Source organism: Parambassis ranga, chromosome 16 (assembly GCF_900634625.1).
Source record: "Parambassis ranga chromosome 16, fParRan2.1, whole genome shotgun sequence".
In the NCBI taxonomy this organism is placed as follows: Eukaryota; Metazoa; Chordata; class Actinopteri; family Ambassidae; genus Parambassis; species Parambassis ranga.
The window spans coordinates 3,573,025-3,689,069 of record NC_041036.1 but is presented as its reverse complement, the minus strand read 5'-3'; the positions used below and the strand labels follow the sequence as shown (position 1 = coordinate 3,689,069).

General features: G+C 42.2%; 6 protein-coding genes across 13 annotated transcripts; 1 reads left to right on the top strand and 5 right to left on the bottom strand.

Moving 5' to 3' along the window:
• Positions 1–1,127: 1,127 nt before the first annotated feature.
• Positions 1,128–19,586, bottom strand: LOC114448454 (E3 ubiquitin-protein ligase RNF19A-like). The gene is made up of 10 exons (XM_028425397.1): positions 19,376–19,586; positions 9,344–10,339; positions 5,625–5,833; positions 5,282–5,426; positions 4,886–5,048; positions 3,931–4,045; positions 3,529–3,690; positions 3,231–3,444; positions 3,011–3,154; positions 1,128–2,923 (listed from the first exon to the last, which is right to left on the bottom strand). The coding sequence occupies exons 2-10, from the start codon at positions 10,054–10,056 to the stop codon at positions 2,134–2,136; spliced, it is 2,655 nt and encodes an 884-aa protein (XP_028281198.1). The 5' UTR covers positions 10,057–10,339; positions 19,376–19,586; the 3' UTR covers positions 1,128–2,133.
• Positions 19,587–21,720: 2,134 nt separating this feature from the next.
• pabpc1a (poly(A) binding protein, cytoplasmic 1a) lies at positions 21,721–26,565 on the bottom strand. Of its 2 annotated transcripts, none has more exons than XM_028425257.1 (15): positions 25,711–26,565; positions 25,314–25,507; positions 25,025–25,140; positions 24,573–24,703; positions 24,373–24,467; positions 24,107–24,244; positions 23,916–24,011; positions 23,563–23,835; positions 23,339–23,429; positions 23,072–23,197; positions 22,838–22,980; positions 22,630–22,714; positions 22,374–22,504; positions 22,186–22,276; positions 21,721–22,088 (listed from the first exon to the last, which is right to left on the bottom strand). In XM_028425257.1, exons 1-14 carry the CDS (start codon positions 25,901–25,903, stop codon positions 22,187–22,189), a joined length of 1,902 nt encoding a protein of 633 aa, XP_028281058.1. In that variant the 5' UTR covers positions 25,904–26,565; the 3' UTR covers positions 21,721–22,088; position 22,186. The 2 variants fall into 2 exon arrangements, with proteins under 2 accessions (XP_028281058.1, XP_028281057.1); XM_028425256.1 differs by having other exon boundaries at positions 21,723–22,088; positions 24,564–24,703; positions 25,711–25,903.
• Positions 26,566–28,069: 1,504 nt separating this feature from the next.
• On the bottom strand, positions 28,070–35,472 carry LOC114448212 (14-3-3 protein zeta-like). Its single transcript, XM_028425010.1, has 6 exons — positions 35,362–35,472; positions 32,325–32,636; positions 29,703–29,826; positions 29,205–29,368; positions 28,960–29,055; positions 28,070–28,664 (listed from the first exon to the last, which is right to left on the bottom strand). The coding sequence occupies exons 2-6, from the start codon at positions 32,625–32,627 to the stop codon at positions 28,608–28,610; spliced, it is 744 nt and encodes a 247-aa protein (XP_028280811.1). The 5' UTR covers positions 32,628–32,636; positions 35,362–35,472; the 3' UTR covers positions 28,070–28,607.
• A 2,323-nt stretch (positions 35,473–37,795) lies between these two features.
• On the bottom strand, positions 37,796–42,081 carry LOC114448187 (zinc finger protein 706). The gene is made up of 3 exons (XM_028424954.1): positions 41,924–42,081; positions 40,894–41,042; positions 37,796–39,206 (listed from the first exon to the last, which is right to left on the bottom strand). Exons 2-3 carry the CDS (start codon positions 41,026–41,028, stop codon positions 39,111–39,113), a joined length of 231 nt encoding a protein of 76 aa, XP_028280755.1. The 5' UTR covers positions 41,029–41,042; positions 41,924–42,081; the 3' UTR covers positions 37,796–39,110.
• Positions 42,082–42,702: 621 nt separating this feature from the next.
• grhl2a (grainyhead-like transcription factor 2a) lies at positions 42,703–51,000 on the top strand. Of its 3 annotated transcripts, none has more exons than XM_028424953.1 (14): positions 42,703–43,006; positions 43,469–43,655; positions 43,733–44,226; positions 44,308–44,524; positions 44,621–44,732; positions 45,704–45,798; positions 48,298–48,411; positions 48,512–48,569; positions 48,811–48,950; positions 49,030–49,064; positions 49,154–49,245; positions 49,329–49,414; positions 49,567–49,631; positions 49,993–51,000. In XM_028424953.1, the coding sequence occupies exons 1-14, from the start codon at positions 42,993–42,995 to the stop codon at positions 50,105–50,107; spliced, it is 1,824 nt and encodes a 607-aa protein (XP_028280754.1). In that variant the 5' UTR covers positions 42,703–42,992; the 3' UTR covers positions 50,108–51,000. The 3 variants fall into 3 exon arrangements, with proteins under 3 accessions (XP_028280754.1, XP_028280753.1, XP_028280752.1); XM_028424952.1 differs by having other exon boundaries at positions 48,253–48,411; positions 49,157–49,245; XM_028424951.1 differs by having other exon boundaries at positions 48,253–48,411.
• Positions 51,001–52,614: 1,614 nt separating this feature from the next.
• On the bottom strand, positions 52,615–97,066 carry ncalda (neurocalcin delta a). Of its 5 annotated transcripts, none has more exons than XM_028425206.1 (8): positions 96,808–97,066; positions 95,518–95,653; positions 88,567–88,691; positions 87,457–87,515; positions 62,959–63,369; positions 57,889–57,994; positions 55,741–55,860; positions 52,615–54,502 (listed from the first exon to the last, which is right to left on the bottom strand). In XM_028425206.1, exons 5-7 carry the CDS (start codon positions 63,334–63,336, stop codon positions 55,763–55,765), a joined length of 582 nt encoding a protein of 193 aa, XP_028281007.1. In that variant the 5' UTR covers positions 63,337–63,369; positions 87,457–87,515; positions 88,567–88,691; positions 95,518–95,653; positions 96,808–97,066; the 3' UTR covers positions 52,615–54,502; positions 55,741–55,762. The 5 variants fall into 5 exon arrangements, with proteins under 5 accessions (XP_028281007.1, XP_028281006.1, XP_028281005.1 ...); XM_028425205.1 differs by lacking the exon at positions 88,567–88,691 and adding an exon at positions 96,271–96,348 and having other exon boundaries at positions 96,808–96,878; XM_028425204.1 differs by lacking the exon at positions 88,567–88,691 and having other exon boundaries at positions 96,808–97,065.
• Between the last annotated feature and the right edge of the window lie 18,979 nt (positions 97,067–116,045).

Sequence of the window (116,045 nt, the reverse complement as noted above, 5' to 3'; positions counted from 1 at the left end):
AATAAACTGGAAGAAAAAGTTTAAATCGAGTAATTTGACTTGACTTAAAAAAGCTGAGGACAACAGTTCATATATATATTTTTTTTTTATTTTTTGATATGCATTTACACGCATATAGTAAAGCAAATTACCAAACAAATATACAAATACCTTATGCCATTCTGCACAAATTACAAATTATATCTGGCACTAGTGTTCAAATTAGGATCATAAACTGGAGATTTGGTGAGGAATGAGCAACTGAACTGAAGAGGAAGAACAAAAAACAATGGTTTGCTTTGATGCAGGGAGGACTGCAGCATGAAGCCTTACCCACAAAAAACTAATTTGAGTGTTCATTCAGTAACAGACCTAGGTCAAAATACCATTCCTGGTAGAGGTTCACCTGAGCCGGCTTGATGGCCTCTACAAAACGGACCACCCAGCAGTAAACGCAGGCTTCGGCAAACACTCTGAGGGGGGGGGGGAAAGAACTATTTGACTTCAAGTCTGCTCAGCAGCACCAGTTGGCAACACAAACAGTAATCACAGGACAAATCAATAGGGTAGGTATCGCCTAACAAACCTACCGCTCCCTATTAACCTTTGTGCATTGCAGAACGTCAACATAATACAGGTAACAGTGCAGGTGCCTCGGGGCTGTTGTGCAGCCTTGGTTATTTGCGTAGCATTTGTGAAGCATGTACGAAACAGCAGTCTGTATGTATAATCCTGGGTCTTGTCTTCATTCATCCCCTAGTGGTGTAAAAAGGATGCACAATACCGTGTCTATGACGTCAAAAGGTATAAGATTTAACAAGAGCCTGAGTGCTGTCTTTGGTAGGCAATTGAAAAGTCTTCATTTACCATGTCTACCACAATATCTTCACCACATGTGAATAAGCATCCCTCCTACACAGACAGACATTCTGCAAACTATTGTGAGTCGTCATTGTTGTTTAGAATCTAGAAGACACAGTGGAGAGAGAGAGAGAAAGAGAGACGAACAGAACACAAACAGCTTCTTGAAGGCACCATGAGTTAACAAAGAAAGATATCAAAGCGCTCTCTTACTCAGTGAGGCGAAACCATCTGCTTGAATAAATCACCTTTGAACAGGACAAAAACTATTTCTTTGTACAATTTCACAGAATTGACCAACCCACTGGTTAAATTTAATATAATGACTTTCAGCATTATCTTTATAACCATGGCCTTCCAGAGACCTTTTTTCTCAAATCAAAGCTATCCTCTCTTAAACCCTCGTACGATAACGAAGTCTCCAACCAGGCCGGGGCTTCCAAAGTTATCTTAGCACTAAAAACACACACGTGCAGAGGTTTAGGCTACAGGTCTAAACTCTGCAGTTACCAAGCTGCTGAAGGGCTGTCAGGCACCGTCTCCCACAGTGAGACAACAGCTACGTGTGCATACAAGAGAAGTTAGATTTTAGTACTAAAATGATTCAGAATACTGAGCCCAGGCCTTAAAATTATACATTAGAGGGTCTAATATCAGACGAACATCCAGGGGGAAGAAAAAAACATATAATAATAAATACAGATAAGAACTCAAAGGTTCCCCTGTTTTTAATACATACATTTTGGGAAAAATAAAATAGAGGAAATAGTGATTTATATTGCCTGGTCCCTGTTTGAGTTCACCTCTGGAAAGCCGAAACATCTAAGATTCCTGCCTGGTGTTGCATCCACATTGTAAGGGCCAAAAATCAAATACTAGCAAAACTGGCACAGTGGTTTCATTTGAACCTACACGGATCGATAGGACAGCAGCCCCCACTGGTGGGCTGCCTTCTGTTGCAAGTGGCCAGAGCGTGTTAAAAAAACGTGTCAGCAGTCTGTGGGTCACACAGGGAGAAACACCAGCGTTCGACAACCTTAACATTTCATACATGGATGCACTTTAGAAGCCTTTTAATACTTCCACCAGCCTTCTAACAGTCAGCGGACACACGGATCTGTTTTACTGAAAGGCTGCTGTTTATGAAGGATATAAATCCCAAAATAATATGTCCCCTTTACAAGGGAATAACAGAAACTGCAGGTTTAACTGTAAGCTATGATTGTTAGCTTAATGGAGGAAAGGGTGTTAAATAAAAAACAGTGTCTGTGCAGCACTTAAGGTATTGAGATTTTATATATCAGTCTGTATACAGGAGTTCTTGGGCTGCTGCTGGGTTTGGGCTGGCTGCTGTGGTTGGCGGTGGTTGTTGTTGGTTTCTTTTAGCAGCTCTCCGGTGTTGCTGTCAGAGTCCAGCTCAGCGGGGCACACCAGGTTGACATTCTCCTCTGTGATGAAGCAAAGAGATGAGAGCTCTGCACCGTGGCCCAGGGAGGAGGTGGGGGAGTGGGGAGTGATGACAGATCCTTGCCCTTGGGAGGAGGATGAAGAAGCGGGGCAGGTCTCCAGGCGGTCGTTCTCCACCTCAGGTAGAGGGCTGACAGTGGCGAAGCGCGTGTGGTAATCGCCTCCGCCAGAGCCGTGGCTACAGGAAGTCTTCATGCTTTCCAGATCGGAGCAGCTGAACTCGGAGAAGTGGCTGGAGTGGGAGTCCGCCACAGATGGCAGGCTGCCACTCAGTGACGGCGAATCGAACTCTGAGGAGTTGGTGCTGCGCTGCTCCAGCAGCTGAGCATCCATATCCTCCCGTGTTTCATTGATCTTGGTGCCACCGCCGCCCTTCTTGCGCAGCTTGCCTTTGCTCTTTTTGCCTCCCGAGCTGGAGGATGAGGAGCAGGATGCCTCTTTGGCCCACTTAGTGGAGGTTCCTTTGCCCTCTGAAGAGTTGCAGCCGCCGGAGGGACAGGTCCAGCCACAGCGACCAACATGGCTGCCATCATCTACACTGCTGCTACCACTGTGATGCCGCAGTTTTCCAGGTTTGGACTCAATGTCAACCTGGACCTCCATACTGTTCCCGTCTCTGCAACACGGCAGGAAAGACTGATTTTTTAGAAAGACACACAAACGACGCTGACGACGTGCTACGTCAGGATGAAACGAAGCTTACCTGTCAAGAGGCATGTAGGCATTAAGAATGGATCCAGCCATTGCTTTGGTGCTAGCATTGTCACTGATTGTGCCCAGGCTGACAGTACCAGACTCACCGCTCAGACTGCAGCGCTCCTTCTGCACATCGGCCTGCACCTCCAGCCTGCCAACATGTCAAAGATGGAGATTTAAGCAATGTAAAAGACGCCCAGTGAAGCCCAAAGTAATGGTTGCAGTACCTGTTCAGGTAATTGACCATGGCGCTGCCAGACAGGCTGCCTGTGATGCTGGCTCCAGCCAGGGCCATGGTGGAGGCCGTCTCACTCAGGTTGTCCCTGATGGCCCCCAGACGGTCCATGTGGCTGCCACTGGCACTCAGGCTGCCCGTCAGCCCACCAACACTGCCTTCACCTATACTGGGGTTGTTCCTGGTGTCTGCCACTGATGTAGTATCTACAAAGAAGATAAAAAAAAACATTTAAAATGACAAAAACCAGAAACACAGACACTGGGTCAGGATTCAGAATTAAATCTCACCAGTGGCAACTGCCCCACTGCCAATGTTCATGTCGTTCTCGTCGTCAAATTCTATGCGAACTCCTTTTCCATTCCCGGCCGAGACACCACATCCACCGCTACGGCATAGAGAGATGGGCACCACGCCGTAGACATACGCAAGCATGATGGGAACGCCAATGCCTGAAGGGTGATGGAGAGACAACAAGTTAAGCCAAGGCACAAAAAAAGAGAGTCCTTCAACTTTCCCATCTTTATGTAGCACGTTGTGAAAAATTATGACTCTGAAAACAAACTTTTCATAATGTAGAGCTGAACATTAAACAACAGAAAATCCCTAAGCCCGAAAAGTCAAACAAGGATACAGAATGTCAATAACGATCTGCAGGCAGGCAGAGAGAGAGAGAGGGGGGAGAGACTGACCAACAGTTACTGCAGCCACCACTGGGGACACGATGACTGAGAGAGTGACTCCACCCGCAATCACCAGGTTCCTCTTGTGGTTGGAAATATCTTTGCCTTCATAGCGGTTATGGATCTGACAGAGAAAGGGGGACAAATGTGAGTCACACAGACAGACAGACAGACAAACAGGACATCATTGGTTTCTCTTATCTTGTGGGGCGGATTAGTCATGATGAGAACTCTTAACTCAGAGGCACAGCAGCGTCATGCACCAACTACTCTGAGGTAGTGTTAGACTGAGCCTACACGTCTGATAAAACTTGTTAACAACTACCTCCAGTTTCCTTTAAAAAGGAAAAATAGCAGTAAACGGGTCTTTGTGGTTTCAAACTCACAAATACAGCTTGCTTTGTTCAGCTGATGTGGAAATCTTAAAAGTGACACATCCAGAAAAAGTCAGGCCGTGGCATGGGTTTACTGAGTCACCACGATGAAGGTTTGACATTATGGCTGAACAGGAATATTCATACAGTGCTTGTGGAATGTAGGTGATTCATGCTCAGATGGTTCACATGCAGCATGTGATCACTACTGAGTGTGGTCTGGTGTTGCTGTCAGGGAAGGGAAAAAAAGATTTGTTGGCTTTGGCTTCTTCTTGGCAGCCTCAAGCGGGGAATTCTGCAGAGTCTGAATACTTGCATTTTATTGTAATGTCAAATTCTCATTCTGAACAGACCGACATTTGTGAGTGATACAACACATACAAGGATGCACAGGTTATTCATAAATTATGTCAGAAGGCTTGAGGTAACTAGTTAAAGTTTTACTTTGATTTCTCATAAATGTGAGATGCAGAAGTGCAGAAGCTGCTACAAACAACTGAGTCAAGCGTCTGAATTGTGATCCCAAACAGTGACAGGTTTAAACAAGTCCTCCCGAGAGTAAAACCGCTTCAAATGATACCAAGCCTCACCTTCCTTCCCACATATACAGGGATGCCAATAATCATTGCAGGTATAGCAATGCCTGCAATGAGTGCTATTCCAACAGGAGCGCCCACAAGTGTTCCCAGCTGCCAGAGGATTTTCTTCTTCCTGCTCCATGGCTTCTTCCCCCAGAAAGTACAGCCTGATGGACTGAGACAGAGGTAAAAGGGGGGGGGGATGAGAGAAAAATCTGAAAAGGCTGAACTGCACAAAGAAAGCTGCAGACCGCCATGAATGACCATGACCAACACAAGTGAACACTGACACTTTGTGGTTTAACATCCCCTGATAGAATACTACCACCTCTGTGGTAGAGGTGGTAGTATTCAGTCTGCTGCATCAGTATGTTCTGTATATTTGTGGGTTTTGTGTAAAATACGTACCTCAGGTAGTGCAAGTCTGAGATCTCTTTCATGCAGAGCCAGCAGAACTCACAGCCACAGACAGCGCAGGTCATGTGGTTACAGCTCCCGTCATTCATCTTGATGATGTAAGCAGCACAACGCGGACATGGCTTGATGTCATCAGCTGGGAGAAGCAGAATAAGCTTTTCAGTGCTGACATGAAACCTACAGAAGAAGTACTGTTTTTTTTTAGAACCAATGCTGCGTCAGCCTGTAGACACCTCACAACATTAGCTATTCTTCTGATGAGACTACACAATGTGTCTTTAATCTCTGTGTGTGTGTGTGTGTGTGTGTTTTTGTGAGCTTTCACTCAGCGGACCTGCAGCTCCACTCTCTTGGCTGTAGCTGAGTGAGGATGAGCGCACAGTCCTCAGGTGGAGACTCTGGGCTCTCTGCTGTCGTGCTGCATCACAGGTTTGGTTGGGATGCCACAGCTGTTTACAATGGTAGCAGAACTCTGTTCCACATCCCTCCCTGCCGCATGTGATCTTTGGACAGCTGGCACACCCAAAGGCTATCACTGCATACCTGGCAGAGGAAAAACACTTATGAGACAAAATAATATGGCATCACAGAATGACAAAAAAACAATTCAAAGATGTTAGATGTTAGATGTTTTTGACTCTAAATCACTTAATTGTTCTAAAATGATACTGACAAATCATCAGTCAAGTTAACTACTTCATTCTAACAGGTTAAGCTGGTGAGTAGTGATTAGACACAAACCAGCCATGTTTGAAATATGTATTGATAACAGATGCACAAACTGTTTCAAAATAATAATGCAGCAAACATTTAAAGTAACTTTGTCCTTCAAATGTTCTTATCTTAAGGTCACAGAGCAGTGCATATCAACATTAAAATTAAACAGGACAAATAAGTTCAGAAAAGTCACATCAGTGATTATTAAAGTTAAAAAAAAATCTGTCTGTGCAAATGAACCTGTGACTGGAGTATGTCCCACACTAGCGCATGTTTTCACTCATACTGTAGAGCAGCAGCAGAAAAAACATTACAAACAAACGGGACAATTCCACATTTAAATGTATGTGTGTGCAAATCAACCTGCCTTACGTTCAGTGCTTAGTTTGGTCGTAAGGAGCCCAATGACTAAACGTTATCGCGGATTCTCGGCTGAGTGGAATTCTTTCCGATATCTGCTGGAGGAGACTTCGCATATTGTAATGCTTTCCTCTCTTGCTGCGGAGTCCTTAAATAAAGATCGGGAGGCAGCTTCTCCAGTCGGAGTTCATTCTTTTAATAACAACAAACATCCAGTTGCTATGGCAACAACCAACGCTCCACGCTTCACACCTAATGCATGTCGCGTATGCGTGCGCAGCATGATACACTACAGCTGGAGCCGGCGTTGTGGCCTCGTCGCGCTTTCTTCGGCTTTCTTCGTACTCCGGCTTATGGTGACAGACATGGAACCTCTGTTAGGAACGTGCTGCTCCGCATCATTTATCTGAATACCACTGCCTTCCGCCATTATTGTTATTGTGGGCTCACGTGTGTGCTCGAGGGTGATGGTGAGAGTACGTCTCACACAAAAAATCATGACGACACGCGACTAATCGCTGTAATCCATAAGTGGCAAATATTAATCGGTGACAGTTTTTCTGACGATTAATTGCACACGATACGATTTTGCACAAACCACATGACAACCTGGTTCCTGCAAGTAAAAAACAAAACAATGCCACTACACAGAAGTAACAAACACAATGAATAGTCTGATCTTTTTGAACTATCTGGCCAATAGAAGCCTCTGCTGCAATGTATACAGAACACCTACACCAAACAGATCGATGTATTGTATTTTGATTCTCACTACCGATGGGAACACAAGTTAAAGGTCATCAGAGCCTTACACCATCTGTCCCAAAGCATGGCCAAAAGGGGGAATGAGACACATCAGACAAACACTCAATTTTGCGGTTGCAGGGAAATTAAACGAAGAGTCAACAAAACAACACAGCTGTCCTCATATGGCAGGAGTATTTGAGAAGCTAAACAAAATAAAACACATCCACCACATCTTATAAAATGACCCCATGCAAGATTCTTTTGTGTGCCTGTTATTTAATAATGTTGTGACCAGTTATTACCCCTCAACAGACTTCACACAAAAGTACTGACACAACTAACGACAAGGTTTAAAAAAAATAATGAGTACATTTACTCAGACATACCAGCTGCAAACAGCACCCATCAAATTTTGTGAGGGGAAATCCGGCGTGTGACGTACGTCTATTTTGGTATAACTCGAGTCTCTCAGCCCCTCTGTGACTGACCTGAGGATTATGTTTCAAACACTGAGCCATAGACAGTCTTGGAGACTTCCTCTGCGGTGGATCAATTTACCCTCCTGAAAACTGTGCCTACAATGCAAACCGTGAGGAATTGCAAAGTCACGTCAGCCTTATTTACAATCATCGTCAGTAAACTGCCAACACTAAACACTGCGCAGACCAAAGACTGAAATCCGTCTCTGCCTCTGTGCCGCAGGAAAAAAAGTTTCCTCTGAGTTAGCCTGAAGTGAAAACATCAAACATCAATTAGCACAAGAGAGGCACGTTTACTGTCAGCAAACATGGATGCAAGAAAGGTCTCACCGACTGCTGCTTCCATCATTTCAACTCAGTGAGCTGGATACTATGGCAAGACTAAATCTATTCATAAATCATGTCTCCACAGAATTCCTATCCTCAAATACATCTGGTTCTAGCCTTCTCACATTTACAAAACAGTTTTAGGACATCCCACAAAACAAAACACCCAGCTGAGCAAAGTTTGAAGGTTACGGAGACTTCACAATAAAGTACAAACAGTACTTCATGAAAGTCTCGATGGATGCTTGTTTTGCAGCTATTTGACCTCAAACAGTGTCTGGGAGAAAAGAAAATGTAAGTCTGTGTGCATGAGAGAAGGACCTCTGAGCCAATGCAGCTTTAAATGTGAACAAAGTTTGTATTGTATCATACAATAATTGCAAAATCTGGACTCCTTCTGAAGTAAAGAAACTTTAGACAGATGTCCTCTCAGCTACATAGAAAAAGTTGCTGATTTGTTTTGTCAGAGTCACTATTTGACCCTGCGGGGCCTCTATAAAGACATACTGCAGTGACAACATGGGTGACTGGGGAGAAGCAGCCAACAAGCCGTCACTCTGGAAGGGGATTCGACAGCAAAACAGTACCGCACAAGTGAAAGACACAAAGGCAGGAAGGGGCTCATAGCAAATCACTCTAAATAATATAAATATAAGTCAATGTGCACGTAAAGAAGTATTTTGTTGTTAACTCATCTGATCACATATTAACAATTATTTAGGGGCTGTAATCCTTTTGATCGAACAATAAGGCCCTGTTCACACTGGAGGAAGTCAATCCAGCTAGAGTAGGATTGAGGATTGAATCCTTTAAGCTGGATACGTTCAGTGTCCGCACTCAATCCAGCTTATTCTGCCTTGTTTGTTGTCCTCCAAACCGCTAGGGGGCGCCTTGTAATATACAGAGTCCGTTCAGGCCGTGGTAGGACCACATGTGTGCATGTGTCGTGCGTTTTTTTTTTTTGTCCCGTGTTGCTCGTTCTTTATTTTTTTTCGGTTCTAAAAACCGTTTATTCCTTTGTAGCCCTGTGGAAAATAAACTTGGGGCAAAGCTGTCGTAGTTCAACGATTATTTACATGCGGCTTTTGTACGCGACCCGGACACTGTCCCCGCGAACCGGAAGTATCGCGTCACTAGCGGGATTTGCGTTCCGACCTAAACCACATTTGAGCCGATCCGGCTCCGAGAGGTGGATCAAGATATATCCAGATATGACCCGAATCCCACTCTAACCGGATTGATTGCCCCAGTGTGAACGGGGTCTAAGACTCTCACAGACCACATCCAGCACAAAAGAAGCCTGTTCAAATGACAACACTGCATGTTTTTTAGGAACTTGGAGGACAAGATAAGTGTGAGGTGCCACAGAGTGTATGTCATTGTGGTTGTGTTTTCAAACTGTGCATTTAAAGTCTCTTCTTACCCACAGTCTGGTGCAGGGCACCAGCGACAGTCTGGATCTGCCACCAACCACCTCCTAAGCATGAACTCTTCGTATTTCTCCATGAGTGCCCGGTCGCCCAGGATCATGCGGATGTCGTGCGGGTTGAAGCGCTCTGAGCACTCGGGACAGCTGATGTTGACTCGTGACTCTGAGATCTCGATGCGCAGGTACTGGCGCAGGCAATCGATGCAGGAGCGGTGGTGACAGGTCATGATGTCAGGGAAGCTCTCCCTGGAGTGGCGCAGAAGGCACAGCGGGCACTCCAGTAGCTCTCCCCCTACCCCACCTCCTGTCTTGGAGGAGGAACAAATAGAGGAAGAAGGCCCTGAGGCAGATGAGGTGGAGGCAGCAGCAGCAGCAGCAGCAGAGGCAGCTCCGGTCCCAGCCATAGAAAAGAAGGCAGAGTTCTTGTCATTGCACATCTCAGAGTGGATGCTCTCGATGCTGGCAATACCATCCACCCCTCCTAACCCTCCAGGTCCAGAATGGTGGAGCTCTCTGGACCTTTGACGCCCTGATCTTGACTCCCGTCCTCGCCGTCTGAAAAGAGAGGCCAGGGAGAGGCGCCTCTTCTTGGGGGCCTTCTTAACAGAGGGCAGGGAGATGGAGGAAGCAGTGGACTGTAGGTCCCGGTCAGAACCCATTACTCCACCACTACCTCGACTCAGCTGCTGGTGCTTCTGCAAGCTCATCTCTCCGGAGGGAGGAGAGGGGTGTGCCAGCGGGGAGCCAGCACTGGGGAGTCTGTCCCTCACATGGGCAGAGAGGTCTGGGAGTTGGATGGGGCTGGGAGAGGGGGTGAGATGGTGGATGGGGGAGGGGGACGGAGGGCCAGGGTGGGGGGACAGGGCTCCAGAGGGCCCGTCTGTATTTAAGACATGGTGGCTTCTCCTGATCAACCTCGTGGTCACATCTAATAGCCGGATTTTGGCGGAGGGGTGGGGGTCACCTGATGTGAAACTGAGGCAACAGAACCTGCAAAGAGAAGGAAAAAGGCATGTGGGAGGGGAGAGAGAGAGAAAACAGCATATGTTAATAACTTTCAATGTTACTCAATCGTACTGAAGATAAAATCAAACAGGAAGGCAGCAGCTTTCACTGAATAATAATAACAGATACACTGGCTATATAAAGGACAAATTATTTCATGCAACAATCTTAACTGCTACCACTGCGTTAAGATAACCCTTATCCTAAATCTGTTTTGATGAGAAGCTGTCTTAAGTGAGGGCTTTAATGTACTTGCTAGCTAGAACTGCAGCTCACGTAGCACAGGTTTACAGACGGCTCACAGCCTTGGACAGTACTGATGCAGTGAGACTCTGAGACCCAGACCAAAAGTGTGAATTAATACATAGCAGAGCAGAGTGAAAACTTGTTTATGGTGCTGCATCAGATTGATGCTTCAACTTGATGGGGTAGCTTGGTAGTATGACATTTCCTTCTTCACAATTTCACCTGTGATAAAAATATTTGTATTTCTTTTTATGTGTTTCTCAGTGGTTGGACAAGCGCATAAAACTAAGCCTCCAAGCCAATTCCTCATATGTCTCTCCAATTTGTACTTCAATAAGTTCAGAAGAAAATTAACTGGGGTTCAAGATGTATCAGCACCACCTCCAGCACGATCTGCTCAGTTTCAATTACCATTGTTTGAAATACAAGAAGTAAACAGAAACTCAACACAGCAGCACAGAAACTCTGCTACCAGGACTCACACTTGTACAAATACGCACAAAGGAATAGGCTGCATGTCTAGGCTGCAGCAGAGGCTCTGTAAGGGTGCAATGCAGCAGCATAAATCAAGCCTAAAGATTGATTTGCCGATACTGGTTTTGATGCACTGTATATTTAACAACAGCCATAAACACCACTGAAAATCATGTGTTAACATGTGAATTTTAAAGATGATGTTTAAAGTTTTAATGAATAGTCTCAAACACTAGTCATGTAAGATGCAAGAAATGCTCTAAAGCAAAAATAGAAATACTCTGACTCTGTATCCATACGTGTTATACTGCTGTAAAGCATGAATGTTTTGTTTGTGGATATTTTAATATGGATAGTTTTTTGACAAAAAGGTCACACCCTTTTTAAAGATTTTAAAAGAATGTAGAGCCTAGCCTCTATGTGCGCATGTGTCTATGTATGTAGACAGAACTCTGATTAGATCTAACAGTTTCGCAATATCCTGTATGACAAAATGCAACTTCTCTGTAATCTTTATGTCTAAGTATGAGCGTTTTTCTGTCTAGTAGTCACTCAGTTTGCATGCCAGTCTAATGAATGTTCTGTCCACTTGAGAATTTCACACATTTCAGAGTGTTATAGAACAAGAGAGAGAGAGAGAAACGTGAATTAGTAGTTCACACCTGCCAAAAAAAACAAGTTGGCGCATGAATAATGCTAAATTTTAGATATCAAGACTCCTGTCAGGTTCACATGTGTGTACAGGAGGAGGAAGATCACATGCCATTGCCCATCCTTTCTTTATAAAAGCAGGTGAACTCTGGATTGTGCCAGACCAGGAATTCATGCAAACTTCAACGCAGGAAAAAGTGTGCCACTAATATCTGTCGACTATGTGCTGTAAGCAGTTTAAGAGAGGGAGAGAGATTGTGTAGAACAAGAGGCACTTGGCACTAGTTAATGGAGTGCACTATGAAAATAAATTAACAGATAATGCTCAATGAGCATACCTGAATATGTTCTATTTCTATTCTTTTTGTACTGAAAACCACCAGAAAATTTATGAGCAAATGGTAAACCTATAAGGCAGAGCTTTGTACCAGAATTGGCAACACACAGCTGCGCTGACTGCATGCTCTCCGATTGTACATCTGTTCTTTGTGTTTCTGGGAGTGGTGATGAGGGAAAAAGAATGTCTGTTATTTTAGGAGAGTGTTGTTACTGAGGTCCAGCTTGCTCACTGGGTCTACCTCCTGAAAGTGTATGTGTGTGTTTATCTGTGTCTTTGGCCACCATGCAATGGAAACACATGGAGAGTAGCATGAAGGAATACACACACACACCCCTTATCTGCCCACACAAGTTCAAGGCCAAGAGAATGCTCTGCTCTCACACACACTGTACATGCGCCATAAACACTTAACTGAAACTGCAGTCGTCACAAATCTTTCAATCTGTACCACTATACCAAGATCAAAAGCAGTACTCAGCGCCGAGCACAGCAGCTGTGCAGCTGCAACCAAACCACTGACACTACCAGCACCACGCTTCTCTGCTTTTCTGAAATACAAGCAGCTCATTCTTCCTACAATCACCCTCGTTCTCCCTCTCCTCTTGTTCACACACAAAATCAGCAAGAGACAGTGATCCCCTCCCCATTCCACAGCTCTGACTGCTCTTGCTTTGAGCCAGGACTGAAAACAGGAAACACTGATGTGGTGGGCAGAGCTGGATTTTTATCTTTTGCACATATGGAATGAGGTATAGGACTCTCCCATAATCATGTCTCCCATAGACAAACGTGACTGGATGCTGGCACATTTATTTTTTCTCAGTTTCCCGCAGCATATATGTAAACACTTCTTCCTTTCCCCATGACCATGAGTTTGATCCAATGCTTTTTTGTTTTGAAATGCTGTTTTAGAAACATTTTAACTGTGCCGATGCTATATTAGTATAAAAAACTGGAAACAAATGCTGTTTAAAGTGCCACTGCTGTTTAGGAGCACTACCATTAGGTGCATTGTACTGTGAGTAAGATATAAGGACACAGAGTGTGGCAGTACAGCATTTAAAAAAGACAATTTCAGGGAGGGTGCTGTAGCCTGACCTTGATGTCTGTCACTGTATCTAAACCAGCCAAGGAGTGACTGTCTAAGCTTATCACTCCTGAGCAATTAGCTGCGTGTGCGTGGTGAGAGGACTGATGATGCAGGTAGACTAAGCCAGCTGTCTTATTTGAAGGACCAGGCTAGGTCCCACTCACAAAATGAAACACCTAAGTCAGCTCATTGGCTGCTGTGGTCAGCAGTAAAAAGCTATTCTCATACAATGTGCCAATTTAAGTACATTAACACAATCCAAATCTACCCACTGTGCCTGTAACTGGGCAAGAGAAGCACAGAGAGAGAGTGAGAACAGAGAGCTGAGATAAGAAAAGAAGAAAGTGAGAGGCAAAGGGGTATAATAGCAAATTTGACAGATGAATAAAAGTGGGCCAAAAGGTGCTGATAGTGGGAATCCTCATCTCTCCTCGGCCAAAGCCTTGCGTTGTGATTTTGGCAGCTACAGTACAACCCTGATATCAGACAGCACTGTCAACTCGTTTCAATTATCAGTCCACTCAGCTGAGTGGCGTGATACACGTTTCTGGCCACTGGCCACCACATTACATGTCCTCACAGTTACAGAAATATTTATGATGTTGAGTGGTCTAGTTTCAAAAGAATGACAACAGAAAAACCTCGAAGAAGAAAACAGAGCAGTATCAATATCTTCTTCAAACCTCTCGTCTCATTTACTGTAGCTAAGAACTAAATAACACAGTGGGAATATCTTTGCTTGTGTCTTTGGCATGTTGTCTTTCCAGTGAACTAAAGAGTCACAGCAAGATGTTTTGCTGCATGCAAAAGATGTCTGAGATGGAACAGAGTATATTTCCTGTATTGTCCCATATTAACAGCACCTTGCCGTTAACTGACATTAAAATAATACAAACTTTTCCATTATCTTTATTATGGAATAGGAGTAGGAGCAGAAAAACTGTTTTATATGACCCTAAACATTGTTTCTGAAATATAAAATATATTTCTAGGTACTGGAGATACTGAACAATAACAACACCACCTGTGGAATGCAGCGACACTTGGCCACAACACCGGCTGCTAAGGTTGATTAGAAAAATGCTCGCAATAATCTTGGGTTAGGCTTGTGCAAGATCGTATCGTATCGTCAGAAAAACTGTCACCGATTAATATTTGCCACTTATCGATTATGGTGATTAGCGCCTCGTCATGATGACGCATTTTTGTGTGCGACGTACTGTCACCATCACCCGCAAGCGCGCACATGTGAGCCCACAATAACAATAATGGCGGAAGGCAGTGGTATTCTGTTAAATGATGCGGAGCATGTCGCACATGCATGTACGCGACATGCATTAGGTGTAAGCGTGGAGCGTAGGTTGTTGCCATAGTAACTGGATGTTTGTTGTTATTAAAAGAATGAACTCCGACTGGAGAAGCTGCCTCCCGATCTTTATTTAGGGACTCCACAGCAAGAGAGGAAAACATTACAACAGCGAAGTCTCCTCCAGCAGATATCGGAAAGAATTCCACGATACGTTTAGTCATTGGGCTCCTTGCGACCAAACTAAGCGCTGGAAGAATGTAAGGCAGGTTGATTTGCACACACATACATTTAAATGTGGAATTGTCTGGTTTGTTTTTTCTGCTGCTGTTCTACCGTATGAGTGTAAACATGCACTAGTGTGTGACATACTCCAGTCACAGGTTAATTTGCACAGACAGATTTTTTTTAACTTGAAATAATCACAGATGTGACTTTTCTGAACTTATTTGTCCTGTTTAATTTTAATGTTGATATGCACTGCTCTGTGACTTAAGATAAGAACATTTGAAGGACAAAGTTACTTTAAATGTTTGCTTCATTATTATTGAATGATGAAGCAGTTTGTGCATCTGTTATCAATACATATTTCAAACATGGCTGGTTGGTGCCTAATCACTACTCACCAGCTTAACCTGTTAGAATGAAGTAATTAACTTGACTGATGATTTGTCAGTATCATTTTAGAACAATGTGGCGATTTAGAGTCAAAAACATCTAAGCGCAATTGTCATCAATTAATCATCAAATGAATCATTATCGGCTAAATGCTACGATTAATCGTGATTAATTTTTTTGCCAGTATCGCCCAACCCTATCTTGGGTTATTACAAATAAAACAATAGCTTCTAATACTGACCTGTGTAGGATCTGGGAAGGACAAAAATGACTAATAAAGAATAACTTATGTAAATAAGCAAACTGCAAAGCAGATAGAAGGATGAGAGTTGGTGTACATGCCAGAGATTTCCTCTGGGACAGATTTCATTAGGCATTCCAGTGAGAGAACAGCTCCAGTACTGACCTCAACTGACCTGCTGCAGCCTGGGAGAGTACAGCTCTTACTAAACACATGCTGTGAACCACAGTACTCTTAAACGCAACACAGATTGCCTAGATAGTTTTCACATATAATAATTATCTTCTCCTACATATGCTAAACAAAAAAGCCTATCACTTGTAAGGAGGTAATAAAGTATTAACCTACATACAATGTGTTTAGTCTACAGGACGCAGAGTAGTAAAATTAATATTTTTTTCAGTGTAATCTTACAAAACAGCTTTTGCACCAGCACCTTTCTTCAGTCTAACGGAGAGGAGAGAGGAGAGGACCACCCTGGGTGACTCAGCAGTGCGGGAGAATAGCGGTCATTCCACTTGGTTGATAATTACACCTGGGCTTCTACTCGGTCTAAAGTTAGCCAGTAAAGTCTCAGTAGTGAGCTGTGCTTCTATAAGTGGTAATAAGGGTGTGTGAGGTTACATATGACTGGGGCTAAAGAAACCACCCACAAACAGACTGTGAGGTCTCAATTAGCTGCTACTTGGCACAATGTGTGAAATTACATCTAGAAGAGGGACAAATAAAAGACAGAAATACAGACAGAAATACACCAAAGGGCAACCAAAGAAACCATAGAGTCAAAGAAAGGTATACAGACAGAGAGACAGGGGGACAACAACTATGACAGCTAAGGAATGTGTTGGACACTCAGACAAATGTGAACAGTGAAACATGCCGCAGCTGAGCTTGTGTAGCTGGGCCAGTCAGTGTCATTCAAACTGCATTCCTGGCCTGCCTGTCTCCTGTGTAATGCTGTCTCTATGCACATTCCTGAGCTTCTATGGGGCAGGGGACGGTCAATGCATAAGTGAGGCTTCCACTGCATCATGAACAGACAAAGAACAGCCTCCTGGCAGGCAAGCTGAGCCACTATTGACTAATGTGGGATGAAAGTCAAACAGTGTCCCTCCCTTTTCACCACAGTGTGGAGCAAGATGAAAACTGGGGATGTGGTCAGCGGCTGTATTTAAACGATGGGGTTAATCTAGTACCACTGCCTTCAAACCAGACCATTAAAACATAGCTTTATTAATTGTTAATTTATGGCCATATCCGTTGTAGCGGGTGGTTAAGACTACACACAAATTAAACATTTATTAAAAATGAAAATATAAATGCATTGTGTTTAAAGTTTGAAGTACAAAAATGGTGCAGCAACCACAACACAATCGTGAACAGGGAAGATATTGTTAAATGTACAAAGAGAAGCAAAGCAGGCCGACAAGGAGTAAAAAGGAAAAGTTTCCAACCTCAACAAAGCCAATACAGTTTCCAGCTGCCCCCCTTACTTCAATGAGGAGGGTGGGGGGAAATGAGGTAAGTATCCTGGCATTTATGCTCAGCTGAGAGAGCTAAGAGCTCAGGAAGAGGGTGTGAGTTAGAAAGGAATTAACTGGTAAAATGCAAGTAAGGAATATTGCTCCCAGGGTAGCACCAAATACACAAAAATATACAAATGCAAGTCAGAGACAAGAAGTAATCTAGCAGGAGGAGACACAACAAAAAACTTTATCAGTTTCTGCCCTGTAACAGCTGAGCAGCAGTTTTTACTGCAATGCACCTGTGTGTACACTTTCAAAAACAGAACTCTACAGCCTTTACTTAGAGGCCCATCTCTACTGTTTCCTCAACTACGAAAAACTTCCTTCCAAACCAACGTTCTCTGAACCTCAACACTGAACCAGAAATTAGCAAAGCAGACATGGCTGAGCAACAGATTTCACAATTTCCTCGAGTTGTGTGAAGGACCGCCCCACTCTAAAATGTAGTTTATCAAAATACTGAATTACAGTCTATATCTGCATTGTAGTTTGTATTATGTCTATTTTTGAGGAGGTAAGATATTAAAAACAAAATGTAATGGCTTGACAATTTCAATGATCTTTCCCTTGAAAACTAAGCACAATGCAATGGGACCACAACCAGTGCTTCCAAATCTGCAGGTCACAATCAAGAACAGCACTGTGACGGGTCGGACGGTCCACCACCACCTAGCCTTGCAGCTGTGTTTACCATGGTGAAAGAGAGGGAGCTCACACACAGGTCCTGACAAACACTACCACACAGACAACACAGGCTAGGTTGCAATGCTAGGCTAATGACCTTTCTTTGAGGAGCACACATGTCTAGTCAACAAGCTCCAAAGCTCAAGGAGGCCTCTGATACCAAACATTGATGACTCTGGAGGACTGAATCCAGCAGCTATTAAGAGATAGCTGCTATAAAGATATATATATATAAAGATAAACAGGCAAACAAAACTGAAATAAAGATAGTGATATCTGTGATGAGCAAGCGAACATCAGTGATGACTGCTGCCAGCCAAGATAAAGTCAGGAAAGGGCGAGTACACCAAAGATGTGATGGTCCAATTTAAGAAACCGGATTTTGCTTGAAGCTTGAAGCCACCGATTTTTAGTTACACCACAGATAAACTGCTGGCAACAGTGGCTTTTAGAGATTTTCTCTAAACAAATCTTAGGCAGTTGATTCAATATATGATTATTTAATACATAAATATTGTCATCCACAGTACAGTAGGTCAGCATATAAAAAATAAATAAACAGATCTTAATAAACAACTGTTTAAACTCTTTTCTCAACACCCATCGCTATCTAGAATGAATTTCGGTTCAACACAGGAAACCCAGAATATAACTTGTGGCTGCATAATCCCTTCTTAATTTTTTGAAGTACTACCTTGCCAAAAACAGCACTGACTGAGCAACTGCTGCGTGTGCCAAAAACATATGAACCGAGTTCAGGCTTTCTTCAACCACTACAACTACTTAAATTGGAGGATATTTTTTTTTTACTCTTCTATTCTCTGGTACCTTGTGTGTTTGGACACTAAAACTGTTGATGGCTTATTAAACCTCTTGTTTGTGTTGTGTTAAACACAACATAAAACTGAAGTCTGACATGTGAAGAAGTGTTTGATATAATCCTTTGAAAGGATTAGGACCTCTACAAGCACAGGACGCTGAACAACACCTCTTCCAAATTTAGGGCTGTGGCTGATCAATGGGACAAAAACTGTTCCATTGTGTAGGTGACTCTGTAGGTTTTACTTCTGCTGTTTACAAGATCCAGCAAAACTCTCTGACCAGTAACCAATGCAGAGCTTCAATAGGAGTACTAACTAGACTAGACTAGTCCTCAATGCCACAAGTCACCATCTGCATTACTCCTAAAATGACAGGCAGTATCCGATCCTTATCCTGCTCATGATTAGATATAAGGCTTTGTTAATATCAGAGGTTCACCTGACAAACTACACATCACAGAATAACGCTTTGTAATGTAATCACTGGGAAAAGCATCAAGTCTCAGGTCTGAGAGACTAGACAAGTGTGACACACATGGCGTTATGAAACCCTGAGAACCTTTTCTTTCTCATGCTGACTGCAGTTTTATTGTGGACAAAGAAAAACATCTGCAGCACTTAACGTTGTGTAAGACTGTCCAACGACGTATATATCTTACTACGAAACTCAAACTATATGAAAGTGTCTCGTAGGTACGTAGTCACTGGAAAGCATCTGTCGTAATATAAAATCAAAAAAAAAAATAATGGCAGCTCTTGGCAACTTCTCAATGATGTTAAATTATTAGCTAGCTTAGCTCCATAGTTCAGTGTGTTAAATGTCAGTTTACATTATCTAACAAATGATCAACATATATCGAGAGAGAGAGAGAGAAAGCAGGACACATGATGTAAATATAGCAATGAAACACAAAACAGCATGGCTTAGTAAAGGTTAACATAATGCAGTCAGCTAACTAACTAACAAACACAGCAAGCGTTAGCAACTGGCTAGCAAGGTTAGCTAGAAACGATGAGAACGTACCGTCTGTTGCTAATGACACTTGTACCGGAGATAGTTACAAAAAAAAAAGAAACGTCCTGCTTTTCAAAACATTTCAATTTATTAATCAATAGTCTCGCTGCAGTGTCGTAAATTACTTCCCCACTGATACTGGCACTTATTTTCCTCTGTCTTCGGTCCCACCTATCCGTTTCGGTTCGAACGACAACAGCCCCTACACAGCTCGCTCTGTTGTTCGCAACTCTCGTTCTAGCTCAGAAATTCAAATAGTATCGCGAGATTTCGACCACGGCTCCAACAGGCTTATATATAGACCTCAACTAATGCAATGCTGAACGCTACAGAATGCCTCACTTTATTATAATACAAATAAAAGAAATGATAATTAATAAATTCAGAATATATCATTTGTTTTATTTAAGTAATAAGTAATAAAAAAATTCTGCTATTAATGTCAGCCATGTCTGAATTGTAGCTAGAAGTGTATTCTAGTGCAATATACATGTGGCAAAATGTCATGAATATATATAAAACATTGTTTAATTACTATGTTGAATTTATTTGGGGCCTACATGCATATCATACATGATTGTAGATGAAGTGGCAGACTAGGCAGCTCCAGACAGACCTAAACCTAATCCAAGCTAGAGAGGATTATATGATGATTGCTCTCCCAGTGTGTTTATCATTATTTAAAAAGAGACACAAGAGGAAGTGAAAGGAAACAAGCCAGTGGAATTTTACAGCTCTGAATATTACTGTCCCTCACATCTTTACTGACACATGTTTACTTGAAGCAAGGATTCCGCACAGCTAAGCCTAATTAGGGAGGAAAGCCAACCAAAACAAGTAGCACTCTGAGCCAGACTGTACAAATCATGTGATAGCAGAGGTCCAGGGTAATCTGAGAGCTCTGACCTGAACCAGGTCAGAGTCTACAAACAAAAATTCTTGCACATGCTGGACAAGGATTTTTTTTGTTATGTGCTTTGCAGCATCCTAATTAGAAACAGCACAAAAAGAGAGAGAAGGCCCATAGAGGACAGATAAAGCTTAATAGTATATAGTATATATCAGATTTTGAAATGTGTCCAGTTTGGTCCAGATCATGGGCCACCAACAAAAACTTCCCGACTCAAATTTTAGTTTTTAATTTATAGTTCTAGTTGCTTATTATTGTTTTATTAGTTGCTCATTTTATTTTTTTATATATAGAAAAGCTTTGCCAAAAATAAAGAAAACACAATATCACAGAACCTATATAATAATAAAATATTTATAATAAGATTTCAATTATTTGACTACTACAGGTTTTCAGGTTTTGGCCAAAGTCACTCTCTAATAGGGTAAACTATTGTCACTTTCCCCTGTTAAGGTTTTTTGGATTATCTTCTGGCTGGTGTTGTTTTTCTTAAATGTTTTAAGATTGTAAAACCAACACCCTGTATCCAAAGGTGCAGGCTGTAGGCAGATTTGGTTCACAGTGTATTATTTAGGCCTGTTCATGCTCCAGGACATTCTACAAGGCTCCCTCTGCTCTGCTCTGGCTGGAAGGGTTATCTCATGTTTGAAGGATGGATGAAATTGTGCCCTTACTGCTGTTAATATTTATGACGGCAGACTACTTTGAGTGCAGACAAGTAAACAAAGTAGATGAGGTAGGAAAAACAGCAGATTCTGTGAGACAGATACAATAAACAGATGACAACCACTGATGATAACAAGGGGAAGAGCACACAAATGAGTTCAGGTTTTCCATACCAGATAAAACATATTTAACAATACAAAATTGAAGACAGTTAAACCTGTCATTAATCGGTTTCTCAGAAATCACTTTGCCAAATATACACCCTTGAAAACCATAAATATTTATCAGTAACAGGTTCAGGTGCAAATTAGCATTAAAAAACAGACCTACTTACTCTGCCTATACAAAACACTCTGTATGGTAATATTTAATATTTTATGACCGAGTTGCTGCCATTCAGTCACGCATTTATGCAAAGCTGTCCTAGTTTCTGTGAACATTGTGTCATCGATGTAGATCAAGGCTGCGCACAACTGAATTCAACAGCCTTTTCAGCACAGGGACGTTAAAGACCATCACATGCATTCGGTAGAAAACAATTCGCCTGGATATATTTGCACTGTAAGACCCAAGGTGTTAGCTGTTCCAAGACATGTCTGGAGTTAGAGAACACAACTGAACAATGCACAAGATCTATCTCAGACTGAGTGACAGTGCCACCTGGTGGAAGACAGCAGTTTTGCCTGGGACTGCTTTTCTCTGGAAAAGCAGTCCCAATACTGCTCAGCATATATATATATATATATTTTGTGGATGGGTCATTAAAGAGAGAAGCACGTATTTGAATGACAATTTATTACAGCCAGTAGTTTACGATACAAACAAATCACCTTTCAAAATGCTCAGCTACCACCTTCGTGAAAATGGCTGATAATCTGAGCACTGACACAATAAAATGACATAAAACATAGGAATGAATTCAAATGTATCAATCTCAATTTTTCTCTATTTTGCTATTTTTTTCAACAAATTTTTGTTTATGATCAAGGTCTAGTCAAACCATCCCTAGACCTGGCAATGTCAATTTCTTTCTTTTTTTTAAGAGATAATTTATCATTTTGCGATGTTTTCAGAGTTTTAGGTTTTTCAATGTTTAAGTTTTTTTTCTCTTTTTCCATCGGTGAAGCAGGTTTCAAAATGCACAATCTGTAACACAGAAAGGACATCAATACTTAGTGGCTCCCTTGTAATCATGATATCTGCTGTACAACTTCTATGTACATTATTCAAAACCACTACTCACCTTAGACACTGGGAACACCAGCAGGGGTGGTTGACTTCTGAGCAGCCTCCTTGGCCTGGTGGGCCTGAAGCACAGCAACAGCCTCATCCACCTACAACGACAAGACGTTTACTGAACAATCCATGACAGGGTGAACAAACTGTGATCTTATGTGAAGATTTTATTCACAACCAAGTATGTTAACTGACCTTTGAGCGCAGAGACTCGGGTGACTCCAGCATGTGAAGCAGCTCTGAGTTGTCGATCTCCAAAAGCATACCGGTGATCTTACCGGCCAGGCTGGGGTGCATGTTCTGGATCAGGGGGAACAGACGCTCACCTGAAGGAAAAAGAGTAGTCAACGACTATAACACATCTGGGTGTAGAATTATTTGTTTAGGATTTCTATTATCAAACGGTCAAAAGCAATCTGGTTCCTGTTAAACACGACCAGATGAGGCTTACCCAGCATCTGCTTCTGTTCCTGAGGGGGGGCAGCGGCCAGCATGGAAGCAGTCAGGGGTTCCTGTCCTTGGACATGAACAGCAGGCTAAAGGAGAGAAACAGAGATGGGCAAACATTAAAACCACTCTTAAATATTGACCGCAGTTTTACATAAAAGCAGCATAACTGAACATTTTGCCAACAATGTAGAAGTCATAGGTATTCTTACCTGCTGCATGGTGACCTGTGGCTGTGAGGCCATGTGTTGCTGAGGGTTGCGCACACCAGGAGCATATTTGTACTGGGGCATGGCGCGCACTGGGGTGGCGGTGGCTGAAGCACTGGCAGGGCGCTGGTTGAGGGCCTGGGTGGCTAAGGTGAGAACGGTGAAAAGGCACTTTAACAACTGGTCAAAAAAGACTATGAAAGTAGATTGCCATGTTTGGGAGGATGAAACACTTACGCATACGCTGGGAAGCCATCATGCGTGGGACCTGTGTGTTGGCGGTTGTGGTAGCGCGGATGGTGTTGAAGGTCTGGGGCCTGGGTGCTGCTGATGGTCGCATGGCATTGGGCATATTTTGGAAGTCTAAAAGAAGATTTAAAAATTAACATTCACCATGAAGTTCTCAGAAAATCTTTCTTCAACATTCTTTCAAAGATGAAGCGGGAAAATAATTCAACAGCATCAGGTTGCATACTAATTAACAGACCAACTGCGACTACTTACGCTGAGGACGCACTCCTTGTGTAGCCCAACGGGGGCTTGGGCGAAGCTGGGCCAGCTGGTTGGCAGAGTAGTACGCAGCACGGTTCTGGGCCTGAGAAGGATGAAGATTTATCGTTACATCACAACTTCCTTTTCCCACTGCCAATCTTTCTCTATATTTTAGGAGCAACATCAGAATGCATGTCCTGTGGACTCGGCAAATAGTTTGAAGTTGAGGGACTCACCTGTGGTATAGCTGCCATGAAATAGCCGGAGGGTGGGGCAGGTTGATACGGGTTGAGGACAGGGTTGGGCACAGCACGGACGGTTGCCATCCTTTGCATGTACTGGTTGGTAAGATGGGCCTGGCGCTCCTCCTTTCGCTGGGCCAGGGCCACATACAGCGGCTTTGTTGCCACAATACGCCCATTCATCTCTGTCACAGCTTTAGTGGCCTCCTCTGGGGAGGAGAAGCACACAAAGCCAAAGCCTTTGCTGCGACCACCCTCCATCATCACCTATTGGGAGATGACATTTTATTATTTACCGTCATGTCATGCCCAATATAACATTTTTTTAGAACAAATTGAGAACTTACCTTAGCACTTGTGATAGTTCCAAATGGAGAGAATTCTTTGCGCAGCCGCTCATCGTCAAGGCCATCATCCAGGTTTTTCACATAAAGATTGACACCCTAATATAATGAGAAAAAGATCCAATCAAATTCACTTAAAACATTAATACTATTCCTAATCCCATCTCCACAAAAAGCCTTGCTGTGAAACAAACCTGATATCTGGTCATGCGGTCCTGTTTCATTTGCTCAAATTTGCGCTTGAGCTCATTCTGGCGCTCCCCTTTCTTCTGTGCACGGCCCACATACACCTGTCTGCCATTCAGCTCTTTACCATTCATGTCATCCACGGCCTACAATAGACACAGCAATCCACTGAAAACCACTAAACAAGAGCCACAGTTGTGTTTAAATGAAACAGAGTGCGCCTGATGTTTTGTCCACACGTTGGGATGGCTTGTTAAACAGCTGATGCTTTTACCTTCTGTGCATCTTCGTGTCTCTCAAAGCTGACGAAGCCAAATCCTTTAGATTTGCCACTCTCATCTGTCATGACCCGGATACTGAGTGCAGGCCCTTTAATAATACAGCAGTAAAGATGTTACTGGCAAAAATCGCACAAGCAGTTTACTGATGTCCAAAAACTCCATCTCTGAAGTCTTGCAACCTTACCATATTTACCAAATAACTCCTTCAGCTTCTCGTCGTCCATGTCCTCCCCAAAGTTCTTGATGTAAACATTGGTGAACTCCCTGGCACGTGCTCCAAGCTCAGCCTCCCTCTCTTTGCGCGATTTGAAGCGTCCAACAAATCTGATATTAATTAATGAAAACAGATTTTAGAACATATCGTATATTTCAGGTCTAAATTGAACTTTTCTCTGCTGTATTGGTAACGTGAGCTCAAGAGGTTAACGATGAGAACTCCTGTGATGAACAATTCCCTCTTAACTCAGCTGTACAATGTATTAATGTATTAATTAATTGGCCTTTACTCTTGTTTGAAGGGCAAAAAAAGTATTAGTCTTGACTGAGAGATGCACTGGTACAAGATGCAGTTACACACAACACACCCAAAACCTGATTAGAATAATTCAAAAGTTGTATAATTTGTGTAACAGTAGCCACACTTACACTTTTCTGTCATTGAGCAACATGCCGTTCATTTTCTCAATGGCCCGCTCAGCAGCCTCATGGGTCTCAAAGTGCACAAAGCCGTAACCCTTTGAGCCATTTTCATCACAAACCACCTTGAAAGAGGAAGATTTCAGGTTGTCATACACACTCTTCATCGCCATGCTTTTTAAAAAACACACCACACTCAAATGTTTCTGGTGCACTGTTTTTTTTTTTAGTCATGCAAAGTTGTAACCTCAAAAAACGAACACACAAACAAGGGGGGGGGGGGGAAGGAAACACCTACCTTGCAAGACAGGATATTTCCAAAAGCAGAGAAGGTGTCGTATAAAGCTTTGTTATCAATGGACTTGTCCAGGTTCTTGATGAAGATGTTGCCCACTCCGCTCTTCCTCAGGGAAGGGTCACGCTGTGACCACATGATGCGCAGAGGCCTGCCTTTGATCACGTCAAAGTTCATGGTGTCCAGGGCTCTCTCAGCTAAAAAAACAAAAACAGTCCCCAAATTTAAAGACTAGGTTTATATTTGTGTCCCAATGTAAAAAAAAACCACTCATGTCATAACATATGATTCATTTTAGGACAGATTCTGTTAACAAAACCTGTAGCATGGCACCTACAGGGTACATTCAAAATGGAGCCAGGTAGAACCACATGTCCATACTACATTGCGGTATACCTACCATCAGCAGGCTGTTGGAAGTTGACATAGGCATAGCCAAGGGAACGGCGGGTGATCATATCTCTGCATACTCTGATGGAAAGGATGGGCCCAGCCGGGCTGAATTTCTCATAGAGCATGGCCTCGGTAACATCGGGGTGTAGGTCCCCCACATAGAGGGAGGCCATGGGGTAGCTAGGCGCGCCGGGATTCATGCCGCGTGTTCTCAGCCGATATGGCAGCCGCTAAGGGTTGAATTAGCGCGATATTAAATCGACGACAGTAAAATAAATTCAACTGTCTAAGCGGAAAGGTTCTTAAGTCTGTCCGGTGGCTTCCAGGAGCGAGCACGAATGCTCCTCTTAGCACACTTAGCAGCGTGAGCTAGTTAGCTTGATTAGCAAAATGTCGGAGCGTGGCCTAACCGATGTGGCTGACAAGACTCACACAATTTAGCTAATTTAACTCTTTCACAGTCACTAACCTGTGTGGAGTGTGAGATATAAGTGTTCTAAGTTACAAAGGTAGTAAAAGGACAGGAGGAAATAAGCGGTTAATAATATAAGTGACTAGCGTCAATCGCCCACGCTTTCAACAATGACGCTAACAGCTTAGCTTTGCTAACGTTCTTCTCGTTCCGTCTTTCGTTCTTTTCCGAAGGCAGCGTCTTTTCTTCGCGTTGCTTGAGTTGGCAAATCAAATCCTGCTTCACCGATTTTTTTTTTTTTGTTTTTTTTTCTTATAAAAATATGTCTGCGTGTGCTCCCTAGCTTTTGGTTTGTTTCATAATAATAAAATGTGTGCCGAGACTAGCTCCGGAGCACACCCTACGCAGACGGATTACGGGACTGAAAGGAAGGTCGGCGGAGGTTGTTTCCCGATTCCAGTCGAAACCACGGCGCGTTCAGCGTTCATCAGCGTTGACGTCACACTTCTCGCGATACCTTATATTCAATTTCGACCATTACAGAATTTCACTGTTACAACTTTGAATAAAAACGAATAATATATATATATATATATTAAATAATAATAATAAAAAAAAATAATCAATAGGTGTGTTGGCTGCATTTAATTGAAATTTGGCCACGTTTGAATTGAATATTGGCTGTTCTGGTACAATTAGCTATGTCTAATATTGTGTAATAACAAATAAATAGAAGGGTTAAATATACAAAGTATATAGTAATATGCTCAAAATTCTGATTTAATTAACAAAAAAAAACCTCAAATTGCATTTGTGGATAGCCTCCAATAATCAGTTTTAAAGGTAACCTTAGTAACGCTATCAGGAAAAAGCCAGCTGGAAACACTTCCTTGTACTTTACTGTACTTGTTCACTCCAGGGTTGGGCTTATAAGATGCCACAGGAGCTCAACATTCCTCCGCTGTAGCTGTGACCTCCACTGCAAGTACTGTCATGATAGTGGAACAGACACACCCAAAGGTCCATGCAGCAGGGGGAAGAGTTTCTTTCACTATTTATTCAAGCAAAAAGCACAGCAGGAGTCTAAAAGGTGTCATGATTATGATAGAAAAACAGACACGGTGGCATTGTATTGGCTCACTGTTGTGGATGAGAATGAGATTTTGCAGCATTTTATTCCTGCATCTGTGTGTGTGCAAGTAAACCTGTTGTCACTGCAGCATGGATCATTGTATCATGTAGCTGGACAACCGTCATATGGAAGAAACAAACATTGCAAGCATCAGTCAATTTCTGACCATACTACAGACACTGAATTCAACTACCTACACAAATACTGTGCTTAAATAGCTGCTGTCATTTACAGCTTTTATGTCAGTGCAGAGATTACTCTGTAAAAGGAAACACTCAAGAACACCAACATATCAATTAAAATGGACAAGTTCCAACCTTTAAATTATTATTTTTTATTCCACTTACATGAAATTACACATTTCCCCCAATTAACAGTTATGCTTGGGTGTTCTGTATGAAAATACCAAAGACAAAGCTAACCAGCCCAACAACAACCTTCCTTACTTTCCACAAACTACTTCTTACCAACATGCAGTTTAGGCAAGTATTGAGAGAAAAAAAGGAGAATAAATGACAGAACAAATAAAAATCTTAACTTGAAAAAGCAGTAACTAGATAAGCACATGGATTTTTACTGCTGTGCTCATACAAATTAGCAAGATTGCGTGCTCTTTTGTTCTTCAAAGTTTTCTATACCTCGTAATTGATACATAGAAATACAAAAGCAGCACCCCCCCTCCCACAAAAAAAAACCCCAGAACAAAATGAGTAGAAAGTTGAACAACTGACAGTAAATGGAATGTAACCTTTGTGTTCCAACAAAATCTTGCCTTCTGTCCAGTACTCCCCCCCCCCATTAACCCTCTCTACCGTCTTTACCTCTGCTGTCATTCCTCTTGCCAAGTACAAACTAACAGCTGCAGTCTCCTCGGATAAAAAAGAGACCACTCCTGTTCTTTGTGAAACCACAAATGTGTCATAAGGATGGTGTTATTCACAAACAGGACCGTTAATGCGTAGGGTACACATACAGTATAACTACTTTCTGACGTTTAACCTGCTGCTTGTCTCGGGAGAACTTGTCCTCTCACCCAGCACCTTAATAATGACCCTCCCTCCCTCCCTCCCTCCCTCCCTCCCCCTAATGGAAAAAGATCAACACCCTCAAACCCTTCCACATGAACCCTCCTGCCACACCGTTTAAAACTTACCCTTCCTATCCCTTTTCCCCCACAGTTACTATAAAAGAAGGAATAGTAAACCAATAAGGAGTGACATGAGTCTTGGAGAGACCTAGATAGAAAAAGGATGGAGAGAGTTGGATGACATGATGATAATGAGGTGGTCTCAGTGTTGATGATCATGAAGATGAGCTGGGACGATGGCAGGCAGACAGGGATGACTACGGGGGTCTGGGCTCAATCTCTGGGCTCCTCTGTATCCTCTCCCTCAACCTGGTTATCAGAGGTCCACAGCTGAGAAAAGACAGGAGGACGAACAGAAGACAGGTCAAACGGGGAGGAAAAGCAACACAGTACAATAATGCAAACCTTGATCCACGTTTGATTAAGGTGTAAATTAACATGGACTCCCATCATGTTATCAGTACTTCACCCTGCATTTGTATATGCAGCCATGCCTGCCTTAAATATTTATCTGCAATTTCTGCTGGTGCCCTGATGCAGTGGATGTAAACACAACAAAATCATTCAGCAAAAGTGTCCCTGTTAACATTATTTGAGCTGTACCACATTTAAGAAAAGGACTTACTGTCAAGTTGTCTCTCAATAGCTGCATGATTAGTGTGCTGTCTTTGTATGAGTCTTCACTCAGTGTGTCGAGCTCTGCAATGGCATCATCGAAAGCCTGTAGGATTTAAAACACATTCATTGTTGTGGTCTTGATAGTAGTGTGAAAGCATGCGTGTCTCGGGTCAGTTTGTAGACATTGTTTTTTTTTTTCTCTCTCTTTCTCAAAAGTGGGAAAAAGAACGTCATGCGTTGTTGTGATCTCACCTGTTTGGCCAGCTGGCAGGCTTGATCAGGCGAGTTGAGGATCTCATAGTAAAACACTGAGAAATTAAGAGCAAGTCCAAGACGGATTGGGTGCGTGGGCTGCATTTCGCTTTTGCTGATGTCAAACGCTTGTTGGTAGGCTTCTTGTGATTCTCCAATGATACCTGAAACAGAAAAAGAGGGAGGATAAGGAACCTACAAAACTGTGAATACAGAACTAAACAAGGGGCAATGTCAGAAAATATTCAATGGTTTTATACATTTCAGTTTGTGTACACCAACTTAAACTGATCAGAAGTTAAGAAAGTCAATGATTAAGTCATTCAAAAACATAGTTATTGTATTAGTATTGTCACTCAGAGGATGCCAGTGAAGCAGAAATTATACAAGTACATCACTGAATATTTTATAATCAATGGTTATCTAACATCACTTGTCTCAGATATAAGAATCTCTAAGAACAACAAAAAAAGATGCAATAAAGCGACATAGAATGACCTTTCTTTTCCTCTTCTGAAGCCACCTCAGCCAAGTAGCGGAAGTAATCCCCCTTCATTTTCAGATAAAAAACTTTGCTCTCTGCGTCAGTGGCTTTGGGAATGAGGTGCTTATCCAAGAGTTCCTGTGGTAGAAAACAAAGCACATAACAAAAACGTGATGTGTCAATATATTTATTCCTTATTACATATAGAAGCTGCTTTACTGTTACGACTGGCCGACCTCAAATTCTGTAGAAGCCTCATTTATAGTGTTAGGATATTGACAATGAATATAATAGACAGCTATAAATTCAGCCGTTTTACACAAGCTGATTTGCCGCCTTTTTTTTTTTTATATACACTTAATTTTTAGCCAACATCTTAAAGCATCATTTCTCATCAGGACTGAAATTGGGACAGACACAATCTGGCTACCTCCTATAGCCTCTGGGCTCAAGCCTAGAACTTTGGCTGAGCTACATCACAGATGCTTCCGGGACCACAGCGTTGATGTGGACAACGTTAAAACACAAGGAGGAGACAGAGATAGGCTGAACAGACAACTTGGGGTTGAAGATGGTTGAGTGTGTAAAATGATAGCGGATGAGAGAGAGAGAGAGAGAGAGGGGGGGGGGGAGGAGGGAGGATGAGAGTATGGATGAACAAGGATGGGGGTGGAGAGAGAGAGAGAGAGAGAGAGCCTGCTGAACTCCTGATGAGCTTTTGCTAAGGAAGTAGGTCATTCAGAGCCCAGTTGAGCTCCTTGCAACACAAGCATGGACTACTTGATAGCCTGTTCTTACTGCTAACCTGAATACTCACAGGTGTAATGTATGTATATTTAATTCTGATTGGCTGCGGTGTGTCACAATATTTTTCTTTTTGTTTGATATTCAGAACCCTCTGAAGGCCCCAACAAGATTCTTCCCCCCCAGTTTATTCAGCACAGTCACCGTCAACATTCCCCACCACTTGTGATCAGAACAGGCTTCTTGAACACTACACCTGCACACAAATTTGAATCAAAGATTGAGCAACAGTGTGAGCCCTTATCATTTTGTCAGGGCAGTATGTAAATCATTCATTTATGTGATAATGTGTGCCTATCTCGGTGGCGGCACAGGACACGCCATCCACTGTAACAACAGTGGGAACATTATCGCACTTTCAGAGCAATCTGATGAATGATAGAAACACTGACAGACAGCCAAAATACATGGCAACATGTCATATAGATATTCTGTCTCTTGTCCTAAATGCACAGTGACTTGTTTTTCTTTTGATAAGGTGTTGACCAGACAGATGAATACAACTCAGATTTGAACTTCTGGTCATGAGTTTTGCAAAAAAAATAAAAAATTCCTTGAATGCACCTAGCAGCACCGTCACTTATTGGAGAAAGGACAGATTGGGATCTTCTTTCAGACAAGTGAGCTGTAACAGAGTCTCTAAACTGCTGTCCCATCATTTGTTACAGAGACTGGGCCTCTTATGCTTTGGAAGTCGTGCGTGACACTTTAGATTAAAAATCAGCAGCTACACACTTCAATGCTGCAAAAAGTCTAACAAAAGGTAACAGTTATATTTACTTGGTTTTTATTCTGCTTTTTTTTATTTTAAAGACCTACAGCAAACAGTATTTAGTGGACTGCAGCTAGCCCAGATCATGCTGTACTCTCTTTAGACAACTACATGCCCCCCCCCCCCTCAGATGAAAAAAAAAAATCATATGTACACCAATATCCCTGTCCTACTTATCCCTGTGTACTGAATGTACTCCAGCACGCTCTCTTCTACTGTACCAATACGGCCGATGGTCAAAGTGAACACCAGTGAGACTCAACACTGGTGGCTCAAGCTTCTGTCATTAGAGGATTAGGACCCTGTGAGTCACCGGGGAGATAATGCACAGGCACAGAGAAGAATAGAATAGCACAGGTGTTACAGAGGGTGGAAGAGGAACATATATATAAATCAAACAAACACACACATGACAACATGAAACAAGTGAAAACAGTGTAAAACAAGTAAAACTAGCTCAGCAGAAGGAGTATCATCATGATCTGAGGAAGACACGCTGTGCTAAGAAGCTAAAATGTTTGTCCATTTGAATACGGAAAGCTGTACGTTTATTTATTTTATTTTTAATTCAACTGAATACAGGTTGTGCATTTGCCTTTTAATCCATGGATCTACACTGATAAAGGTTTTCGCTCCTAGTTTGAAAAATTGTAAATCACCTGGGAAGCACAGTGGACACAGGAGAGCTATAACATATGGTATATCATCATTTTTTTTAGTTATTCTACTTGCAAAAGTGATATCAGTGCTGGTAGATGTTATGTGTGATAAACCCTTTAAATATTACACATGGGGAAAATATGATGGCAACATTTTTTTACCTCATTCACCAGGAAGAGGAATTTTCCTAGTAGTAGCAAGTAGTTCCACCACTGCTGTGTCCGTGTGAATACGTTTGAAAATGCAAACATTCTGACCATGTTTCTATGATGCCGACTTCCACAAAATGTTCAATGTTGCAAATGAATGCAATAACATTGAAATAAATGTAAAAGCCTCATACCTAAATGCAATAAATAATTCAATCCCCTATTGTCTGATCGAAGATTATGATTCTTACCAGCACATCGTTGCAGATGGTTTTCAGCTCTTTCTCAATCTTCTCCCGGTATTCTTTGGCCATGGCCTTCTTCTTTTCATTGCCCTCAGCCTTTTGCTCGATGCTGGACACCACGCGCCACGAGGAGCGACGGGCACCCACCACATTCTTGTAGGCCACTGACAGCAGGTTACGTTCCTCATTGATCAGCTTGTCAGCAGCCTCCGTCACAGACTTCATTGCATCAGCCATGTCGTCATAACGCTCTGCCTGCTCGGCCAGCTTGGCCTTTTGCACCAGCTCTGCATGACGTGTCTCACTCATGACTGCTCACTGGAGGAAGGAAAAGCAAAAAGGAAAAGAACACCTGATGGTCAATTAAGAGAGTACTCAGCAAGAGAATGGGCTTTAATGTGATGCCCATTTACTAGAGGCACCTGTATCAGAGTGAGAATGAACACATTTTAATTACAAGAACAATTAATAAGGTTTCTAAAACATTTGGATTTAACCATGTTGTTTATAGACTTAACATATTAACATGTGCGTTCTACAGAAGCTCCTGCACTCTCCACTTCCACTAGTATGTGAAGGTCTGCGTTAAGAAAGTGTTGTCAGTGTGCTGGCTGTTGGATGGACGTCCATGTCCCCAACAATTCATTGTGCCTGTGTGAACATGTCCACAAGCCCACCAATTGAGCAGAGTGAGCTGCAGGCCGCATCTGCACCACCTTATTATTAAGGCAACGTAAAGACTGCCAATACAATAATGTAGACACCTATACAGTGTGTGCGATGACGCAAGTCAGACCGAAGCAGTGTAATAAGAACGTGCGCATATGCCAAGAGTTTTTACAAAAACAAACAATGCAGATGAACAACTGGGCTGTTGAGGGCTATGGGGGTGCAAAAGCATCTATACACAAAAATAAGACTGCACTGGCAGTATATATACTAAGTAGAAACCCCCAGGCCTGAGAGGAAGCCAACATAGACATGCTAAAAAATTGCATTTCCTCAAAAGGCTGCTTTGTTAACTTAGCATGTTTAAATCATCGTACAAGCGTGGTCTAGATAATGTTTTATTTTAATGTCAATTCATGGCTTTCCTTGTATTAGTATGCATAACCGAGGGTGTGGCTGCTTTGAGTGACAGGTTGTAGTGTCAGTATAGTGTAAAAAAAAATAATACAAAGACAACAAAACAAGTAAATTGAAGTTCTGATATGAATAAATGCATAGAGTTGTCCAAATATGTGGAGTACAGGCTGGACCACAAGTACCAGTTGTGATTAACTGTGCAAAGGCACTCTATGTGGATGTTACACACCAACACACAGGATTTCTCATCACTGCATCAATAGCATACATCCGTTTGACCCATCAAAAACAGCCAGCGGGCTTTCACAGAATCAATCACCTTTTTCCATTCCAGGGTGCATGCAGTGTGCAGTGTGATGCGTTACAAATCCATCCCGAGATCCAGGGAAGAAAGCAAATGTTGCACATTTCACAGCCCATATATAAAATGTGCCAACCAAATAAACGGAAAACATAATGATAGCTTGATGACAATTCCTCTTCTGATAAGGAAATGTATCCAGATGTACTAATTTTGAATTCTTAAATCATGGCGTGACTGACAGATTGTGACATTTGTTCAAATTCACTGCTGTGAAAGATAAGCTGCGAACAACAGGAAGAAGGTGTGTGACCCTGAAGGAGGCACAAAGCGTTTTATGGCAGGTGCCATTAAAAGCCACATTACTTCCACTTTTTCCAAAACCGTTTTTTATAAGTTGTGTCTAACAACTCTTAAAGCAAAAGGCAATGTGTATGTGTATGCACTGTTAGTTACAGTATCAAGAATCTGAATTTGTGCTGAGGCCTTGGTGCATTTCGAATAATAGAACAAAAAAAAAACAACATTTGCACAAATATCAAATGAATATATGAGATTATTTAACAATAGAATGCATGCTGGATACACATGCAAATAGAACTTGATCCAGTATTGGTGGCTCTGGCTAGCCTCCAGGGCACAAGCAGACGTCCGCCCCTCTTTCTCCCGTAGACACACCACACCCATCCCTGTACCTGTGGCTTACCCAACAAGCGGAAACTACAGTATAAAAAGTAAAGCGCTCATGTACGTGGCACACTGCGACGTTTTCAGCAAACGTGGACCAAAAAAAAAAAAATCGCTTCCCATAAGCTGACAAACAGCTCGGTCGTGAAATAAAAAAAATCAGTAAATGAAGAGCAATCACTACAGCTAGGCCCTCGTGACCTGTTTCCAATGTGGTGCCGACTATTTCCTGAAAGAAAACCCCCCACTCCAAAGCCAGACAAGCTTGTACAGAAAGGGACTCGGGATTTTTTTTAAAAAAACACCCTCTTATGGCTAACCATATCATGTTGTATGTCCGTAACGACATGTCCTCCATCGTAATGTTGGAGCAGGAAAAAAAAATATGCTTGGTTGGCGCGACGCCGTTAAAAGGTGTGCACCTTAGTGGCGGCGCGCCTGCTGCGAGATGCGATAGGAAATAAAATCTGATCTACTAAAGCACTCGTTGATTCATATCCGCCCATAACATTGTTTTTAGTGTACCTCAACGGTCCAGTCAGGAAACTGGGCTGAATATAATTTTAGCTATATTCATATATCCCGACACACACATCTGCTACAGACAGCCATTACTCCACTAAAAAGACATAGATTTCCGTACGTTCACAAGCAAAACGCACATTTGATATTTTGAGGATTAGAAACCAGTGGCTTAAACATTGTAAACTTCAACCTTCAACCTGACACGCCTTCCCCCGTCTGCCCCCTTTTGAAACCAGCCATTAGACACATCCCAAATTGTAACGTTAGCTAAGCTAGCCATTGTTCTTCAGGTTGATGAGCGTCGCCGTTTAGACACAGCCCAATAATTACCCGGGATCAGCGTGCTTCTTTTATAAATACGATTTATTGATACCTCAGACGACCTGCCGATAAATGATTGTAGCTAAAGAGTGCAGTTTTAAAAGCTCCCGAGTCATTTCCTACCTGAGTACTGGCAGATGTCGGCGTACCGAACTACAGCTGATTCTCCCACAGCCCGTACGACTGAATGCAGTCCACGGGGTTTCCTTCCTATCACACCAGCCCAAGGCACGGCCAGAGCAAAAGAGGGCTGACGTCAAACGTTGCCGGGGCAACCAGACACTAGGCATTGTGGGAGTGGTAGTTTATCCTTATATTTTTGATTTCCACCTTAATAATCAATATAATTCTTCAAATTAATGATTGGAAATTCTGATTTCTTAGCTTTATGGAACCTTGACATCTCAACTTTTAACATAGATTGTAAATAAACAGCCAATTGACTGTATTGTGATAAGGAAGTCAGCATTAATGGCAGATTTAAATACTGTTTATTACCTCATATCATTTTTTTTTTGTATCATAATAACAGCCGAGACAGGATATTCCATATAATAACTAATACTGTGACATGTCACAGATCACAGCTGTAATGCAGCTAGATTTCCATTAACAAAATGAAATGCTATTCTTTTTATAGGGCTGTTTGCTGTAGTTGCTGAGGGCATCATCACAAACTGGAACACAGGACACAGCTACAGCACATCTCGCCTATTAGAAACTACTATTTCTGCATTCTGGTTGGTTTCCAAGGGGAGAGAGTGAAGCTATTTTTGCCTTGTCACATGTTTTCCCCTTGGGCCAGGATTTCAAGCTTGTAACCTATTTAAGGGCAGATCAGACAGTTTCAGTTGGAACCAGTGCAAAGAAACAATTCCTTGCTTGTCAATTTGTGGTCTAAGAGGGGTGTACCGCAAAACCAGAGGTATTCCACTCAAAAGTCAAAGAGGTAGCTGATAATTTAAAGAGGTATAACCAGTTAGGTGAGTTCTCACCCAGCCCATCTACCCCCACCTTGACAACTTGAATCTACATACACACACATACACACACACACACACACACACACACACACACACACACACACACACACACACACACACACACACACACACACACTGTGATGTGATTGGCTTCTGACATAGAACATTCTCTATACATGCCTCTATAATGACTATTTTGACCAAGTAATAGATTTATTGAATAAATAATAAACAAACAAAAGGACATCAACCTAAACATTTCTTCACAATCCAGCGAAATCCACTGATGTAGAAATTTATTTGAGTAATTTCTAGAATTGCATCACCTCGGGGGCTTTCCTCTCTCAGGATAGACCTTCATATCACTTACTATAAACACTGTCCAAAAGACGCCATTAATTCATACCTCTGAAGACAAAAAACCAAACAAATAATAAAACACAAAAATTACATTACATTACATGAAGTCTTTGTCTTGGTCTTTCACAGCTGTAGTTGCAGTGGTAGCAACTGGCATTCGTCTTTAGGCTCAAAGAAACTATTGTACAGGCATGTTTGCAAAACCTGTTGGTCCAGTGGTGTGTCATGCTTAATCCAGTGTTTACTGTTGTACAAATCCCAACACAAGCTCCACACTTCCTTGACAGCGAGTGTGTGTGTGTGCACCCAGTTAGAGGAGAGGCTTACATTCTTTGCACAGTATTTAAAGTACCTCTAATACTACTTTTGTGGGAATTATAACTGTGCATAGCAACACAAATAACAGTAAACAGATCATGAGCATCAATAATAAAAAAACAACATTAGCATTTGTCAGTCTATGCAGCGATTCATTATTACCTCCATGCTATATTTCTAGCTCTTAAATTTAGAATTAGCTTCCTGGAGTTAATTCCTTGATTCTTAACTGGGTACGAACAGATGAGCTATGAAAACTCACATTGTTGTAGAGCTTATACTGGAAGAGAGGTAGATGAGGAAATGATTAACTGCACTGATTAGCCACTTTCCCAGCAAGTGGTCCATGTAAATTATTATAACACATAGCGTGAACTCACAATTCTGAGAACCTGCCACCTTATTAGGCTTCCATGAAGCCTTACGAGGTGGGAGATATGTATGTATGTATGTATGTATATATATATATATACATATATATGTATATATATATGTATATACATATATATATATATATATACATATATATGTATATATATATATATATATACACATATATATATATATACATATACATACATACATATATATATATATATACATATACATATACATATATATATATATACATATATATATATATATATATATATATATATATATATATATATATACATATACATATACATATACTATATATATATATATATATATATATATATATATATATATATATATATATATATATATATATATATATATATATATATATATATATATATATATTAGAGCATGGTTTAAAAAAACACAACTTAGTCAAAGTTAATATAAAAGGAAGACCTTTATTAAAAGGTTATACATTACATTGTGTGGGCAAAGATATGATTATTACAAAAGTAAAAACATGGCTGGTTGTCAGTCCAGACATTAGCACAGTGATACAATGTCAGTGGTTGATGACCAGTAGGTCCCAATGTATTGAAAATAGTTCCTTTCTATAAATTAAATTATATTCTGTTAGCATGCTATGATAAAAAATATAAAAGTAAGAACCGAAGCTAACTTACAGTGTAATGTAGTCCAGACTTTTAATGCAGGTTCAAAGTACTTTTTGCACCATCATAACAAGATAACACCAAAGAGCATGAGACTAACTGGGATTGGTGTGAGGCGGGTACATTGCAAAATACAATGGTGATGAACTAAGTTTTTTTTTTTTTTTTTTTTTTAAATCAAATACTACAGTTGTGCACAATTAGGCCACCTACATACTATTACAATGACAAGGAGGGGACAGGAGAAGCTCATTAGCATTGTGATATATAACACCCAGTGCAATCTTTTATCTTCAGCTAAAAGACCACTTCTAGCAGGACTGAAGGTAGTTAAAAAGGTTTATGCTGCAGCATAGAGTTCAAGTAATGGAAGGTTCTGTTATAAGCAGACTTGCAGTGCCCTCTCAGGTGAGCTTTTACAACATTTTATGAAAATCTGAGGGGTAAAAGGCAAAGCATAATTTTAAGTACCCGTGTTGCGCAGTGTGTTAAACAAACAACCAAAAATGACAAAACTATACAAGGAAAGAAGAAAAATCAGTGCAGATTGAAACTAAATCTGAATCTACTCAAAGCACATTATTAGCGATATTGAATGCGCCTGTTCCAAGACACATTATGAAATACAAAAATGTTTTGGATAAACAAAAATCATCCTTAGTGGTTCATTACAAAACCCATAATGGTTTTTACAGTACAGTAGATATGGATGCAGATAACATCGTCAACTTTACTCAGTGGAGCCAGTGCCAATTCATTATGTCTCCACAGCTTGTTCTGAAACAGTGACCTGAGAGGGTGCAGTGATGATAAAACCAGTTGCGAAATATTTAGACATTGCAAATATTGCATATAATATGGAAGGGTGGGGATATTTTGTGTATTTACCTTCAGTACTGGCTCCAGATCATATTCTGGATAGTGAAGGGGGTTATATGGGAAAAAAAAACTGAATAAATAAAACTAAAAATTTGCATGGGCAGGCAGGGAATTACCACCCCTGCATAAAAAAAACACCCATACATCAATAAGTTAGCATGTGGAATAACTGAAGTTGTACTGAAGGCATTTTATCTGAAACACTGCAGAATGTAGAGGCCTGTCCTGAATTAGCTTCAACTGTCTTAGTGGAAAAAAGCAAGGTGAGGTGAATCTGTTACGCCTCCACACCAGCCAGCTCTGGGGGCATTGGGGACTTTGGATGTTTGCTTTCAAAGTGCTGCTTAAAGGTCTTCGGGTCTGGCATTTGTGTCTGGAAAAAAAGGCAGCATAGAAATAAAGGGACAAATTAGAAAATATATTGTATATACACAATATAAATAAAGGGATATTACTTTGCCCAGATGCACCAAAAGCATTAGAACGGTCTGGCCAGGTCAAAATGAAGAGAAGTCCACAACATTACAAATACCAGCTTGTTTCTGCTTTGTCAAGGCAGCTGTCTTCATGGTGTGTAATCACTGGGACAAGAGATAACGGGCTGAAGGAAACACAACAGCCTATTTACACTTAATACAGGTAGCCATCTTTCCTCAGAAATGCTCAATGACTATATGCAGGCAGGAAGTAAAGTGAGTGCATATCTATCTTTAGAATTTAAACCTCTCATCACTGAGGCAGTCCCTTCAGTTCAGCAGCATACACAGACTGTAGCAGAGTTTTGAAATGTGGAGCTGGCAGCTTACAAAGAACTTGGAGTTCTGCCCATTTTCATACCTGCAATGTGCATTTGGACAATGCTGAGGAGGGTGCAGCCATGACACCATTTCAGACATGAAAAAAATCTGGGCAGGGCCGAGAAGCTCTTTCCTCTGCTGCAGAGCTAGAAAGCAAAAGTGGAAAAGAGCACTGACTGGGATGCGGGACCACATGGTCCTTTGAGTGGTGGGATGGCTAAAGATGCAGAGGGGCAGAGGAGCAGGGGAGCAGGGCCATGGTGTATGGATTGAGCATGCTGTGGATAGTGAGGAGTAGTTCCTTTTACTGCACTGAAGGCCAGCACTAACTTTGCAAACTAGGAGTATTTTCAATAAGCTGCACTGGACTGAAAGGGACTAGTGCAATGAAGTGGGTCTGCAGCCCAGTACAGAGATCAAAAACACCTGGATGAGCTCAGCTTGGTCAGGAAGGGGCTGATCCTTAAGAACCGACAAGATCAAAGAATGAATAATCCATAACCACAAACATCAAAGTTAGCAGTCTTGATGAGGACACAACCTCAGTGCTGTTCACTTTGAACTCTTAAGACGTATTCCAAAATTTCAACCAGGCAAGCAGCCTTCACCTCAGTGTCAGATGGTGAGAATGATAAAAAAAAAGCTGGGTAAGAAAGGAGAAAGGATGCAAACATGCAACAGTGACAAGCATTTAAGTTTCTGAAAGGGGTGTGCCACTTCCAAAGAGTCTTAGCAGCTATAGGATTTGGCATGTTATGACGGCTGTTTATTATCTTTGGCACAAGATTTCTATAATTCATAAAAAGCATTAACCAGTGACATAACTGCTGCAACACTTGTTGCTGTAAAACTAGTGTTGTTGGTTGGTTTGGAACATGCCTGCTATTAAGTGCCATTTATTTACAAAAAGCTGCACAAGGCCCAAAGAATCCCATGTTTGTGTGGCTATAAACATTCATTTTTTTATTTACTAGTCTATTAAGTGTTTATGTTTTGATTACCTCCCTTCACTCCTGGCAATTTTAATTCAGTCTAATACAACGCTTCCAATAAATTATAGCCTACTGATCTAATTGTCATTAAAATAAAATGTTACACTTAATAATATACTTAAGCTATAGAAAGTAGAGATGGTTTAGTCATTGAAGAGCAAAAGTAATATGTGACATGAGTCTTATTGATGAGAATAATTTGATGGTCTCCCATGTATTAGGGTGGATCCTGACAATCCTGAAATGCTCCGCTATCTGTTTAAGCACATACCCGACAGACAGTGCACGTGTATACTAGAGCTGCCTTAGCTGCTGCCTTCTGGTCATGGCCTTTGCTCTTCTTGATCTCTGCCTGCTTTTTGGCATTTTTCTGCTGGGACTGCAACTTCTGGTGTCCACGGGCCATATCTGATGTTACACCTGAAGAAATGATACAAGAATTTTAATCAGAAAATCACCATGAAGAGGGGTGATAAGCCAGTTACCAAGAAAGACTAAAACACCTAGCTTGTAAAAAATGATTTTTGAGTTAATCAAAATGCTAACCACATGCCACACCAAGCAGAGATCGTCTGCAGACCCCCCACCTGAGGGTTTGAGTAAAGTATCTTTGATTATTTACAGGTTTAGGACAGTTTTCTGAAAATATTAATGCACTTCAAATGTGCAATACAGCAGTGGCTGTGGAACATCTCTCAGATCTAGGTTAATTGCCACTTTTTGGGTCACATGGATGAAGCAATTAACTTGGAAATTTCCCCACAGAAAATCAGACAGCAGTAAGTCAAAGTTATTATAGACAGAGTGTTAGAACTAGGTCAGTGTGAGGGTTGTATGAACTGTTTCTGTGCGATGGTCTCGGGCGGGGGAGACACAAGACCCAAGAGTCAGCGAACACACACAAGTGTGTGTGTTTTGCACAGGAATAAGTAATCAATTGGCAGCCATTAACATTAAATGTGTGTGATGTGAGGTCTTCTCCATACAGGTCTCTGATTATGGCTAATGTTTTCTGACAATGCTAGCAGCACATTAGCCAACTTTAACGAGTGTTTATATTCGGAACGACGGCTGAAAACTATAGCTAACAGGAAGGAAAGGTCGTCTTCATGATACAACCACATCTATTGACATACATGTATACATATATATATGTTATACATCAATGTGACGTGATTCTGTTGCTAGCCAGATGCTACTGCTGTGGCTACGTTAGCTAGGTGGATACAGAATTACGAAAGCACACATACGATAAATATGAATGTATATATTCCTATTATAATATTTGTTAATTGTCTTACCAGTAGAAATAGCCGTATTACTGAAGACAGCCACCAAAACACAAGTGAAGAAACGCTAGGTTAAATCCTCTGGACCTTCCGCCGATACCAGTGGTTTGTCCTTTCTGCTCTAGTGCGCATGCCTAAATCCTTCAAGATGTTGCCTTCAGGGTTCTCGGTAAACAGTAACATCCTCATAGTGTGAGTGAGGATACATCAATTCCAAATATTAAAAGCCATTTACACATAAAAAGTAATGCAAATACATAAACAATATATAAAGCGAGCATTTATTCAGCAGGATATTAAAATAAAAATAACTTGAACACAATATTTATATAAATTATGTAAATAAGAGTTCATGTCTGCACGTTGCAAGATTAAATACCTACCACAAGGTGTCACATAAAGCCAACTCAGAACAGCTGCAATCAACGCTCTCCTCCTGCTGTGTATCAACACCTGGTGAATGAAATAATAATAATATTATATAAAAAATATATTTTTACAATCATCATAAAATGTAAACCTTCAAAGTGCAGACATCTGTTTGATTTATTGATACTGTAGCTTCATCATTTAGTAGAAAATTTTACTTTAACTCTGAATACATAACTGAATTTTAACTTTCACCTTTCCTCTCTTTTCGAAGCCACGCCTTTCACCTCCGGATCCACCAATGGGACAACGCCTGTACCACCTGCGCAGAGACGTCTAACCAATCAGCAGGGCAGCCTTCGTTTCCTTGTTTATCCTGCCTCTTCAGGTGCTGCACTACCCATGTCTTTAATTTCCCAACTCCTGAAAACTCAATACAAACCTGGTCCGTGCCACACATGCAGTCTTTTCCTTGCATCTGTATTTAAACACTGTGGATTATAGTTTTACATCAGTGCGCATGGTTACAGGTGATTTCATTGGCTGTCCTGACTCAGAGGTGACATAGAGCCAGCCTCTCGCAGGCCTGGTGGGGTTTTTTTTTTTTTGTGTGTGTGTGTGTGTTTTTCCACGCAGACTTTTACCTGCACTAACAAGAAAGTCCTGTTTCTCAAGCAAGTCCTAGAAAACACCAGAGACTCCTGGAGGCAACATGGACCTGGACAGGTAAGAGAAAGCCATTAATGTCAAGGCTAACAGCTCCTTGTGTCAGATAAGCTGGAATTGTTTTATATACTGCACCGTGTGTGTCTCTGTAATATGTATCAGTGCGTGATTAGAAGTATTAGCAGCATTAAAGGACATAAAATCCTGCAATCTATCCATGATCATTCATTGGGTGGCTAAAGATTCATCAGATAATTAATCTATATGGGTGCAAAATTCCATGACTTTCATTTATTGGTATTTATTAATAATAATTCTGATCTATAGAAGGAGTTATTTCTTTGAAGTAAACCTACATAAACACATCTCACATGGAGCAGGGCAATTACATTACAGTCTGGTGAGAAACCGCCCGGGGCGAACCTGGTGGCTTGGCAGACTAGTTCTTCTGTTAATGACAGCTTGGCTTTGCTGCAGCAGCATGGCTTCCTGTGTCTTCCCATCGTCCCTTTTGCCTTGCAGTAAACGTCTGGTGGTCGTGGTACCGAACGAAGTGTCGACGCCGTCGCGCAGAGTCTTCAGCAGGGAGGATGAGGCGTGGAAGAGCTACCTGGAGAACCCACTGACTGCTGCCACCAAGGCCATGATGAGCATCAATGGAGATGAAGACAGCGTGGCCGCTCTGGGGCTGCTGTACGACTACTACAAGGTGGGAAAGCCAACATTCAAAATAATAAGATGTTATGTTTCAATTCTTACGATTTGCATCTCCTTTAATCTTGTCAGGTTCCCAGAGAGAGAAAGCGCAGCACCAGCAGCATTAAAGCCACAGATCCTGCAGCTGTTGCCCCCAGTAACCTTGAAGCTTTAGACCAGCACTTTCACACTCTGAGGTCTCTGCCTGTCAACCTCTCCATGAACAACAGCACGGCACCCGAACTTCAGACCTTCAGGTACGGAGCGACGAGCCTGGCAGGAGACACCAGAGGAGGAGATGGTAAAGGTGGAGGCAGTGCGCCCCTTGCTCTGGTGAAGACAGAAGGCCAGATGCCAGTCTCATGTTCTGGAGGTTCCTACCAAGAAGAACCCAGGGAGCAGATAAGGATGGTTTATGAGCCCAGCAGCTATGATCTGCCTCTTCCTGGTTACCTGAAAGATGAACAGAGGAGCACTCCAGACAGCACGTTTGAGGACACAGAGGAACGAGAGGTCAGACCTTCACAGTCGTACCACAGGAGTCCTGCCTCAGGAGTTGGTGCCTACCACTGTAGCCGGCCGGTGTAAGACGAATTGCAAATTTAGCATAAATGCAACAAAAATCATGACACAGTGTGTTACATACAATACATTCATTCCCACAGGGACAGTTTCCAGTACATTCTGGAGGCCAGCATGTCGCTTCGGCCACGGCAGGGAGAAGGTCCCATGGCTTACGTGAACCGGGGCCAGTTTTATGCCTTGACGCTGTCAGACACCGGCTTCAGATCCTCCGCGTGTCAGCACGGAGCGACGGCATCACAGGGGGGGCCTGATGGGAGCCCATCCAGCTCTGAGCGGCAGCAGGACAGCATGGTGCAGGTGAGGAAGTCAAGGGGGAAAAACAGGGAGAAGATATTGAAGGTTTTATTGCTAGCAGGTGTGCTGCTAAATATCCCTGATCTGATTATGTTGTAGAGTGTTATCATGGTTGTCTTTGGGGAGGACAAGTGCAGAGATGAGCAGCTGAAAAATTGGAAATACTGGCACTCCCGCCAGCACACGGCCAAACAGAGAGTCCTGGATATTGGTAAGATGATTATTATTTTTGTCCTCGCTGCCAGGGCACAGCTGGACGGGGTTATGAGGGATAATGTGATGTCAAAAAAGGACATAAAAATACAACGTAATAAGAAATTAAGGCCATAAATCAGTCAAAACAAGTAGAAAAAAATAACTGAATGATCATAAAATAATGAATTCAGCTCAACTTCAAGGGTGCATTGTACAGAGTTCCACCATCTGGAGTTAACAGATGGGGGATAGGCCCTCACACAAAGCTCTGAATATCAACACTTTGATGTTGATTTTTTCACCCAACCTCCAACAAAAGCATTATGACAAAGTCAGTGTAAACAGGTGGTAAACCTGCAGGAGAATCCTGCCACATATCCTGAGGTGAAACCCGATACAATTTGAATAACAGTCAATCCTGGATTCCCACAGCAGCTCAGAGAAGAGGCAGCCAATCAGATTTGCATAGGCGTTAAATAGGAGAAATGGGTGGGGGCCTGGATTGCAGCCATACCGCGTAAGAACAGCGAGAGACGGGCCTCAACCTGTGGCTTAAAATTCAGTGGAATGAACTGGAAGTGACATAGATGGTGATGCTTTTTTTTTTTTTTTTTTAAGTCTATGGGGAGTTCACACCCTTATCACCCATTGTACTGACAGGAACCTGCCATAAAGAAGGCAGGGCCCATGGGAATTTTAGTTTAGATTATATTTCACATTATAAAAAACTAAAAACTGAAAGACAGACGCATTATTCAAGTACTGTTCATTGGGTAATGCCATGTTTAAGGAGCACCACATTTGACGTCATATAGACACTCAGAGGCGTTACAGGTTCCTGATTTCCACATAATCCAAGCTCACATGTTTAAATTGTGCTCAGATGCTTGTTGAATCTTTTTTTTGTTTTTTTTTTAACGCTGACACCAAACGTCATTCAATTACACGTTAACACAGTTTCTCCCTTTTGTTTCACTTCATATGCAGCCGACTACAAGGAGAGCTTCAGCACGATTGGGAATGTGGAGGAAATTGCCTTCAACGCCGTGTCTTTCACGTGGGACGTCAGTGAAGAAGCCAAGGTATTATGACTCAGAAGTGCCCAGCTGTTTGTCGGTGGACACCTCAGAATAGCCTGGAGATGGTCCATAATTCGGGGTCTCTGTCATGGCGTGCACAGTGCACAGGCCAGGCTCAGACTCTGATAAGATGCTGCTCAGTGGTCAGTTGGATAAACACACACAACAAACAACACATAAACACACACACACACCCACTCATTCAAAACCAGAATGGGCCCACCCTCAGGGTGTTTTGAGCCTTGCGGCTTCAGCTGCAGCTTTAATGACACAAACGGATGCACTGATAGACAGATAATTGCAGCTTTGTGGATAAATATTTACCACGGCGCTCTCATAGTGTGTTCATGCAGTGGTACAATGATGCAGCATCAAGCATCTTGTTGCCAGAACATACTGTGTCCTCACCTACAGATACACTCGTGCTGCCAGATGTGCCTCTAGAGTCTGTTAGGGCCCCAGGCAAAAATTCACAGGGGAAGGGGGGGGGGGGGTCCAACCTCCATCCTGTGTCCATCACCACTATAATCTGACACCAACACAACTGTCTTCATTTTCTTCGGCTTTTGTTTTTCCTTCATTAGAAATGCACCAACAGCACATGTGAGTGGAGTCAGGTGGGGTATCAGTAAATGTCCGAACAATACTTAGATGATTTGGTAACACAGATGTTCAAAGCCTCTTCTAGGATGATCATCAACCAGTGTCTGCAAAGATGCAGCAAAATAAAGCTTTAAATAGAAGACACGGGCATGTTACACATAAAACTGTAGACTGATATGCTGCAAGAGCAAGAGAAACTATGTTTGATACCATTCATTTGTAAAGTCAAGGTTAAAATGAATATGAATCTAAGTTGCCTTCTTTTTAAGTTTTATGTATAAAATGATCTATTAATTACTTCCCCCAGTAACTCTGAGCTAACAGGTGAAGTATGTAAAGGCAGGTGGAGTGTGAATGGGGAATGTGTCGCAGTCTGCCAGATGTAAACCAGACGATCATTATCAGGGTTTCTCCTGTGAGTCACGCAGAACCAGAGCCTGCTGGAAATAAGGTGGAAGAGGTTTCTGCTGTGACTGTGAGGAAGAAGCTGCCAGTTGTCTCTGTGTAGTGCCACCTACAATAACATGTTTCCAAACATAATTGGACGCCTGAGGAGGAGACGTTGACATCCTGTAAATACGAAATGATTATTATTTTATTTGGTTTTGTTTTTTTTTTGTGTGTGCAAATGATCGGATTTTTGTTCTTATCGTTATGGTATGCGGTTCGGCTGTTGCCAGGCAACAGTCAGCATCCTCACTGCTCACTGTAACAGGAGTGTGAGATGTGTTGGCAGAGGGAGACGAGCATCTTCTTCCTGCAGCATGACTGTTTTTCTGTTTGTTTGTTTGAGCCTGGTTGAGCGGATGGAACTGAACAGCCACTTATCAGCGCCCCTCCTGAACTTTTTTTTTGCTTTTTAGGAAGGTATTTGAATACTCGTACATGCAGTGAGCGCTATCACAACAACAAGCCTCCTACATATACACACACACACACACACACACAGATGCTTGAAGCGTTGTGCCGGGCGCTTGTGGAGAAATTTAAATGGCTTGGGTCTGTGGAGGTGTGAATGTGTGGAGGTGTGTAGGAGGCTCATTTGTGCTCCGGGCCTTTACCAGCAATCAGCCCTCACCTCTGCAGGTTCAGACACGAGGCTGCGTAGTGGGAAAACTGCAGTTTGTCGTGATGAGGAAACGTATGCCGACCTGTTGCCCGAGTCGTCCGCCCTGTTTAACCGGAAAAATCAATAAGAGTTTATGTTGGTTTACATGGTTTGGAATTAATCATGAGAATCTGCTCCACAATATAAACAAACTGTGAGTGTAGATGAATGGATTACACTGCACTGTTGTGAAATGGAACATCTTTGCATGAGCCCAGCTGCTGCTGCTGCTTGACCCTCGTATTCATCACTCACTATGAGTCAGGTCACAATATGAAAACATAATCTCCATCTTATCTGTAAACCCAACTGAAACGCACAGGCCAATTAAGGGATTGCATGTTGCACTGTAGTGTGTTGGGCCTTCATGTTCAGACATGACTGAATGACTGTCAATTCTTCACAAAGCTACAAAACATTTGTTTCAGTTGCTGTGAAGATACCAGTCAGTTCAGGAAGTATGATTCCATATTTCTCACGCCCTTTCACATGAGGTCACCTGTATAAAGCAATGCTCCCATGACACCACCTGCCATTTACAGACGTACTTCCGCCCAGCGTCTCTTATTTAAATTTAGATACTGCTGCTGTAACAGAATTGATAACGTCTGTGCATCCATCTATCTACCTAGCTGACCTAGTCTGTGAGCACAACCAGCCCTCACCGCTCTCCTGTCTGACAGTAGTTTGGTACCCATCTGCCTCCATCAGCTGATCCTGTCGTCTGTCTTATTTTTGTGTCTCAGGTCTTTATCTCGGTGAACTGTCTGAGCACAGACTTCTCCTCACAGAAAGGCGTGAAGGGGATGCCTCTGATCATCCAGATCGACACCTACAGCTACAACAGCTGCAGGAGCAGGCCCATCCACAGAGCCTTCAGCCAGATCAAGGTCTTCTGTGACAAAGTGAGGAGGGCTGGCGGTGCGAGCGGTTATCCGACAGGGTCAACCATCGGCAGATAATAAAAAAACCTGTGACTGTGCCCTTTTTCTTTGTGTCCTGCAGGGTGCTGAGAGGAAGCTTCGTGACGAGGAGAAGAAGCAGCTCAGGAAGAAGACGAAAGGTGAAACACCGCAGTATTTAATTCAAAATGGAACACTTAATGTAAATAATGTTAAGTGGTAGCTTTTTCAATTACACTGAAACAAGGTTAAAACAATTTTCCTGGAAATAATACAAGTGAATGGAACAGAGGGGACCTTAAAACGCCAGCCAAATGTAGTCAAATCTCATCAAAACTGCACTGGGAGAGGTTGCCTGGCAACAGATGCTGAGTTCATGCTCTCTCTCTCTTTCTGGATTAGGTAAAAATGGCAGCTCGGGGCTGCCCTCCCCCATTAAGAGGGCTGAAAGCACACTGTTCCACAGCATGCTGGACCTGGACTCCCAGCCTGTTCTTTTCATCCCTGATGCCCATTTTGGAAACCTACAGAGGGCAGGGCAGGTGAGGCACACACACACGCACAGGCTTATAAGTTATGTCTGCATCAAGTCTTACATCTCATGTTACTTTCTTACTGCAGGTCTTTGCTTTCAAATCTGAGGTCGACAGAGACAGGTGAGCACCACACTGCTTTAAGTTTAATTTATTATAATCCTGTTGTATCAGTGATCCAGTTTTCACCTCATATGATGTGTATTTATCAGAAGTGTGGTGAAGAAGAGGGTGTCATCGTGTGTTGATAAAGATGTGTGTCCACCTAAGGCTAAGATGTCCAGAGTAGAGCTGGAAAGAAAAGGTCCGTTCATGCTTACTGATATCTCTTTACGCGTTATAATTGTATTTATACCTGACTAAATAAATGTTATATTGCTTTATCAGTTCTGTTGTATGTGAGGAAGGAATGTGACGAGGTGTTTGATGCCCTGATGCTGCGCACACCGACCCTCAAAGCACTGATGGAGGCCGTGAGTATTAATATCAAAGCGTTGCTTCAAATTAAAATTAAGATTAAGAAACCGTTATTAGTCCCACAATGGGGAAATTGCAAATGATGACAGTTATCCAGGGCCTCATATTTTCTAATATCATGTTGAAAAACGTCACGTTGTGTTCACAGATCTCTGAGAAATATGCAGTGCCCATTGACAAGATGGTTAAAGTTTACCAAAAAAGCAAAAAAGGGTGAGTCAATAGGAAAAAAACACAAAAATGATGCTAGCTGCTAACTGCCACATGAACAGTATGGTACTCTGACTGAGATGCTAACATCAGCGCTAACGTGCTGATTAGCAGCTAATGAAAATTAGCATATGCCTCAAGTGTTATGTGGATGGTGCTTCCGTGTTCTGGCTGCAAGTAGAGGAAGCAGTGAGAGACATTTTACCTTCACTGCTACGGACTAATCAGGATGTGATATAGCGTCATGTGAGGAGCGTTCTGATTGGCTGATGATGATGATGATGATACATTTGTGTTGTCAATAGTTTCTGCTGTGTAATCAGTCAAAGAAAATACATTTGACCTAATTGTCGGTGTTTCTCAGGGTCCTGGTAAACATGGATGACAACATCATCCAGCACTACTCCAACGAGGACACCTTCATCCTCGCCATCGAGAGCTCAGCAGAGTCTTTGCGTGTGACTCTGTCAGAGATCTGAGTACTCGCCGTCAGCTACAGCGCTGCACTCATCTGGACAGAGGCGATCACTGCTGGGACGCCATGTGGTGTGTGTGTGTGTGTGTGTGGACACTTAGGAGCACTGTCACCAGTATTAGATGAGAGATTATTTGAAGGCCACACGGAGTCCTCGCCTGCTGTCATGTTTACCAGGAGGAATTCTTGCACTAGGAGCAGAGGCTTAATTTATGGTCAGAAACCTGTTCATTAGTTTTTTTTTGTTTAGATGGCCTTTCCTGACCTTCCTCACTCTTTTTTTTTGTGTGTCTGTGACTGAGACTTGTGTCCCTCAGCATGTTGTGGTTTCACAGGAACATGGCATCATGTATTGGATCAGCAGCAGGGAGTGCTGCTGCTTGCGTCCTCTGTGCCGTTCTGTCTTGTTATCGCTTCTAGTGCTGGAAGCTTTTCACTAACTTTTTGTTTTAAGATGTGTCTTTTAACGCCTTCTATCAGTCTTGGATGTTTTTAATATAACTTGATCATCGATACTTGTTCTGCATATTGAATGTCTTCTTCCGCTGCCTGTACAGGAACAGTTGTCCCACGTTGTGATGACATGTCTCAGGATGTATAATTACACCAGGCACTATTGTGGAAAAAAAGACTGGCCGTCTCCAGGATGCTGTTAAACTGTTTTGCTTCCTGTGTGTGTGTGTGTTTATGGCTTTTCCTCTCCGCAGTCATTAGTATTGATGACACTGGTTAGGCTCAGTGTTCTTCTGAGGCTACAGCAGGCCATCAGAGCTTAATGGTGGGATGGCTCCGTTCCGACTCTCTGCCTGTGTTTACACCTGATTCACTGACACCTTATGTTTCAAACACCGTGATGTACAGTCGTTTAAATGAGCCAATAAATATAGTTTTATATGCAGTTGTGTCTGTCCCTGCCTGGTGCATTAGAGCTTACATTTACAGCTTCTGATTTATAATATGGTAGCTTTATTAAAGTTTAATGAAGTGTTGCTCCTGTATCTTATTCTGTTTGGTAATATTATGTGTTTACGGCCAGCTGAGGGTGACAGCGCTAACCGGCGCTGCCAATAATAAGCAAATCTGTGCTTAGTGCCCCTAGAGACAGGACAGCATACAGTTCAGATGACTGAGGTCGCCAAGATCTAAACGTATTTAATTTATTTACACTTTGCCAACACTCTGTACTGGTATATAAAAATGGTAATGGGGCAGTAAATAGGTGGCATTTACCTTTATGGTCCACTGCAGTCGCTGATACCAACAGCTTCTCTGTTAGCCGCTAGCTCCCTGTTTAGCCTGGAGCCCATGCCACCACTGCTTCCAGCTGGTGGGTTCAGTCACTGATTCTACAGCAGGTCCTTCAGAGGGAGAGAATTATTATTAGTCCAAAACATGGCTGCACCCCCCCCCCCCCCCCTCCAACCTCCTGACATCACTACTCACCAGCGGTGGAGGAAGTACTGAAGCTTGGTATTTAAGTAAAAGTACAAATAACCAGCAAAATATATACTTAAGTAAAAGAAGTGCTACATCAACAATCCTACTTAAGTAAAAGTCTTAAGTACTTTTAAATGTACTTAAAGAATTAAAAGTAAAAGTACTCACACACCGAATATATATTATTGATTTCCATTGCAAAGGATCTGATCAGGTTAAAATAATCAAAGAAATCATCTTAAATGAAAATGGACCATGTGTAGTTAATGTACATGTTCAGTCCAGAAGCAGCTATGGACAGGTCTGTGTGTCATGAGGCAGGCTGTGGGCATCAAGTGAACAGAGAGGCTGCTGATAACAAACAGGCATTCAGCATGTTTACTGTGTCAGTGTTCCTGCTGTAGATTCATGTTATGATTTATGTTAATCAGACATTAATGGATGGACCTGTGTTAGCAGACAGCAGCTAACTAGTTAGCTAACTGAGCCAGAGCACCGGGATCACGACTGAGGCTCATTATAGAAACACAGCTGGCAGCGTGACACCACCTCCATGCAGAGTCTGACCTCACATCAGTCCAGCACTGTGTTCATCACATGGAACAAGGAACTACAGACACTGTAGAAATGTAGTGGAGTAGAAAGTACAGGTAACAGCTGCGACATGTAATGGAGTAAAAGTACAAAGTATGCACTATTATTTTTACTTAAGTAAAGTAGAAATACATAAAAATGTACTTAAGTACAGTAACAAAGTACAAATACTTAGTTACTTTCCACCACTGGAAAAAAAATCTACTTAAAGTCTGCAAAAAAGAAGCAAAAATCCTCAAGATTAGAAGATTACAGTATGAAATAATAATACACTCTACAAAGTGAGGAAAATATTACAATTTAAATAAATACACACTCTCTCTGTACTTTTGCATCACCTATAAGCCATCACACACACAGACATTAACACTAAAAAGACAAATAAGCAGACACCACTTGATCATTTGCACACAATATATTGCAAATTTAATTCTTGCCTTTTTAAATTGGACAAAAAAAAGAAAGAATCCTGTCTTCCAAAAACTGCAGTCACTAAATACAGGATACCATACAAAAACCTACAAAATGCAACAATTACAAACATTTTGTTCAACATATAACAATTGTACAGTAAAAATTTATACAATACTGTTTGTTGTTTTTATTTGGCACTTGACCACAAGATTCTATTTGAACAGGATTGTTGCACCTAACACAGTTTTTTCTTTTAATATATATATATATATATTTTTAAAGAAAATTTGTTTTTTTTAAAAAAACATTAAAAGCGACACGTTGCGACAGCATCGTTGCAGTAGCTGTGTGTTCTGTTTGTTGGTCTGCATCTTTAAAAAACCAAAAAAAAAAAAAAACAGCAGGTGTTTCTGTGAACATTCAAAGCGTTTCTAATTGGAGAAGAATGCAGTGAGTGGAACAGCCTGGCCAGGCCTGGCCGGGCCCTGGAGGAAGGCTCGGGTACATTCAGCTTTTTACATTTTTTTTTTAATGTGCAACTGAGTGAAGCAAAGAAATAATGACGTGTGAACTGAATCCTCCTGTAGGACACCAGAACAAACAAATGTATGTACATTCCTATTCACTGAAATTCAGGAGAAGCTCTTCAGTTATATAACTGGATGATAAAAAAAAAAAAACATCGCTCATATGAACCAATAGATATACGTCCGCTCTATAATCCGTCAATAACACTGACCACTGGTAGCACTAACGCTGATGACATACAGAAGCGAGCACAGAGCTGGAAAGGGGCGACTGGCCGTTCGATATCCATAAAACACACATTAAAAAAACACACACAGGCACACACACATGCGCTTTAGTCACATGCATACGTGTTGTTTTAGTCTAACACCCCTTGTACCCGACGACTGATTCAACATGCGGCATATAAAAACATCTAAAAGTGGACGTGAGGAAACGCTCTTCACGTAGTAAAAGTCAAAAATAAAATAAGAGAGGAACTGCTTTGCATGCTCGATATCCTGCAACAGCTTAAATAAACAATGCTTTTTTCCCCATTATTATCTCACAACGTTTGTTCTGAACTGACCATCCTGGACTGTTTGCTTTACAAATGTAGGTGAACTATCTACACTTTACTTTACTTCTTCTATTTTACCTCAAGCCTGAGCGCAGTAACACTCTCTGATATGAAAAACCACAAGAACAGATGACAGAAAACAAACTACTGAGTTTGGGAGACTATGCATAGTTGCATAGTAACATAACAATATTAATATTAATATTAATAATAATAATAATAATAATAATTACATGTTGATGTTGTTGTCCCAGCACAAAATATGAAACAAAGTCTATCAAGTTTGCAAAATACACAAACACACGTACACATTCTTACAGTAGAAAAAAAAGAGGAAAGCGGAACTCGTTCTGAGTGAAGGGCAGACTTCACAGGTCCCCTCCTGTTACTCAACACCATGTCTTCTCTCTCTTTTGTCGTCTCATGCACACACTCTGTCTATTTTACATATTAGAGTGATAAGAGGCTCTGTACGGGTCCCCCCCCCCCGCCCACCCCGGCTGGAGCCTCAGAGGGTACAGAGAGCCAAGCAAAAGACACTGATACAGAGACTCCAGTTTATACTGCATTATATACAACCTACTGCGGACCTTCTACATACTCGTACATGCCTATGGGAGGGGTTCAATTACAATCAATGGAGTGGGGAGTGTGGGGGAGGGTCAGTCTTTGTTGGGAGTTTGGAGGCTTCAGGATAAACAGCTTTGAAGGGGGGGGGCTGGAGAATGTGGCTCCTGCGCCCGTCTTTGAAAGTCCTCAGTACATATTGAAGGCCGGTCTTCTTCATCCTCATCATCTTGTCATTCTTCATCATCAGTCTGCTCCAAAGTGGAGAGTTGAGGGCATTTAGAGTCACCCAAAGAAGCACTGCGGAGACACAAAGGAAGAATGGATGAGCACTACTGCCCCACAGGTGATCCTCCTTTATCATAAAGAGGTGACGTTCCATCACTTCTCTCCATACAAATACAATAAAAGCATGCATGCTGGTGACAGGCTGAACTCTACTGTAACACTTTGTGGTGCTTTTATCGCATGTCTTAACAACACAGGCTACACCACAGGAGTTCACCTCACTGCAGACACACACAGCCACTGCAGAGACGGCCTGTTACACTCATAAACTTTCTACACAGATCACAGGACATGTGGAGGTTTTTGTAACAGAGTGCAACATATTGAGGATTACTGGTTTACCGGGGGTGTCTGTAGCACAGAGGAGAGGAACAGAAGGTGTGTCTAAGGTAAGGCATGATGTGCTGCAAACTGGTCATTACAGGGAATCTGTAAAAAACAGTAAAACCACTAAAAACTAGAAAATAAATCACATTTATTGGACAACAGATGCTGACACCATGAAACAGCGCAGAAGAACTTCTCATCGCGTCCCATCTATCCCCATTTCAGGACTCTAAGTTGGCCACAGATGTGTGTGAGAGGTTGTTTGTCTTCCTATGTTACCCCGGCCCTGATGGCGACCTGACCACCTTTGCTACTTGCTAACCCCTAACCACATATTATAGCACACTGTTGTCATTGTGTAATCAGACATGACCGATTTCTCTTCCTACAGATTACAGAAGGATCAGCAGGAGGTGCGTTAACCTCCTCTACACAGGCCCTGTAGTCCCTGCAGGGATGCATCCTCCTCTCTGCAGTGTAACACCAAACGAACTGCAGACAGTTTATCTAGAGGTGTGAGGTTCTGCTGCACACTCAGCACCACAAGAAGAAAGCAGAAGGAGCTTAAAAGAAAGGTGCCCACATTCAGTCATATCCTCCACACAGACGCTTTGAAAAGAAGCAGCTTTTTCGAGCATCAGCACCTTCAACACCAGGCCACCTCCTCCTACAACGTCTCTCATATCAGTCCACGAGCTACATAACGTCACAGAGCCAGTGACACTGACGATGACCCATCCCACATCCTGTGAATACATTCCCTTCAGCAGGCTTCTTCAGTCTGTTCGTGGGAGAAACACCCTCAGTCCTGAGGCTGAACCTCGGCCCCTCTCCGTTACATCAGTTACCTTTCAGTGAGTCTGAACTGAGCACACTAAGTTTTCACCTCATCAGTAGAAAGTAAAGTTTGCTGTGAGTCTTACAGGTTGTGTGGATGCCTCAGGTTTAGAACTGTCCAGCACTGCTGGGGTCGCACTGCAACAGTCGGACGATGGAGGGGTCACTCTTGGCTCCTTTGATGAACTCCTCCAGAGACAGCTTGCCTAAAAGACACACAGTGTGAGTATGAAGTCAGGAGAGGAGCGATGATTTTAGAATGTATCTTTCAGTGCAGAGATCAGACGGAGAGTTAAAGGTTTCACTTAGATCTGGAAATGACAGTAATTATAGTCGAACTTCTCTCTGACAGGCCTATTTACTCCTGCTGCTGTAAACATGTGGCGTTTAGACTCTGTTTTATAAGCATGCTGCGACATGAACTTCTCCATGTTAGTGCAGCTGAAGGAGTTAAATACTTCACGCTATACCTGCTAGCATGAATCCTGTGAATCATAACGAGCCGTTTTAAAAGTTTGCAGTGAGGTATAATAATAATAATCATTCTTACTGCAGAGCCTGAATACTGCATGCTAATGATGTGGCCAACAGGTGGCAGTGTTGAGATTCCTCCTGACCATAGACAGACTCCCTATGAGCTGCTCATCACTCGTGATTCTCATCAGAAGAGGCAGGCAGACACTTCCATGATCCGGTCAGTATGTGTTCCCTCTCACTTCGTCTTACTGTCTTTGTTCTCCTGTCACTCCTCTCCCTCTTCCTCTTCATCTTCTCTCCTCCTCATCCTCTCTCTCATCCAACGCACTCCCTCACCTACCCACACTGCTCACTAAATCCTCACCCTCTCTCTCTCTCTCTCTCTCTCTCTCCCTTGTTGCCTGCTCTGCTGAGGGATCCCCGCATGAATCAAAGTGCTGCTTTAGTATCCATTGTCCACGAGTGTGTGAGTCTCAGGTCGGGTGTGACCGTGTGTGTGTGTGTCTGTGAATGACTTGTTCAGAGCTGGAGCTCTCTGTAATGGAAAATCAGGCTGGATTGTACAAAGATAACAGCTGCTGGACAGCTAACCAGGTGGCAGTGACAAGCTGCTCAATACATTTGCATTTTAAAAGCATGCTGTGTCCCTTTCACCGATTTAATCAATGCAGCGATCAATGAACAATTTTCAGCAGGTTGTCCCACAATTATATTGGTATATATTTAGAAGCAAACAGTAAAAATGTTAAACTGTAATTCATGATTATTGGTGTTGTTGTTATTCATAATTTTGCTGTGTCTTTAAGTTATCATATGTACCTCTGTGTAAATATATATATGATTGGCATGTGTGGTTAACCAACTAAAGGCGAGAAATAAAAAATAGACTGTGCTGAAGCTCATTTCCAGAAAGAGTCATGCTGGGGGAAAAAATGTGGCTTAAGCAGGATTCGGCCGCATCCAGATCAATCCAGATGTGTTGAGTGTGAACACCTCGAATCCGGCTGTATCCATTTTGATTTCAATCCGACTAGATCCACCCACGAGAGGTGGATCTAGCCGGATTGGCTCAAATGTGGCTCAGGTGTGAACGCAAATGTGGCAAGCGAATCCGGCTAGTGACATGCTACTTCCGGTCAGCGATGTGCTACTTCCGGTTACGGGGCGCGACACGGGACAAAAAACCACACGACGCATGCGCACACGTGGTCCTACCGCGGCGTGAACGGACTCTGTATATTACGAGGCGCCACCTAGTGGTTTGGCGGACACAAGTGTGTGCTAGCCAGATTTGAAAATAGGTCTGAACGCATCCAGCTTAAAGGCTGTCTGGGCTCAATCCTATCCAATCCTCTAGCTGGAATGACTTTCTCCTGAAGTCTGTTCAGGCCGCGGTAGGACTGCGTGTGCGTCATGCAGTTTTTTGTCCTGTGTCACGCCCCGTGAACCCGAAGTAGCATGTCGCTAACCGGATTCGCTAGCCACATTTGCGTTCACACCCGAGCCACATTTGAGCCAATCCGGTTAGATCCACCTCTCGTGGGTGGATCTAGCCGGATTGAAATCAAACTGGATACAGCGGGATTTGAGGTGTTCACACTCAGAAAAAAAACATCTGGATAGGCCCGAATCCCGCTTTAGCCAGATTTTTTTCCCCCAGTGTGAACGGGGTAATAGATATAATAACATAATAATCTCACTGGTATGACTAACGAGAGACTCCTCCCACTGTGCTAAGTGAGCTTAGCTTAGTTTACCGTCTCTGTTGGTGTCCATCTGCCTGAAGATCTTCTCCGTCCTCTTCTCAGGTGTCGACTCGTCCTCGGGCATCTTCATCACAGAGGACACCATCTTATAGATCGCCTGTACAAACAGGGACAAACAGTGAGGTCAGACCACCTGGACAACAAACGCACTACTCTGTATCACATGAGACACACCGCTAACCCTGAAGCACCGCGTTTGTGTTGGATGTTAGCTCTCAAACACATCACTATAATTGATGCTAACTCTTCCCACTTGTTATTGTGTAAGACTCTCTGAATGTTGGACATAGATGTATGGCTCATGTTCCATCCTCTAAGAAGTTTCACTCAAAGTAAAAGCAGCAGGTTGTTCTTGTGCTAACGTTGTAGCCAACAGAGCTTCTCTCCACCCTCAGACAGCAAGTGATCCCAGAAGGCCCAGCCATAGGAGTCCGCCACACACGGGGGGCCTTATGTAACGCGTCCCTGTGACATTTCATTTATTGATATAAGATCTCACTGTGTTGCAAAGACGAACACCCAGGTGAGTCTGATTCAAACCCACAGTGCCAGAATGTGTTCCTGCTGTTTGCTTTCTCCCGTTACATATTGGCGATTTTTAGGTAGGGAGGGGTGGAGAAAGACATATGCACATACACGGTCCCTCGCAGACTATTTAACAGTGTTGTGTCTCCTCAGCTCTCTGTTGCATTGCAGGCTGTTTGGCAGTAAACAGTGAAATCACAGCCCACTCTCTCTGTCTCTAATAAGGAGGCGGGTTTGAGGGGAATGGGAGCTGACATGTGAACAGAAGAGGGCTGATTGTGATTACAGTACAGCGAGTGCTTTATATAGATGTTGGTTATGCCGCCTATTACACAGTAGCAGGGCGGCTCGGCTCTCAGGTTGTCGCCGTGCTGAGGGACGGGCCGTCATCAAGCCCCCCCCCCCACCCACCCAGTCGGTTATTCATTGAAATCCTCCAAACTGCTGAGAGCTTAGAACATTCAGCGATATTACAGGTTAGGGATTTAACTGCTGGTCTAATCCATAGCAGCGCAGTGGAATGAGCTTAAAGTTATAAATCCCAAAATTACAAGCAACAAATAAGAAGTGAAAGGATCTGGGCTTATAGTCCAGACTACACATGTGAATGCAAACAGAGAGAGAGAGAGAGAGAGAGGCTGGAGATTTACTTCAGGTGAGCTGTGTCCTGCATATGTGCTGTCAGAGGCTGACGCTGTTGTGTTGTACGAACTGAATAAATGAAAGGAAGATTTAAATCATATGCTTTTTAAATTTTAATGTGACATAAAATATCTGTCCTTTTTTTTTTTCTTCACACATGACACCCTGCCAGCTGGTGTATCCTCCCTGATTGTACAGTATGCCTCCATCCCTCCTCTCACCTCCTGCTATGGATTCTCTTTATTTATCTCAAGTGTAACAGTGAAAACTGCCTCAGTGTGTTTCTTCCCTTCACTGCCAACAATCTTCTTGTTATTAATCTGTAATGCCCATATGTGTTTCCAGAGTCCTTGTCGGGCTTCAGTGATCTAAGCAGCATCCTGAATGCCACAGAGAGAAAAATAAAGGTTCTTTCATACAGCAGGGGGCTTCTAGACAAGAACACAACAGCATCTCGCCACAGTTAAGTGAGGACAGATCAATAAACGGCTATCACAGTGTAATACCTGGCAATTTCTGAATGTGAGAAAGAGGCAAATTTATCGCCATTTTTTCACCTTTCATCTTCATAATACAGAAAGGACCTAATACAGAACAACAGGGTGTGAGAGAGGCAGAGAGTGGAGGGAGGTCATGCACTTGTTCCGACTTATTTGCATTGGCAGAGCCCGCGGAGCTGCGTTGGAGTGGCTGTGTGGTAATAAACACACACTCCCACCAACTGATGAATACGTTTCCCACAGTGACTTTATCTGGCTGCGCAGCCATCTATTCACCCACCCTGCTATTCTGTTCAATCTGAATTACCCATAAGAACGTTCTCTTCCTTCTTTCCTTTTTTTTTCCCAATTCCAACAATGAACTTCACTCTGTGCCCACATGAAAGGTACACAGAGGTTAGATATCAACTATTGATGAGTGGATGAGACCGTTTTTACCATTCTCTCTATGTGTGTGTTCAGATGAGCACGGCTCACTGTGATCCATCCCATTCAATTACTCCCACAGAAAGGCTAATTATGAGCATCACCAGCATTTACACACCCTCTGCAGGAGAGAGCATTAGCTTGCTGGAGTGAGCCGCAGCGAGTGTTTTCTATTCACAGGCGAGCGTGAATAGAAAACATGGAGACCACTATGGGAGGAAAGACAGGATCCTTTGGATGAAGCATGTAGAAGTACTGGCCTGTGATCATACTGCTATAGAGAGTCAGGACTAAGAGGGGTTTAAACTGTAATTATATGACACAAAATAAGACCACAAACATATTAAAAGGCAGACATCGGTCTTAAGTCTGAATGTCCGGCCCCCTGTGTTTGGTCTGTGATGATCATGAACTGAAATATGGATTGATTTACGTTTATGAGAGCCATCTGCCCGATGGTGCTCTCTGATAACTGCTGAGAGCAGACGCTGTGATCACATTAAGCTGCAGACTCTGAATCAAAGACACTGAGCTCAACGTTTTAACTTCTGCAGCAACTTTCATAAGTTTGTGAAACCTAAAAACTTTCCTCTTAAGCCTGCTTCCTCTGTGCAGAGGCGGGCAGCTTTGAAGCAGCCAGCCAAATGCAGAGAGGGAATACACAGAGATGTGGATAGATGAATAAAGTGTGTGTGTGTGTGTGTGTAAACGCTTCTGTGTCTGAGACAGAAAGACATTCAGATGGCCCTGGGCTCGTTCTAAGCTTCACCTCAGCAAAGAGGAACGGTACTGTCTAATCTAATGAGTACAGCAGTTACAATATGTAAAACTATTTTGCTGTTCGTGTTACAAACTATCTAATAAACAGCTGTAACACACATGCACTCACATTCACCTTCTTCTCCTATTATTCCCTTTAACTTATTTGGACCTTCAGGCATGAACGTCTGAGTCACTGCTCTCATGTCTTTTGTCCTTCTGAACCTTTTAATGGAAGGTGGGCAGAGGGTTTATGTTGACAGGCTGTCGTCTGTACAAAGACGTGAGGTCTGAATCATGGCATTCTTGAGGTAGGCAGACTATTTTAACCTCAAAGTTATGATAGGTTCACACACGTGTGGCAGAAAAGAAACCCGTTTCCTGGATTAGCTGTGGTTACCATGACGTTAGCATTATTAACTCGGGTCTTGAGCTTTAATTCGGGTACAAATAATGATTCAGAGTATGCTAGGATATACTTAAAAAACAGAGTCTGTATGCAGCCAGAACATATTATGTATACTGCATGTTTATTTCCTCACTATATGCAGCTTCTCCATCATGAAAGACACACAGTGCAGCTCACACCCCCTGAAGCCAAGTGCTCAGGAGAGATTCCTATGGTTTTTAAATTTGTAAATATGTTTTTAAAACCTTAATAACACCTTTACCGTTAGCATGCAGGACCTTTAACATGGGCTGGAATTTGATATGGAAGTCCATAATAGCGTCAACAGACCATGTATGCTTGACAAATATGCTAATGCTCGTCCTAAATAATCATGCAAACAAACATGACAAGTTAAGACATAATACAGACTTAACCCTTGTGCAACGTTCGCAAACACTACCCTTTCGTGTTGTTCGGGACAAAAACGTCCTCTAACTTTAACGGTTTTAAAAATATATCAGATACATGTTTTTTCACATTTTTTTGCATAGACCTTTTAATTAACTGATTTTCCCCCAGGATTTTAATAGGGTCATTAAGTTGTTAACTGTAAAAATCACAAATTTTACCTCCTACCAACAGGGTAAACCGCCAACAATCAAGAATGCATGATTATGTAGTGCCATGTCTGTGCAGTCAAAACATGTGGTTATAATGGAAGTCTATGGGACAAAAATGTCCACGAACAACACGCAAGGGAGAAAAAATGAAAATCCAGTGCTGTGCAAAAACTAATAATGCATTAAAGTCAATGTTGTTACTAATGTTTGACATGACCGAGACTGTAATAAAGGTTAAAAAAATCCAGTCCACATTGACCTTTTCTATTAAAAATGAGCCATTTTGTGTGTTTTTTTTTCCAATTTTCAGCACCACCCCTTATGAAATTAGTGATTAAAGGGTTAAAATTCTGGGGGAAAATTATTTTTTCACTACTTTTGATCAGAACTGAAGTTAATTAAAAGGTCTACGCAAAAAAAAATTCAAAAAAATATTTATCTGATATATTTTTTAAAACCGTTAAAGTTAGAGGACAACACGAAAGGGGGTAAAATTTGCCCACAGTGTACTGTTGACCTATGAAAAATTTTTAAATCATATTAACAAAATGTATGTAAAATTAAGCTTGTTGAGCAGAAATGATTCAATTTGCTCACATATTGACACAGTTATGGCCAAAATAAACAGAAAAATTACTCTCAGAGGACAAAAATGTCCCGAACGTTGCACAAGTGTTAATACAACCCACAAGGGAACAGTAGGTGATTCAGCAGACATGGATTAAGCTTAGGCTACACTTGTTCCTGTAAAAGGTGTGGAGCAGACGGTAAAACCATCCTTTTGCCTTCGAGATAAAGTTAAAGCCACATTTAAGAGGCTAATGAATGCCTGACTATTTCCAAAACTGCTTCTCTTGGCAGGAAAAGAAGCGTTTCTAAAGAATCTAAATGCATTTTTAAGTACACTGACATTTCAGTGTTGGCTGTTAATGAAGCTCTGAATGACATATCGCTCAGAAAATGGTGTGTTTGGAGGGGGAACATGTCTGTAGGAACTTCCTGTCACCCCACAGCAGAGCTGCATGTCCTGCTGTTCTTAAAATGCCAGCACTGTTTTTCCAAGTCTCATAAAGAGTGTGTTATGGATACAGTGGCAGCTCTGTTAATAAAACAGTGTTTAACAATCTGTGTTGTGGCTGGTGTTACAGTTAACGTGTTTGAGGCGCCCACTGGAAAGAAACAACAAGCGTACACTCACCTGTACAATTTCCAGCATCTCAGCCTTACTGATGTACCCGTTCCCGTCCAGGTCGTACATACTGAAGGCCCATTTCAGCTTCTGCTCCAGCTTGCCACGTGACGTCACACTTAAAGCGATGATAAACTCCCGGAAATCTATTGTCCCGTCCCCATTAGCGTCAAAGGTGCGAAAGACGTGCTCTGCAAACTTCGAGGCGTCGCCGTATGGGAAGAAGTTACCGTAGATCTTCTTGAACTCCTCCATGGAGAGATTCCCGCTGGGGCAGTCCCTAAGGAAGCCCTTGTACCACTCCTGAATCTCATGCTCGGTGAAGTCGGTGCTCTCCAGCAGGTCCTGCATCACCTCAGGGCGGAGCTTGCTGTTCTGCTTCCCCATGTCTGTCTGTCCTGTCAATCACTTGGCTCACAGCTGGAGGACAGAGAAGTTAAGAGGGTCTGATTTTAGGATGTGACATGATACATCAATCAATCATTTTGATCTATGAATGGATTTATAAATGACATTCTGAGGAGACAAAGACAGAACAAACAACAGAATGAGAACATTGAACTGTAAAAACTTCTACATGAAAACTGTTAAATACACCAGAACCTTTCAGCTCAGACAGCAGAATCAACTTCCCTGTTTGCCTTAACTCTGTGAGTCATGTTGGATAGCTCGGGCTGACAGATGACAAACTAAAGAGTTTTGAAGATGATGAAGGTGGCACACATCCTCACCTCAAATGTCAGTGGTAAGTAGTAGTGGGTAGTTTTAAGGAAACGGCTCACAAACTGTCCATATATAAGCTACACCGTTGGTTGTTTACCTCACTGCTACCACAGTTGTTTATGACTGGATCTTATGGATACAAATATCCACCAGACTTAACATTTATCTGGACTGAAATCACTCCCTCTTTTTGTACAAAGTAATGGAACATTCCACGGAAAACAGCGCTGTGCACTCTTGAGTACACACAGCACCATATGCCCGACATGGGGTTTAATCACTCTATAAAATCCCTACACACACACACTGAGGACTGAGATACACGGTAAAGAAAATGTGGTACAGTCAAACGATATGTAAGCTGCTCAGCAAACACTGCTGGGATTCTCCACTTGTAATTGACGTATCAGTGTTTGTAGTGCGGCTCTTTATGAACCGGATGAAGCTTTAAAATCCTTGTTTGCCGTTGTACTAGATGATTTAAATGTTGGAATCCTAACATTTAATCTAAATATTGAGTCATCATCTCCGTGCACTTAGCGGAGATGTTTCTTTCTGCCAGCTGTGCTCATGAAAGTAACTGTGTGTACGATGCACTGTGTGTGTACTAGATGTATTGTTGAGTGATGGTTGACTTGGAGCTGAGAAATGACAGGATGACCTGGATATTAAAGCCATAAAACACATCAAAGAACAAGGCGTATGCAATGTTCAGTGCTTTCATGACATCAATATTTTAAATATTTCCCAAATTTCTCTTCTGTGACTGTGGAGTCTAGACCTTTAAGTCCATTCATTCATCAGTCATCTGTGCAGTGAGGGCTGTGGAAAGACTAACGATTAGCTAATCATTGCTGTGAGGGTGGAATTGTTGTCAACTGTTAGTGATTTGGTTTGGAAAATTGGTTCCCCTTCCCACATGCAAAGGGGTTAGAAAGGTGGCAAAGTGACACTGCAGATGGAAACGAGCTGACAACTTAATGTACATGCAGGGATATGGCTGTATATTTCTCATAAGGTCAGATTTATTTATTGTGTAGTGCTAGCTACTGCAGTATTAGCTGCCATCTGTTGATCAAGAGACAAAAAACAAACAAAGTCAGTGATGCAAGAAAATAGTGACAAAGAGACACAGCGGAGGAGTTCGGAGTCTGTTTTTTTATCTGGCCTTTCAGTGACACAAACAGGAAGCGCCTGCTTCTGGTCTCAGAGAGATTGTACTCTCATTACACTCAGCATACTGTCAGTGAGCATGCAAGTCGTATATGGCTCATATTTTAGTTGTTACAAGCTTTTGCACATATAAAAGGTGCAACAAAAGGAGCATATAATCTCTCCAGATTAAGCAGTAATCTTAAAATCTGCTTTAGAATTGATGTTGTATGGGTTTATGTCTTGTATGCATTCTTCCTGGTGCAATGTGCTCTTACAGGAAATGAGTCTATATATCTGAACTGTAGGAACATAAAGGAAATGAGAACCTTTTTACATCCTTGTGGGCAACAAGCTGCAAACTCATATTGACACGAGTGGGTGACAACTTGCCCTTTCAGTCGCTCAAATCAAGGTTCAACAAGCGAGAAAAAAAAAATGCACAATGTAAGCAGGGATATTTGAGAAGTGATAAGCTATCAGACCGCTGAATTACCTGCTCCTACAGCCTGATGGAAAATCCTGCCTTCCAGTCACGCTCTAAATCACAGTAATAGAAGCAGTCAGGTGCTACAGAGCCACAGCTTTAGAGCAATGAAAATAATCAATTAATGGCACATGGATGAACAGAAGAATGAATCCTTTTAGAGACTTTGTTTACTTCACTGAGTGCAGCAGAAAAAACTTGACATTTAAAACAGTGGCAAAAGTGTCCCAGAAGTAGCAGACAAGCGTTCAAAAGAAAGAAGAAAACAGGAGGTGAAACTGAACAACTGAGGGTTTGATGGAAAACAAAAGTTTAAAAAACACCTGACTTTACGCCAATTATTGTACTGACTAATCTCCAAGGTGCTGCTACAGCAGCTGACCCAGAGTGATTACAGTCCATCCTGTCAGCGGGCGCTTCATCTAATGGGAGTCCATAGATGTGACCCTATCTACATGCACACACACATACACAGCTATAATTACTGACCCACTGCGCCCTGTCACCGGTTATGATACATTTTATTTCCAGTCTGTACGTTGTATGTACGTTTGCACTTACACACACACCGCATGCAGGCGGTGTCATCAAACCACTCGGCTGCTTCTGATGACATGCTCAGCTAACCGCGGAGGCTACAGGCAGCCCACTCGTGTGATGACAGGATTTTTTTCCCCAGCTCTGTGTCTGTATGAGTGTGTGTTTGTGTGTTCACTGTTATCAGTTAAGACTTTTTGAACCACTGGAATAAGAAGGTTTTCTTTACTAAACGTAAACCTGCACTGTATTGAAAGCGTGACACCGAAAGCCTGCGGTACAGTCGGTGTGTGCTGCACTGTAAATAAAGAGATTGACAGCAGCTGACATTAAATCGAGTGGGCACTGGTGAGTGACAGGACACATTTCTGTGCCTCTTAAGTCTGCTGCATGCATCCGTGTGCTGTTCAAACTGCTTTCTGGCAGTTGGGCTGGGGGTGGCATCACTCTCTCATAACGCTCCAAAAACAGGCAATCTGACGTCAACATTATGACAGAAGTCCAACTTTACTGTAGCAGGAATGATGCTGTGTATGAACAAATCTACACCCAAAGGTGCAAGAATTTAAGCTATAATGTTATCTAACTAGATAAATGAGCATTGTGAGGATGCTGGTGTTGCATGTAAAGTTCACACTCTAGCAGTTGTAATCTGTAGTCTGTTGGCCTCATGAAAGTCTGTATAGTTGCCGCCTGATACACTGCAAGCTAAGATGTGTAATATTACCACTGTAAGTAGGGGTGTAAGAAAAAAATCGGTTCTGTGAAATATCGCGATATTTTATTTGGAGACACTGGAATCGATTTAAGTTATTAACATTAATTCCAACATCTAAACTTGAATGTGAGATACAGTTGCATTGTGCAGTGTTCTTATAATTAAAATAATTATAATTAAACATTTTGTTCTTGTGAAAGATGTATAACTAGTATTCAGATGAGGCTTTCCAAACTCTTAAAAATATATATATTTAAAATCGCAATATATATCGTCTTTGTTACCGTATCGGGATATATCGTATATTGTATTGTATAGTGACGTGTATCGTGATATGTATCGTATCGCCAGATTCTTGCCAATACACAGACCTGACTGTAAGCATATGCAAACACGATGTCTACGTTTAAAGGCAGTCACAGGTTTTGCATTTTTTTTAAATCTAAGATTATCATTCAAATCAAGCTGAATGTTATTCAGATTCAAAAAGACTCTGGACAGAAAAGCTCAGATTCACATTCAGATTACAAGAGCCTAACCACTTCACACACACACACACAAACCAGTTAAGGTGCAGATATTTTCTGATTACTGGACTTAACAAACAACAATTTCTATGTAAAATACAGCAGTCTTCATAATGAAAGGCCGTGATGTCAGTGTTGTATGAATACATTCATGCGATGGTTTCCCCCGTCCCTTACAGGAGAGAAGCAGAGCAGACGAGAAGCAGGATAAAGACCAAGAAACATCTGATGTACTCTCCATTCAGCTCATGTCCTTTTCTTCTCCTTTCAGGCTGTTAGCTCATCTCTCTGTCTTTCTACTACACCATTCATAAATTCCTCGTCTTTTTCCTGCCCTTTGCTTGCTACCTTATTTCCACACTCATTTCATCCTCACTGTCTTCTCTCATAAAGCAATTTCACTGCAGTTACCATAGTAACATTTGGCAAAAAAAACTCACAACCATTGATGAGCTTTCTGGCTGAGTGCACTGCAAACACAAACACACGAGCATATATATACACACACATACACACACTTTGCTCAGTCAAAGACTGCAAAAAAAAGTGACTGCGCAATTTGTGTCTGTGTACGCAAGTGAAGAAACGTGCTGTGAAGTGAGCAGCAAGCGGCTGACAGTCGTACAAATACAGAAAGGTAATAAAAATCTTTGATAAAAAAAAATGCATGGTGTCCAAAAAAATGAATGACAGACAGTTTGATGCTACAGCTCGACATTCAAGCAGCCACTTCTTTATATGTACGTAACATAATTGTGCAACTACAGTTCAGGAAGTGTAAGGCTGATGTGTAAGATGTAGTGAATTACATGATTTTCTTTTTTTTAGCTTTTGGCAAACGTCTGAAAAATACACCTGAAATTTATAATAGTAAAACAAAAACACAGCTCATCTATACGATCCCTTCAGTGGCTTCAGCTGCTTCCCCTCTGCCACAACCTACAGCAACAGCTGTTGCACGGGGTGAGCAGGGCTTTAGGTCCAGCTGCACTAGATTCCCAGGGAGAAGGAATTTCTGACGGGAATTTAAGATGCTCGGCTCAAAGAGTGAAGTCTCCAAGCGAAGTGAAAAAATTAAATGGATGAGACCATCTCTTCCTCTTTATGACAACACTGGAACAAATATTACTTCCCACAGTGTTTACCAGTCTCCCCTTTATGTCTTCTACATACATCTCCACAATGTTTTGTTCTTAAATGTTGACCATTTAAGGTAAACTTGCAGGTAATAAACTTACATTTTAAGGCTTAATGGAACAATAGCTTCCCCACGACTAACACTGGAACACAGAAAAGCAACGTGTGTGTGTAGAAGTCGAGCCGTCTGTGGTGGAGATGCACAATCACAGGCCCCTTGGCGTGCAACCAAACATGGGATACTTGACTTAACCCCATGTATCCCTTGTGCTAACAGAGCTAAGAGGAAATAACTCTGTCTTCCAAGGAGCCCACAGATAAGTCCCTCTTGATCCCAGCGGAGCTCTGATCTGCTCAAACTGTGACTCACACACATCACACGTCATCATGAAATCATACATTCATTATGCTGTGCCAGTGTTGCACAGTAAAAGCAAATCAATGGCGAACTGTTTCATCAGTTTCATTAACTATAAGAATCCCTCCTGGCCATTAAAAAAAAAAACCCAACCACGAAAAATGTCTGAAACTGCTTTGGTTTCTGGAGAATAAATAAGAAAGAAGAAAAAAAGAGAAAGTTTCCCAGGGTGAAGGAAGTGGGAAAGTTTCCTTCTTTTTTTTTTTTTAAGAAACATCTGTACGCTCAGTTTTCTTAGTGAGAGGCAGCAGCTTCACTCTCCAGAACAATGGACAGCAGGAACAAGAGGGGTGGAAGAGGGGAGGCGACACAAAGACACACAAAAATAGAGATTAAAATAAGAAAGAAAATGCTGATGAATGAATGATGACTGTGTCTGCCAACATCCTACTGGGCCTCAGGAGACACACCTCTGTTGTGTCGTTTCCTGTCACAGCAGGAAAAGAATACCCAAGACGATTCAAACGATTTAATAACCATTCATCACCAAAGCCACATTGTTCATTTAAGCTGGCTAATTAAGCACCAAGGTCCCCATTTTAGGAAGGCGGAGAAAAAAAAGCAGAATTTCAGAATCCTTGTCGAGCATTAAACGTCAAAAACAATACACAGTGGCGAACACACTGAACACCAAAAGAAGAGACCTCTGCCCTCCAAACTTCCTGACAATGCTCTGGCACTGAGAGGCGAGGTGGGAAAACACAGAGACAGGCACTGGCAGATATCCAGGCAGTAGCTGGATAGAGAGTGACCTAAAAGGGGGCAGATGAGTTGGTACTACTTGGACTAAATTCAACTTTTTCTAGGATCTGTTTCCTGACTCTTCATTTAGAACAAAGCTGACCTTAAGAGAGAGTATCTGAAGTCTGACTGCGGCTGCTAGCTGGTTAGCTTGAAGCTGCCCACAGTCGTTATTTTCAGCTCTAATACTTTTAAATGGCCTCCTTAGCCTTCATTAGGTTGCTATGGTAACAGACCTGATAGGAGGAGGAGGAGGAGGAGGAGGAGGCAACCGCACATAGTGCCTATTGATTCAGGAGAAAAGGAGTGAAACAGCAAGAAGCACAAGATGACACACTTCCTCAAGTCAATCTCATAATCAGCTTAATGGTTATGTAATTTAATCTATAAAGCCACAGTGTAGAGATCTGAAGCCATGTCAAAGGCACAGTTTTTTTTATGTACAGAGCCATGAGAAGGGATTAAACCGTGTTCCATCCGATTGATCTATTTTGGAGAACAGTTATGAGAATGGCCTCTGGTCGCATGTCTGTGTGGAACCTCTAGTTCTTCCTCTTTGTCCACCAGAAAACGTGGACCCTGCATTGTAACTCCCGAGGTCGCGTCTAATTTGTTTGGCTGCCTGTCTGTGCTGCTCTAGTGGGAGCTCTCTGTCTGCCTGGCACTGGGTCATCGGAGCTGCTTAATTGGTTGGATGACTAAGTCCCAACAGGGAGGAAAGAAGAATAGCTCTGTTATTATGTTTATTATGCGATATGCTAAACTCAGACAAACCCACTGCAGGAAACCTCTCCACTCTTACACATCAACCTCCATGATTATCGTCTCATCTTTCTTTTTTGATGGTCCTTGACTTTGTAAGGGTGAATTTTTTAGTCGGCATATTTTATCGGATGCAACTATCGGGCTAATGTGGCTAGATTTGGGTCCATTGTCTGGCTGAAAAAATATAAAGGAGTGTATCCCTGTATGCTCCACTATAGCAGCAAATGTAACTCAAAGAGGCCTGTTGTTATTGTTAATCATTCACACTTACACATGCTAAGCTACATTGCTTAAACTGATTCCGACTGCTGTGTATTTATATGGTGCAAATCTGCCTTCTGCTAACGAGTCGTTATTGGATTTTCTTTACACGTGAAGACAAAGTGGGATGGTTGTAAAATGTCCCATAGCTGGACTAGAACTGATAAATGCTGTTTGCATAGCCAACAACAACTATACAAGAGCAGATGGAGAATGTATGTTTGTAGCAGAAGGAGGGCAAGGTCTACCATGTGCAAGAGTTTAGCCTGTGCACACCAGCAAAATGACAGCAGCGGTAAAAATTTAAAGGAAAGTTGTTAAGTTTTAATACCACCATCTGTGCTCCTGTTTAAAGGGCCTTTAGTTTTATTCACTGTACTGACCATGTTGTCATTTCAGGAGACTATTAAGACGTTTACATGAGAGGATGTGTCGTTAACAGTGTATGCATCATCTTACTCAGAGCAGAAAGAGAGAAGGGTAAAGATAAAGAGATAACTGTGGCAGAGCCTGAGCTCTGGAGATGGTTCTGATTGAAGAGTGCCCCTAGGGAGGCAACAAAGCTCGCTCTGCTTCCTGTGGTCAAAGAAAATATAGAAACAGGATATAACATCACGGAAAATAACAATCAAAAGGGAAGTTACATCACAGGAGGGGTCAGGGGTCAGGACCAATCCAGGGAACTGGGATGTGAACACGAGGAAGTTTTAAGAATTTCTGAATATATAAAACAGCTTCAAGTGTTTGCATGTGTCAGGGTGGACACACAGTGCAATGCTAAAGGTTTTCAACAGTATTAAAGAAAGACTAGATGGACACTACTATTTATTTTTGTCCTTTTCAGTAGATTAAATTGGATTAAGGTGTCATGTGTTCATCTTATTTTCCCTAGATGCTTTTAATTTGACTCTTCAAAGAAAATCACTGGATGCAGCAAACGTGTGCAGTCCTCCAGCAGATTTAGTGAATTGTAGAGCAGAGACACACACACACACAGAGAAAAACCTTTGTTTGTGTCTTAGTAAGAGATAAAAGTCGAGTAACCATCAAAAGACCCAAGGTTACCACCAGAGATGATCAAACGGAACCAATGACACACTCACATTATGAGTGGGAAACAGCTGTAAAAAGGTCAGTGCCATTTCCAATCACTTAATACAAGTGTGGTCTGCTTCCAATCAAGAAAAGTAAAGCTCTTAAAAATGTTTATGTAAAGAATAATTCATATTATACATGCATGTTAAATTTGACTCACAGTGTCTTTTGTCAGTTGCTTCTTGTGTTTGGTTCAGTCTCCGATCAGCCCTCCAGCAGCTGCAGGTAGCTGCTTATAAATAAAAAAAACCTCCCTCTGTGTACTACCTGTCCCATACCAAACACACGGTCATGCTTGATAGCAATAGGCTGGATATTTTTTGTTCATATTTTGTTCTGGAGGAGACTGAAACACAGCTTAAAGGAGAGTGTACTATTTTGATTGTAGAAATGTATCACACGGCCTACAAAGATGCATTTGCATGCAAGCCAAGAGCATGTTGAGAGGGGGTACTGCTTTAAAGCCACCGAGAAGATGCTCCTACTCAAATCTTTTCTGCAGCAACAACAGGAGTAGTAGTTACAGTGGGGAAAAAAAGTATTTAGTCAGCCACCAATTGTGCAAGTTCTCCTATTTAAAAAGATGAGAGAGCCCTGTAATTTTCATCACAGGTATACCTCAACTATGAGAGACAAAATGAGAAACAAAAATCCAGAAAATCACATTGTAGGATTTTTAAAGAATTTATTTGCAAATTATGGTGGAAAATAACTATTTGGTCAATAACAAAATGTCATCTCAATACTTTGTTATATACCCTTTGTTGGCAATGACAGAGGTCAAACGTTTTCTGTAAGTCTTCACAAGGTTTTCACACACTTTTGCTGGTATTTTGGCCCATTCCTCCATGCAGATCTCCTCTAGAGCAGTAATGTTTTGGGGCTGACGCTGGGTAACACGGACTTTCAACTCCCTCCAAAGATTTTCTATGGGGTTGAGATCTGGAGACTGGCTAGGCCACTCCAGGACCTTGAAATGCTTCTTACGAAGCCACTCCTTTGTTGCCCGGGCGGTGTGTTTGGGATCATTGTCATGTTGAAAGACCCAGCCACGTTTCATCTTCAATGCCCTTGCTGATGGAAGGAGGTTTTCACTCAAAATCTCACGATACATGGCCCCATACATTCTTTCATTTACACGGATCAGTCGTCCAGGTCCCTTTGCAGAAAAACAGCCCCAAAGCATGATGTTTCCACCCCCATGCTTCACAGTAGGTATGGTGTTCTTCGGATGCAACTCAGCATTCTTTCTCCTCCAAACACGACAAGTTGAGTTTTTACCAAAAAGTTCTATTTTGGTTTCATCTGACCATATGACATTCTCCCAATCCTCTTCTGGATCATCCAAATGCTCTCTAGCAAACTTCAAACGGGCCTGGATATGTACTGGTTTAAGCAGGGGGACACGTCTGGCACTGCAGGATTTGAGTCCCTGGCGGCGCAGTGTGTTACTGATGATAGCTTTTGTTACTTTGGTCCCAGCTCTCCGGAGGTCATTCACTAGGTCCCCCCGTGTGGTTCTGGGATTTTTGCTCACAGTTCTGGTGATCATTTTGACCCCACGGGGTGAGATCTTGCGTGGAGCCCCAGATCGAGGGAGATTATCAGTGGTCTTGTATGTCTTCCATTTTCTAATAATTGCTCCCACAGTTGATTTCTTCACACCAAGCTGCTTACCTATTGCAGATTCAGTCTTCCCAGCCTGGTGCAGGTCTACAATTTTGTTTCTGGTGTCCTTTGACAGCTCTTTGGTCTTGGCCATAGTGGAGTTTGGAGTGTGACTGTTTGAGGTTGTGGACAGGTGTCTTTTATACTGATAACGACTCCAAACAGATGCCATTAATACAGGTAACGAGTGGAGGACAGAGGAGCCTCTTAAAGAAAAAGTTACAGGTCTGTGAGAGCCAGAAATCTTGCTTGTTTGTAGGTGACCAAATACTTCTTTTACTGAGGAATTTACCAATTAATTCATTAAAAATCCTACAATGTGATTTTCTACATTTTCTTTTCTTATTTTGTCTCTCATAGTTCAGGTATACATATGATGAAAATTACAGGCCTCTCTCATCTTTTTAAGTGGGAGAACTTGCACAATTGGTGGCTGACTAAATACTTTTTTTCCCCACTGTATCTGACAATAGGATATAACAACACTGACACAATAACCAACTACTGTAAAACCGCATGCACAAAGCAACTGGTTTAAAGGACAGGGGTGACAGGAGGAGATCCAAGAGGAAGTTAGGAATGCATAATATAAACAGTGAATTGTCATATCTAAGCAGCATCAATGGAAGAATCATCTGTGTTGGCGTTCAGGATCTCTATCTGATTTTACTACAAAACACACAAGATTGAACATAACAGGTAAGAAGCCTGATAGCATCTTCTCAGTGAACGCACTGCTTCACAGAGCAATTTTATCCAGATCCTGCATTCAAGTGATTTTTAAGTGACAATTCGGTGATAGCAGTGTTTTCTGCTTTCGTCTCACATACCCCAGGCAAAGCACGCATCCTGCCTGCCAAAGATCTCTGCAAGCACTGAGGAATTCTAAGTAGGTTTGTCTCTGAGATCCATCATCAAGCAAGCCACACTAACACACTCTGTTGAGAGGGTAATCTATCTTACACAGTGACTCCCATCAACAACAGAAAACCCAGATGTCAACCGTTTTATGAAGCCCTTTTTTTTTTATCATACACTGTTTAATCCTAATCGTTGGGAGTGTTCTGTGACCCAGCACCACATGTTCCCTCAGGAAGCCAGCATGATCCACATCCAAGTATAGAAGGTGACCATGGCCTGGACCTTGGAAAGCATCAAACACATACTGGCTTAGTGACTGTATTCACTAAAATTAGTTGCTGTAATGCTCTGCAGCACAGCAGAACTGAAGCAGAGATGATTTTATTGTGCTTTCATGCCAAATGCATTAAAGTGCATTTCCTACTAGTCTTACTGCAAACCACATGTATAATGTCCATTTTTATTATCACAACTAAGTGAGTGACCACAGCTATAAAGGGTGGCAGCTCTGCTTGCAAAAAGTTTTATTTCTGTCTCCCTATGCAGCGTGAGAAATGAGTCTGAAGAAGGACTAACACACTCATGCTTTTGCGGCAGGAATGTCAGGCCTGCTAACCACACACTCCATTAAAGCCAGAGGGAGGACGAGTGAACAGTATGTGTGGTGTATAGATATAATCCAGTAAATGAGGTCAGTATAATTCTCAGTAAACCCCTAAGTAAGTATTCTCTAGAAAGGAACAGCTCACAGAGAGAGACAGACCGCCTCCTTTTGTCTCATGTCCAGCATGACATGACAGCGTGTGTGAATTCCACTCCGAGGCTAAAAATAGAACATCTGTTTCTCATAGTTTTTTTTTTTCTAAAGCAATGCATAAGAGCCTATGGGCTAAGACCTTATAGCCTTCGGAGCATTCTGCCCCCCCCCCCCCCCCATTGAGGCCAGATTTCAGCTGAGTGACCTCTGACCCCTTTTCAGGGAAGCCCATTGGTGAATGACAAAGAGCACGCCTGACCAGCTGTCCCTAAAATCCGCCGTGGACGTCTCCCCCTGCAAGCACTCATTCAGTTCGTACGTCAAAAAGATGAATACTTTCACAGGGGATGGAGAGTTTCTGTGTAACTGAATGCTATTCTGTTGTCTTAACAATTGAAATAAATACTTACACACCATTTTCTGTACATTGGCAGTATAAATCCAACTACTCAAACACTGAAGAGTAAAGAGTTTTGTATAATAAACGATGAACATGTCAAACATTTCCAAAAGCATGCCTAACATCATCAGTCAGGATGTGTTTTTCTTTGACTCCTCTAACAATGTTGAAAAGACCCAGGCCAGAAAAACAACTCCATCCCTCTACAAGAAGGTGTAATAACATATGCATCCATATGCAAGCTGAAACATTAATTAATATGAAGCAATGTAAACAGCTTAGTCAGAATATTGTGTTGTTTGTTGACAGGATGGTGCAGATTAAATAAAGCAATATGTACACGTAGTGCAGGAAATGCTAATGGATGGTGTCACATGTCCATGTCTACTGTGGCGATGCTATGGATCAATGAGTAAGCACACTTCACACCTCAGCAGAGAGGTATAATTGTCTTCAAGTGTCCTGGTGCGTTTTATTTTGACCTTTAACGAGGAGTGCAGATAAAAAATGTGACATGCTCCTGTGAGTGCAGCAATCATTGAGACACTTCCACTCTCCACTCATGGTTTTTTTTTTTTTTTGCACCTGCACCTTCTTTTTCAGTTGGGAATTAGAACCATTAATGTGAATGGGAGTGTTATTGTATATATATATATATATATATATATATATGTGTGTGTGTGTGTGTTAATATATGTGTTAAAGCACACCAGCAGTGTTTTTATATATATATATATATATATATATATGTGTTAAAGCACACCAGCAGTGTTTGTTACCTTTGTTTCATTCCACTGATGTGCCCATGGGGTTTGACATGAGGAGCAGGAGGATGTGAGTGGTGCTCTCGTTGAGTAGGTGTTTATGTGAGTGGGCCAACATTTTGAAACTATTTCCACTTCAAATTAAAGCCACACGCTACACATTCTACTATAAAACTTTATTTTCCCTCCATTAAGTTCTTGACCGTCAGCAGAGCGGGGGCTCCTGCATTTCTACCGCAGCATGAATGAAGACAAATGAAGGTGGTTTAGTTAAGAATGAATAATGCCTGTCTATGGTTTCTACAGGTTTATCATATTAAATGTTTTAATACCTAATAAAATGACATTTAATACCTGATTTTATGGATGACAATACAGCTATTCTCTACCTACAGTGATATCACATTACCAGGACTTCAGCAGTATATAATGCTGATTGGTAATAATCAAATGAATGACATTAATACCACCTGGAGAAGGAGCTGGATAGATTACCAAATTACAACGTAATTACTTAATTGGGTTTAGTTACTATAGCAGCAGTAGTCTTTGCAGAAACACCTGACAAAATAAAAGACGCCTCCTGGAGCTTCTTTTTTTTTTTTTTTTTTAAGATCGCTAATTTCAACGCTTAACTAAGCTACTACACAGACATCTCCAGCAATCAGAACCATTTGACTGAACAGTTACATCAAAGACAGAGCCCCTCACAGTCTGAGCGAGGCTTCTGGTTTTGAAGAATCAGGTGTTAGTTACAGAGTGAGAGGAATCCAGGCAGGAAAAATGTCTAACAGCCTCCCTGGCTATCTGTCTCCTCTTTCATATCTGACTTCATTTCTCACTTAAACTCCTTTCTGGTACTCTCTGTTTCTGTCTGCCTCCGTGCCTCTAGTCATAAATCAGCCGTTATATAAACTGCCTTCAAGTTAGTTTCCACTAGTGTTACAAGAGACTCCCTTAAGCACAAAACAGGATGTTTCATGTGGTGCAGCTAAGTTTGTGTGTACCTGAAATAAAATGTGTCATCCAGGTTTTTTTTGTTTTTTTTAACGGGTCATTAACACCTTACTGAAATATCTCATGTGCATGTGTAGCAAGAGTTTTTTTTTTGTTGACATGTACCCATATTAAATCAATTAAAACTCAATACAATACACACACATACTGTACAACTCAAGGTAGTTATATTAGCAATTCACAGATTCAGTGATGTGCATGCAAGTAACTGTCACTGTCATCCACCTGCAACCGCACCGTGCACGCTTCACACAACGCAACACAACAGGTGATGCAGATGATCTGTTTGCAGAGCCTTTATGCTCTGTAGAGCAGATGCAACACACAAGCAGGAACCTGAAGAAATAGAAAGAGAATAAGAAGTACCTGCTTCTTCTGAGTGCTACTAAACAAAAGACAACCTCACAAAATATGTGCAAGGTAGGAAAAGAATCCAAAATCCAGTGATATAGATAATACATCTAATCAAAACATCACAGCAAATGCCAATTTGTGCAATAATCTTTTGCAAAGCAGCGGTGATCATTTAATTAGATGGACCAGGAGATGTGTGGTACAAGGATTCTGCAGATACAGTGACAGGGACCTGTTACATGGCCGCTGGCTGGGTAATGACTTCATTAAGTTGGAGAAGGGAGGCGCAGCAGGGGAGGGACTGACAGAGAAAAACGATAAAGTCTCATAGCGGACTTCTTGAGAAGCTATGAGAGGGAAAGAGAGGGAGGAATGAACAAGTAATTTGGGGGAGCTGATCCAAACCACTTGTTGTCCACATTTCCTTTTCTTTCCACCCTATTTGGGCTAAATGCAAGCTGGCATGCTTTTGTTTAAGGCATGCAGGGAGGTAGGGAGAAGGGGGAGAAGGGAGGGTGTTCTCAGCCTAGACACTTGTCAAGAACATTCTTTTAAGAAAACTTAAGAAAAAAAAATGCACCTACATCACCGCATTATTAATAATATTAGAGAATATTAGAGATGAGGAGGAGTTAAATTTTGGCAGCACATAACTCTGAGGTTTTCCCATCCCTCTCTGAGGGGGGGCAAGGTGGCAGCTGCTCTGCCTCCCCCCCACCACCGGTCTCTGCTGCTGACACTCAGACAGACCCAGTAGCTTCAGCCCAAACTACTGCCTCTAACATTAGCAACGCTCAAGGGAGGAGAAGACATGTGGACCTACACACAGCACTCTGTAACGTTCACACTCTCCTTCCTTCTCTCTACTATCATGCACTCACTTCCTGCAGGAGGTTTTTAAAAACAGATCTGGCTGTGTCTGCTGTGAAAGAAAGCAACTAGTCTTTGAGAGCACCGACCAGGGATCCCCCCCACCCCACCTCCCAAAACCCTCAAACATCACACACTGCTTTTCTGCACTCATGTGACTCTAAAGTTTATCTACATTACTGAAAGCAGTTCCGAACACACACACACACAGAGAGCCTCATTCACAACTTCCTCAAGACACAAAATGCAATAACCCCCTCCTGCCTTATCTAGCTTTAACTTGCTGCACACCCATCTGGAAGCAACCACTGGCCGTTAAAGCAAACAATACACGCACAGAGAGAAAACACGAGAAGCTTACCTCACTTTGTAGCAACGTACAAGCTGTTCAGCAGTCCATCACCCAGCACTTTCTCTCTAGAGTAAGTTTGTGGCAGCAGCAGCAGCAGGAGGAGGAGGAGGAGGAGGTGGAGAAGAAGCAACAGGCAACAATAAAAAGAGAGCACCAGAAAAAAAGCAAAGATGAGAGTAAGCGAGAGAGGGGGACAGAACAGTAGAGGGGGAAGGACGAGAGCGTCTGAGTGACTGAACCAGAGCTAGCGGTGAGTGACAAACTCCCAGTGTCGTAGTCTGAGCAGGAGGTTTATTCAAAGCCTGCAAACTAACTCGCTCCTCTGCCTGCCTCCCTCCCCAGCCTGACGTCAACACGGTCACATGACCTCGCTCTGGTGTGGAGGGGAAATGAAAAGGGGAGGGGAGATAGAGAGCGAGAGAGAGAGAGCGAGGGAGAGGGAGAAAGAGACGGAGAAGCCTGTGTTGCCGTGGTAACAGGCACACTGCACTGCAATGATTTTGAATAGGTCATCTGACACACAGACAAACACAGATTCTTACATGCAGAGAAGCTGGTAAGAGACTGAGTAATTTAGACCATCGAGGCAGAGTAAGGGAGCGGAGAAAAAAAGAGAAACGGAGACGATAGAAAATGATACAAATATAATTCTGAGGAACTGTTTCACTGTGCTCCGATGGAAAAATTCAAACAACTTTAGCTACTTTCGCTTCTCTGATTTGTCCAAGAATACTCATATCATATACCAGTGGTCATTCAACACTTGACCATTTAAGCTTATAAAGATTAAACTGCATTATTTTAGGGAAGTGTGAATAAATCAGGATTTCGATTGTTCGATTGTGTTTTGATTTTTATATCGTCACATCTTGTGAAGGGAGCTGTAGACACAAACCCTTAATATGAAAAAATCAGTGTGACTGACAATTCAATCAAAACAAAGACATTAGCAATGGTGACGATCAGCAGTGGAGGGAGAGGGGAACGATTACACCTGCGTGTCTCATTATCACAAGCAAGATTGATCACTATCATTATAATGAGACATGAGTCGGAAGCTGCAAGACGACCAAAAGCAGGATATGTATTTTTACATATCATATCCATATCCACACTAGTACCACCTCACCGATCCATGTGGTACCTGTTACATTATTACACTCGTTCATATAAGGGTCTATGTTTGCCATTACAACCACCACTCATTTTATGTTCTGTTCATTGTATGTCTGTTATGCCATGTCAATTTATAGCCTTACTTTTAGTTTACCTTGTTTACTTGACCTTATTTACCTTAATTTTATCTTAGTTTTATCTTATTTCATGTTAATTATTATATGTTTTTATGTATGCACCAATCACTAAGGCAAATTCCTAGTAATGTGAATCCCCTTCACTTACATGGCAATAAACACGATTCTGACTCTGATTCTAAAATATACAAATATAAATATAGATGGACACCACTGACCTGCTTCTGCTTCCTTCAGGCATCTGTACAGCTCACTATTTAATGTATAATCTTATCCTGACAACCACGTTGTTATGACAAGCTCCAGGAAATCATGATCCTGACCCAAGAAACAGCCCCACACCCATATCTAATAAACCCAGACATTACAGGTGGTGCTATGTAGTTTTTATCCACCATCAATGTCATGATACACACCTTGTGGATAAGATGATGTTATGTCCTTAATTTACTAAAGTAAAGGAGTGCATGACTGTCTTAGTGCATGCATGCTTCTAACAAATAGTTGTCCACTTGTCTGCTCAATGCTCAAGTCTGGCTTAACCCCCACTTCCAAACTGTGCTGTGCATTGTGTTAAGTTTATCTGGGGCAGGGTTTGTGTATGTATGACTGGGAAGAAAAAAGACCCTCCTTAACCCATCCTCCACTAACCCAAGCTGAGAGTATGAACAGCTTTGGTCTGATTACGTTCATTTGAATAGCGTCTGCTGGCCAGTTGAATGGAGTGTAGAGGGGCCCACATCAGGGTGGGGAAGCATGGAGGCTGGAGGGGGGGCAGGTCAGCACAACAGAAGAAGCAACCCCCCCCCCCCCCCACCGCCCCCACCAAACACACATTGGACTACTGTGAGTGAGCGTACGTAGGCCTGAGTGAGTGAGAAGCACAGAGTGCAGGGAAAAGTAATCTAATAAAGCCTCCAGCTAGGATACATATGATTGTTAAGATCCTGCTGAGCAGCAAAGCAGTCGCCAGAATGAAAGGACAGAGAGCAGCGACACGGATGATGCAAGAACCTGAAACTGTCAGGTGGGTAAACCAGCTGAGAGATAAATTATTTAAAGTCTTGTGATTATGGGCTGGCAAGGAGACACCTTAAGGTGAGAACGTGGTCTTTTAGGAAAGGCCTTTTTCACACTTATTTCTTATTACAGTGGTCAATATATAAATATAGGGGGGACTAGACAGTGACAAGGATGTAAAGGTATTTGTTGCTAAATAAACTTCGGTACACTTTATGTGAATTAAAAAAAAAAAACAGAATGAATGGACCACCTCATATGCCCTTTTCAAATGGACTCATTTGTTTTGACTCTCTGTGGAGCACTTGTGTGGATGAATGTAACCTGCTTCAGTGTGTCGGTGTGTGTGTGTGTGTGTGCATGTGTTCGGATGTAGGGTGGGTAACAGGCACTAGAGGGAATTCCTTCCTCCTAAAGATTCAGGAAGCAACAGCATGGGCGGAAGAGAGAAAACAACTTCTCTTTCCAAGGCAAACCCTTTAGAAGTTGTTCCTTTGGAAACGGAAACACTGCCTGCAAACGGTGTCAGTGTTTGAAACACACTTCTAAATAACTCCATTATTGTTTGCAGCTTGTTGCTAAAATCAGCAGAAGGCATAAAAAAAAAAGTCAGCTATGAAACAATGGACGTTCTCTAAAACAGCAAAATAAACCAAAAACAGGCAATGAATGGGGAGCGAGAGGGAGGGTGACAAATATACACCTATGGGACAGATTTGTGAGAGTGAATGGTTGTGGGTAAAGTCAGACCTTGAAGCTTCAGAGAGGTGGGATTTAAAGCTCAGTGGGTGTTAGATAAAATAGATGGATAACCAGCGACCAGGGAGGGAAGGCCCACAACTGATAACAAGGTGTGTACAGTGTTATATTGGTTTTTTCACCATATAAGTATACAGCGGGTGCAAATGTGAACAGAGCCTATGATGTGTGATATGAGAACCAGCCCAAATACAGACCATGGTTCATTCTATGGTAGCAGCAGTGCTTGTGGTTATAAAATAATAAATGATAGAAACAGGGCTTTATACGGCGAATATTTGCATATAAATACGTATGCATAAAGGTTAATGGAAAATGAGTGCAGTTGAAGTCAAAACTGATGACAAATGGATAATGGATAATGTTATTATCACAGCAGTGCATTCATATCACATGACACTTCTAAAGCTCCCACTGCCCTGCTGTTCCTAAGGATTAATATGCACGTACCACCGTTTTAAAACATTCCCTCACAGCACCCAACCCCTCACAATCACAAAATGATCAGCAGCTTAAAATACAACCGAATCAAAGCCTAAAATCATTATATTATATAACACTGATGCTGCTCTGCGTGTCTTTATTCAAATTTCACTCAAAATACTCTGAAATTGGAAGGTTTTTTTTGGGTGATGTGAAGGCAAACAGTGAAAATGTGGGTTCTACCCAAGCGGCAACCTTAGGGGCTCAAAGTTGAAGCCCATGCAGAAGTGTCAAAACTTGTAATAAATGCTGCAACCACTGGGGGCTGGCTCCAAAAGCGAGTAATTTCCCATAGACTCCCATGTTAAAATGGCCGACTTGTTTACAGCCTGGTACAAAAAACCACTCTGGTCTCAGCTGATAGGTTCTCTTCTTGTGTCAATTGTATGGGGGGTGAATTTCTTTTACAACTCACTCGTTTTAATTGTATTCGGACTTAAGATTACGCATAATTATGGGCGTTGCCGCTTGAGTGACAGACAGTTGACGTATCACAGCGCGAGTTTCCTGCTTCCATGATTGCCCGCCCCCCTAAACCCCACTCGTGCTCCCCCTCTTTGTCCATATTGGCGGCGGTCATCACGTCCCGGAACCTCCCACCGAACCTCAAAATGGCTCTTCAGAAACAAACAGGTGGCGTCACGGAAGCTCTGTCCGTAGTTTTTACTGTCAATGGTTCTACCATAGTGGTGTCATATTGTAAAGTTTGAGTTTTCTCATTTCCAGCCATGATTTGCTGTTTCCACAGAAGTGCAAGCCTTTATACTGTGTACAAATTGGAATTCTGCAGGTTAATAAGCAGTCAGCCACCTATTTCCATAAGTTAATCCCATTCTACATGTTTATTCTCAGAAAGCTGCTTTTCAAAGTCTCATTAAAAAAAACAAGGCTGTGCCTTGTGTCTGGTGAAATTCTGCTGTTTACATCGAAGCAAAAGGTGCTTGAAAGAGCACAGAGCATCTCTCATCTCTCAATGAGAGGATATAACATGCAGGGACTACTGTGACAATAAGAACGCGGCATTGCACAATTAAAAGCGTCACATATCTGTGTAACTGCCAATTACACAACATACAGGAATCAGCAGAAACCTGGCTGGTACACAAGGAAGTGAATTAATCTCCCACACACACCATATGGTTATGAATGTATCAAAGCACTGTCCTGAGAGAAGGGGGAGGGAGATAAGAGAGGTGAAGGATGTCCACAAACACCATCACAACCACACACGTGAATGTATATCCAAGCAACAATTGACTTATAGAGTAAGAAAGCATCAGTAAAGAAGCACCACAGTCTGAGAGATGACTGCAGGCTGTCCTTTATCTTAAAGCAGCTGGAGCCAGACTGCATTTTGTGATCTCTCATAGCCATTTCCATTAGTACTGTGGGTTCAATTCACAATTCACTCACTGCAATGAGCAGACAGGACTGTTTAAAAACAAGATCTCCTCCATGTGTGTTATGTAACTGCAATACATGGGGTGGGCGAGCCGATGCACCTCGCTGAACAGGCTAATCCAACGTACCACGCTGCCTGCCAAAACAAATGACGACAGTGTCTTACAAATCTATGCTGTTGTGTAATAAAAGAGATTTTGATCATTCATTTTTATGTTAAAGCGAATAGGTAATTGTAATATCTTTGAGATCAATTGTAAATCAGATAGTTTCCGTACTGCATTGATCAGCTGTGAGTAGTAAATGTATTTATGTAATAAGTTCAGAGACAAAGCGATTCACATCAGGACTGACGTCCATCCTGTTTTGGCATGACTGAACTTAATTATAGTGGTGGCACACAAAACAAAAAGACTATGAATTTAGAGAAAAATAAAACATGCTGCAGGGAAACTGTCCACTATCATCCTCCTCCTCCTCCTCCTCTGCTGCTGCTTCCATGACCCTCCTGGCTAGACAGCCCGCTGCATTGAAAGAATAAGTTGAAGCTAACAAAGCTTTGGGCAGTTGGAAGTCCTTTTTTTTTTATTATGTCGAAAGTGATGACCGTGACATTTTGTATGAGATGTGATGAACTGAAGTGTTTTTTCAAAAGAGAGTAGGCTGAAAAGTTGTGAATGCCACTAAAAAAAACTTTATTTAATACAAACCGGATTGTTCAATACAAGTCATTATTAAAACGTCCTCTGCACTTGTACAGATTTATTCCAAATTTCTCAAAACAACATTTATGCACATGACTCACTCCCTCTGCCTCAAAGCCATTAATAATAAAATAAAACCTTACATGTTAGTAAAGCAACAAATTACAATGGAAGATTAAAGCTGCGCCAAACTATCCTGACAGCCGGGAAGAAAAACTAATTATTGCATCCACCGGACAAAAGGTCAACTGTGAGCAGCAATCAAAAGACTCCACAGCTTTCTGATGCGACAGGCCAATGATACTTATCCTTTTTGTATATTCTATACAAAAAATACAGTTATAAGGGAGGTTTTGCTATACTAGCCTATCAGTGATCTGAACACTGTGCCAATGTGTAAGCTTACATACACTGAGCGAAGAATATGAATCATCTGTGGAAGCTATAAAATGCTAAAAACATCAGCCAATCCTCCGGGTGGACCCTGCGCAGAGTATTGGCTGGTTGTCACTCTCTTCCTGCACTGCGCGCACCAGAGAGGTACGTGCATGATGGCCGAAGTCACAGACCGCAGCTCGTCTTCAGGTAATGCGCGTCCATGTGATTGGGAGGCGTGGCTTCGGGGTGAGCTCCGAGAGAAAGGGGCGTGTGTTTACTTTCGAAGTCTCCTACCCTACCTTTAAACAGATAATTTCTGCCTTTATACAGGACATATAGGATGTGTCAATGCAACCAAGCTAGTTTCAAAAATAAATGGTCCCACATGCAAACCAGCAAAAACGTTCTTTCTTCTTTACCTCTGATGCAGGCTACATGCTGAAACTAAGAAAATAAGAATATAATGTTAACAAGGTTCCGACCTTTCAATGTGTCACAACCCAGACTAGCTGCACAGCATAAAAACTGCTTTTTTTTCCTATCATTGCCCTTTGCTAAGAGTCTACCTTCACCTCAGCAGCCCTGACAGGCTGTACATAGGAATGAAGATGTATTAGGCTCAATATAGGCTCTGACCAGTAGCCTGAAATGATTACCTTCCATGGTTTTCATTAAGTAGTTGAAACTTTTGTCTTATTATTTCCCCTGTTAAGAAACAGGAAAAAAAGGTTTGTTATACAATAAAACAAATGTCTCAAGAGTTACTCAACAGTATTACAACCCACTCCATCCTCAAATCCAAATCCTAAACAGAAGGCAGAAGAAAAGACCGATGACCAGTCTGTCCTGTCCCACTGTTTATTCATTTATTTTGCAGAGGATAAAGGGGGATTAGCCACAGCCAAGTATCCTGGGCACTCTTATCAGAAAGCAGCAGGTTGGGAGTCAGGAGCAAGAAAAAGACACATCACCACCTTCCCTATGAGTCACCATCCCGTCCTCTGCACACAATTACAGAAACACACAGCAGCTAACATTATATATATAGACCACACACACACACACACACACAAAAAATGGGAATGGACACATACACGCTCGCCTATCAAATGTAACGGCGAACTTCCTGTGAGTGGATTTGTCTTTTAAGCTTTGCCCATGCGCTGTCACTTTCGTTGCATAATTCAAGAAAAGACGGTTCTGCCAAATATAACCCCAGGAAGACACATAGAGGCCCGGCGATACAGCTGCAATGCCTGGCCAATTAGTCGGGTATAGAAGCAGGAACATTTTGTGACATTCTAATAGCAGCATTTACATAAGCAACAGAAAAGGCTGATAAATAATATACATACACCTTAGGTAAGGTAAACACTACAATAAAGACAACATAACCATTAGAGCTGACTTCCACCCAGAAGAAAAGTGTCCTTTTTCCTTTTCAGTGTCATTTTTAGTCACGGACTGGATCGGTTAGGTTACTTTAATCCAATCAGCAACAAGCTTCTCCTCCATTTTTTTTTAGACTACCACAGTGATACATCCTGCCACAACTACTGACATTACAGGCACTCGTTGACACACAGTAAACACTGACCATGACCAACTACTGTACTTAAAGCAGAAGTATATCACTGTTCACTAATAAATAGGAAAAGGAAGCTCTTAGACAAGTGGATGTCATCTTAAGGAGGTTCGGAGGGTCCACCGACTCCAAGTGACCTGAAGTGTGAGGCACAGCTGCAGTCTGCCCTTATTCTATGCAGTGGAGCTCTTAACTGGAAAAGCTGCAGCTGTCCCTTAGTTACATTTGTGTGTGTGTGTGTGTGTGTGTGTGTGTGTGTGTGTTTATAGCTACCAAATGAACGTGAACATGTGTGTGTATCAAAGAGGAAAAGGATGTTCAGGCCATTTATCTCTTTTAATGTTAGTAACACAAACAGACACACACATATTTGTCCCTGACTTATGAGTGAGTGTGTGATTGTGTGTAATGGCCTGTGCATGGAGGGATCTTGGGGCCTGGGAACTGTGTGGAAATCACATTGGGCTTCCTCTGGCTCATCTCAGAGTCATGGGAAACAACACTGACCAAAAACAACAGGGCTCACTCCACGCGGCACGCTGACCACCCAACATTACACTGTTTAAACTGGACACTGTGCACTACCTTCTGCCAGAGATAAAAGAAGAAAGGAGTGTGCTCTTACATTCATCCGTGGCTCTAAATTATCCTTTATCTACTGGTGGAAAATTTGAACCAAGCTACTCTCAACATCAACAATGAGATTTATGATAAATACACTAAACGTAACTCATGTCTGCTCCACCAGCAAAAAGCTTGTCATTTGTAGAATCTCCTGCTTCTTCGCAGATATAATCATCCGGATTATGTGCTAAAACATGCCAGATTGGACGGATTTTGCAAGTAGTGTGACCCTTTTCTTGCACAGATTGGCAGCCCAAACAAGTACTTGGGATATCCGGACTGATTTAACCAAGTCTTGACATAGAAAAAGGGTTTAAATCAAACCCATGTTACACACAATAACCAGGATGCAAAGTCAAAATCATTGGTGAAGGACCTGCTAAACAGAATCCATGCTGATATTTGTGGAGCACAGAGCCAGTGGGCAGATGGTGAAATGAATTGTCTGAGATTTGGGAAGAGTCTTTTGGACAGGAAAAAAGCATGAAGAAACCTACTGGACCAAGCCAAGCTGAAGCCTTGTCAAAAGCATAGCCCAACAGCTAATAACGCCTGCTGTTACCAGAGCAACACTTAACGGCACTAGAGACCTGAGCCTGTTCGTTCTCTGTTTGAAGTGCATTTCTTTCTTATGACTACATTTCATGTAGAAGGTGCACATTTTCAAAGAGGACAGAAAAACAGACCACCACAAACCTGCAGCGTCTTATCCGGGGATGTCAAGGGTAACTAGTGCCTTTGAGCCTCCGTCAGCTCTATAAACAAAAAAGAAAATGCACATTGTTAAATGATAATCTGTGCCATGCTTTGTGATGCAGCCACTGTGTAAATAGGCAAACAAATTTCAGGATAACAGTGGGGAAAAGTTTAACATTAAAAAATCCTGCTACCATTCATACTTGTGGACTAAATACCACAAAATATGAAGCACTGTTGCACTGTGATATCGCCAAGTTAAAGCTAACATGTGATTACAAAGGAGAACTGACATTGTGATCTGAATTAAGTGGAAACTATAAGTACACAAAGACATTTCCATTCCTCTACGGTGGCTTCAAAGCCGTTTGTAAATAAATATGTTTCCTCAGTCTGCCAGAGAACACATCCACTGTAGTTTTCAGGAAAGAAATAGTCTAATTAACTGTGAATTACAAAAATTAAGCATGGTCTTTGAGTCCTCTATATTTAGATGAGCGTAGGAGAGACAGATGGAAATATCCCAAAGCTTAAAGTCCAGAAAATGCTTCTAAACTTACAGTAGGTACACACACCAGCTGGGAGCTGTAAGAAAAACACAATATACTCCTCTATTAAGCTTTGTTCTGGATCAGACACACATGCTTGAATAACTAGCAATAACTAATATTTAGTAAATGCCATGAGAAATGTATTTAGATTAAGATAACGTAATAAGGACCACAGAGGGTGCACATTGGTAAGAGGTCCGTAGCCAGTACTGCAGGAATTAAAGCCCGGTACAGAGTACTAGAAGTAGTACTAGTAGGAAAAGAATAGACCCAGGAGTTAAAAAGAAAAACATCTTTAATGTCATGTGAATAATGTGTAATAATCAGTAAATGGAGTCTGAAGAAAGGCAATGTCTATCTATTAAGAATGGAGGATTTCCATTATCTTTAGTTTTTACAACACAGATGAGCCGCTCCTTAATTACCCTTCAGGTCTGGGCTGTTTTTTTTTTTAAATGCCAAGCTACATGACCTGCTTTTTGCACGTACAAAGTGACAACAACATGAGCCGATGCCATTAAAAGCCTTTTTCCTGTTGGGTGTACAAGGAAAAATCTACCTTGTGCGAGGCACAGAACAGCTCCTCAGGTTCCTGTCCTCTCACTTCACGAGGCGCTCTCAAATAACCCGACTCTCCTGGCACAGCACGGCTTGGTAACCACAACCGCAGGCAAACTGACAACTCTGCATGTGTGCGAAAGGATGTTGGTGTGGAAGTGCAAGAGCATATTCACCATCAGACAACAGACAAAAAAAAGGAACAATGTTCTGTAATACAGACACAGGTTGCATTTCTTTCTCTCCTACACACATACAAATATACACCATGTTAAGTCATTGCCGTTACAAAAGAGTTAGCGTTAATCTTCCGCACAGAACTGCAGAGGTGCAGAGTGTTAGCAGCATCTTTAGTCTTCCATCTGCCTCTATAGACAGAGCTGCAGGTTATCTGTGAGCTGGCACAAACTGCATATACTGTATACATGCTTAAAAACACCTCAACAAGGGATATAAGCATTTCAAATTAGAGAAATTGTTGCTTTTTATCATATAAAATTTTAGCAATTTTAGACAAAACATGCTCAGAAATGTTTGTGAATTGAAAAGATGTTCTGTGATACTAAATTAGGATCAATCCGGTGCAATGTTAGTGTCACATGGAAAAATAAACGGTGTTAAATGTTTATTTTTATTCTATTCTATGGGAAGCCCTGTGAAGGGGCCTCCGTAACAGCTCCAACTATAACTCCAACAATAAGGTGTTATTGCTGCTGGTAGCATTCCCCAAAATAGTGACTCAGTGGGAAGTTTTTGCACTTTGAAAAATAAATACACAACAACACCTGTTAAGTGTTGGGTAATTATGTTAGGACGCCTCTCTGCAAATATCTTCCAACAGCCATGCTGTCATGGGAGCAGACATTTTTTCCGTAGTAATCCAACTTTGTTTTAACATCTTGCAATGATCTTTGCAAGACAAACAAGGAAGAAGGGGGAGAAAAAAAGGCTAGGATTTGTTCAGTCAATCCTTTCAAATTCCATCCTTCCATCCATAGATGCCTTGGAATTAAAGGGCATTGTTTCCCCTGGTTTAGGGAGAGCTGGTTTGTCTCAGGGCAATTTAACAGTCCCTTGAGTAAAAACAGAACCACTTATGTTGACGCACATTTGTGTTCTCACTCTCACTCGCCTGCTCCCTCCTCACACTACCTACACACAGAACATATGTATGAAGACGCCATAGGCTGCCTGGGGCTCTGGCATATTTTACACACCATTTGTGACTAAAACAAACACTGCTGACCTCGTAGTTGGCCCATCTGATGACCGTATATGGAGCGCAACAACAAAATTACTCAGAGAAAAAGAGCAAAGTGCTACAACAAGACTAAAAATAGATCTAAAAATCCAATGACGGAGGCTAGCTTTTGTTTTCTAGAGATCATTTTCAATGTCATTACATCATCTCAGAGCCATTTAGGCAGGCCCACTGCAGCAAAGAACACACAGATCTTTAACCGGTATACAGCAAAGTGGCTTTTTCATTTCATGCTTTTTGCTTTCTGTGAAGATGATTTACATTTTTTGGCTTCTAAAAGCCTGTGCGGAAGTGGTCGGCACCCCTGTGGAGACACATGGTTTCAGTCTCAGGCCAGACAGGAGAGAGAGAAAGAGATAAAGAAAGAGACATAAAGGAAGTAATTGCACTGAGATACCCAGGCACAGCGTCTGAAAAGCTCAGGTTGTCTTTGAACAAAATGTGACAACAGGGAGACCTCAGCCTTTCACTGGCGCCATGGCAACCTGTTCTATGCATATGGTAGGCTAGAAAAAAAAATCACTACTAAAACTACAAGTCAGACGGAACGATCAAACATTAAAAAACCATCTGAGTGCATGAGTGCATGTGTGTGTGTGTGTGTGTGTGCATTCATGCAAAACATCAAACACACCAGCGGCTGTGTCAAATGAACAAGAGGAGTGTGTAATTCAAGGGATTAACATTTATTAGCAGCAAGCTTCAGGGCTCGAGTCTTGTTATATTCATGAATCAAATATTCTTAGAAATGACCAAACACACAAAGACCATGTAGTGTAATTCCAGAGATTACACACACACATATATATCTGTGAGCAGACACGTTTCAAGTTTACTGCTGTAAAGTGACATCTGTTTATGCTGTCGCACCATCACTGGCTTTGGTCAGGGCTGCTCAGATTGTAGTGTGACACGGGGTGCTTACCATTATGAAAATTAGACATATGAGTGGAGTACTTTATGAAAATGAACACAGATTTAATGTCACCACAAAGCACGTCATCACTACTGCAGCCGCTCCACGCAGGTCTCTGCTTTAGGACAGTGTCAAAGAGCCTGACCCATATAGTTCATCTTTAAAAGCCCTCATAATGATCTGCTGTATTATGACCGAGCAGTGCAGTGTGAGGTCTGTTGTTATCATTAAAAGCAGCCGAAATAGGTGTCACACACTGGCTGGAACCCTGGAACACAGTAATAACCTGCTCCTGCACTGAGGAGATAATTGTCTTGTTTGTCATATAGGACCCACCAGAACAGCAGAATCAAGCCAATGTAAAATCTCAGTACTCGGTGTATGCTAAAATGATATTATAAACAACATAATGCACAGAGAGAGAAAAACACAGACGACGTAACAATGTATTGCTAATCTCCTAGGACACCAGCCCAGGCAGTGTGGGTGTCTGGACCAGACACGCTTGCTTGCTCATTCGCTCATCTGCTCAATAAAACTGGGCTGCGGCTGCAACGTGTTGTCTTCCTACCATATTCGCTGTGGTATACTCCCACATGTAACCCCCTCCTCTTATTCACTCTTTTCTCTCACGCTCCCCTACTTACTGCAGACCGGCTGTCACGGTTTGCAGCCCACTCGTTACCGTTTGCCTCATATAGCCGTCGCTCCAAGAATCTTTCATCCTACTGCTCACAAATGAGAACATTACATAAAGAGAACTTACGTGCGTATTTGTATGTACATCTTACACCTGTTTGATGAGATTACATTTGAATAATTAATTGGTTCTTCTTATTCAAGTTTCTCTAGTTAATTATCAGTGATTTCTCCGATTCATCCTATATTCTGGAGCATGTAACTCATGTACTTCCCTTACATTCCTGTAAAGCCCAAAGAGTATGATATAATAGACCTGTTATTATAGCTCCTGAAGCTCATTAAACCTCATTAAATAATGAACACATAAAGCAAAAGTAACTCAACCCCGAATCTAAGCCCTTTGACAGCTTAAAAAAATAGAATTTTGATTATTTTATAAAACCCTCTAAGTAATGGTGGTTGACGTCATATAATCAACAGTATTTTATGATTTCTCTCCACATGTTTTGTACCAGATGCCTCTTTGTCTTTATATCACTCTAGCTGGGCCAAATAACTTCATCCAATTCTTAGTTTATCTTCATATTCTCACATATGCCACAGCCACGGTTCCCTTCTGTCTGTAAAGTCAGCTGTTTACCCAGGTCTTCACACTTGTCTGACAGTGACAGGCGTTCCGGCCGACACAGCATTCTCACATAGTGGGAAAGCCCAGTGCTAATTCAGGGCATGTCTGTGGACTCCTGGCCAGCCATGGTGTGAAGCCAAAGCCTGTCAGTGAAGCTTAACAACTCCCCTCAGCTCTCCGAACACATCTCTGCAGCTATTGATGCCATCGTTTCTGACAATCTGTCTGGCCTTGCTGCTGGGATGTCATTGTCTGACTGGTGAGGTAATGGAGTGTGAGGTTTAAGGGTGTTATAGTCATTTTTATCCTTTAAGATTAAAAATGCATACCTATCTGTAACGTCTGCTTTTTGTGGTGCTGTGGGTCTTTATGTACATTCACCTCTTTAATCATGCAGACCCTAAACCTTCACAATCTAATGTAAACCCCACTCTAAAATCTGCTGTCCGACGCCACATGCACAGCCGAAGGAACTGTCATGGAAGAGAAACATGAAATGCTGCAGCTGCTGTCCATTAGGTCAGTTCATAAGTGGATGCTCCGTGGTATGTTGCCCAGTGGGGAAGATGTTCCACACTGACTTTGAGCACCTGGGTAATGTTGACAGAGGGGTCTACCAATGGCTCTAATATGCTTATTTTGGGAAGGAGGTCATTTTCTTCAGCTTTTAGGTTATACATATTGAGGGCTTACAGATATTAAACAGCTGCTATTATCCTCATTAGCACTAGTGTATCCTCTCAAGCTTTGACACATCCATATACGCTGTATTTAAGCTTTTTAGCTCAGACATTGTGAATTGATGCTTGTCTGTAGAACATTCTGGGACCTATTTCTCACCCTTTTCTGATATATTATAGACTTTAGTGATTTGAAAAGCAAATAAACTAATAAAAATCTGCATATGAATCAACAATACGGCAGTGGAGCAATACAATGTCCAGGTATCTGAAACCTGCATATGAAGGAACTAATTGGGCCCAGAAGTCCACTATAGCAGATTATTAGACACTGGCAGTTGCTCTGAATTTAATAGAGGGACGTTATGCCAGACCGACAGATATACAGACACACACATGTTCACACTCACACACACAAAGTTGCGTTATAACAGCCAGCTGGGTGTGTACAGCTGAATGGAAGCCACAGAGGGATGTGGTGTTCTAAAAGAAAGGCAATGATAGAAGGCAAAGCAATATAATTATGATCACATGTTAGAGGACTTCAAACTCAAAGCAGGGCAGAGCATGGAAGACCTTTACGAAAGCTTAACAGCACTGTGCAAACAATTAAACCTGCAGTTCTTTGTGACTGCGACCGCCAACAGGATCAGACTGTAAACTGTCATAAAGACAAACAGACTGGTGGTTATACTCAATGACTCCTCCTCCTCTTCTTTAACAAACCATCTGAACACAATATATTCATTAAAGATTATGTTTAAAAAACCGGTGGGCAAACAGGAAAGAGAGTAGGGCTATATAACCGCCTGAAACCACAACAAACCGACATCACAGACCATCAGAGGTGCATTTACTCTAAAATGAAAAAGTTCACACAAACTGCCCCCTTCTACTCAAACCTGTCACCGTGTTTAATGCCAGACATCCTCATGACCCAACACATCAGACAGGCTGGCAGGGAGTAGGTGTGATGACTCACAGGTCAGAGAACGGCATCAGACCATTCACAAGGCCAGGTGTCAGCACTCAGTCATCCAGGACTGCACACACACACACACACACACCACATACCTGCCTTTACTGTGGTGTAAGGCATGGAAACCAGAAGCAGCTTTTAACCCTCAGTAATCAATAACACCAGTTACAGGCTGGTGATTAATGCAATACTCCTAAAAACACAGGAATGTACTGATTCCTGTACATGTGCATATTTGTTCTCGGTGAAAGCCTTTTTCTGGGAATCATGCAGTGTACTTCCTCATGTACTTAAGTATAATGTATAAACTTTTAACCCCTAAAGCGATGACTCTTGTGACTATGCCTATGCTTCTGTGTACGGCTCTGTTATGACTTACTCGTGATAGAGAACAAAGGGTATAAGAAGCGAGCTGCTAGGTGAAGACCTTGAGCATTCCTTCAGAAACTTCCGTCTGTGCATGTGAATGCTCCTTCTTGTAAGAATAAAAGCACTGGAGTGATTAACAGTCGGTTATCCTGCTTTTAATCCTAAAACCAAGGGGCAAACTGTGGATATGTTAGATTTTTGTAATTCAGGTTAGGGTTGACAGAGGCTACATACAGTGAACAAGTGAAAAAGTCCTCACTGATTATATGTTTTTGATATATTAAACTGAAAGGTTTCAAATTTTCTCTGCAAAACAAACAGTAAACTGCATGAATGGATGGATCGAGGGGGTGTAACATGTCAGGCCTTCTCTTGAAGGCAGTGGGCAGCACATCATGTTCTGTTGTTGAAGCTGTCACTGCCGTGTTTGTGGGAAGCATGAAGCTGACAGTTGATGATCCTGTTTGATCTCAGGCGCTAAGCCACACTCGTGTCGAGCACAGCGTAGGCACGGTGGGCGGGGGGGGGGGGGGGGGGGGGACATCTGCAGAGCTCCATATACCAGAGGGTGGGTGAGATGCTTCGAGGATCTCTCATGAAGGACGCGCCTTAATGCCATTTAGATTATTTTCTTTGTGGAGATATAGTTTCAGCTGTCTTTCTGTTGCTGTCATGTGACCGCTGTGTCCCACGTCCCGGCCCTGCACTCAGATCTCCTTTCAATATCCTTTCCTGTGAGCTTCAGTATAGCTGTGCCCTTGGTTTTAATAAAGAATGCCAACAATCCTAACCATCCATCCTGGAAAAACCAATGAGAACTGTAGACACTGTTTCCCACACTGTGTCCATGTTTGATAAGAAAACCAAACAAGTGATGCTGTGCTTGTCAGTCCTGGCGGGACTCCCACACATCCATTACAGGGAACAAGCTTAAACCTGATCTGATGTTTGCCTTTCATTAATTGTGACCGATCTTGGATCATTTGTCACTCAGCCACAGTGTCTTGTCGTGGTGGACGGGTTACTGTGACCCTGTGAACTTTAGAGCTGTAATGTCAGGTAATAGCTTCTGGTGGTCTAACAAGTAGCACATCATGCTTCAAGATGATGGTGCTCACCAGGAGCATTTCAAGAGCTCTTATGTTTGAACCAACAGAAGACTGGCTGGAATGGGGAGAGTGGTTCCCCACCAAACAATGTGATGTAACACCTGTTGCAGTGAGACACACAGGAGTGTCTCATTATGTGTCAATGAGAACAATATAACACTCTTGTCACACTGATCGTCCTCTCCTGGGGTTACAGGTCTCTTGACACTATCCGAACAATGGGACACAGGCCAGTCCGTCACAGTGCCTGCAATAAACCTACCTAAACCTTCATGTCCAGGTCTAACCTCTGAGACCACACTGTCAGACTTTGTGCTGCCCAAATGTTTTATGCAAAGGCATTCATTCAGTCAAGAGTCAATTCTCACCAGAAGGGACGTGTGTGGACACCTGCAGCCCGGGTTGCAGTTTCTTCAGGCAGCTGTGTCACTCCGTCTAGTAGTGGGGTGAGTATAAACAGGCAGTCCTTCGGCACCAGTGGCTTTATGTGAGCGCTAACAACACCTACAAACACATCAAGAGAAACAGTGGTGACTTCACCAGTACCCAGACAACCAGTGTGAATCAATACTTGTGGATATGTAAAATGCATGCATGCAATGTTTATGGATTAATACATGACTCAAAAATGAATGACCTTTTACTTTCTCATTAATCTGATCAACAAGGGCAAAAGCAAGAAAAAGCTCAGTTTCTCTTAGCAGCCCTGGCTATGACCCCTTCCTGCAGACCCGGACTACAGCCACACTCAGGTGAACCACACAGCCTGAGGATGTAGGTTCATCTATGTCTCTGTACAGTAACAACCTGAAGAGAAAAGGTGATTGGATTTTGGAAAGTGATCAGATACTCAAAAGCTAAATACTGCCACATGTCCTTGTTTCATCCACATATAACACAAACATGTGACTGCATGTTTCTGTTATATTAGAGCCTGAACAGTTCATATTGATACTTAATTGGTAATTTATCTGCCAGGCTTGTAGCACCTGATGTGAGTTAAGAGTTTATCTTTGTTTATTTCTTCCTACTGAGGTGATAACGTGTTTGTTCTATCTTTGTGAGAAATCTCTGACTCAAACTATGTGTAACATAACAGTGTAGTCGTGCATCTTCTTTACCATGACAGTGTTGTGCTGTGAAGCTTCACACTGAATCCTTTCTCTTCTACCTCCACGCAGGAAACGACAGTTTGTGAGCTACAGAAAGTCGAGTTGTTTAATGTACAACACAACCTGAGGAACCCTTTACAAAACAACACACAGCAGTGAGAACACAACACATGAGGGGAACTCTCAGAGGAACGAACGCCTGTGGGACGTTTACTCGTTTAGCATCAAGAAGTTTCTCCTCAGCTAGCTTAGCCGGCTAAACATGCTAACGTGTTTGGGTGCGTTAAGAGCTTGACGCTGTTTACACTCACACAAATAAAAAATACTGTAAAAAGGAGCTAGCAACATCTTCCTGAAGGCTAAAGAACGCGACATCAGAATACTTTTACTCCAAATAAAGACTGAGTAGCTTCACTGTGCTGGAAATGAGGCAACAACAACAACAACAACAACAACAGACCACAGCTATTCATTCAGGAAACAAGCAGCTAGCAGGTATTAGCACAGGTATTAGCTGCACATTACTGCAACAAACAGGCGACTTACCGCAGCTAAATGTCGACAGAGGTGTGTTCTTCATCAGCCGGTGCACACAAGAACACATGTATCCCCCAACAAGTGTCAGTGTGTGTGCGGAGTTACAGCAAAGATCGCGTAAACAAGATGCGCTGCATCAGAGGCAAAGCTAGCTTATCTTCCGGTTACCACAATCCGTGAAACACGGCATAAGCTTTGCTATTAGACATTTGATAAAACACATGTGCCAACAATAATAATAATAAGGTGTGTCCTTTGTCCACACGAACTAAATGTATTGATTACCTGTGAAGGGTGTATTTGTGTACATTTTTGGTGTCCAAATAAAGAGCAGAGTGGGACCTCTGTCGACACCCCTCCTTCCCAGTTAGCAACCAGACTGCACTGTGGTTCCTTTTACGTGAAGCTGGCGCCATCTAGTGGACAAGAAAGGGAGACGAAGCGTTTCATTTAAATTCTATTGTTGGTCCAGACAAATAATTTTACAATTTAATTCAGTTATTGATCGTTGCCATAGTTAGTGTAATTATTATCTGATATTTAGTTTTTCTTTGTCCTATGTAACAATTAATTGTTGCTCTGCAACATCACCTAATATGGTGTCTGGAAAATATTCAATAATCTATCAAACCATCTGTTAATTTTGTGATAGAAAAAAAAACACTATTATTATTATTATAAATACTATTTATTTAATATTTTTATATTATATATTATTATATTATATTTTTTTAACACCACCAGGGGGCGATCATGTGCTGAGCTTTGGTTCCTTCTAAACTCACAGGCTGCTTGTATCTGTAGACTTCATTGCACATGAGCTGAGGTGCCAAAATAACATCATGTCATATAAATAATTTTATTTTGTTACATTAAACTTGGGATTATTTGTAAGAACTGTCTTCTTGTACGTGACTACAGAGCTGGTTAGAGGACAGAATATTGATCCTGTTAAAGCCTCACATGACAGTAAACTAAACACTTTTCAGTATATCAGTGTATACGATTTACATTTTTTTACTCTTATTTTACAGACAAACTGAGTTATTGAAGGCATGGCCTGCAGTCTGATGAACAATAATTAACGTTAGCTTTAAGTGCATCTGACATCAGGACCAATGAAGGTCCACAAATTACAAACACAAGAGCCACACTTTAGCCACAATACCTGTACATACAGATGTGCAAAACTGTCACCAGTGTCCAAAAAAAAAAACATCTCACCCCATATAACCTCTGCTTTGGATCTAAATAATCATGGCCGCCATCAAACTCTGACACTTTTTCAAACTTAAACACTGATTTATCACCGCTGTGACGTGGCGTTTCTCGCCTCTCTCGCTCTTGCGTCAGTCAATTCTGTCCATAAATCTCCTTTCACTTTAATGAGTAGAGAGGTAATCAACAGGAAGTGATGCCAGGCGTGGTAATAAATTCTACAGGAATACTAATTGGGGGTTTGAAGGGTCAGAGGACTGAGGCTGTAACATAAAGCACTCTGTCACACGCTGCTCACATCTATTCTTATGCACTAATGGTTACTGTGTGATAGCTTTATGTAAAAATATGTCTTATATGAGCTGATCTTATCCATCATATAGAACCCCACAGTGTAGTTATCAGGGAACATATCTGCTGCTCATTGTTAGGCTTAATTGAAATGTTGTTTCGGGAGACTTGTCTCCATCTGATGTGGGCGTGGTGAGGAGGAGGAAAAGTGAGGATTTCATCCTGTCTATTGTCTGTCCCCCCCCCCCCCCCCCCCCCCCCCAAAAAAAAGAAAAATCCACTTTTTGTTCAGCTGGATCTTAATTATTGTTAATTACAATTTAACTGGGCAATAAAGCAGATAGAATTATTGTCCAAATGACAATTCTTTACCCCAACAACAAAAAACACAGAAAACCAGAATGAAGGCAGAGAAACTCCATAATCAGGAAGGCTTGGCGATCAGAAGAGAAGCGAGGAAAATGGCCTAAAAACAAAAGAACGTGTCCGGAGGGGAGGATTACATTTATCAGGACAGGCAGAGCTGCCACACAGACAGGGACGGGATCAGAGAGGGATAGCTCACAGAGAGCGGGGGGGGCTTAGAGGCAAAAGAAAAGAAAATCTGAATAATAAAAGAGTGAGTGTCTGAAATAGGACACACACACAAAAAAAGAAAAGTTTGTAATTATTTGGGCTTGAATTTGGAACATGGAATTGTTAATTGTGTCAACAATGATTCCCGTAAAAAAATTGTTATCTCCAGAAAAGATTTGCTCATGCCTTTTACGCCGTGCAGCATTTTTAAATGAATTAATTAGGCGATCACAGTAATTACTGTTTATATTGTTGTTAATGAGCCCAAAGGCAAGCGAGCTGCACTCATCCAAATTACACTCATGAGGCACGGAGCCAAGAAAAGGTCCAAACCAGAGTGCTGCATGTTAAACATTCCCCGAGTCCTCCTGGTTAAGAGATAACCAAGAATTACACTTTAACCTTTCCTTTCCTTTCAATCACACATCTTTCCTCATTAACACGTGTAATTAGTTTTTAAGATCCAGTGAAAAAAAATAAAGATTTTAAACTGTTGTAATCCCTGCCCCCCCACCCACCCCCTATAAAAAAAACACACTACAGATGTGATAGAAGCAGCAGATTCATATGCATATAAAGCAGCCCCATCAGATCACAATCACTGTGTCATTTTACCTTTTATTTCCTCATTTCAGTTGTCATTTTGTCAGGCATCTATCTCAGCGTCTTCCTCCACCGTCTGTCATATTTGATCTGACATTTACTGGCTGCTTCGTGCCCATGTTGCAGTGCAGCTACCTGAAGCACAATGGCACAGCGTCATAATGGAAAAGGTCTTATTGTAAATATGATAATTCCATCAGGTGCTGTAATCAGTGTGTGAGTGAATGACACACACACACACACACACACACACACACACACACACACACACACACACACACAGATCGAGGATCTCTTGTTTTTTTATTAGTGAAAATGTCAAAGCGAGGGAGTCTGTCACAGAGCAGCATCAGAGTGTGACGGTCGGAGCACTTTTCTCCACAGTCATGTCTTTCTTTTCTTGTTTCTTAAATAAAAGTTCATCCTAGAACTTTAAAAAAAGGCCCTGATACAAACAATGTCTTTACATAACATTAGAAAGTTGGTACACCTTTGACTGGCATGAGGGGATCTAGCCTGAGAATGTCAGGCACCAATTGTGCTCATAAAAACCACTTTTTTTCCTGAATATTTAAATTTGTTTCCTTTATTTTACACTTTAAGATAAAAATAAGATACAAATCTAAAGTGGCACACAATCAGAATCAGACCTTCAATGTAAGAAGTGGACAGAAATGTATGTATGTAATCAAAAGAAGAGTAAAAACAACATGTACGAGTGCACTGAAGCAGGTTAAGTCTGGAAAATGACCATAAATGAAGCTTGAAAGAATGTCAGCCATGATTTGATGCTCTAACAATGAGAAGACAAATTGTCAAACAAACAAACATCTAAATTTTTGATCAATCGTTGAACTGTCGCATCCATGAAATGTTACAGGCAGTTGTGACCTCTCAACCCCGAGGAAAAACCCCCTCACAGCAGCTAAAGAGACATAAAGCCATCACTGAACACATGTGAATAACCTATAGGAGGGAGTCTGCTGCGGATGATGTGTTGTGTGATTTTTGTGTGGGGAAAAGAAAAAGAACAGCGAGCACGTTGCACCTGTGTTTCTAGGGGGGGGGTCATCCAGGGCTGATGAAGTCTTTGTGCTTCCTGCTGTAAAAGCAGAGGGGAAAAGATTTTTCTGTCGCCCTGGAAACCACCATGCTACCCCCTGCCTGGCACACACACACACTGACAACTACTCTGGAGCTGACGGAGGAATATTAATATAAAATCCTACATGTGACCATTTACACAATAAACACATGACAAACAAACAAAAATTATTAGAATTATTAGCGTGTTTTTTTCCCAACAGCACCCGAACGCAGCAGAAGAAATCATTTTTAGGAAAAGTAAAAACTTGAAAACGATGTCGTCTTATTTTATTTCCCTTAAAGAAACACTCTCTGATGAGGGATGCTGGTTCCAAAATCAGTCGTGAGTGAGTTTATATGTCAGAGGGAAAGGTGTGAGCAGAGGCAGCCTGTGTGTGTGTGTTTGGCCAGGCAGCTGCAGCACTGACATGAGAACAACACCAATCAGCAGCTCTGATTGAGACGCTGCTTCAAACTGTTCTGACTGGGACCAGATGGAGCACAGAACCTTATTTACAGAGGCTCCCACAGACACATACATACATGCATGTAAGATCTCCTGCAGACGCACACAAAGAACACGGGCTGCTCACAACTACAGAACCTACAGTACATGTGAATATATAGGAAGAGAGAGATGTGCCTCATGAAAGCTTTTTCTTAAATCAACTGAGTGTTCCACACAAGTCAGGACACATAAAGCTCTGTCGTGCACGCTGACACACACACACACACACAGCAGAAAAACATCAAAACACACAGATTGTGCCACAAACATACATTTTCTAAACCTATATTAAGAAAAATAATGTGTAATTATTTTCATAGTGCATATTAATAACTTCTCTAACATTGCCTCTCCCTCTCTCGCAGACGTTTATCTAAATAGATGCTCTCTAATTAATGTGTCTGGCGGCCTTATTATTCTTTGAGGGTGATATTTCCCTGTGATGAAAGGCAGAGAAGGTCAATTTTAACAGAGACCCAGGGGAGAGAACAGGGCGAGCAGAGACTGGTGCGTGTGTGTGTGTTTACCTGTGTGTGTGTGTGTGTGTTTGCATTTCGGCAGAGTGACTGAATTCAATTCATAAATGGATGAGCTGTAGTTTGTGTGTGTGCTTGAGGACATTATGCATTATAAATTTTATCACTGGTCCAAATTAGTTCATAAATTACTTATGTTAATAAAAAATACACATTAAGCTGTCGCTAACGACACAAAGGTTAGTACAATATCCAAAAATTAGTTTTATTATATATTATTTAGCACAAAGAGATGTAAGTAAGTTTGTTTGCATTTAAAGCTTATTTTATGATATGAGATCATAACTGCAGAAGAGGCACCCAGCCTACAGTCTATCTGAGCGTGTGTTGTAAAATGATGGAAACAACCAGGTAACACAGAACCGACTCACAAAGAAAGAGGAGGAGGCTGAAGGTAATGAAGGCTGGACAGGAAATCATAAAGAAGTGCAGTGGAAATACGACCTCCAAAATAAAACAGGAAGTCCAACTAAGGATCGTAAAACACGACAAGACGACACCAAGCGGCAACCTTCGGGGCTCAAAGTTGAAGCCCATGCGGAAGTGTCAAAACTTGTAATTCACGCCGGAACCACTGGGGGCTGGCTCCAAAAGCGAGTAATTTCCCATAGACTCCCATGTTAAAATGGCTGACTTCACAGCAGGAAAGAACCTGTTTACAGCCTGGTACAAAAAACCACTCTGGTCTCAGATGATAGGTTCTCTACTAGTGTCAATTGTACGGGGTGAATTTTTTTACAACTCACTCGTTTCAATTGTATTCGGACTTAAAATTACGCATAATTATGGGCGTTGCTGCTTGAGTGACAGACAGTTGACATTTCACAGGGTGAGTTTCCTGCTTCCACGATCGCCCGCCCCCCTAAACCCCGCTCGTGCTCCCCCTCTTTGTCCATATTTGGAGTTTTGGCGGACGTGACGCTGCCAACATGGCGGCGGTCATCACGTCCCGGAACCTCCCACCGAGCCTCAAAATGGCTCTTCAGAACGGGTGACATCACGGAAGCTCTGTTCATAGTTTTTACTGTCAATAGACGACCCATTTTCAAAATAAAACAGGAATTGAGACAAACTGAAACCATGGATCATGTATACATGTCTTCAAACTCCTCCACCTTGGCTAGATCATGTCATCCTTTATTTAGTAGAGAACCATGAACTCAGAGTGTGAGACCAGAAGGAGGGACAGCAGGTAACACAACCATCGGCTGTAAGGGTGCTGACCTGACCTGTGACCTCCACCTGCTGTAATATCCAATACAACATCTCATTAACATTGCTACATATGTATGTATATACGTATGTATGTAGCAGTGAGGAGCAGCTTGCACATTGTGCTTATATCTCCTCCTCCTCCTCCTCACTGCTCTGAATTCAGCTGCTGCGATAGTGACTGGCTGAAACCTGCAATAATGAGACCTGCAATTAGCCCTGGCCAATCAATGGGGTAATTGCAGAGCGGGACTGATGGACTGCAACGGAGAGAGGAGGGGTTTTGCTGCCGGCACCATATCGATTTCCCTCAAACCAATTAGTTGGTTTCCACCACTTTGGCGTGTTGGTCCCCAGCCATCTGCTTCTGGAATGCAGAGAGGAGAAAACATACTGTTATATAGATTGTATGCTACACAGATCTGTGTGTGGCTGCTCAGGGAATCTAAATTAGTAGCTTTGTTCACAAACACAGTCTCACGTTTTGTAAAAAAACAATAAAAACCTCAACAGAGGAAGCACGTCCACCAAGTCTGTGCTGCATTGACTGTTTTTACGTATGCCTCTATACATCTGAGTGATCCACACCACACAGAGCAGCCGGGTTCTGGTTGAACTTTGTGTGATCATGGGGTTCATCCATAATATGCACTTGTGTGTTTGAGCAAACACAGCTCGGACCAATCAGCACGCTGTGAGAATCAGCAGCTGCATGTGTGGTTAAGGTTCGGTTTCTCGGGGAGAGGTCACCTGAGTGTGGCGATGCTTCATTCATTCAGTCACCTGCTCTGTCCAAACAGTTTTCTGGGACGACTTCCAAGGTGATTATGTAACAAATCACATGGCAGGTGATCAGATGGAAATCTGATTCTATTCACTGTTTTTTTTTCAATACAGGATTTCCTTCCTTTGTTTGCTAAAATAAACACTTAGGTAACACCTTATAATAACTGAATTAAGCATTAATAAACAATTAATGCATAATCAATAAAACATCATTAACATATCAGTAGACATTAGTAAACAGTTAATAAACGCAGTTATTCATTTGATTTATAAGCATATCTATGAATCGTTTATTGATTGTATTCATATAAAGGATTGATAAACTATTTAGTTGTGTGTCTTATTTTGCACTAAGAGTTTTTAATAAACTTTATTTTTACAAACAGGAAGTGATCAGCATCTTTGTTTACATGTTTGAATCATGCATTATAATTATTTATTATAATGTGTCTTTTAGGCTAATTTGAAGTCACACACTCCGATATTACAGCTGTATGCAAAGGTAACATCATCAACATATAGCATTTTGCACCATAATGTATTTATTTGAGAGCTATTTTATTATCTGTACATATATCTATACTAACGATACACACCTTGAGTCATCTAAGTCCTTCGAGGGCCGCTCAGATTTCACTATCTTACAGTAAAAACAGACTTTTCTGGACTTGTTCAAACAGGACTCTCCCCTGGCTCAGTAATCGTTTCCCCTCAGATTACATATGAAGAATTCATATTTGCAGACAGCTCATATTCTGCAGCTACACTTCCACTCCCGGTGAAGTCTTCCTCTGCCCATTAGCCTGTCTTTGTCGGGGTGAACACACAGACACATCCAAGCCTGGTATTGATTTGGATAGTTATTTTTTCCCAGATGTCTTTTTCCATTCATGCGCTAGTAATGTGCAAAAGGCCAGTCTCTTCCCCAAGTGAGGCCATTAATGCATGCAACCTGTCCACCCAACCATTATAATAGAGCCACTTGAGATCAGCACTACAGCAGCATGTTTTTTTTTCTTCTTCTTCTTCTTCTTCTTCCAGGGACCACAATCACCAAAAAATTATTTTGTGCTTTTCACAGAAAAGCTAAATGGATCTCTAATTATAATGACCTTCTCTGAAAAGGTTGAGGCGTAATTGGAAAACAGCCCTAGAGTGCAGGCCATCTCCTGCAGAAGTGGCTGGGATGGAGAGAGAGAGAGAGAGAGAGAGAGAGAGAGCAGGGTGGAGGAGAGAGGCACAGAGAGAGAGAGATGAGGGATTTGTGAGGTAGATCAATTCTGGCATCAAAATGGAAAAAAAAAATATCTGTTCTCTCCTCTGTGTCTGTCTCCTCTTTCAGCGAAAAAAATAAAATAAAAGCTGTTTATTCAAATTATCCAGCAATGATGGTGATTGATTAAAATATTTCACAGACATTCAGCATTCTGCACTTCTACTCCTCAAAAAAAAAAAACGCAGAAGTCTATTACTCACCTTTGAGATGTAAAAATAAGAAACAAGTTTCTTTCCCTGCCTGTGAGTCTGCCTTCAGATGAATCTAATTTAAAGTGCGCCTCCCAAAGCTTTTCCTATACAGCCGGTGAGAGAAACCATAACTAGGAGGATCTCTGAGGGATGAGACGGAAAGGAGGAAAGGATGGTAATTGCTGCAGAAAATTAAAAAGTCCTTTCAGATAAGTTAGACGGGAGTTTTTTTTCAGCATCATATTTACATATTTTATTTCTGCAGCCAAATTAACACAGGGCGACTGTATCCGCTCTTTTCATTACCAAACTAATAGATTTTAATCTATTGTTCTTTGCATTCATTTTCCTCAGACTCATCAGAACGTGACACACACACACACACTGTGTCTGCAGCGTATGTTACCCATCCTGTTCTCTGCCGCTTTCAGTGAGCATCACAATGGAGCTGCTAGCAAGAAGGGGCGGGAGAAAAGGAGAGAGAGAACAGAAAGGCAAGTCAAAGCAGTTTTGAGTTTCATCTCATTTTTCTTTGAAAACTGAGGGATGAGAAAAAAAAGAAATCAATTATAGAGCACACCTGAATATTATTTCGAGCACCCAGCCACCCACTCGCTGCCCGTCCCCTAGAAAACCAAATTACTCAGCAAACTTATCGCTTGCTGTAGCAGGTCTGGTATTAAAGAAAACAATCAAGCAGGCCTGGATTAATCTCTGACAGGCGCCTTATCTTTAACTTGCACCTTTGTTATTTTCTGATGAGCTGCTCTTTTTTTCCCGCCACATTGTACCATACCTCACTGCCCCCTTTCATTTTCTCTATGGGCCACGGCAGAGGACCTTTCAGTTTATTAAAAAACCCTTTATTTGTGAAGAACAAAGAGGAGGCGAAGGCAAACAATAAGGTCAGGCAATCTCCTTTCTGCCAGCAGTCGCTCACCTGTTATTTGGAGTGTTATCAGTGCTGGGGAGGGAATCGCTGTAGGTGAGAGAGAGAGACGGACAGGACGGCATACACTGCTGCCGCTGTTGCTGCTGCTGCTGCTGCTGTGAGAGGGTAAAAAAAAAGAAAGAAGAAGCTGACTGACATATATCAGCCTCCAGCCAAAGACCTTTTGGCTGCTCTTCATATCAAAGAAAAGAAGCCTTTGGCTGCTGCACACCTCTCCTGCATTGTTATACAGGCAGAAGAGATTTAGAGGGCAATACTCCTCTCACATACACACCCACTCCACTTGTGTATGCATGCATACAGAAAGCAGAAAAAACACACACACACTACAGCATCATCCGATCAAACGGCAGCGGTTGCTGTAGCCTCATTTAGCTGCCGGCTGATAGAAGTGAATGGAGCAGAGATGCCTCACTGATCGTTTGTTATTACATACCGCTGACCCTCACATCTCCCACCATTTGTCCTTGACAGCCCAAGCAGAGAAACACCTGCCACAACTGGACACAACAACACATCTGAAACACTGCGCCGCGTCAGGGTGACGGACAGGTATCGATCTGCTGGATGGAATGCAGACAAAACAGCCACAGAGGACATGTTTGGGGTTGAAATTAAAGCAATTTTGTGGCTCCATCATTTTAACGTAATATACACAAAATGTCACGTGTTTGCAGCCTTGTGTGTTTTGGCTTCCAACCAGAAAGACCCCAATAGATTCTTTACCTTCAGCGCATCTCCTTCGTGCCTTGATTCCATTAAATTCTTCCCACCCCAATCTGAAGCAACATCGGCTGTGACAAGTGTTGTTGTTCACCTTTTCCCTCTTATCAGCCTCCTCCCACAGAGCTTCCTCTCCTCTTTTGCTCTCTTCCTCTTATCGCTCTTCCTTCACCTCCTGGACTCTTCTACGCTGCACAAAAGAAGCGCGAACACACAAACTCACTCCCGCAACATGTGCACATTTATGCAGATGATATACACGTTTATATCCAGGACATAGTTATATATATATCTTGTTCAATGCCATAGTCTCTCTCACAAAAACAAAAAAGAAAAAAACCGGTGAGTGTTGCTCTAATTAGTCTGAATAGGGGGCAAAGCATGAATAGCATTAGTAGAGCAACAGCAGCAGCAGCAAAAAGGGTGACATGCATTTTGTGATACATGTATCATTTGAGGCTTCAGGCACCAAAACCACAGTCAGTGTGCAACAAAGCTTCATCAACAGGCTCCATGTTAGCAGCGTCACAATCTGCCTGAACTCCACATACAGGCAAAGACACTGGGCGTGAGTGGAGGTGAGGTGAGGTGGGCAGGTAGTCACAGAAGCAGGAAGCCTATGCTGTGACCTGTCACTCCGAGTCATTACAGCCATAAATGTGAGTAATTTTAAGTTGTAATATAATAACATCGGAGTCTCACTTCTGCAGCCAGCCCCTTCTGCATGGACCTTCTTCATGTCTTGGTCCTTGAGGTCGACACTTGCCAAAAACCCACAACAGGACATGATGCTGCTGTTGGATCTGGGCCAGAACTTCCATAATAGGAGATGATGGCATTGGAGCAATGGTGCAATATAAGGAACACGAAGGTTGGTTGTGTGAGAAAATAATAATAATAATAATAATACATCGAACTTATATAACACTTTTCTAGGACACTCAAAGACACTTTACAGGTGCATTAGTCATTCACACAGTGGCAGTGGTAAACTACAGATGTAGCCACAGCTCCCCAGGGCGAGACTGATGGACACGTGGCTGCCAAGGTGAGTCTACGGCCTCTCCGACCACCGCTGATTCATTCATACACATTCATACACCAGTGAGTGCACTGGAGGCAATGTGGGTAAAGTGCCTTGGCCAAGGACACACAACAACGACTAGGTCCCGATTATTGGACAACCCTGCTCTACCGCTGTATTCATCATTCATAAGACACATACATACATGTGAGTGCACAATCCTTCGTCATAATTTGTATTGAGTATGTTTCTTATAGGAACTTGCATAGATCCTCTGCTGAAGAGAACTATATAACGTTAACTCCCCAAATGTTATCTGCACCACTTTTTCATTACAGACTAAAGGGAACACAGACAGCTATAATTTAATACACTAGCACACACTTTCCTTCCACTGTCTGGAAGAAGAATGGCTCCGATTGATCCAGAATTACAGTAGAAAAAGAGGACCATGTATTGAATAGCTCAGCTGGGTCTGAGGGGGGTTCTTCCTGTCTTGGCTGCGCTCTAATGAAGACCTGCAGTGGACACCACAGTCTCCTCACACTGCTGCTGATTCACAGCACTCTCATTTTCCACAGTGCTGGGAGGGACACTGGTGAAGGAGTGCTCCTCTCGCATTTCATTTTCTCTCTCTCGCTCTCTTCCTCTGGCTCTTTATCTTCCCTCTCTCTCCTCCTCCTCCTCCTCCTCCTCTCATCAGCCTCCACAGCCAGGGCGTCATTGTGGCCCCGCGTGCGCATTGTTTGATGTTATTCTAGAAGTAAATAGACGCTGCAAACACTTGACACAGTTGTTAAACAGAGAGCGTCTAAATGTCTCCTAACTCGACATCAAACACTATGCTAATGTCTGCTGCATTAGTGATAGGGAGCACAGCGGAGAGGAGGGAAGAACACACAGCGCAACACAACAGAGCAACACATCACAGCACAACACACCTAGTGTACAACAGAACAAGATAATAAATACAGAGGAGTGGCATGAAGAGGCTCTTTCTTCATGCTCGGGGTGTGTTGGAGAGGTTTGGCCCTGCCTGGATAAAAGAGCAGGAACACACTGGTGCCACCGGTGATGTGGAATACTTCAGAAATGAGTTTCGAGGTTTAATCTTGTATTTTACAGGGTCGGTTCCTATTAATAACACTAACAATGCCAACCTCGTGCCTCCTTAATTACATTTACTGTCATTGTAATAAAGACAGCTAGAGATAATCAGCATGCTTCAGCCTTTAGACGTGATGTGAGCACTCAGTAATGCATGGCAGCTAGCTGTTAGCTGTTAGCATGGCAGCTCATGCTCCAGGCCAGGTGATGATCCTTCACTTGGTTCAACTCAGCCAGTGGTTTCAGTTCATTCATTTGTAAGACAAAGACAATAAATTATATAAAGCAAAAATAATTGTGTCGCCTCAGGTTGAAAAAACACAATTCAAAGCAATCAGCCCACACATGCAACAAATAATGGCTGCAAAGAGGTGACAACGTTCAATTACCAAAAACAATCAGCAGCAAACTTTCTGCATGATCACTCAGAGTTCCTTCTTCGGCTTCTACCTGAGGGCCAATAACAAATCAATCTCCCTCCCTCTCCTCTTTTTTGAGACCTCCATGGTCTCACTCTGAACCAAGCGGCAACCTTCGGGGCTCAAACTTGAAGCCCATGCGGAAGTGTCAAAACTTGTAGTTCACGCTGCAGCCACTGGGGGCTGGCTCCATAAGAGAGTCATTTCCCATAGACTCCCATGTTAAAATGGCCGACTTCACAGCAGAAATGAACATGTTTACAGCCTGGTACAAAAAACCACTCTGGTCTCAAATGATAGGTTCCCTTCTAGTGTCAATTGTACGGGGGGTGAATTTTTTTACAACTCACTCGTTTTAATTGAATTCGAACTTAAATTTACGCATAATTATGGGCGTTGCCGCTTGAGTGACAGAGGGTTGACGTATCACAGCGCGAGTTTCCTGCTTCCACGATCGCCCGCCCCCCTAAACTCTGCTCCTGCTCCCCCTCTTTGTACATATTTGGAGTTTTGCCAGACGTGACGCTGCCAACATGGCGGCGGTCGGAGCGTCCCTGAGCCTCCCACCGAGCCTCAAAACGGCTCTTCAGAAACAAACGGGTGACGTCACGGAAGCTCTGTCCATAGTTTTTACTGTCAATGCTCTGAACCCAGTCAGAGACAGATTAATACAAACCTGGCCAGCCAACAGTCACCTGCTCCGCACCTCCACCCACGTCACACGCTTCATTTCCTTCATTTCTCTCATTGGTTGTATGTCTATCAAATGCAGTGGTGTATTTATCCATTGCTACTGCCCCCAGGAAATCCTACTCCAATCCAAAAATATTCATATAGAATAAAAAAAAAACAATCAGTTACATCATCAAAAGCACATCCTCATACATAAATGGCAAAAGATATTGATTATGCATCCAGAGGTGACATGGATTTTAGCACAAATGAGTACAAAGACAGGAAATAGAGACACCGGAGTGCTTTAAAAAGTCATTTTTCAACCACTTGTACCAACACTGAAAGCAATAATGATTATAAAAGCTGCACACAACCTGGCGCAATGATTTCTGTGTAAAGATCTGGAATAGACAGGGTGGCTGCTCCGTTAGCGCTTTACATTTAGAGGAAGCTGTTCTCGATCTCTGTCTACCTCTGGTGTTCTGATTAGAGGAATGAAGGGAGTGGTCCCTCCACCTTTCACCTCCAGTCTCACATCCTTTTTCTTCTGCTGCTTGTGTTTCTCTTTTTGCAGCAGTATATTTCACTGACACTTCACCAAAAACTGCATTTCCCTATAAAATAAATCCATAAAAGGATCACACAGTGACACTAAAAGGATCAGTATGGGACTGCTTAATCACCAGGGACTCTGTTGCGATTTCTTCTTCTGCATGTTTGGATTCACGGCTCCAGTAAAGGAACGTGACGGCGTGCGCGTGCCACGCCACGCTGTCACTCTGATTGATGTTAAATGCTCTTTTGAATGTGGACTCTCCTCGGTGTCGACTCTCTCTGTCTGTATCGTGCTTTCGGTTTTCTCTCGAGCTCCTGAACCCACCGAGGAGGAAGAAGGAAGAAGACTAATAAATTAACCAGTCTCCCCCCTCCTTCCCCTCTCCTGCTCCACACTGAAGTGATGGATGTGAATAAATGGGCCATATAAAAGCAGTGGGACTCATCCACTCAGCTTGGTCTATCCTCTGTGCTACATTACATCTCACTGTGTCACTGTGATGTGTTGTGCAGAAATGTAGGCCATGTCCATGTAGAGGACTGGAGGAATAATAGAACATGCATTAGCACAGTTTTTTGCATAACAGCAAAGATGCAAGAGATGTATTTTTAACTGCAGCCTCCTAATTAGAGTTGGAGAAACTGATTTCAGCTGTAAAAAAATAAAAGAACATTTAAATCATTATTTCATCTTTGGCACGTTACATTAGAAACTAAATTATATTTATTGCAGCCATTCAGACCACTGCTGAGATCGCTGTCAGCTTCTGCCACTCTGTGCATTAAATGTGGCACTGGCTAATGAATCACATGAATTGATCACGTGCGATGAAGCTCTGCCTGTCAGGCTCTGTGTTGGTGCGGCTGAGGAAGAGTCGCACATGTTCAGGTTTATGCCGCATCCAAAAAAAACAAAAAAACAAAAAAGAACTGCAGATGTGCGTCTCACTGTAAACTGCACTGGTGTGTTGTGGTGGATGAATGGGGCATAAAAACACTGGTTTTGTTGATTATTGTAGCCATGACAACAAAGGACTGCTATTTGTTTTCTGCTTCAAATTGAAAGCTTTCTTTTAACCTTGGCAGGCCACTTCCATAACCCCAACTGCCTCTCTTTTTTTTATTGTAACCATGACAACGAATGCCTTCAGTTCTTATCCTAAACTCCATATTTTTCTTCCTTTTTTTGTACAAATCACATCATTGATTGTGTCACAAATTAACATAGTGGAATCCTGCTTGTTTTGTTGATGCCGTTTTGAAACCTCATCATCAACAAATAAACTAATCAGTCCTCCTCTGCCTCACTTAAGTAACTCTCTGTGGGGGTCCATCAGGTGTCTGTCACCTCCTCCTCCCTTACATCTGCCCTGCACCCCCCCTTCCTCCATCCCATCTTCATCCCCAGCAGGAGTTATGGCCACATACACCCCCCCACACACACACACATGTGCATATATGTGCATGTTCTACCTTGCAAGTTTTAAGCTTGGCTGAGTTGATGAGCAATCAAATAAAACTGAAATAAATGACAACTTCATGCAGACACTTCTTAATGAATCAAGTCATCTGACAGACAAACACAAAACAAGGTGTAGAAGACGCAGATTCAGTCAATGACAGCTGGCAGACAGAGAGAATGGAGGTGAGAAGGATGGACGAAGCAGTGGGGGGAAAGGAAAGAGGCAGCTGGTGCAAGAGGCCACACACACACACACACACACACACACAGACTTATTACAGGCACAGACTAATTACAATGTACTCACCAACACTTAACAGGCACGCGTCCCCGCAACAACACCCACACCTGAGACCTGCCATTGGCCGAGAGGAGGGATAATTTCAGCCAACAGGAGGTCTGCAGAGATCCTTTAATAAATAACGATGCCCCTGGATTCAGACATGTGCACCTGCGCCAATTAACAGGTTACTAATTGGCCGGTACAAGGCAGGATATAAGAAAAATGTCTGTTTGTCTCTGCAGGCTGAGCGATCCACAGGGGAAGGAACGAGTCGGTGCGTGTTGTGTCTGCGCCTCGTCGTTTGTTATGTTTCTGAAATTTGTTGAAAAGAAACTGTTCATGTTATCCTGTACGCAGACTGACACGATTTATATCTATGACAGGTTCACTTCACAAATATGAAGCACAGGGTTTGGTGCCATCTATAACTAAACCTCCTTTCTCCTGCTATGGATTTTTGTAACTTTATACTGTGGCAGGGGAAGATAACCTATTGATGTGTGTGTGCACGAGAAGAAATGTGAAGACTGCACCAAAAAAAAAAAAAGCCATTCTTATATGATCAATAGTCAGCCAGGAAAGCATGACATCAGGTTGATAATTCAGTCCCTGAAAACAGAACTGAAGGTTTATTATTCACCAAATGTTGCATTTATTAAAAGCCATTGGTTTATTTCTAGTTAATATCAGACTTTACTAATGTTTGCTCTGGTCAAAGGGTTTTATTGTTCTTTCCTTGTTGCATATTGCAGATAACCTGCACTAAATCTCTCCTCTCCATCTCCCTCCCTGTCTTTCTAATTCTAAAATCTTTCCCATTTTTCTCACATGTTTCACTTTCTCTTTTGGTTTTATCTCTCATCTGCACTTTTTCTGTCAGCTGTCTGTTTTGATCCCTTTTCACCATCTCTCCTGTTTGCTCACTACCTCAAACTCTCTCTCTCTCTCTCTCTCTCTCTTTCTCTCGCCCTTGTCTTTCTCTCTGCAGCTGCACACTTAAAGACCCTTGCTGCATTATCTTTTTAATAAAGGCCTGGGCAGGAAGCAGGGAGGCAGAGGACAGAGACAAAGACGAGGCCACCGCTGCCACAGCAGCCTTCAAACCTCATTAACTTTTGTCTTGTTGCGGCTCCCACACAAGAACACACACTCTCACACACATACACACATACATACGTGTTCACACAAACATACATGCTTGCAGACGCACCCCGCCACCCACACGCATTCATTTTGCGTTCGGCTCACACTGCTCTTGTTATCCAGCTGTCCATCTTTACCTCTGAACCTTCAGCCTATAAGATGAATCAGTATTTGTTGTTAGAAATATTTACTTTGATTGCTAATGTGATCTTTTTTTTTGTTGTTGCATAGCGTAACTACAAAAATCATCAGTGCAGATTGATGGATTGATTCTAAAATCACTCACCGCTCAAAGCCATATGGAAACTCATCAAGATGTGTCTGCTGCACACAGTTAGCAGCAGGTCAGCCGGCTCGTAAACACACGCTTTCAGGGCTAAGACAGTTGTTATCTGCCTCCACTGGCAACAACCTCGCTGCTGCTGTCTGGCTTCACTCCAAAGATGGGCGTCATTAATCACAGAGTCATATTGTTGCATGGATGCAGGTCATTGAGCACCGCGGCTGATAATGTGTGAATTAGTTACCCAGTTGCTAAATTGGACTGGATGGATCAGTCAAACACCGAGATGTGTCATTCACAGCGTCAATACTGCACTGAGTGATTCACGTGTGCAAAATGTTTTGTTCGCCCTGCAGACATGCACTGTTTGAGTGGGGGCAATACATCAGGGACGCTTTTTAATATATAAAAAAATATCTACAGGTAAACCTACAGTGAGGATCCTGCCAATGAGCCCAAACAATGCAGATCAAGCCAATAAAAGAATTTAAATCATGGTTTCACAGTGAAGCTTGTAGCCAGCCAGGGGAAAGGGAGGTAACATAGAACCAGGTGGAACTGGTTAGGCAAGCTGTTTGATTGACAAAGCAATCCGTCTAGGCTACAAACAGGAGTGCCTCAGCTAACGCTAAGCTAACAGAAACAAGCATGACTGTCCAGAGAACTGAAGCAGTCCATGCAGAAAACGAGGCACACAACAATCCTGTGCCTCTGCACAGCGCTAGCAATGCGAGTGCGACTGCTCACGATCAACACAGTCAGCACAGAAACAGCAAGCACTCCGGGCAAACAGCGTAAAGCAGCAAAAGGCCGGCGACTTCCTGAAAAGTCCCGGGCCTCCCGCTGATTGGTCCAGCAATCTTCGACGCGAAAGCAGACGAGCCAACCAGTGGGCGCTTCGGACGTACCGTTACCATGATGCTGACGCAGAAGGGGCGGGCCTAAAGGAGTGACAGAGGGGAGAGAACGCACCCAACAAACCACAGAAATAAGTAAACAGGTCTGGGGCCGTAACAAAGCTGAAGAGGGGAGCAAATGCTGCAGTGAAGGAGGTTCCTCCATTTTTAGAGTAAATATAATGCCACAATACCAACCTGTCCAAGAGCATTCTGGTAACACCTGCATCTGCCCTTAGTCAATCAGAGAATAAAGAGCAAGAGAGTTGATCCGTTAGTTGATTGGAAAATTGATCAAGGTCAGAGGTCAGGCAAGTTGTGGGCTACACCGTTCACTTGCTGTGTTGCCAGTGCCCAGCATTTCTAATGACAACAAATACCAACGAAAATAAAGAGACCTAACCCGATAGTGACTGACACTGGTTTCCTGTCTCTAGGGCCCCAGCTAGACTCTAGAAGTGGAAGCATCGTGAACATATCTGGGATACCTTTAAGGTTTTCTGACCTAGTTGCTGTAGATTACTCCTCTTGTCTCCTTTGCTGAAGTGAACATAAACATATATTTACTCTGGAATGTCACACTCGTTTGGACAACAGGCTACAAACCCAGGTATCAGCTGCTTTTTGAGTTCTCAGAGGAAAAGTTGTTTAAGATGCTTTAAACGTTAGACGGCACAAAACACACAACACAAAATATCAAGTTAATTTAAAGAAAGGGTCTGTTCATGCAGCGCTCCAAGCAACGGTGTGAAATTATTTCCAATATAAGCTGCTTTTTTTTGGATGGTATTTAATCCATGTTGTTGGAGGCCAGTCTCCTGTGTCACAGTGTACTGTACAGCAATTACAAGTACATACAGTAAAAAAAAAACACAGGAGGGGAATTTAAAGGGGGGTGCCAGGGTTGTTTGTGCCACTCAGTCACCCGCTAATGAGTAATCAACTTTCACAGCTTGAGTGTTGGGGTGGTAATTCGGGTTGCACACCATGTTCCCGAACCGTGGAGTAGCGATTCATTATCATGGAGATCTGTATAATCAAACAATTAGTGAATTTCTTCTCATCAACAAGGCCTGCTCCCTGTCTGATGTGCTCGTCGGTGATGGAGGAGGAGGGTGGAGGGGGATGATAGTTGTAGACAACTGGCTGCCTCCGTGACGTTCCCTGGCTGTTTTCCAGTTCAGGGCGTTGGGAGGGTTAAACAGCTCTGATGAACGCTCACACACTCTGTGGATGTGTCAGACTGAGGAGGAAAACCACTGGGACAGTAATTGACAAGACAGTAAAATGTGAGAGCGAGGCAGAGAGAGAGAGAGAGAGAGGGTGAGAGGGAGAGAGGGAGAGGGGAAGTGTTGTTTATGAGAGATGAAGGCAGAAAGAAAAGAGAAGCATCTAAATGTGTCAGCCCTTGTTGCTTGTTTACAGCTTTATTCCTGGAAACA

What these genes read in the sequence shown, in the direction of transcription:
- LOC114448454 (XM_028425397.1), bottom strand. Translation starts at nt 10,056, where the DNA reads ATGAGCTTGCAGAAGCACCAGCAGCTGAGTCGAGGTAGTGGTGGAGTA. An exon ending in TGCCCTGCACCAGACTGTGG is followed by an intron (nt 5,834 to 9,343) that starts GTAAGAAGAGAC and finishes TTCCTCTGCCAG; the next exon opens with GTATGCAGTGATAGCCTTTG. An exon ending in GGTGGCTGCAGTAACTGTTG is followed by an intron (nt 3,691 to 3,930) that starts GTCAGTCTCTCC and finishes ATCACCCTTCAG; the next exon opens with GCATTGGCGTTCCCATCATG.
- pabpc1a (XM_028425256.1), bottom strand. Translation starts at nt 25,903, where the DNA reads ATGAATCCCGGCGCGCCTAGCTACCCCATGGCCTCCCTCTATGTGGGG. An exon ending in GAAATATCCTGTCTTGCAAG is followed by an intron (nt 25,141 to 25,313) that starts GTAGGTGTTTCC and finishes TCCTCTTTCAAG; the next exon opens with GTGGTTTGTGATGAAAATGG. An exon ending in GAACTATCACAAGTGCTAAG is followed by an intron (nt 23,836 to 23,915) that starts GTAAGTTCTCAA and finishes ATCTCCCAATAG; the next exon opens with GTGATGATGGAGGGTGGTCG.
- LOC114448212 (XM_028425010.1), bottom strand. Translation starts at nt 32,627, where the DNA reads ATGAGTGAGACACGTCATGCAGAGCTGGTGCAAAAGGCCAAGCTGGCC. An exon ending in CCATCTGCAACGATGTGCTG is followed by an intron (nt 29,827 to 32,324) that starts GTAAGAATCATA and finishes TTTCTACCACAG; the next exon opens with GAACTCTTGGATAAGCACCT. An exon ending in TATTGAGAGACAACTTGACA is followed by an intron (nt 28,665 to 28,959) that starts GTAAGTCCTTTT and finishes GTCTTTTCTCAG; the next exon opens with CTGTGGACCTCTGATAACCA.
- LOC114448187 (XM_028424954.1), bottom strand. Translation starts at nt 41,028, where the DNA reads ATGGCCCGTGGACACCAGAAGTTGCAGTCCCAGCAGAAAAATGCCAAA. An exon ending in ACACGTGCACTGTCTGTCGG is followed by an intron (nt 39,207 to 40,893) that starts GTATGTGCTTAA and finishes CTTTTTTTCCAG; the next exon opens with ACACAAATGCCAGACCCGAA.
- grhl2a (XM_028424951.1), top strand. An exon ending in ACGTCAGTGAAGAAGCCAAG is followed by an intron (nt 45,799 to 48,252) that starts GTATTATGACTC and finishes TTTGTGTCTCAG; the next exon opens with GTCTTTATCTCGGTGAACTG. An exon ending in ACCTACAGAGGGCAGGGCAG is followed by an intron (nt 48,951 to 49,029) that starts GTGAGGCACACA and finishes TTCTTACTGCAG; the next exon opens with GTCTTTGCTTTCAAATCTGA.
- ncalda (XM_028425206.1), bottom strand. Translation starts at nt 63,336, where the DNA reads ATGGGGAAGCAGAACAGCAAGCTCCGCCCTGAGGTGATGCAGGACCTG. An exon ending in AGATGCTGGAAATTGTACAG is followed by an intron (nt 57,995 to 62,958) that starts GTGAGTGTACGC and finishes CTGTTTGTACAG; the next exon opens with GCGATCTATAAGATGGTGTC. An exon ending in GATGGACACCAACAGAGACG is followed by an intron (nt 55,861 to 57,888) that starts GTAAACTAAGCT and finishes TGTGTCTTTTAG; the next exon opens with GCAAGCTGTCTCTGGAGGAG.